The sequence below is a fragment of the Phodopus roborovskii genome, unplaced genomic scaffold (assembly GCF_943737965.1).
Source record: "Phodopus roborovskii unplaced genomic scaffold, PHOROB, whole genome shotgun sequence".
NCBI classification, from domain to species: domain Eukaryota; kingdom Metazoa; phylum Chordata; class Mammalia; order Rodentia; family Cricetidae; genus Phodopus; species Phodopus roborovskii.
Window position 1 is genome coordinate 525,673 of NW_026126442.1, and position 135,779 is coordinate 661,451.

A 135,779-nucleotide genomic window follows, 5' to 3' on the forward strand; every position below is an offset into this window, starting at 1 on the left:
CAGAGACAGCTGGCTGCCAGGTCAGGCACCCAAGGTTCCTCTGTAATGCTGGGGCATCCATATTTGGCCTACAGGCCCAGAATATCTGACAGACTTTTTTCAAAAGCAGGAAAAATTTTAAGGACTGCCTCACACTGTGTTGGTAGAGTTTGGCTGTTACCTTTTTTTGTGTCCTGCTTGTCTGGTTTGGACATCATACTGTCAGCAGTTGAGGCAAGGGCAGTTTCTTGCCCTAATGACTAGCTTATGCCACAAAAAGAGAAAACTCCATATGGAGTTTTTTCAACACCCATCATCCTCTTAGCAGTAGATCAGTGCCACCAGGAGCAGATGAGTCTCATGTCGAGAAAAGTCTAAGTTATTAAGGTTTCTCTGTGTAGCCCTGGCTGTCCTGAAACTCGCTTTGTAGACCAGGCTGGCCCAGAACTCACAGAGATCCACCTGCCTCTGCCTCCCAAGTACTGGGATTAAAGGTGTGTGCCACCACTACCTGGCTCATTAAAACATTTTAAATGCCATATTCTGCATGTCTTTGAAGTGTTTGAAGATTACCTACCTATTCAAAATGTATCTCTATATACCTAGAAAACCTACTAACATGACTAGAAGTTGTTGCTTGTAGGTGACTATTAACCTATATTTCTTTATTAGATAGGCTAAAAACTATATAGATAGTTTTTAAAGACTAAAGCTTCACATTGTATAAATAAACAAGCTGTATAAATACAAGCTGTACAGGGAATACCTTAAGCAAAAATATACACAGATGTACAGTATAAGGACAATAAACTCAAATTTGTAACAATATACAAAAGTATCTTAAACAGAAGTAGATACATATATACAGTATAACAAAAATAACCTTAAATTTGTATCAATATACAAAAACAATTGCTTTTTTATATTGAAAGTAGATTCAATAATCTACCTTTTATCCTATAATATCTACCCCCCCTTTTTTTTATCATACCCAATAACATCTTGTAACCAATCCCCCTACATGATGACAAATAACCACAACCCAATAAAAGACCAAAAACCATCCACTCCATCTCTTGGGAATGTGTACATCATTTTTCAATTACTTCCTGTTGTCTGGGGGCTACAGTATGTCTAAGGGACTCTTAGAATTATCCCAAGCAGTTTGTAGTTCAAAGCCAACCTTTGGGTGGTGTGTATCAGCTTAGTGGCATTATTACAATTTGGGTAGAATCATCATTATGGAGGCCCATTACCCCTTTGGACACTTCAGAGACAGCTGTTAGGAATGTTTACCATTCACTGCAAGAAAAAAAAAACTTAAACATATTAAATGTCATATGCTGTAAATCTTAGGGAGGTTAAAGGACAGTGATCTATCAAATACATCTGGGATACCCAGATTTAATTCTAAATATCTGTTTAAACTCAAGCCTGAAATCACATACAATAAGCTACATCTAGCATAAGGTTAGAATTAGTTAGTGCTTTATAATATCATAACAGAAAGTTTAAATTTTGAGATAGTACTTATACCTAAACAAAAGTTTTAAAGAGTCAAAATAAATTTGGGGGTATGAGATTTGTGACAATAATACTCCCTAGACTTTGGTTTTCTTCTGTCCCATACCAGGTGGCTCTGCTGATATAGGACAGAGACTTTGAATTTTCTTTTAACAAACGAGCTTGAGTTCAGAGAAGGAGAGAGCCACAGGACAACTCCAAGTCAGCTTTAGTTTTTAATTGAGTCAGGACTACATAAAGACTACCTATATAACATGTCTGTAGAAACCAGCAAAAACAAACATTTTGAAAGCTTTATGAAATTTTACCCTCTAGGATGCATTTTATACCTTTAAAAAAACAGTCCTTTAAATCAATTACTATAATAGACCATCCTTTAGGTAACAGAGAAGCCCAGGTTGCAGAGGGCCCATCAGCTGAATTACTTTACTGTGGCTCTCAAATCTGTTAATATTTTCTACTTTCCAGATTTCTTTTTAATGATAAATATAAGAGAATTTCAAGACCTGGCCAGTTCTTCAATATGTCGATCATTTAGCTGCTCCTGGGCCATTGTTTGACCCAGACAGGTTTATCAGTTAGCTATTTTAAAAGTAGGGCTGTTGGCACCTTTGTTTAAAGGTTCAGTCACCCTTTTACATTGTGAATTAGCATTTTCAAAAGCTGAAGATCAATTAATGTCCATCTAACTTCTGGATCTGATATCATTCTATTTATAACTGAAGTCAGTCTTTGCAAAAATGTACTGAAGGTTTCTTTTGGGCCTTGTATGACTTTAGTAAAAGTCTCAATCCTCTTTCCTGATTTTTGAATCTTGTCCCAAGCAATTAATGGCATAGGGTCAAGGCTTGATCATAAAATGTAACCACATCAGCATAATGGCCCTCACCAAGGACTAGTCTTGGGGAACCTCATAAACTCTAACTCTACCTTGCCGTTTGATGGCCTAGCTTCATCTCATCAAGTGTTCCATTGTAACTGAGGACCATATTCCAACACTGCTGTAACTAAATCTTTCCAGTCTTGTGGAATAACAACTGTTCTGAGTGGACCATGAACTTAACATTTGCCTCACAAAAGGTGAACACATTACCATATGAAACTATTGCTTCCTTAAATCTCTTCAAATCTAACATTTCTATAGGATCTCATTTAACTTTTGGCTAGTCTTGGGGTATCTATCATCTGGTGGTCTTTCTTGAATGGTTTCTGAATAAATTACAGTTGTTGTTGTTGTTGTTTTAAATAACCTGGGGTTGCTCCTCTCTGATTTCATAATATACTTGGCGAGGTTGGTTCTCTTCTAAATTCTTCTGTTTCTGAATATTTTTATTATGTTTTAACATGTTTTTCTAAGGCTTGTATCTGAATAGTAAGTTTTGTATGTTATCAATCACCTTTTTACTCTTTTTAACATAAATATTTCTAGAACATTTATCTTATCAGTCAAAATTGTATTATTCTCCTTAATAATTTGTAAGGCTTGCATATTATCAGTCAAATTTTCATATTTGGCACAGTTATCAAACCATTTTAAGGATAAAATATGAATTACCAGACTAATCATTGTGACCAACATTATGTCAATCCCAGTTAAGGTGTTTGTGTCCTCAGTTTTTTCAGCATCCTGTCCATAGTTGCAGTGAGCAGGGTTCTAATTCCCTGCGTTATGATATTCCCAATCTTTGACATGGGAAAGGTTTTAAGGTTCTTTCCCCTTATTCTTTTACCTTTTTAAAAATTCAATATCCTAGTTTACTGTTTAAAAGTTTCCAAGTGACTTACCACACATAGTTTCATCCTCAAAGAATTGAGTTGCATAGATGTAGTGATGATGTTTTACCAGCAGGTGGAGCCAATGCTTGGAGGACTGAGTTGGCTGAAGATATTCAGCAGTAGCAAGGATGTTTGAAGGCAGCTCAGGGTCTGCAGGTGCAGCGAGTGCGCAAGGAGCAACAGAGCCGTGGAATGATCCACGTTTGGGAGCCAAATGCTAAAACTTTCTTTATGGTTTATTAAAATGCATAATCCCATGCACAAATGTTAAAGAACAAAAGGAGACCTTAACCTGAATCACAAGCCATGACCACCAGCAGCCACATCTGGAGTCACTCTTCCACCCCGCCTTTTCTCTTGGCCACGCCCATTCCCATTCCCAATGAAAGCCCCACCTCTTGGACCAAAACGCTCCTCTCAATTGGCCAGCATACCAGTGATAGAATTCCTTAACGAGACATTTAGAGGAAAGTTAGGACTAAAAGAGGAATAGTCTCAGCACTTGAGAGGCAGGGGCAGGCAGATCTCAGTGTTAGGCCGGGGGGAGGGGGAGGGAGGGGAGGGAAGCAAAGAGAGAGAGGTTGGTGTTTTGCCTGTGTGTATGTCTGTGTGAAGGTGTCGAATCCCCTGCAGCTGGAGCTACAGACATTTATGAGCTGCCTTGGAGGTGCTGGGACTCGAACCCGGGTCCTTTGGAAGCAGCCAGTGCTCCTAACTACTGAGAGAGAATTTTTTATAGCACGGATTTGCTCATTTTACTTTCAATAGCCCAGTCTGGCCTCAGACTCCTTATGTAGCTGAAAAGGCCTTGAATTAGTGATTCTCCTACCTCCACCTTCCAAGTGTTGGGATTATACCCACTCACTTTTTAAAAACAGATATTCAGGGGAAGATAATGAGACAATGAGTAATCAATATAATTAAGAGCCAGAAATTCAGAGGCAAGATCGGGCCATGATAAAGAAATTGGGGTTTTTAGCATAGGAATAGCATTTAACTTTTGGGATCAATGATTTGACCCAATATGTATACAGAAATGAGGGAGGGGTACTCCTTTTGGAAGGACAGGGAGTTGAAGAAAAAAACAGCAAAGAACACATGGAAACAGAAGCCAATGGCAAGGAGGGCTTAAGGGGGGAAACAGGGATCTCCCTGGGAGGGGGAAATAGGATAGATTTCAAGGGTGGGCTGGGAGTGGCTGGGAACACTTAGCCTGAACAGGCTGTCTTCTGTAACCAGGCAAGACCCCAAGTAGACAGTTTGGGACACCAGCCACAAAACCTACAACCTGCAGTGTGTCCTGCCTACACAGTGCTCTGGGGCTGCAGCCTAGCAGAATCGGTATCATGTAACAACTGATGGGAGCAGAGTCCCACCAGGCAGAGCTCCTGCAGTCCTGCGGAGGAGGGGAGGAAGGATTGGAGGAACCAGAAGGGTCAGGGACACCATGAGAACACAACCCACAGAATCTACCCACTGGGACTCTGGGGGCTCATGGAGATCAGGGAGCCTGTAGGGTCTGACATAGGTCCTCTGCATATATGTTGCTGCCAAGTAGCTTGGTGTTTTTATGGGATTCCCAACAGTGGGAGTATAGACTGTCTATGACACTTGCCTGCTTCGGGGACCCTTTTCCTCCTACTGGGTTACCTCAAACAAGCTTGATGTGATGGCATGTACCTGGTCTTGTTGTAGCATGTTATGCAGTGTTTTGTTGGTGTTCCCGGGAGGCCTGGTCTTTTCTGAGGGGAGATGGAATGGGGGTGGATCTTGGGGAGAGAGGAGGTTGGCTGGGGTGGGTGGGGAACTGTTGTTGGGATAGAAGAATAAAACAAAAAAAAGAGTTCAAGGCTAGCCTCAATGACGTAGCAAGTTTAAAGCTAGCCTGGGCTATAAGGGACCATGTCATTTTAAAACGGAGAAAGGAAGCAGAAAGGAAGGGGTGAGGTGGGGAGAGGGAGAAAGGAAGGGAGAGAAGAAGAGGGGAATGGGAGAAAGGAGATGAAAAGATAGAGTGTTATAATAGCCTCTTGTTTTGTTTCTGCCATAGACTATGACAGACTACACATTTAGCAACAACAGAAGACATTGATTCTGCTCATGGCTCTGGAGGACAAGAATTCCAAGAACATAGCATCAGCATGAGACAAGGGACGTTGTCACATTGCCCTATAACATGCCAGAGAGCAACACAGGAAACGAGAGAAACTCAGGATGGATCTGGAGAACCCAGCCCTCAGAGAGTTAACGTGGAAACTGTGTTAGTTTTGTTTTTTGTTTGTTTTTTTTTTTTGTTTTGTTTTGTTTTTGTTTTTTGTCCCAGTGTCAAGCCGTGAGAAAACCCATCTCTGGGATTTATTCTGACTCAGGATTTCGGTGGCTTCTGTCTGGTGAGGAGGTGCAACTGTGCAGCTCCCAAAACAACATCACCAAGAAAGAGAGAGAGGATACCTATGCTGTGAGACCCCCAACTGTGGGATGGTGCCACTCACATTCTAGGTATGTGTTTCTCCCATAATCCTCTCTGGAAATGCCTTCACAGACACACCTTAAAGAGTGCTTTACTAATGTAGGTGCTTCTCAACTCAATCAAGTTGATAAAATTAACCATTAGAAAGAAGGGGTATTCCCCTATCCCCAGTGCAGAAAATTGGAACATAGGACCTCAAGCATGCCAGGCATACACTCTACTACCCAACTATATATGCCCAGCCTGAAAAGTTTCTTTCTTTTGGGGGGGGGTTGTATCTCAATATATAGCCTAGATTAGTCCCAAACTCAAAATCCTCCTGTGTCCTGAGTGCTGGTATTCTAGATGTGTATCACTATGCTCCAATTCCTATGGCTTCTACAACAATAACAATAGAGAGCTGGCTCAACAGTTACACTCACCGGCTGCTCTTCCAGAGGACCAAGGTAGGTTCAATTCCCAGTACCCACATGGAGGCTTACAACTATCTGTGATCCCAGCTTCAGGGAATCCAACGCCTGCCCTTTTCTGACCTCCTTAGATACCAGGCATATACACTGTACGTGCAGGTAAAACACCCATACCCATAAAATAATAAAAATTGTTAATAATGGAAAAAGATGGGAGAACAGATAAGAGATTGTAAAAGATTAAGAACTATTTCACAAGCAAAGTAAGGATCTCACTTAGATTTTGATTAAAATAGGCATTTTGAAAATCCAACATAAAGGAAAAAGTGAATAACTAGATACTTGATATTAAGAAATTACTGTTTGGGCTAGGCGGTGGTGGACCATGCCTTTAATGCCAGCACTCAGGAGGCAGAGGCAGATGATCTCTGTGAGTTTGAGGCCATCCTGGTCTAAATAGTGAGTTCCAGGACAGGCTCCAAAGCTAGAGAAGCCCTGTCTTGAAAAAACAAGAAAAAAAAAAAAAAAAAAAAAAAAAGACAGAGAGAGAAAGAAGGGAGAAAGGAAAGGAAGGAGGGAGGGAAGAAATAAATTATTATTTGGTTTGATTTGGCTTGATTTCTAAAATACATTTTTGCTATGTAGCCTGGACTGGTCTCCAACTCATGAGTCTCCTGCCTCAACCTCCTAACTATTGGAATTATAGTTATTCATCTGACTTTTTAAATTTTATTCTTTATTCATATGTGTATGTATGATGTGAGAGGGCACACATGTCAACACATGTGGAGGCCAGAGGATAAGTTTGTTGATTCTTTCCTTCCACTTTGGGTGCATTTCAGGCATCAGACTGCCTCACCAATTTTTTGGAAGCAAACACTACCTGCTGAGCCATCTTGCCAGCCCTACTATTAGTTTTTAAAGGCACGACCATGACACTATGATTTTGTTTTAGTTAAGAATCCTTACTTTTATCAGTAATATACTGGAATGTTTATTGATGAAATTACGCCATAGACATGCACACAATAACTGGGGGCAGGGGGCGAGGGGAGGCACAGACACATGGATGAAACAAGATTAGCTATGAATTGCCCCCAGGAGAGTCACAGGCACAGAAAGTAGGAGTGTGTGTCAGTAATCTACCTCCCACCCCCAAGGGCATCAACTTTTAAGGACGGGTGACATCACCCAGTACGCTAGAAACCTAACTGCAGCAGAGGTCCCAAGGGTTTTCTTGTTGCACTTCCCAAGCTAGTTAATGTTCCCTCCTCTCTTGTATTAGTCCTGTCCTAGTTCAGTCTTTCATCCCCAGCAGATGGAACTACCACACCACCTTGTTCGGAAACATTCTCCCTCACTACAACCACCACAGCGATCCTTCCTAAAAGTATGCTTTTCCGCCTGAAATTACTGTCACCAACATTAGTCCTCAAGCACGAGTCCAGTGTCGCTTAAGCTTACCATGAACGTTCCCAGTGTCTCTAGACCCTGCACAAACTATAGAAAACAAATTCCCTCCAGGCATGGTAGCACATACTTGTAATCCCAGTACAGGAGTCCCATGAGTTCAAAGCCACCATGTTTCAATCTCCACCCGGGAGATCACAAATAGTTTCTCAGTTAACCCTAATTTAATGTGAAGAGTATGTTTTGCTGAGTCCAAAGTCCCTGGAAAGACGAACACGCATTGGCGCGCTCCACCGTCTCTGGGACGACTGTACATGATTCTTTCTTTCCTCTTCTCTCTCCAAACCTGCACGATTCCTTCCCTTATACGGTGCACTGCCCACTCAGGAGCGCCTCGCACGCTCACAGCCCGCGCTGTGAGCTCCGTCCCGCCGCGAGGTGGCGGGAGGCTCACAGATGCCGGGAGCCCCCGCGCCGGGATCCAGTGACGTCACGCAGCCCCGGCGACGATTGGCTATTTCACGATGACCTTGAGGGGAGGAGTCAGAGGCAGAGCCGGAAACGCCCGGAAGAGCGAGAGCCACGTCCCGAGACTGCGCGTGCGCACTCGGAAGAGCCCAACCGCTGTGGAGGCCTGTGCACCTCCTCCTCTGGCCTGAGGGGGCGCAACCCGCTGAAAGGGGTCACACCGCCGTGGGCTAGGCGGTAGCCAGGGCAGGATTCACCGGGGGAGGAGGGGTCGCAGTGGCCAGCCAGCCGAGTCTCTCTAGGGGTCTCTCGGTGAAAGGGACACAGAGAGGACGGGGTGCAGCTCTGGGTACGCTGACGTGCCAGGGTCACCCCGAGGAAGGGCCTCTGAAGCTGAGCCGGCTCCGAGGGGCAGCGGCCTTGAAGGGGGCGGGATCTTGCCGAGGGTGGGCTCTGGCGGAGGGCGGGGCTTCCTTGCAGGTGAAGGCTTCTCTTAGAGAGGGTCATTAGGACAAAGAAGTGAGAGGGTGGTCGCCGGGCGGAGCCCCGGAGTCTGAACTTCACTTGGGGCGATCGGGATGGAGTGAGGAGCGGTCGGGACAGGGCAGGGATGCAGCTGAGGCTCCCTACAGCCCCCGGTACCGCGGCGGCCCGGGAAGACAGGTGTTAGCGAGCCCCGAGACTTAGGGAGTCTGGGTCAGAAGACCCTAGAAATGGGAAGTCGGGGTGGGGCGCAGGCCAGGCAGGCAGCGGGGTTGCTCCGTGGGGCTCAGGGCGCAGGCGGCTTCGCGCCCTCCGCCAACCCTTAAGTCCCTCAGCTATTCGCGGCCGGCCTACGCGCGAGTGCGTACCTGAGGGGGCGTGGCCGGGCCGCAGCCCGGGCTCCAAGGAGTTAACCGCAGGCCGGGCCCAGCCCCGCCCCGGGCAGGCCGCGCAGCCTGAGCCCGGCGGCGAAGCGGAGCAGCAGCCGCCCGCCTGCCCGCCCGCGGGGAGCCCGCCCGCCGGCGCCCCGGAGCGCCGCCGCCGCCGCCCGGCCCAGGCCCAGGCCCCGCGCAGAGCGGAGAGCCGCGGCGTTCGCCCGGGCCCAGCTCGCCGGCGCGGCGGGGGCGGGCCCAGGACCTAAGGCAGGTCCGCCGTCCTCCCGGCGGGAGCGGGAGTCCCGGCACCCGGGATCGGACTGGGCCGGCGCCCATGGCGAGCGCGGCCTGCCCGGGTCCCGGGGACCCGGCCATGTGAAGCAGGCCCGGCCTGGGGGCCCGGCCATGGCCGGGGAACGGCCCCCACTGCGGGGCCCCGGGCCCGGAGAGGCGCCGGGAGAGGGGCCGGGGGGCGCAGGCGGAGGCCCGGGCAGGGGCCGGCCCTCCTCCTACCGGGCCCTCCGCAGCGCCGTGTCCAGCCTGGCGCGTGTGGACGATTTCGACTGCGCAGAGAAGATCGGGGCCGGTTTCTTCTCTGAGGTCTACAAGGTAGGACCCACAGGGAGGGGAGAGGGGCGGGACCGAGCCTTCGACCGGAGGCTAGAACTTAGAGGCCCGCAGCCTGGGTTAGAGATCCAATACTTTAGCTGCCTGGCACACTGCGATGCTTGCCGCCCCCAGGTTCGGCACCGACAGTCGGGGCAAGTAATGGTGCTGAAGATGAACAAGCTCCCCAGTAACCGGAGCAACACGTTAAGGGAGGTGCAGCTGATGAACCGGCTCCGGCACCCTAACATCCTCAGGTGAACGGCCTAGCCTCTTGCTGGACAGGAGGGAAAAGGAAAGGTCCCTCGGGAAAAGAGGGAGATACGGTGGAGCCTGGGCTCTTACAGTCTACCCTTCTATCCTCCCATCGTCTTATAGGTTCATGGGGGTCTGTGTGCACCAGGGGCAGCTTCACGCTCTTACTGAGGTAAGCATTAAGCACAGGCCAGGAATGAGGGAAGGCACCACACCTCCCAAGTGAAAGTGTCAGTGGGCTTGGTGAATCTGCAGGGACATTGAAAGGGAGCCACCTAGGACCTTGGGACCTCCTCCAACAGGAGGCCTCCTGAACTTTCCTTTGGGCAAACCGCATGCCAATCCTCAGCCAGAGTCATTCCATGTGTTCCTGACAACAGTGCTGACCTATAGTACTTTCTGCCATGATGGAGATATTTTGTATCTGTGTCCAGCAGCCACACATGGGCTAGACTAAAACAAGACTGGAGTGACAGAAGAACTGAATAGCTGATTGTATTTAAGTGTGTTAGCAGACATAGCTACACATAGTACTACTGTGATGGCCAGGGCAGCCTAGGGTCACCCTTCTGACCTTTGTGATTCTCCTGATGTCACCTGGCTCATCAGTGGCAGATATAGAATACAAACTGAAACCTTGACAGTCAATCCCCTTCCCTTTCCCCTGTGTCACAGTATATGAATGGGGGCACCCTGGAACAGCTGCTCAGCTCCCCAGAACCTCTGTCCTGGCCAGTCAGGCTCCACCTAGCTCTGGACATTGCCCAAGGCCTACGGTACCTACATGCCAAAGGTGTGTTTCACCGAGACCTCACATCCAAGGTAGGCTGGCCAAGCTGGGTGGGAAAATGAAAGAGGGTTTGTCATCATTAAGTTGTGATTGGTCTGTGGATGTTGGCATGTTGGTAGTAAATGTGTAGGATGTTGGGGTGACAAGATGTTGGAAACTATTTATGAACGGGGCTAAAAGTGCTTTGAGGAACTAAGTGTCACACTAAGCATTGAATGTTGCTGCAATATTGGGGTGCATTGCATCCTGGGAAGGAAATTTGGGGTGATGCTATAGTGACACAGGGTTTTGGATATTTACTGGAAGACCAGAAGCAAGTGATGGTTGTGTGAGGATGCCTATGTGTGTGTGTCAGAACTGTCTAGTCCGAAGGGAGGACCGAGGCTTCACAGCTGTCGTGGGTGACTTTGGACTGGCTGAAAAGATTCCTGTGTATAGGTGAGGTGAATGCCCTTCATACCCCAAGCCTCCCAAAGATCCCCTGTACATGAGTGAAGCCCCCAATGGCGTTTCCTGTGGGTGGGGAGAAGGCTCGCCCCATCCCCTTTTCCCTGGGGGGAGATGTCTGAATAGGAGGTTCTGACCACCCTGCTCCTTCAGGGAAGGGGCGAGGAAGGAGCCATTGGCTGTGGTGGGCTCCCCATACTGGATGGCTCCAGAGGTGTTGCGGGGAGAGCTGTATGATGAGAAGGTAAGAGTCTTAAGTTCTCCCAAATACCTTAGATGGATCCCCATCCAACAACAGTCCTACTAAATATTCAGAAACATCCCCCATACTCTTCCAATGCAAGATAACTGCCAACTCCTCCCCTTGGCACGTTCCCTGTCCTACCTCCAGGCCGACGTCTTCGCCTTTGGGATTGTCCTCTGTGAACTCATTGCCCGAGTACCTGCAGATCCTGACTACCTACCCCGTACTGAGGTGAAGTTACCTCCACAATAAGCGCCTAATAACCAAGAAGGGCTCCCTAGAGGTTGAGGCCCTCTCAGTGGGGCATAGGCAGAGCCCAAGGAAGGCTAAGTTGGCAGCCTCTCCTCTGTCCCCACAGGACTTTGGCCTGGATGTGCCTGCTTTTCGAACCCTGGTGGGAAAGGACTGCCCGCTGCCTTTCCTGCTTCTGGCCATCCACTGCTGCAGCGTAAGCTTCGCCCCCTGCTGACCCCTGCCTATGAGTTGTCTTCTAAGTTCCTGTGATACTGAGAGGAAAAGTCACCCTTCTCCTGAGCCCTGAGTAAAGCTGCCCTGTTTTTATCCATCAGATGGAACCCAGCACCCGTGCCCCTTTTACTGAAATCACCCAGCACCTGGAACAGATCCTGGAGCAGCTGCCTGAGCCTGCCCCCCTGTCCAAGATGCCCCTTCCTAAGGCTCCCTTGACATACAATCAGGGTAAGTGAGCATGACCTTGACCCATCAGAAGTCCTGTCTCTCCTGAGAATCGGCTATCTGGAGGAAGCCAAGTGGACCTACCAGTTGGAAAGGCAGAGTCAGGTTGAATGGAGAGGCATCTCAGAGAGCCCAAGAAAGCAGAGGTAGGAGAGAATAGGTAGAAAGTTAGCTGGAGGAGGGGCTGGTTATACTGCTCATCAGGTCAAGGCACTTGCTTAAGGACCCAAGTCCTAAAAGTTTCCTCTGACCTCTGACCTCCACTTACAGCTCCAGCATCCTATGGTTCACACAGGTGTACACATAGACATATGACTACATCTTTTTTCTTCCTAAGGAGAAAAGATAGCTGGAAGTTACAGCCCACCCTTCAGAGCACCTGTAGGACTCCCTCTCCTGAACGCTTGTCCCACACTGCCTGGGGAATAAGGGCCTCACTGTGTGAGCAGATGCTGAGAACAGTGGTCACACCTCTCTTTCTACAGGGTCTGTTTCAAGAGGAGGTCCCTCTGCCACGCTTCCTAGGCCAGACCCCCGGCTCTCCCGCAGCCGGTCAGACCTCTTCCTGCCACCTTCACCAGAATCACCCCCCAGTTGGGGGGACAATCTAACACGAGTCAACCCTTTCTCACTACGGGAAGACCTCAGGGGTGGCAAGATAAAACTCCTGGACACACCTTGCAAGCCAGCCACCCCACTACCCCTGGTACTGCCATCACCACTGACCTCTACCCAGCTGCCCTTGGTGACCACTCCAGAGACCCTGGTCCAGCCTGAGACTCCTGTCCGCCGCTGTCGCTCTCTACCTTCATCCCCTGAGCTCCCTCGACGGATGGAGACTGCACTGCCAGGTCCTGGCCCTTCTCCCTTGGGCCCCTCAGCTGAAGAAAAGATGGAGTGTGAGGGCAGCAGCCCTGAGCTGGAACCCCCAGGGCCAGCTCCCCAGCTGCCTCTAGCCGTGGCCACTGACAACTTCATCAGCACTTGTTCGTCAGCCTCTCAACCCTGGTCTAGATCAGGACCTCCCCTCAATAATAACCCCCCTGCCGTGGTGGTCAATTCCCCACAAGGATGGGCTGGGGAGCCCTGGAACCGAGCACAGCATAGCCTTCCCCGGGCAGCAGCCCTGGAGCGGACAGAACCCTCGCCACCCCCATCAGCTCCCCGGGAGCCCGAAGAGGGCTTGCCCTGCCCTGGCTGTTGCCTTGGCACCTTCAGCTTTGGCTTCCTATCCATGTGTCCCCGCCCCACCCCAGCTGTTGCCCGCTACCGCAACCTGAACTGTGAGGCGGGCAGTCTTCTCTGCCACCGAGGGCACCATGCTAAGCCACCCACACCCAGCCTGCAGCTGCCTGGGGCACGCTCTTAGCAGCAAGGCCTGTGATCTCAAGCTTCCAGCATTGGCCTTCAGGATAGCCTGTAAGGACAGAGCACACTTGCTGGACAAAGCCAACCCCAGATGGGCTGACTGGCTCTTCTCCCCGTCTAGGGGAGCCTCAGCATGGTCTCCACGGACAGAGCACTTCTTATCTGACCCCGGGTTTGTCTTCCCACGGGGATCACTGAACTAGACACAGCATTGCTGACACACAAGACTAACACGTGCAAATTATTTAAAAGTATTTCAATAAAACTGCCTGGCTGGCTCCGGGCCATCCATCCACTCAGCAGTGCGCCCTCCTCCCCTAACCCATCTCCAGTTTGGGAAGTTCTTAAGGAAGACCAACATCCTCACTCTCTTCCCAGGAATAGTCCAGTTTCTAGGGCAGCAGGCAGTAAGTTGCCAGGTCAGGATCTTTTAGCTGAGCATATCCAAGAGTGAGGGAATGCTGGAAGAATCAGTCTTAGGAATTGGCAGACCACAGGTTAAGGATGTGGGTCACGAGCTCTTGTTCATGTGTCTGGAAAAATGAAGCATCAGTGAGCTCCAGCTGACTGTCACTAACCGTAACCCAGTTGACCCTATCTTTCAGCCCCCCTGTTCCAGGCCACATCTGTCCCCATTGCCTGCCTAGCCTGGCTCTACATAAGCACACTGAGCCACTGGAGGTTGTGGATGTGACAAATTCAGGAACAAATTTACCCTCTGTTCTCTGGGCCTCTGTCTACCTGTGCCCTATCTCTGTACCTTAAGCTTACCATTTCAGTGCAGGTGGTCCCCATCAGGAAACTGGAGAGCTTCCAGCTCACAAATGCAGGGATAAGACTCTGTACACTTTGTTGACCTTGCCCATGTTTTTTGCCAGATTGCTATATTCCAGCAGTGTGAGCTTTGAGAATAAGATGCAAGTATTGTGAGTAGAATTGGAATACACTCTGGACCCCTCCCCCTAGCTCTTTGTAAAACCTAGTCCAAGTCCCTATGCCCTGCTAAAGTCACATGGTTCAAGAACAGATTTCTGAACTTCAGCTCAAACAAGTCTTTAGACCATGGAGAAAAGCTCAAGTCACAAAAGATGAAAACTCCATCTAAGGAGCTGGGTTCACTGGTGCTTGCCTTTAACCCCTGTAAACTCAGGAGACAGGCAGGCAACTACATAGTGAGACCATCTCAAAACCATGGAACATGAAGTAGCCACACTACTTCAGGGTTCCTGAGAGAAACTGCAGCTACTCTTCAGCTCTCCACTCTCTGCTGGGGAGTTTTAGTGACCCAGTTGTCATGGACTAAGCAAGTGCAGCCATGGTTTGGTCATCTTGTCAAGGTTTAGGGAGTTCAATGTTAGCGTTTCTCTCTGGCTGTGCAGCCCTAGCCAATTCTCAGCTCTTTCTGAGAGATGACACAGACATCATCAACCTAATAATTGCTTTTGTGTTTTTGTTTATTGAGATGGAGGTCTTGCTATGTTGCTCAGGCTGGCCTTAACTCCCATTTCTACCTCAGCCTCCTGAGTGCTAGGATTAAAGAAATATACCATTGTGGCTTTTTTAAAAGTATATGCTAGAGACCTCCATGAACTATGGATGGAGTGTGAAATAAGAGTGTAGGTCAGTGTGATGGCTTAACAGGCAAAGGCACTAAGCCAGTGACCCGAGTGTAATCCCTGGGGTCCACATGGCAGGAGAGAACTGACTCCTGCAAGCTGGCTTCTGACTGTCACAGGCCACCCCTCCCTCAACACACATTTTTTTTTTTGTAATTAGTATCTTAAACAGTTGTTAAATAGAAGAAACAAGAAATTACAATGCTGACTTGTGGAAGAGTTTTGGGAGCAGGGCCTATCAAAGAACTCCTATTAGTATACCTTTATAAGACTGAGTTGACAATACCTCCAATAGTGTCCTTCAGTAGGTCTTGATTTCTGTATCCAATATGACTTTGAATCACTTAGTAACTCCTTTAATCTGCTGGGCAGAGAAATCTGAAAGGTTTTCAGAGAGGTCTATGAAAAGAAATGTGAATATGAAATAAAATAGGGACCCCCTAGGAGGCCTGTGTTTTACTTAGGAAAAGACCATGCCCATTTAGTACATGAATTAATTACTCAGCATCCTTCCAGTGCCACCACATACAGCCCACTCTATTTCACCTCCAAGCTGAGTAAGAATTTGAAGTGGAGTCAGTCTGTGAACTTCTGGTCTTGGGTAATCAAGTGTCAGGGTCTGGCCCCACTCTGCCTGAGGGGCACGAGAGCCAATGAACAGTTAAGCAATCAAGGGGCAGGCCAGCAAGCCAAGACACACACTAAAGTGGGGATGGTTCAGACGTATCGGCTCTCACCAATGCTAAGCAATAGGAACAACACAAGACTGAAAGATGCTGAAGCTAGTCCCACATCTACAGGCACTAGTGTGACTGTCCATATCTGTCACGGGGAAGCAATGCAAACCATGGCATGTGGCAGACATGCACTGGCACTCCTAACTCAGTGACATACCTCCTTTTACCAATGGTACCCACTTCAGAATATGGATAAGGGCATGCTCACTTGATAAAACGTAGGTTCCCTGAATACAGCCAGTTGGGAGGACAGAGATGTGCAGTATTTTTGGCTCTCCTCCCAACTTCTGGGAGTGCTTGAGATGTAAAAGCATCTTTTCTGTTCCTGTGTCCATCCCAGCGGACAGCAGGTATCTACAAAGCAGAAAAATATGATATTCACAACACTTGGAATAAAGTGACCAGTTAGCGCTCTCTCTCTCTCTCTCTCTCTCTCTCTCTCTCTCTCTCTCTCTCTCTCTCCTCTCTCCTCTCTCTCTCCCCTCCCACACACACACCTTTCTTTCATCTCTCACTTATCTACATTTTATGTTCCCATCCTGCTTCCCCCATTGATCCTTTAAGTGGCAACTTAAAGGAACTTTTTTTAATCGGTGTGACTGACTTGAAGAGAGTGAAAGAATAAGAAACATGCTGAGGCCTTGAAAGTCATGTTAAGGAGAGAGGGAGAGAGATGAGACAGAATCTCATCATGTCGCCTAAGCTGGACTCAAATTACTCATCCTCCTGCCTTAGCTCCCTAAATGCTGAAGTTACAAGTGTGTGCCACCATGTCTGGCTCAGGATTTTTTATTATGAGGAAGAGAAAATAATGCCGGGTTTTGCATAGAGGCGTTTTGCTCTCTATCCACATCCCATGTCTGGGCGTATACTGGAGTGTCTTATGCCCTACTACTGCTTAGATAACTAATTAGAATGGCATGGCCTAGACTGGAACATCATGATCAGATTTGCATTTTTTAAAGGATTTCCCCATAACTAGGGTTGGGCCAGTGGTTAAAGCACTTGTCACACAAGCATGAGGTCCAAACTTAGGATCCCAGAACCTGAGTGTGGTGGTGGCTTAAATGAGAATGGCCCCCATAGGATCATATATTTGAATGCTTGCCCCCCCCTGTTGGTGGAACTGTTTGGAAAGGACTAGGAGGTGTGGCCTTGTAGAAGGGGATGTGTCAGTGGAGGCAGTTGTTGAGGTTCAAAAGGCTTCTACTACTCCCATGTGCTCTCTTCGTGTCCCACGTGAGGAGCAAGATGTGAGCTCTCAGCTGTCCCTGCCATCATGCCTTTACTCTGCCATCACAGACTCTAACCCTCTGAGCCCAGTTAAACACTTTCTTTTGTAAGTTGTCTTGGTCTTGGTGTTTTGTCACAGGTGAATACCAAGTGAGTGGCAGCCATCCTATCCTACCTGCCTTGGGCAGGTCAGAGAATCCTCACAGAAAGCTGGCCATAGCCATATTGATGAGCTCTGGGTTTGATCAAGAGATCCTGCTTCAGTGAATAAAATAGAAGAGCCATCAAGAATGAAACTTTGCATGTGCACATGCAACACACACATGAAAATGGACAAATAGAGAAAATAATGAGGGATACTTCGGGTGCCATTGTGAAGAATGGACTCCATTTGGGTGGGGTGAAGATAGTTAAGAAAAACACCTAGCTGTGGCAGTTTTCCTAAAAAGACTGGGATCTGCAGAACACAAATGCCCAGATAGACAGACTTGGTGGAATCCTTCTGATGAGTTGATAATGGTGGCACCTGCTGAACACAATGGGAAAGGCACGATGAAGATGGAGTCATTGTGGAAAGCAAGCTGACTACTGCAGAGCAGAGTCTCAGGGGCACCAAGCTGATCAACTGTACAATTGGTCACACTTGATGCAGGCCCAGACTAAGTTGTCAGCTGGGTTCTTCCAGGATTTAGTTTTCAGTCAGAACAAAAGAGTAGGTGATTAGGTAATAGGCCCTGGGACCCAAGATGGATTGGGAGAGAAGTGAGGATAAGAGATGGCTGTTGGGAAGAAAGAAAACTGGGACTCCTCACACTGGATGCCTTGGGAAGGAGGGAGAAGAGTAAAGAACCCTATAGGGCTGGGTAGATGTCTACAACCAAGTTGTGAACAGATGAGCACCATGGGATATCAAAGTCTAACATATAGATATGGGAATGGGTGGTGGTGCTGGCAAGGGACTGGGAGTCATGGAAAATAAGGAGGGGGCTAGGAGATGGCTCAGTCAAATGTGTTTGCCACAAAAGCATGAGGAATTTAGTTCAGATACCCAGCACCCACAGAAAAAGTAGAGCTGAGCATGGTCATGCTCTACATTGAGGGGAGAAAGTCTATCTCAAAAACGATTCTCCAATGGCACACACTGGGGAGGGCACACACAAATGCACACATGCACACAAAGAGAACAGAGGCATAAGAAGATGAGAGCTAAGGGTGTGTGCATGTAATCTTGCTGTCTTAAGCTTGGTGGAAGCATCCAGAGGTCCCCTGGGTCAAAAAGAGATTTGGACAATGTGGTATAGGTTGCTGGAGATTACTTCACTACTCCCATGATCTGCCAGAGAGCTGCGTGCATCTCCCTATACCCAGTGTGCAGCTTTGTCCTTCTCAGTAACCAAGTCACATAGCCCACCCAGGTCAGCCACTGCTCTGGCTGCTGAGAACTAGGCAGACCCAGTCATGAGACACTCCTGGATTCAGTCCATCCCTCACAGGCTGTTGACCCCACCTCCCTGATCCCAGAGCAGATACCTGAAGAACAGGAGAGGATGCGCTTCAGTGTGTCCTGCACATTGATCAGCCTCTGGTTCAAGTCCCTCCTCTGCTGCTCCTCCCTTTCCAAGTTCTCCTTGGCCCTCTGTCCCTCAGACTGGCAGGCCTGTAGTTGCTTCTCAGTGGCTTCATGGATTTTCTGCTTCTCCTGTAAAGTGCTCTGACTCACGGTCAGCTTTGTCTGAGACTCCTGCAGATCCACCTCCTTCTTCCCCAGCTGAGCTGTCTTCTGCCTGAGCTGCTGCTGCATGCTGCTGTTGGTGGCTTCCAAAATCCTGCTTACCTGCTGGAGTTGCTGGGACACCTGCAGATCTGTTTTGCCATGCAAGAGACTGGTTGGGTGTAGCAACACACACCCGTATCCCTGCCTAGGGAAGGCTGAGATAGGAGCCTAGGCCAGCCTGGGCTACATAGGAGACCCTGGTTGGGGTAGTGGGGTGGTGGTGGTAGGGAGACTAGAGAGCACTTCCTTCCGCTCCTGCAGTATCAACCTTTCTGTTTTTTGTATAATATGCTGGATTTAAGATCTGTCTGCCCAGAGTTTAAGGAAATCCTAAACTGGGTAAGGATAATCCAGGAAGGCAAGACACTCTGGGCAGACCTGGTTGGAAACAGACTTGGTTGGAAACTAGACCCAAAACCAAGGATGTCAGGACAGTGTCTTTAAGCCTTCCCGATGAACGGTCAATTGGGTGGGTGGGTGGGGATGTTTAGAATGAGTGGGAAATGGGGATACCCATACTCACAGCGAACTCCCAGGCAGATGGCAGCCACCCCTAACATCAGACAGACCAGGAGAAGGCCCAGCAAGAAGTATTGTAAGCCGACCGTGAGACCTTAGGGGATAGAGATGAGGGGCAGTCATTCCTGGGGAAGAATGCCCATGGGGAGACACGTAGGGAATGGAAAGCACTCCTACGCGGGCTCTGTCAGTCAGGGAATAGAGGCTGGGGATTGTAACTGGTGAAAAGGATTTAGGAGGGCATTACCCGACAGAAGAAACTAAATTTCATACAGGGAAAGGAACCTGAAGGCAAGTGACTAGGGACCATCGGAACAGGGGAGGTGTTCTGAATTGAATCCAGGTGCGAACAAGCAATCCAACAAGCGCTACCAGGATGAGGTAAGCAGTGCAGTGGCTGGGCTGTCCTTGAAGTCCCAAAGGCTTATCCCCAGAAAGAGCAGCAGAGGTCAGAACCCAGCCCTAGCCCTCCGGGATACCCAACATCTGGCATCCCAGTCCGGAGCCCGGGGGTGGGCTGCAGGTGAATGGCGCTAGAGCTGCGGAGGGGGACGGGGACGGGTGGGGGTGGGGTGGGGGAGAGATACTCACAACGGGGAATCTGCCCTTTAGCGGGCAACTTCGCCGACCTCCATGACGCAGCTGGCTGCTCTGACCTAACGCCTGCGGAAGGGGAACTTCCTAAGTGAGGGAGGAAAGTCCCCTTAATTCCTTTCTCCCCTGCCCCACGCCAAGCTGAGACCTTAGTCCGTCCTGGGCTAAGCGCTGTGGGACAGTCACTTTCGGGGCTTCCTCTGCTGCCCCTGGGATTCACGTCCCTGTCGCCTTCGGGGCTTGGGGAGGGAGGGAGTGGTGGACCCTACTCACCTCCTACTTGTCCCCCAGAAATGCCACGCAGAGGAGGTCCTCATTTGGAAGCCCTTCTTGGGTCGCCTTATCCACACCTCATATCCCCCATCTCTCTCCTGGGTCTCTCTTCATCTCCTCCTTATCATTTCCTTGGGGTCCCTTGTTTGTGACTCCTCATCCTTCTTCAATCTCGCTTCTCACTCTTGTTCTCCACCCATCTCTCACCCCACTGCCCTGATCCTCCCTACCCCCAGTTTACTGCGAGGACCTTCACTCTTCAGGGACCTTTCATCTTACACACACACACACACACACACACACACACACACACACACACACACACAGGCTCTTAGCTTGTTCTCAAGAACCGCCCTGCTGCTTTCTCCAAGACTGCTCTGCACTGCCCAGATCCCGACACCCTTCGAAGACACATCCCTGGGCCTCCATACCTGCTTTGTCCACTAGTGCAGGGGAAGCCAAGCCTGACGGCCCCCCTGGGACTGCAGACACTTGCACGTTCTCATAGGTGAGTTCTCCGTCCTCATAGGCCTCACAGTCTGGAAGAGGAAAGTTCCTAAGTAGGAGGAGTCTGCAATGAGGTCTGTGGAATGGGGGTGGGATATGACTTACCCTGTCCTAAGTAGTTAGAGATGCTGTTCTTCAAGGGCACTTTCACAAAGCGCAGGTCTGCATAGGTGACAGCATCAGCCATGGCCTCCAGCACCTCTACCTCAAGGTCTCCTAGCTAATCCATGGGGCACTCTCCTCTCTTAGACACTGAGTTCTCTCTGACTGTGAGGCTCAGTGCTTTGCACCGTGACCCCAAGTCACAAAAGAAAGAGGAAGACCTCTGGCAGATGAACTCAGTGGAGCAGAACAGGTCTCTGGGTTGGAGCCACAGGGGCAGGGAGGCAAGGGGGGGCATGAAGGGACACAGACAGCTATGCTAGCCTGGACCTGTGTCCAGTGTGCCCTTCCCCATGTATCCTCGACCCACTTTGTTCCCCACAGTGCTTAAGATCCACGCACCAGTCTGGTATGTTCCCTGGTTGGCCACTCTGGCCACTCCCTCCTGGACTCTTTTTAACTGACTCAGGGCACACCCCAATCACTGCTCCAGGTTGCAGCTTCATCCCCAACCATCAGATTTGGGGCTCCTACAATGGAGCCTCAGCTACTCCTTATTCTGGGGGTTCCAGTAGGACCATGGCTTACCAGAAGGGTAGCTCAGATAAGGTTCAGGTCCCCCACTTAGCATGGAGCGCTTCTGATTCCCCTCCTGCTTGCTGAACTGTCACCCAGAAACAATTGCTGGGCATGTGACAGCTTGTTTGAGGATGCAAGGGAGGCAGGAACCAGCTGGTTCCCCCCCGCCCCCGTGAACACCCCAGACTCCCCACTGCACAGCTCTTCCCTGCTGTCCGCCTGATCACACCTGTGACCAGGTATCTGTCTCCTTCCCCACGCACCCTCCCCTCTGGTGGCATCCTCTGTGTTCCCAGGTCAGAGCAGTATCAGGAATCCACATCCACTCAGCAGGGGCTCAGGAGGAGCTCTGGGCTTCACAGAAGGCTAGCCTTGAGAAACCATAGTTCTCACATACCACCTAGGGAGGGATGAAGGAAAGTGAGTGTAGGGTTCAAGAAGGGATGTGGTGGACTGGAGAGAAAGCTCAGTGGTTAAGAGTACTGGTTCAGTTCGCAGCACCCGCATGGTTGTTCACAACCATCTGTAACTCCAGTTCCCTAGGAGATCTGATGCCCTCTTTGACCACCTCAGTTATCAGCCCGGTACATAGTGCGCAAACATACATGCAGACAAAACACTCATGCACATAAAAGTAATATAAAATAAAACTTGAAAAAGGAGATAGTGGTGGCTGTGGCTTCCTAGGAAGAAATGAGGCAAAGAAATGTCCCCTTGTTGTAGTTAACTTTTTCTTTTAGAGGTTCTAGGGGCTGGAGGTGTAGCTCAGTGGCACGCTAGGAGTATACTCACTTCCCTGCACACATAGACACCCATGCAGTTCAAACATTGTCCCATTATACTCATGCCCTGCGAAAATGGACACTTGGGCCAAGTGTGGTGGCACACACTTTTACTCTCAGAAATCAGGAGGCAGAGGCAGGCATATATATATATATCTCCCTGTAATTCAGAGGCCAGCCTGATCTACACCATGAGTTCCAGGCTGAAGAGAGAGGAAGAGGGAGAGGGGGAGGGGAGGGGGAGAGAGAGGGGGAAGGGGGAGGAGAGGGAGGGGGAGAGAGAGAGAGAGAGAGGAGAGAGAGAGTCACAAGGAGAGAAGAGGCATCAGCAGAGGAGACTGCCAAACCTACTAAGTTGTTGTGGGTAACAGTGGCAGGACGGTGGAGCTGAGAGCCACAGTGCCCAAAGGGGCTAAGTCTTTCACCACAATGCTGTCTCTTAAAGGAATCACAAAGGCCTTCATGGCTGGGGGTTGGAATGAGCTGGAGCCAGATGAGGCGTAAAGGTGAGAAAAACCCACCCCCTTTGAACCACATCCGCTCCACACACACCCCCACACACACCCCACACACACCAGCAGTCCTGCAGCTGTAGGAAGGAAGAAAGAGAGGTAGATTTCCTCACCACATGCTACCAACTCATATGACTGGTGGTATATGGCAGGGCCAGGAGATGGTAAGAAATGGTAAGAAAGCTTTCTCAAAGTAGCATAGTGGAGCCTGCCTGCCCCAGGGAAAGTGGCCCCTGGGGCAGAATAGCAAGCTCATGGTCACCCCAGGAAAGCAAGTGTCCGAAAAGAGGCAGATGCACACACACATCTGTGTGCTTGAATGTGCACAGCCCCCACACTTTGTGTCCTGTTAGGGGTATCTGTGGGAGGTAAGTGTCTATGTCAGAGCCCTCCTGGAGAAAGAACCGCAATAGATCCTGTGGGCTGGGGTAGCTGGTAAGAGCTACCTTTTTTTTTTTTTTTTTTTTTTTTTGGCCATAGCAGGGAATGACGAACCCTTTCAGAAAAAGTCATCACAGGTTAAGACATCAGGTTTTACAAGTATTTCCTTTTTGAGGTTCATTTGTGTTTTAAGGGTTCTCTGCAGCAGCTGTTAACGGTCCCTGCTAGACTAAAGTTTCCAACAGCCCAGCCTTCCTCCAGGCACTACCTCAGGGCTTCCCCCAGATACTGGCAGTGGACTGGTGGTTGACTCCCTGGGGACCTGTAGGGCATGTGAGAGTGAGTGGGAGGGCACAGAGCAGCTGCTGTTGGGGATGGGTGGGGACAGTTAGGGCACTGCATCTGTGATACACTAGGTGTGGGTGTGGTCAGGGTGAGAGACTTTAATAAGGACACTGGCAGGAATTCCCTGGACCATAGACAATATCTCACTTTCCAGAACCCCTGTACACAGGTGAACATGACCTGGATGTCAGGTTAGATGCCCAAGTCTAGCTTCTCATGTGCAGTGGAAAACAGCATCAGGAAACCTCATGCTGTTTCCAAGAAACAAGAAAGAGGCACTGAGATAGAACTGGGCTTGAATGGCCAGCTCACCCACATTGCCTTAGACGTCTTCATCAGGAGTGGTCTGCATTTCTCTCCTCTTTCACCTTCCTGGTGAAGATGAGCTATCTCTTCATGACATCTTGCAGTCTCTTCAGTCTTAGGCCAGCTCACAGTGTCTATGTCAAAGCTCCCCGAAAGGATACAATGTGACAGATCCTGAGGATGCCCGGGAGAGCTGCTGTCCCTACCTACGCCTTGATTGACTTCTAAGTGATCTTGTACTTAACAGATGGGAAACAGAGTGGGTGAGGGGTGCAATTCTTGCCCTGCCTGGGTGTGTATGAAAGTCTTTGCAATATTGGCACTCACATTATCTTTCAAAGCCAAACATCCAGAAGGCTGGGACTCAGTTCTCCCCACACTGTCCAGATGTCAGCAGCACAGGGGGCTTAAGATCAGAGTGGTGCATTTCAGGTCTACCATCTGAGATGTGACGTCATGAGGACAAGCACCACAGCCTTGCCTAGTAGCAAGCCCCTCTGCTTACTACAGAGAATGGGTTGTCTCAGGAGGGCAGGGGGCCCAACTGTGGATACACTATGTGAGAGACATTCATCTGTGTCATTTTGGTCATGCAAGTCCAGCGGACATCAGGAGACTGAGTTAGACTGTACCTTCATCACCACTACAACCACTGGCCTCGGCAGAACTAAGGACAGTTTATACACTAATCCCAGCTGCCTATGAATGTGTGACAAGATGTGGACTCTTAAGTGAAGACCGTTTAAATGGGCGAGCATCCTTTCTATCCTCGTAATCCCAGTTTAATTTCAGGGGACCTCAAAGAAAGATCTTTTCCAGCTAGGGGAAGAAAGGCATCCCAGAAGGAGGAAGGGTCAGAGAGATGAGATGCAAAAGCTCACCCTTTGCTGGTTTTGAATGGAAGGCACCAAAGAGCCAGGAAGCCTAGGCAGCTTCCAGAAACCAGTAGAACAAGGAAGCTTGTTCTTCAGCTTCCACAGATCAGCCTGCCATAGGGACACCTTAACGTCAGTCTGACACTTTCATCAGAATTCTGGCCTCTGAACCCACAAGGTAATACATTTGTAGAGGCTGGAGAGACACTTCAGCTGGTTAAGAGCAGTGAGTGATATGTTTGCTGACCCGAGTCCAGTTCCCACATCTGACATCTCAGAACTGCATGTAATTCCAGCAGGAAATCCCCAGGGTTGTCCAATGTTCTGTGGCTTCCTTGGGCATGCGCGCACACACACACACACACACACACACACACACACACACACACACACACACACTTAAAAAATTTTAATTACCTTTTAAGGAAAACTTTCAGACTTATTTTATGTGAATGAGTGTTTTGCCTGCATGTATGCGTACCAGGTGCATGCCTGGCACGGGAACTAGAATTACAGATGGTTGGGAACCACCATGTGGATGCTGGGAATTGAACCTGGGACCTCTGCAAGACTAACCAATGCTTTTAACCACTGAGCCATCTCTCCAACCTTCCAAATACAACAACCACTGAAGGTCATTGAGGATGGACCCACCCTTCCTAGTCAGCAGCTTGTAGAATCAGGCTTGGAAGTGCAGAACTTTTTAATGACTGGTCAGAAGAGGGGGCATTTATGTCATAACGCTGACCCTGGTGGAGACATGACACTGTGTACCGCCTGGAAGGTCAGTAATAGATAACTATCTAAACCTTACAACAGTATGGTTTAACTGTAGGATTTCTGATAAAGAACAGAGACATACCAAACCATTGTTCCTTCCCTAAGAATAAATTCAAGCTGGGTGTTGGAGGCACAGGCCTTTAATCCAGCACTCTGGAGACTAATATAGGTGGATCTCTGTGAGTTCAAGGCCTGCCTGGTCAATATATCAAGTTTCAGGACAGCCAGAGCTACAGAGATACCCTGTGAAAATAAAACATTTAAAAAGAAAGAAAATATATCAGTTAACCACCACGTGTATGACACTTAGTTATGGCAGCAGGAGGTAAGTTTCCTGGTTAGCAGCAAAAGTGTGATGTGATAGGAAGAACATACCTACAGACATAAAGACCAGCTCTGCACTATGTCACTTTGGACACATTACAGTTGCTTTTCTTTTGGGCAGGGAGGAGGGGCATGGGAGGGGACAGGGTCTCATGTAGCCCAGGCTGGCACTGGATCTGCTATGTATCCATGGCTATACTTGAACTCCACCTGCCTGTGCCTTTCAAGTGCTAGGATTATACAAGTTACTGTTCCTATCTGTAAATAGTAAGTGGTCTAGAAGTCAATCAAAGCTTTACTAGCAGGAGGTATAAACTCCAGCAAAGGCCTCTTTAAAATCACACCCCAGCATTAAGTCAGAAGGATCACAAGTTTCAAAGTCAACCCGGTGCCTGCAAGGCTGGCTGATTTGTGGGAGTGCATTAGGAACATGCTTCTTTGTTCTGCTAGTTTCTGGAAGCTGTCTGGACTCCCTGGCTCATTTGGCCCCTTACCTTCAAAACCAGCAAGGAATGAGTTTTTGCATCTCATCTCTCTGACCTTTCCACCTTCTGGAATGACTTTCTTCTCCTAGCTGGGAAATGACCTCCTTTGAGGTCTCCTGTGTTTGGTTGGAGCCCCATTCTTTCCTCCCTCCCTCCTTTCCTCTCCTCCTCCTTCTCTCTCTCCTTTTTTTTTCTGGACAGGGTCTCTCACTATGCAGCACTGGCTGTCCTGGGACTCACTGTGTAGACAAGGCTGACCTCTAACTCACAAAGACCACTTGCTTGCCTCCACCTCCCAAGTGCTGGGATTAAAGTGATGTACCCATGCCTAGCAAGATCTTTTCTTTCTTTTTATTTCTTCTCTTCTTACATATTACATCCTAACCACAGTTTCCTCTCCCTCCTTTCCTCCCAGTCCCTCCTCCTCCTCTCCTCTCAGATCCAGTCATCCTCCATTTTCCTTCAGAACAGAGCAGGTCTCCCAGGGATATAAACCAAACATTACATGGCAAGTTGCAATAAGATAGGCATGTACCCTCATATCAACGCTGGTTGAGGGGACCCAGTGGGAGGAAAATCAGACAGAAGGGTCAGAGGCAGATTTTGCTCCCACTGTTAGGAGTCCCACAAGAATACCAAGCTACACAAACATAACATATATGCAGAGGGCCTAGGTAAAACCCATATAAGCTCCTTGACTGTTGGTTCAGTCTCTGTGAGCCCCTGTGCACCCTGGTTAGTTAATTCTGTGGGCCATTTCCTTGTGGTATCCTTGACCCTTCTGGCTCCTACAATCTTTCCTCTCCCTCTTCCACAGGATTCCTTGAGCTCCACCTAATGTTTGGCTGTGGGTGTCTGCATTTGCTCCCATTAGTTGCTGGATGAATTCTCTCTGAAGACAATGACAGTAGACTCCACACACATAACTAAAACCTGTCGCTTCAGAATCAGGAATACAACTGTGGGTATCTGGTAGCATCATGAAAGGACTTGTGGTCGTTTGATCTCTGAACCTCAAGACTCCTGGTAGATCTCTGGTGACTTTGCCTCTGTCTTTTCTTTTTTCTTGACTTGAGCAGTGACACACAAGACACCTTGATTCTTGCAGATGACAATGACTTAAAAGAAAAGCAAACACTGTACATGGAAAGGCAAACTCAACCTCCAAACATTGGCACATGTCTATAATCCAAACACTTGGGAAGTATAGGTAGGAGGATTGGGGGACAGTTTGGTCCATACAGCAAATCACTGTTCAGTCAAGACCACATTGCAAGTCCTAACTAAAGAAGACACGGAGGAGGAGAATGGGGAGGAAGAGGAGAAGAAGACAAAGGAGAGGAAGAAGAAGAAACTCAGACTTTACAATGGTACAAAATAGTGGCTCAAATCGCAGAATGAAGTGTCAGAAAGAAGCATAAGGGCTAACATTTAAAGAAAACTGAAATTTGGGCCTCAAAACCCAAGGATGGAAGGAATTTGGGCTTGACAATAATTTATGTATCAAAGTTCAAGAAACTGGTCATGGCGATGCACACCTTTAATCCCAGCACCTGGGAAGCAGAGACAGGGGCATCTCGGTGAGTTAAATGGTGGCATAGTCTACATGGTGAGTTCCAGACCAGACAGAACTACATAGTGCGGTGGTTCTCAACCTTCCTAGTGCTGCAACCTTTTAATACAGGTTCCCATACCGTGGTGACCTCCAACCATAAAATTATTCTTGTTGTCACTTCAAAAACTCTTCTAGGGGTCAAAACCCTGCCAATGAAGTATTCCTGGGCCCCACCCCTCAGCCCCTCGGCTCCAAGTGCTTGAGAGAAGCAAGTGGGGAACCGAGCAGTCCATCACCAGCAATGGCCTAGGAATTAGTAGCGGTGTGAGCTCATCCAATGGTCATCTCAGAAAGTTAAGTGGAAATCATGGAGATGACCACTCAGCAGGAGCTGTGGTTAATCCGTGCTTTGAGATAATCTCTGTTGACCCACGGAGTAGAGCTGCCACTCACAGCAACTGTGCCTGATTCCTGACTCCCACACTGACTGGGGTGGATGAGGAGCCTGGCAGGGGTGCGTGTCCTGAAATCCGTCTGCAGACAGGCAGACACGAACTGGAGCAAGCAGCAGGGATGCTCCAGTGGCTCTTGGTGCCCTGTGCCCCAAAATACATCCACAAATGGGCAACTTTGAGCACCAGCTGGAAAAGGGCCAGGGAGAGAGTGTTCAGAACCCTCAGAGATTAAGTCTAGGTTACCCCAGCAAGCTGTCTGGTCCATCAAGTGCTGCTTGAATGGGGTGTTTGCTGAGTCCAGAAGAGACGGCAGTAGATGAAAATTAAGAACATGAGCTCAGCTTTAGAACCAATCGCACAGTGGGGATTTTATGAACCCTGGGCCACTTTATATGTTTTACTTCTCTTCCTCCTCCTTTTTTAAAGAAGCTGTCTTAAGAAGTGGTGACTGCATGAATTTAATTTCTGAGCCAAGTGCAAAGATGGCAGCTGCTGCCAGGGCATAGACACTGCTATATGAGCTCACCAGAGGCCTCACTCTCAGGGATGGGAGTTATTTCAGGGGCACGTTCACATTCTGAAGTGGCTCTCAGAGCTCCCCAGTGGTTTTCAGCCTGCTTCCACTCTGGATATAACATGGACTCCATTTTAAGGTTAAATTGCACATCTGGATACCTAGTGTATTTGTGTATGTCTTCATGTCTCTTAGCAAGCTGAATTTGCTCTGTTGAAGTTATAATGGAATCCTTTGTCAACACTATTTCACCATAATTTTACTCTGGAAAAAAAAATGGAAGCCTACAGGAAAGTTGAAAGAATAATGCAGTGAACACCCCTATGCTTTTTCATCTGTTATGTCAATCAGTCAGCGCCCAATAAGATAAGTTCATCATTAGGACATATTGTTCATTTACATTTGCACACGGATATGTGCTATAGAACAATCTTAGCTGGTTTGGGGTTTTGTTTGTTTGTGTGACTTGATTTGATTTTACTTTGAGGCGCTGACACATGGGCTGGCCTTACACTCACAGTGATCTTCTGCCTTCATCTTCCAAGCACTGAGACTGCAGGCATGTCCTGTCACACCTGCCTTCAGGTGTGGTTACGACAGAGAAAATACATAATATTACAAGATTATGATGGAGCTAAACAACAACGTAAAAGCCCGACTATCTAATACTTTCTGTTGAGATGCATGAATACCATTATGTTGCAGTTGCCCACAGCATCTCATGCAGAAACACGCAGAGGATGTTAGACTTGGGGCAAATGGCTCTATCGTATAGTCAAGGCGTTCAGTAAACAACACCATCTAGGTTTCAGTAAGATTTATGATGGTCACACAAGAACAAAACTGCCTAATAAACCTCTCAAATGTATTAGATGGCACAGGATTCTGTATACACCTACACACACACACACACACACACACACACACACACACACACCTTTCCTTCCGAGGCTGAAGCTTGGGATCTGCAGAGTAGGCAGTGGGGATGGAGAAATGGAAATTAAGGATAAGCCAGGACCCATGGGGGGGAGACTAAAATCTGAATCAGCCTCTCAGGCTGTGATGATACAGAAAAAATAGTGTTTTTACCCAGCATGCTCCACTTCCAACTTGGGATCAAGCCCTCCGTCAACACTCACTAAGGACCAAGGCTGCACCAGTACCGTTTCCAATAATCTTGGCCTTTTACCTTGCCTTTAAGGCAGCAATGTGTTGGCAAATGCTGCTCTTCCAGCATTAACAGTCACTAGCATCTTACCAGGGCAGCTGTGGCTATTTACAAGAAACTCTCAGGGTCAGGCTTGTTGACTTTCCCTCATGGAAGAGGGTGGAGGGGGCCATGGGACCCTCAGCTGAGATTCTAGCCACTCTTTCCTACACTTTTCATCCCTGATGTGTGTGAACTGGAGTGTAGACAGTCTGACGGCTGTCTGAAGGAGGACTCCACCTGCACTGCTGTGGGGAAGTTGTCATCTGGGTTGGTTTGAGACTTCAGTGGCATGACTGCTTTGAGGTCACCCCTTTTGTGAGTAACCCCTCACCCAAGTTCTGTAAGTGGAGCAAATAAACTCATCGCTTCACTGAGTGGACAACAGTAGAATTGTTCTTTGGCCTGCTGTTGGTACTCTATGTAGGGAGAGTGCACATTTATTTATATTTACCCAGGAAACGTTCAAGAAGCACTTGGTGCAGAACCTAAGATGAGTTTGGGGGGACCAGTGACTTTGTCTCTGCCAAAGGTGATAAGATGTGCAGCTGATGCTCAACTGTCTGAGGGTGGGATGTCTTCAGGAGAACCCTGAGGTGGGCATCTTCATGTGCTATTGAATGGCATGTCTCATTGCTGTAGCAGCATATACATTGACCCCTTTAAGAAATGCAATTGAGGCTGGGTTTTTTTTCTCCAGAAGGAAAGTCTTAGTGAAAGTCTGTGAGGGCTGTCCCAGTGGGGCTATCTTCCTCTATGTGTTATGGAGTTATTTTTAGGTCCATAGTTTATTGCTGCTATCAGCATTGGCCAAGGAAGCTTGTTTCTTAAGTGAATCGTATTTGTTTTAAAAATTTAAGTTCTGGGGCTGGCAAGATGGTTCTTAGCCCAGCAGGTAAAGTCCTTATCCCTGAGCCTAACACCTGAGTTCAATCCCAGGAGTTCATGTAGTGGAAGGAGAGAACCAACTCTCTCACACATATTGTCCTGTTACCTACACACGCGCACATGTGCACACACACGCATACAGGCATGCACAATGTAATTTAAAGATTTGTATTCAATAAAACTTCCGTTTTTGTTTGTTTGTTTGTTTTGAGACAGGGTTTCACTGTGTGTCCCTGCCTATCCTGGAACTAGCTCTGAAGACCAAGCTGGCCTCAGACTCAGAGAACCGGCCTGCCTCTGCTTTCTGAGCACAAGGATTAAGGCATGCCTCACCACTTCCCAGCTTCAATAAAACTTTTAAAAATGACTGTTTCTGTAGAACTTTTGGTGGCCCAACATTTCAGTGACAAATGGAAGAAAATAACCAGATACCTATCTGTTCCCCTCCCAAGGCTCAGGGAACATCACAGAAAGGGAGGTAGAAGGAGCATAAGAGATGCCAGAAGGGGTAGAATGTTGTAAAGTGCTGTCTTCCCAGGATAACAGCCATTACCGCCTTCAGAACCGCCGCCTTGACTACTTGCAGAGATCCTCAAGATCAAGCCTGTTGACAACACCATGGAAGAATGGGGTGGAGCAGGTCACTGGACTAGGGATTAGGATCTAAGAATTCAGCCATGCCTCACACTTGCATGCCAGCTGTGTGTGTGCAATTCCATACAAGCTGCTGCCTGGAGTGGGAGCTCCGTGAATGTTGGCTATGGGGTTGAGTCTTTTCAGTGGTGTGGCTGCTTTGGGGTCACTCACTCTCCTGTAGGTAGCCCCACACCCCACTCTGTAAGTGAGCCCTGAAAACTCGTTAGTTCCCTAACTTGGCAATCAGTAGAGTTGCACTTTGGTTTGTCATTGGTGCCCAATCTGGATGGAGTGGAAATCTGTATGTTTTCCCAGAAAAGTTCACACAGCAACTGATATTTGGTTAAACTTTCTCACTACGTTTTTATGGTGCTGGGTATTGAGCCCAGGGTCTCCCACACACTAGGCAAGCATAGTGCCACTGAAATACACCCTTAGCTCTCCCTCAGTCATTTTAAAAAATAACCTCTGTGTGTGTGCACACGTATGTGTGAGCATGGGTTTGCACAGACCACTCCCTCCCATCTATGTGTCGGAGTACTGAGGTGATGGACGCCTGCTCCCACTGTACATGAAGTCTGGGGGGGAGGTCAAACCTGGTCTTCATGCTCATGCTCTGCCTACCAAGCCATCTCCCCAGCACTCTCTTGGTTAATGTTTCAAAAATTTCCTTGCCCATTCTTTAAGCTACTGATTGGAATTATAGTAACTATACACTTCAATTTTGGAAAACTGGCTTTTTAAAATTATTTATTGTCCTAGCTGATGAGATGGCTCAGCAGGCAAAGGCACTTGCTGAGAAGCCTGAGGACCTGAGTTCAATCCCCCAGTATCCATATGGGAGAAGGAGAGAGCCAATCCCCCAAAGCTATCTTCTGAGCTCCACAAGCGCACCCCTCCCTCCAAAAATAAATAAACTATGTAATAAATTGTTCTTAAAGAAAAGGGTGCTGGTAGGTTGGCTCGAGGTTTAAGAGCACTTGTTGTTCTTGCTGAGGACTGGGTTCAGTTCCCAGCAGCCACATGATGGCTCCCAATCATTTAAACTCCAGTTCCAGGGGACCTGACACTGTCGGCATCGGGCACACATGAGTGCACATAGGTACATGGAGAGAAAAGCACTCAACACAAAGTAAAGTAAATCTAAAAGAAAAAGAAATGAAAAAATTAAAGAAGGAAAAGGGATTTCCTATTGCATCCTAATTCCATCCAGTTTCTTTGAAGGCGATAGTCCCTTGGCCCCCTGAGCCTGGCTATAGAGTGAATTCTACTGGTTTGAAGTCACCATGCTTTTGTTTGCTTTTCTTCTGGGATCTCTCTTCCACATTTTATTTCACAACTTGATCACTTTGCTGTAAGTGTGTTTCTCTTAAGTAAATATTCATCTGAATTTTATGAAACTAGTCTTTTAATAGCAGAATTCAATTTACTCATCTTTAGAGTCTGACGTATTTAGTTCTCCATATCATTTGTTTTATTCTATTTCCAGCACTCACAAGGCTGAGACATAAAGGCTAGGAGTTCAGTGTCATCGTGGGCTACATACCAAGATCCTGTCTCAAAAAAACAAAACAAAAACAAACAAAAAAACCCAACAACAAAAAACATTCAGAAAATTACAATCCCATTGGTGCTCTCGGACACACATGACTCTTCTCAGCATATACAAATACAGCAACAACTGTTCCCAAAATGCTATGATTATCCTCCCACCCCACTATAATGTGGTCTTTAGATTAAGTTCATTTGCCATCCTTCCCCATCTCCTCACCCTCTCCTCTCTTACACATCTGGAGTGTGTTTGCCTTCCCGTAGTTCCCGCCTCTTGGTTCCAGAATTTAATTGAGATCAATTAGTCCTTGTTAAAATTTCTCTTACTGTGTGCGCCATCTGTCTGTCTTGAGTTCTCATTTAACGGCATATTACGTGTTAGAAATAGATTTAGATATAAATATATGGGTCATGTCTCATTGCCCTCCACTGCTCTCTCTCCTCTGCTTTCTGATGTCTTGGCATCTCTGCTCTGATCCCTCCGTTGACTGCTTGGGGTATTTTCTCAAAACCACTTCTCAGATGGGATATCTTGTGACTTCTGTGAGCCTTTACAAATCTTGCATCCCTCCTTGCCTGGGCCCATGCTGCAGGCCGTTTCTCTCACTGGCCCACATTCAATTTTGTTGAGGCAGAACCGCAGATAAAGGAACCTGCTTGCTGGCTGCAAGGGAGTTAGATTTTTCTACACCGCTTTGAGTTTTGAGACTTTCTTTCTACTTTGTGCATGGCTGAAGTGTGTTTCTTTGTCTGTCAAGCTGGTCTGGAGGGTAAGTCTTCCCTCAGTCCAGGGAAATGTCAACTTTCATTTGGTGATAACCTTTTTCTCTGGGAAGCCACAGCCTTTGCATGGCAACTTTCCTGGTTCTGCTCTGATCCCATCGTTCACCACAGAATTTGCATGTCTATATTTTTGTCTAGTGCTTTGAGATATTTTTATTTAACATCCTTAGGCTTGTTTAGGGATTTCAGTAAAGATTCCCTTTGTTTTATCTATAGGAACTGTAAGCTTTGAGATTATGTTCTGTAGTTCAAGGAAATATTTTGTGTGTGAGCTTCCAAAGTCACATATTTTGGGCAGGGATTTCCCCCATCTATGCCAGCAGGTCCCTCTGCCCTCTGATTTGTTTGCATTCTCCTCATTACAAAATCTGAGCGATTCAACCTATTATTAGTTTGGGGGGAAGTCATGGCGACCCCACAGAAGTACAGGTTCTTCCTGGCAGCTGGCTGCTTCTAGGACCCGCTTTCTTCCAAACAGTCCTTGGCCTTGATTCTGGTCCTCCAGCATTGTCTGCAAGGAAATTTTCCTGTGGGAGACCAGCAGAGCTGAGTTAACTCCTGGCCTATAGTTGGGAGCTGTCAAGAAGGACGTGGAAGGGACAACTTCATCACAGAGGTCCACCTGTTCTGCCTCCAATGCTGGGATTAAAGGTGTTTGCCACTATGACAGACTCCAGCTTCACTTTAAAAGAAATTTGTACACAGTATTCCTATCAATAAATGTTCAACCGAGGCCATAGGCAAAGGAAGAAATATGAAACTGTTGTGAGAGAGGAGACAACATTCAGTGAAGGCAGGGGAAGCAGGTTTGCAACCTGGGAAGAAGATGGACGTAATCACAAGAATCAGAGATGGAGAGAGCAGACCAGGAGGAGCCAGAGCATGGAGCCTGCAGTTCCCAGTCCCTGGGGCTGCACTGTAGGCCCGTTGTACACAGCCACAGACTGACAATCCCATTCTATCAGGCCTGCAGCTTGCCTCAGTCCTCAGGCGATCTTTCAATATAAACCCATCATGTAGTTATTCTTATAAAGGCTTTTTATTTCTTAACTTGGTTCCTAATCAAAGTGTGGAGCTGAAACCCCATTCACTTCTGAGAAGCACTCCTTTTTTGTTTGCTTGCTTTTCAAGACAGGGTTTCTCTGTGTAGCTCTGGCTGCCCTGGAACTTGCTCTGTAGAACAGGCTGGTCTCAAACTCAGAGATTCACTTGCTTCTGCCTCCTGAGCGCTGGGATTAAAAGCATGAGCCACCACTGCCTGGCTTAGAATGTAGTCTTTAAAAATTTAAAAACAAAACAGAAAACCACTTAGGCCGTTCTCTTTCTAGGAGCAGCTACTTGGTTCCTCTGGGTTGTGCACTGGAGGAAGGGAGAACATTGTAACTCTTGTCAACAGGAGCAGAAGGTAAATAACAAGGAGGCAGATGTGGCTCAAAATCTTAAAGGTTCTATGATTCAAAGATTGGAAATGAGTGCTTGGTTAAGCAATGAAGTCCCCCAACTCTGGAAATGCTCATGGAGAGGCATGGAGGTGACTCCTAAAAGCTGTTAAGTTTAGACCAGATCTTCCTACCTCTTTCTAACTAAATAGTTCTAGAAACTTATAAACTAAGCTAGAGAACAAGTTAACCGACACATTAAATAAAAAAAAAAAATATTATTACAGGGGCTGGAGAGATGGCTTAAAGGTTAAGAGCACTGCCTGCTCTTCCAGAGGACCCAGGTTCAGTCTTCAGCATCCACAATCATCTGTCACTCCAGGCTCAGGGTACCAGACATCCTCTTATGGCCTCCCCCTAGTACAAGTGGCACACACACAGACCTACCAGTGAAACACTCATACACAAAAAAATAAAACTTTGAAAATGATGTTGCCGGGGCCTAAGGATAGAGAGACAGAGAAAGGGTAGAGAAACAAGGTTTAATCAAGCGACCATGCTGAAAATAGATAATGAGGTCAGTGATCTCAAGCTCATTTTCAAGGTGCTAATGGAAACTTTGAGGTTGTAGAGGAAGTGAGGTACCCAGGGTATGCACCTACTGGGGTAAGGGTGGTCTGATTGATCACTGTCTCAGCTATGGTTAGCCAAGGGTTTCTGAAGCAGCTGTTAATGTCTTCACTTGAGGGCCACAGTCTCTCCAGGATGCAGCCTCACTGTGTGGGTGACTGCCTTTACTCAGGGAGGAGGTGGATCTGTCCTTCAAGGTTTGCTATTACTTGATGGGGGACAGGAGAGGCCAGCCTCTTGTAATAAAGATGTTTATCAAGTAGTCCTCTTTTTCCTGGTAGTCTGCAGTAGAGAGAATGACCCAGGATATCATACCCAATGGTCCAGGCCTATAATCCCAGAAATTTAGGAGGGCGAGGCAAGAAGAACCCAAGTTCAAGGTCAGCTGTGAGACTCATGAAGGGGGACAGACTCAAATGGGGAAGAACTGTTGAGAGGCAAAAATAGAGTCAGAATGGAACAAAATGATTTTATCTGGTGCCTTCTTCAATATCTTACATCCAGCAATGTCTTATCAGCTAGTGAAGGCACCAGGCCTGGTGATCTAAATTCCCTCCCCAGGACTTACATGGTGGAAGAGATAACCAACTCACAAAAGTTGTCCTGTGACCTCCACTTGCTCACCATGGCTTGCCCATCCATCCTCCCACACACACAAAGACCAAGCTGAAGTTGAACTCACAGAGATCCAGCTGCCTCTGCTTCCCAAGTGCTGGGATTAAAGACCTGTGCCACCACTGCCCTTCATAGTTGGGTTTTTATTTTGTTTTAAATACTTGAGGACCAAATGACATGATAGTGCATTTAGGTCTGGAGCACCGTGGCTCACGGAGGAGCTGAGCAATAATAAGTGAAGATATCAGTGGTTCCTCATCTTTAGCTTTTATCTGTTGATCTTTTCAAGAGAATTATTCAGAACTCATGTGACTGCAGGATGAAAAACACAACTTTGACTGAAAGAGAACAGGCAATTTATTATATACATGGCCAAAAATCCCAGAAGGCTGATCTAGTTCTGCTGGTGGTTGCATCCAAGATTTTCAGTGAGACCCTGCCTCACACAACCATCCAGTTCTGCTTCCCTCCTGGTAAGCAAAGCCATCCTGCAATTTAAACCCATCTTCATGGACTGAAAAGGCAAGGCTAAGATGGAGGCCTTGTGTAGATAGCTCTGATACGACGGCCTGCAGTCCTCACCATCTGTAACCGAAGACACTTCAAAACTTCCTCTTGTGACTTGGTCCCAAAGACACTTCTGGTCCTAAGTTACAGCTGTTATCAAAGACCAGATCTCAGAAAGAGAGACAGCTGGGCCCCAGAGGGCTCTAGTGACTTCCCTTAAAAATCTGGCCCCTGGGATTTACCTGGCTGCAATGAGGCAAAAGGATCCACAAAGAAAGGGACTTGGAGACATGCATTGCGAGGTCACTAGCCAAAGAGGTGTGGCCATGTTCCTTGGTTTAGGAACCAGCTAGGCAGTTGCCTCAGTTGGCCTGTTAGTACTCAGGATTTGGGCCAAAGCACAAACCTTAATGATGGCCTTTAATTAAAGGCATGGTGTCGTGAGACTTTAGTCCCTTTACTCAGAGGCAGAGGCAGGTGGATCTCTGTGAGTTCAAGGCCAGCCTGGTTTACAAGGTCTACAGAGCAAGTTCCAGGACAGCCAGGGCTGTTACATAGAGAAACCCTGCCTCAAAATAAAGAACACAAGACAAGGTGAAGAAGCCAAACACTGTGGCACACACCTTTAATCCTAGCACTGGGGAGGCAGAGGCAGGCAGATTTGTGAGTTTGAGGCCAGCCAGATCCACAAAGTGATTTCCAGGACAGCCAGAGCTACACAGAGAAACCTTGTCTAGAAAAGAAGAGAAGAGACAGAGGGAGGGGGAAGGGAGGGGGGAGAGAGGGAAGGAAGGAGGGGGGAAGGGAGGGAGGAAAGGAGGGAGAAAGGAAGAAAGAATAAAAGGAAGGAAGGAAGGTAGGTTAGGAGCATGGTTCAGTGGTAGATCACTTGACTAGCAGGGGTTTGATTCCTAGCACTAAGGGCTAGGGAAAGATGGGAAGAGAACGCATAGAGCACAGGTTTTAGAAAAACAAAGTTCAAATCATACTTCACTACAGCGACATAAAGTAAAACAACAAAACTATCGCTTTACAGAAACTCAGTTTAAGAGCGGCGTTTGCCCAGTTCCAAACCCATTCATTGAACCAGACATGTCCTGGATTAGAATCTCGGGGTAACTCCAAATCAGAGGACTACAATTCCCAGGATGTTATGGCCAGACCACATTACGAATGCGATACCGCCTCACTCCTAGCGAGGGCACTGGAGCTTAATTAGTTCTAAGTGCTTTGAGTATAAACTAAGCCCAGTCTGGGGACCTAAATCAGCTTCCTGTGTTGGAGCTTCGGAGGCCTCAACCCTGATTCCTGCTTATGCATGTGAGCTATTGCGATCATCTGCTCCCCCAAGCCTAAGCTCTCACGTTCTTCTGGTGCGGACTCTGAAACAGCTTCAGAAGCACAGCAGCCCTCAGAAGCCCACTTCCCGAAGCTGTGGTTTCCTCATCTGGTGTCCGCCCCCAAGCCATCCTCTCTCCCTCCCACACAACTGCCTATCCTTGATTGCAACCTAGTTGTCTTCTAGGGAGACCCAAGTTGGCATCCTCCGAGATGCAGAGACTAGAGAGCCTCCACTACCACTCTTTACACGGACACCCCGTGTCTACCAGGCTCAGGGTTCCCTGCTTTCTGGTTGTCTTTAGAGCCTTATAAACGGAAAGGAGAACACACGTGTGTGAATGAAACCTCTGCTTCCTCTTTCGTTCTGTCCTTGGAGCCTCAAAAAGGTCGGTGGAACTGGACAGAGGCCCGGCTGGGTAGAGAGGGGCTGGAGCTCCAGCTGAAGGCAATTTCTTTTTTCTTGGTCTCCCGTGGGAAGCTGGAGTTAAGAAGGAGCTCACCAGGTTCGGCTTTTTGTCAGAGTTGGGTGGATTATAGATGGGCTGCAAAAAAGTTGGAGGAGAGCAGCCAATGGCGTGCGAGGGTTATACAGCGCAGTGTGTTACTGCTAGGAGAGCTGCGGAGTGGATGAGTGGGTGGGGAGCTTAAGTGGCCTGGAACTAGGCTATATTTCTGAGATTGGGGTTCAGACCACAAAGATGGATGATATGATGGATGACACTTTTTTTTTTTTTTTAAACCTAAACTTTTTTTTTTTTTTTAATTTTTCGAGACAGGGTTTCTCTGTGGCTTTGGAGCTCTTGTAGGCCAGGCTGGTCTCGAACTCACAAAGATCCACCTGCCTCTGCTTCCCTGGTGCTGGGATTAAAGGTGCGTGCCATCCACCGGCAACCTAAACATCTCTAACCCATTATCTCCTCTCCATCCCTACTGCGACTTTTTTCTTTCATTTTTGACCTCTTTGTAAGGGCCTGCCAAACTTCATCCTACAGACCGTGTGGCGGCCACTGGAGCGCACTTTACTCAGCGACTCCTTTCCACCTCTCCAGAAGCAGAAATCCCAAACTCTTTGGCATGACTGGCTCCCATCACTCCACCAGCCTCACCTTGCCCTTTTCCTTTTCCTTGCTCCTTCACCTCGAGGCCCATCAGTAACGTTCTACAGAGAAGTCCCTTCTCCTTTGCCTTGTGGTGCCCCCTGCTGGACTGTTTTCTGTCCTTCCATTTTCCGTGTTACCTGTAATGTTTCTGGGCTTAGATGCTTCACCTATGAATTCCTCCACAGGACCCCATGCTTTCCTGATTTTAATGACTCCAGAGTTATTGATAACTCACACTCTTAGTGCTTTACATATGCATATGGTAATTCATTTAAAACACACAATTGTTTTTGTTTTTGTTAATGAACAAGGGGTCTGGAGGGACGACTCAACCATTAAGAGCACTTGTCGCTCTTGCAGAGGATCCTGGTTTGGTTCCCAGCACCCACAGGGTGGCTCGCAACCGACTCTAACTCCTGTTCCAGGAGACCCAATGCCCTCTCCTGGCCTCCATGGGCACTGAACAAACATACATGGAGGCAGAGCACCCATAAGCATAAAAATAAAGGTTAAATTTTTAAAAATAATTGTTTGGTGCTGTAGAGATGGCTCAGCAGTTGAGAGCAATTGTTCCTCTTGCAGAGGACCCTGCTTTGGTTACCGGCACCCACACGGTGGATGCTGTAACCAAGCACAAACGGACATACATGCAGGCAAGATGCCCAAACACATCAATATTAATAGAAATAGTCAGAATCTTAAAAGGGCTGCGAAGGTAGCTCAGAGGGTAAAGTGCATGCTCTGCACACATGAGGGTCTGAGTTAGATCCCAGCACCCATGTAAATGCGTGGGTCACAGTGGTGGATGTTTGCAATCCCAGAATGGATTGGGGACAGGTGGATGCCTAGCGCTCCATAGCCAGTCAGCTGGCCTATTCCACTAGCCCCAGGGCCCAGTAAGACCCTGCCTCAAAAACACAGATAGGAGCTATAGGCAGAGTTTCTGTGTCTCGACAGCAACTTCCAAACAACCATTCAGAGACTTATTATTAATTATAAATGCTTGGCTAATGGCTCAGGAACTAACTCTTACATTTTTAAATTAACCCATATTTCTTATCTACCCTCTTCCACATGGCTGTACCTTCTTTCAACACATGTTCAATGTGCTTCTTCTCCCTGAGACTACCCAGACTCTGTCCTTCTTCCCAGAATTCTCTCTGCCCCAGCAATTGTGCCTCGCTATCTGCCAATTGTCTTTTTATCAATAATGAGAGCAGCACATATTTACAGTGTACAAATACTGTTCCATAGCAAGGAGCTAACAAAATAGCTGCAGCAGCAAGACTTGGGAGGAGTAAATGCATTTGCTGATAGGTCTGACAATCTGAGTTCAATCCCTGAGTATGATACAGAAGGAGAGAACAAACTTCCGAACATGTTGTTCCCTCATCATCCTCAAAATTTGAATCTAACAAGATATACCATACCTGACTAGGGTTAGCTTCTGGCCTACACATTTATATACAGACAAACATGTTACATATGTGCCCTCCCTTGTGAATACATGCACGTGCATACCCACAAAAATAATAATAAATGACAAGAATATCTTCCCCATCATACTGGGTTAGAAGCGGAGGCTCAGTTGCTTAGGAACACACAGGTGACAAGTGGAAGGTATAGAATCTGAACTCAGGCAGTCTGGCTCCCAAGCCCACAGCTAACCTTGTTGCCAGCCTGCCTATTACCACTGAATGCTATATAGTTCAGGAGGTTCAGGTTAAGAATAAAGCAGGTGAAAATACAAAATGGAAAAAAAAAAAAAGAAAATATATTCAAAAATGGTGCTGGTATAACTGGCTGTCAACATGTAGAAGAATGCAGATAGATCCATGCACAAAACTCAAGTCCAAATGGATCAAAGACCTCAAAATAAATCCAGCCACACTGAACCTCTTAGAAGAAAATACATTTGAACACATAGGCATAGGAGATTACTTCCTAAAGAGAACACCAGTAGCACAGACTCTGAGAGCAACAATTAATAACTGGGACCTCCTGAAACTAAGAAGCTTCTATAAAGCAAAGAATACAGTTAACAAAACAAAACGGCTCCCTACAGAATGGGAAAAGATCTTCACCAATTCCACATCTGACAGAGGGCTGATCTCCAACATATACAAAGAACTCAAGAAACTAGAAATCAAACTACCACATAATCCAATAAAAATGAGGTACAGATAATTCTCAACAGAACAATCTCAAATGACAGAAAGATACTTAAGGAAATGCTCAACACTCTTAGCCATCAGGGAAATGCAAATCAAAACTACTTTTAGATTCCATCTTACACTGATCAGAATGGCTAGAATCAAAAAACACAAATGACAGCTTATTCTGGAGAGGATGTGGAGAAAAGGGAACACTCCTCCATTGCTGGTGGGAGTGCAAACTTGTACAGCTGCTGTGGAAATCAGTATGGCAATTTCTCAGAAAATTAGGAATCAACCTACTTCAAGACCTTGCAGTACCACTGTTGGGCATATACCCTAAGGAAGCACATTCACACCACAAGGACATTTGCTCAATTATGTTCAGAGCAACATTATTTGTAACAGCCAGATCTTGGAAACAGCCTAGATGGCCCTCAATTAAAGAATGGATAAAGAAAATGTGGTATATTTCTACAATGGAGTACTACTCAGCGATAAGAAACAATGGCATCCTAAAATTGTAAGGCAAATGGGCAGAACTAGAAAAAATATCATCTTAAGTGAGGTAACCTAGACCCAGAAAGACAAATATAGCATGTACCCACTTATAAGTGGATACCAGAAATAAAGTAAAAGATACCCAGCCTACAATCCATAACCGCCAGAAAAGCTTGAACACTCTTCCAGAAACAGATGGAAACAGACACAGAAATCCATAACTAACCAATAGGCCAAGCTACTGGAGTACAATCAACGTGAGCGAGAAGCAAAAATATGAACAAAGGAGTCAAAACCATGATGAGGAAACCCACCATGGAATCAGCTAGTGAGAGATCACTGACTCAGGTCTGACAAATGACAAATGCATTAGTCCAAACTAGACTCCCTTAATATAGGTGACAATGGTGTGACTGGGACAATATATGAGGCCATTGGCAGTGGGTCCAAGATTTAACACTAATGCACAAAATGACTAGTGGAGCCCATTTTCTATATGGAGAGATACCATGGCCAGCCTAGACCCAGGGGTGTGTGGGTGGAGAGGCGCCTTGGTCCTGCCTCAACTAGATGATGGCACAGACTTAGTAGACTTCCTATGGGAGAACTTACCCTCTCCATGGAGCAGATTGGGGGGGAGGTGTGGAGAGAGTGGGAGGGAAGAAGGGAGAAGGAACTGGGATTGGAATGTAAAAAATAAATTAATAAAAAAACGGGGAAAAAAAAGACTAAAGCAGGGCATATTGGATAAGGTTTTTAAATCCAAGTTGTGACAAGCAAAACTGTTGCCAGTACTGTAGGTGACAACTAAGAAGGTGGAGTAGACCATTACTATAGGGTGATGGGGAGGCCAATAGAGGTATCTGGCAGACAGAATAAAGACAGGACAACTGACGCTGTAATAAGGGTATAGGCAGCACTCACAGGGGATGTGGGAGAATGGATGTGGGAACTGATGAAGGAGCTAGGCCAGAAGTTAGGGGGACACAGTTACAGAAGTAATGGAGAGAGTGGCTCAGGACTGGTGAGATTTCAGACCCCAGTGGCAATGGGGCGGCTCTGCATATAAGTCTTGTGAATGTTCTAGAATCAGGAATGGCACCTGAGTAGCTAGGCTCCAGTCCTTCACCCTCAGCATCTTACCTCTTCAGTCCTTCCCCAGCTAGTCAACTGCAGAAATGCTCTACACAGTGCCAGAGCTCATATACCCACCCTTTGGGAGTCGGTTACAGACCTGCAGCCTCTGCTGAAAATACAAACGCTTTTGAGATGTTTTATTTGAAAACCAGGGGACACCAAAGACAGCAATGTGGAACCCATTCTTTGTCCGGGGTTTTCAGGCCAGATACCAGGCTTGAGACCCCCAGGAGCCTTTCACCTGTGTGCTCCCATGCATGATACCCACCCACATCCTCTCTGGCTCTTACTTCCTCCTCCCTGCCCACTTCCTGTGTCTGAGGAGATGATGGGGTATCTGATAAGCTCAGAAGGGGAGATGGAGAACCGGGTTAAACTCCGGAAGGAGGAAAAGGTGTGAAGCAGGGAGTTTGGGGGCTTACAGAAACACACAGAAAAGGTGTGTGTGTGTGTGTGTGGAGAGGAGGGGTCTGCCTTTGCAACTCCATCCTCAGGAAGCCAGGAACCTTCTTACTCTGAGAGGGATGCCTTGCAACGTAGGAAGTTCAGGATAGGTCACCAGTCACTAAACAATGGCTCGGTATCCTGGGAACAGTAGGGAAGAGTCATGCACTAGCCAGGGCAGCAGGAGTCCCTGACCATTAGCTGAGCCATGGTTGTCCACAGTTCCAGGTCCTCCTCAGCTGGACGCAGGCTGGCTGTTGGCATAGGCCTGATCTGGGAAGGAAGCCCGGGCTCTGCGTGTCTGGGCGCACACCGAGGCATAGAGTTCCGGCTCAGGGCCTGGGGCCTGGGGCTTTGGCTCAGAGTCCAGCACCACCTCACTGTACTTGATGGGGGTCCCAGAGCTGGGGATCCGACCTTGAGCAGGTCGCAGCTGCAGGCTAGTGTAGCACATCACCTCCTCTGTAGCCTGAATATGCGAGGCTGTTGGACGTTCTCTGGACCCTCGGGAACGGTCCCCGTTTTCTTCCCTCCCATTTTCTTCAGCCAGCTGACTCACCCTGGCAGGGCCTCCAGAGGATGGGTCCTCCTCTTCTGGCCTTGGCTCTTGAGACAGCCGTCCTAGGACAAGGGACAGGAATCCGGTCAGTTCCTGCTTGTCCCTGGCAGCTCTCCATCTCCATCCCACCTATTATTAAGAGCTGGCCCTTGTGCCCTGTTTCTCCCCCACACAATACCTACCTGTCTGTAAATAGTGCAGGTTCCCATACAGGGGAATTTCTTCCACGGACCCTCCAGAGCTGCAGTGCAGAATTTGGGAGATGAGTGGGGATTTTTTTAGTGAAGAGGGAGTACTCAGTTAACCCATCCCAGTTATCCTTTACTCACCGTCCCTCTCCCTCCTGGCTCTTGCTCCGACGAGAGGTCCACTGGGACAAGAGTGCAGCCAGTGAAATGAGAAACAGCACTGTCACAAGCCCTAAGACAGCCCACAGTCCCCATGCAAAAGTTATGGAGGGGACCCCTGCAAATGTGAGTAGAGGGAGCTGTTACTGCCCTGTACAAACCCCTTCCCCAACCAGCATCAGATAGGACATAGAACCACATAACCCCTCCCCCGGGAGCCCCTGCCCCGCCCAGCTCACCCGGTGCTAGTAGATGGTCTGTGCAGTTGACATCTCTGCTCATGACTGGTGCTGGTGTGAGCATCGCGTCCATAATCACACCGTCCTGAGCCAAGGGTCTGCCCTACTCATGGCCAGACAGCTGTCACAACCCCCCACAACCCCAAAGTCTTCTTAAACCTGGCCTGCACAGCTCAGCATCACCAATACTGACGGTGGCAAAGTTGCTGGTTTCCGGAGAGGAAGGCAGAGAGGAGGGATGAGTAAAAGAACAAAGACCCCGCCCTGTGCCTGCACCTGCAATGCCCTTGAGCTCTCAACTCTCCAAAATCCCCAGGGCCCTGAGTCCCCTTCACCAGAGAGTAGTCACAGGCCTGAGTGTTCCGCACCACGTGCAGGTGAGTCCACAAAGACTCTGGAGAGCAGAGCTGGCCTGAGACAGGACTAACAAGGACAGGAGCCCTTTGTCATGGGATGTGTACCTTTTCTCTCTTGCTCACGTTGCCACGAAGGAGATGTTTGCCTCAGTGAGCATGCTCTAAAGTGGAATGACTTCAGAATTCACAGTTCTACTACAGGAAATAGATATATTTATTTATGTAGCCCAGACTGGCTTCCAACTCAATTTGAACTCTAACTCCTGTCCTTCCTTTATCTACCTAGTTCTGTAATTACAGGCATGTACCGCTATGCCCAGCTGAGAAAATATCTGTATATTACTGCTGTTGTTGCTGCTACTGTATCATACTTGGGGATAAGTAGAGGGGTCTAGGTTCCTTCCTCGCAACCTAACTAATCCAAACTGTCCGTAAGAACTGACACTCCATTAATTGCAGGCTAATTCAGGTAAATTGGGCCTTTCCTTGCACCTTTTCATTTGCTAGAGAGAGTAGTAGGGAGTTCCAGGGCCACACAGTGAAACCCTGTCTTGGAAAGGAAAAATCCTTCACATGTGCTGGCTGGGAGACAACTCAATCTGTAAAGTACTTGTCTAGCACTTGACCTGAATTTGGATCTAACACCCACATAAAACCCAGGCTCAGGCACACATCTGTAACCTCAGCTTTACATGGTGGCAGGAAAATAGGTGGCCCACTTTAGAGCTCACAGGCCAGCCAGGTTAGCTAAGTCGGTGAGCTAGTGAGAGACCCTGGCTCAAAGACTACAGTAGAGAGTACTGGACCCAAGAAGTTGATTTCTGGTCTCCACAGGAATATGCATGCGCGTGTACACACACACACATACACAAACACATACACACACACTTTTTTTAATGTTTTATAGATCTCAGTTCTAAATTGTTGTGAACAATAATGAGCTCCAATGATGTGTATGCTTCAAATTAGCACTGGGGTGAGGGCAGGGCTTTATGTACAGTGCAGACCAGCCTTGAACTTCTGCTGCTCCACCTGCTGAGGGCTGGGATCACTGGCTTACTCAGCCGCCCCAGTTGTTGCTTAGCTTTTTAAAAACATCATAAAACAGGTGTGGTGACTCATGCCCATAACCCTGGAACCCTGGACGAGAGGCCAGCTGGACTACATATGGAGCTATAAATAAGTAAATACACTAAAAACCTTGACTTGCTGCAGAAGATGTTTCAGAGAGCATCTAGTCATGCAAGGGGTCCTTGACACAAGTACATCCCTCTGTTTCTAGAATTGGTTCCTACGAGTTGTAAATTGTTCAGGTTTGGGGGTGGGTTTTTTGTTGTTTTACTTTGAGGGGGCACAGTGTCTCCAACTCCACAGACAACTAAATATTTTTACTCTTTGACTACTGCCATGATGGCACATGCCTTTAAACCCAGCATTCATTCAAAAGGCAAAGGCAGGCTTATTTTTCTTAACTTTATGATCACTGTCCCATACATTTTAGTTTTATTTATTTGCTGGCTCTGGGGATTGAACCCATGTCCTGGTCCCTCCCCCTGTATGTTGCAAACAGAATTTTTTCCTATTATTTTTGGACTTAAATGATTTTTTTTGTTTTTGTTTTGTTTTGTTTAGATTGATTGATTTTATTTAATGTGTGAGAATGTTTTTGTCTTTTGAGATTTTCAAATTGTTATTTCATGTATGGTATGGGTACATATCTTTCTGTGTTTGACTTGCATGCCTGGTGCCCAGAGTGGTCAGAAGGAAGCATCAGATTCCCTGGAGTTGGATTTGGAGATGGCTGTGAACTGCCCTATGGGTGCAGCCAGCATTCTTTATTTTTTTCTTCAGACAAGCTCATGCTATGTTGCCTAGGCTGAATTTGAACTTATAGCCCAGATTGGCCTCCAACTCACCACCAGATTGCTTCTCCTAACTTACCACCAAAGTGCTGGAAATCTCTATTTGTAAATGCTGATAAGAAACCAAGGCTATACTAAGTGTATTTGACACCTAAAAGATTATTTAAATTTTTGAGTCAAGATCCTATGCCATAGAGGCAGGCAAATGAATGGAACTAGAAAATAAAACATCCTGAGTGAGGTAGCCCAGACCCAGAAAGACAAACATGGTATATACTCATTTACAAGTGGATATTAGCATTAAGTAAAGGGTAACCATGCCACAATCTACAGACCCAGAGAGGAAGTACAAGGCTCTCCCTGAGAAAGGGAAATAGAATACAGTTTGGAGGTGGACTAGGGTGAGTGGGGATGGGAATAGAAGAGATCAGGTGGGGGGGGGGAGAGTATGGAGAGAGACTGGACTTGGGGGGCATGGGGAGGTGATGTGGAAACCTAGAATAGTGGAAACTCCCAGGAATCTACTAGAGTGGCCCTGTAGAAGACTCCTAGTAATGGAGGATATGGAGCCTGAACCAGCCATCTTCTGTAACCAAGCAAGGTTTCCAATGATGGGACTGGGACACCAATCCTGCTACAAAAGCTTCGAACTACAATCTATACCATGCTGGGGTAATGGTGGCATCGAACTTGTGGGAGTGGCCAACCACTCACTTGTCTAAATTGAGGCCCATTCCACAAGAGGGAGCCCAGGCCTGACACTGCTTCTATGACCAGGAACCAGAGGCTGGATAGCAGGGAGACCTAGGATAGAAAAAGAAATCATGGAATAACTCCTAATGATATTCTGCTATATTCATAGATCGGTGCCTGGGCTGGAGAGATGGCTCAGTGGTTAAGAGCACTGGCTGTTCTTCTAGAGGATTTGGGTGCAATCTCCAGCACACATGACAACTCACAACTGTCTGTAACTCCAGTTCCAGGGGACACTCTCATATGACATACATGCAAGCAAAACACCAGTAAAATAAATAAATAATCATAGGTCAGTGCCTAGCCCAATCATCATGAGAGAGGCTTCCTCTGGCAGCTGATGGGAGCAGATGCAGAGACCCACAGCAAAACATGAGACGGAGAGAGAGCTCAAATTGGAGATCCCCATGGGGTGCCTCCTCTTGTGGTTTGGAGAACCCCTGGGGAAGGAGAGGGGGGAGGAAGAATTGTAGGAGGCAGAGAGGTCAAGAACACCATGAAATCACAACCCACAGAATCGGCTAAGCAGGGCTCGTAGAGGCTCACAGAGACTGAAGCAGCAATCAAGTAGCCTACATAGGTCTGCACTAAGTCCAATGCTGTGGTTGTTTAGCTTGGGGTTTTTTGTGAGACTCCTAACAGTGGGAGTGGGGGTGTTCCCTACTCATTTGCCTGCCCTTGGGACCCTTTTCTTCCTACTGAATTGCCTCAACCGCCTTGATGTGAGGGTCTGTGCTTGGTCTTGTATCTTATGTTGTGTTCAGTTGATATCCCTGGGAATCCTGCTATTTTTTGAGGAGAAATGGAGAAAGGGAAGTAGGAAGGGGGGAGGAGGGCTGTGGGGAGTGGAGGGAAACTGGGGTCAGGGTGTATGGTATAAGAGAAGAACACAGTTTTTGGTTTGATTTTTGGTTTTTGAGACAGGGTTTCTCTGTGTAACAGCCTTAGCTGTCCTGGAACTAGCTCTGTATGTAGACCAAGCTGACCTCAAAAAAATTTCAAAAATGAATAAATAGGATTTTCTTTTTTGTTAGTTTTGCTCCTTTGTTTTTTGAGACAGGGTTTCTCTGTGGCTTTGGCTGTCCTGGAACTCAAGCTGTAGATCAGGCTGCCCTCCAGCTCACGGAGATCTGCCTGCCTCTGTCCTCTGTCTCCCTCATGCTGGAATTAAAGGCATGCACTACGACTGCCTGGAAATAAATGGGATTTTTTTGTTTTGTTTTGTTTGTTTTTCGAGACAGGGTTTCTCTGTATTGCTTTGGAGCCTGTCCTGGAACTTGTTCTGTAGACCAGGCTGGCCTCAAAGTCACAGAGATCAGCCTGCCTCTGCCTCCTGAGTGCTGAGATTAAAGGTATGTGCCACTACGGCCCAACAATTTTTTTAAAAATCTTGATTGGCTGGTTCTTTGGAAGAAAATAGTTGGTAGATTTGAAATAGTGGGCAAGAGTTCTCTAAGGTAGCAATCCAGGCCAGACATTGTGACACATGTTCAGAAGGCTAGGGCAGAAGGATTGTGAATTTGAATCTAGGCTGGACTATAGAACGAGACCCGGTCTCAACTAGAACTGAAACAAAGACAGTAGCTGGGTTTACAGCTAAGTGATAGAGTTCCTGCCTTCCATGTGTGAGGACATTGGCTAGACCCCCAGTATCACCAACATCAAACAATGAAATCTTATCTAAAGACCAGGTTTGGTGGTACACCCTTACAGTCTCAGTGCTCAGGAGGGAAAAGCAGGAGGTTCAGAAGTTCAAGGCCATCCTTGGCTGTAAACATAGTGAGCTCTGAGGTCAGCCTGGACTATATGACTCAAAAATCCAAAACAAACAAAAAGGCAGCCTTCAGTTGAGAGTGACTTGTCCCATTAGAATGGGCTTGAACTTAACACACACTATGCCATCTGGCATCGACTCCAGGTTTGTATTACCCTGCTTTCCCATCCATCTGAGCTTTCTTGGAACAATCAGACTTTGACAACTCCCATTGCCCTGACCTATCTATCCTTCTGCCTCCCTTTCAGGGAAAACAAAATAGACTCCGTAGTTTATTCATTTGTGTAACACGTGCACCTCTTACCTGGTGATTGCCAAGTCATGAAGACAGAGATGCAAATGGAACATGTTTCTTCCCTTAGAGAGCTATTGATTGAAGATGGCCCTGTGTTGCCCAGTTAAAAGGTAATAGGGAAAGTTGAGCGTGCTGGCTGCATGCCTTTTAACCCCAGCACTCCAGAGACTACCGCAGGAGGATCTCAGTATATATTGAGACACTGAAATGGTCTCAAACAAATAACACAACCGGGGGCAAAAGGTGTTAACACCCTATTCTATCTTAGTTTCTTGGATTTCTTTTCTTTTCCTTTTTTTTTTTTTAAATATTTTTAAATATTTATTTATTTGAGACAGGCTCTCACTATGAACTCATAGAGATCCACCTACCTTTGCCACCCACTGCTGGGATTAAAGGAGTGTGGCATCACATCTGGCAGCTCTAATTATAAACCTGTGCCATACTGCAAGGCTGTAATCCCAGCATTTGGGAGGTGGAAGAAGTAGGACCAGGAGTTTTAGGTCAGTCCCAGTTACATAGCGAGTTTGAAGCCAGCCTAGGCTACATGAGCCCCCGAAGAATCTAATTTATCTTTTGGTTTGTTGTGAACATTCATTGATTAATTTCATTCAATTCCTCAAGCGCCTGATAGTGACAAGTACTTTGCTAGTATCAGACAGTAAAATAGGAAAAGGGTCATGGCAATGCTCTCTTGGTACTTGCAGCCTAGTGCTATTAAAGAAAAATAAAATCAGAAGTTAAGGATTTTTAGTTTTTGGGTTTTTCTTTCTTTCTTTCTTCTTATAGCTAGATAGTGTCTCATGTCTCGAGGGTGGGGGTGACCCCGAGTTCCTGGTCCTCTTGTTTCCACGAAGATTACAGGTATACATCACAACTGGCTCTGAAAGCAAGTAAAAGCAAGTACTTTCTTCTTCATCCCATCAGAATTCTTTAAGATGCATATGTATTATTACTTCTCAGAGTGGAAATAAATTCCTGTTCTAGGGCTTTACGGGCTTTACATACAGCTGGAGCATAAAAAAGCAGCCGCGCTGAGAATGAGCCCCGTGTGGTTGGTGCGCAAGAGTCGCACTGCCTGCGTTACTAGGAGGACTGACGGATGACGTCCCGCCGCACGCCGCTCGGCTCGCCCCAGAGGGGTCTGCTTCTTGGCGGACTAACAGTGACTCGCGGGGAAGTCTACGCGCGTGTGCACGCGGCACTCTCTGCCCATGGTCCGGGGACTTTCCCCTAGGCGGAAGGATAAGGAACATGTCCCTCGTACGTAGCCTAGGAAACAGGCCTTCAGAGCGAGCTGCACTAAGTGGTACAGCTGGGCCTATTTATAGCTCTAAAACAACCTTAATTTTTAGCTTATGGTGATGAAATTGTCCGATTCAGTTCTAAAACGAGGAGCCACTGTTTGAAGCACGATACTTGAGACTGAAAGATTATGGAGCCATTCCTACTGGAGGAATATAAACATAGATAGGAAATTAAGTAATGTAGAAAAGCCAGATGGGGGTGGTAGTATGCAAATATTTTGCCCCGCCCCGTGCGAGGGGCGTGGTCGCCCAAGGGCACTCAGCGGGAGCGGCTGTGGTCGTTTGCGCGTGCGCCCTACAGCGAGGAGCCAAGGCTGGAACGCGGGGCTACTGGCGCACCTTCCCGGTGAGCCGGGCATGGCGGGCGCGGGACCCGTGTCGAGTGTGCTGGGGCTGCTGCTTGTGTCTGCGCTGTTTGGGGTCCTTGGTGAGCGCCCCAGCCCCGATCTAGAGACACACTCAGGTACCAGCGAGGGCTGCTGGAGGGAGGCTTGGATTGCCCGGGAGAAGCTTCCTCTCCCCTGACCGGTGTCTCTAATCCACAGAACGCAGCTCCCAGGTCGGTCCCGGGGCCACCGAATCCCGGCGGCGGCCGCCACCCAAGGACCAGCGCGAGCAGGCCCGGGCTGGAGCGCTGCCTTTGGGGGCACTGTACACTGCGGCCGTCGTGGCTTTTGTGTTGTACAAGTGTTTGCAGGTGCGGTATAGCTGTGGGTTGGGGGAGTCCTGGGCCTCAATCTTCTGGGGACGCTACTGTGCCAAGAACAAGACTCCGCTTCCCGGAAAACTAGTATCTTGGTTTTCCTACCTTTTGGGGGTTCGAGGATCCAGAGAGGTGATGGATTTCCCAGAGAGGCGCCTGGGAAATTGTAGCTAATGACCGTTACGTTTAATCCTCCCACAGTCCAGTGAAGAGCGATTTTCTTACTCGAGAACCTCCACCTAGTGTCTGATGGAAGTGGTATTTTAACTCAACTATAGTGTCTATATGCGAAAAAGTGCACTTATTGATGAGGCTCCAACCTTGGCCCAAGGGGTTAACCGCTGCAACAACAGGGTTAGTGTGCCAGACACCAAAGCCGTTTCATGCTCTCCTTGAGAAGGAAGCCCTGAAATGTGAACTGACAGTAATTCTGATGGATTTGAAATTGTTGAAGTAGAGATTGGTACCTACCACCCAGGGCTGTATCTTCAGCCTTGATCAATTACTTGTATTAGGAAATAGAAACTGAACTAATCAGTGATATAAAACTACATGAGATGACTAGTAACGAGTCCAGGCAGACTTGCCAGGGTAGAATGAGGATTAGAATTGATTAAAGTCTAGCAGGGTGTGGTGGCACACGTCTTTAATCCCAGCACTTGGGAGACAGGAGGATTTCTGTGAGTTCAAGGCCAACCTGGTGGTCTACAAAGCAAGCTCCAGGACAGTCAGGGCTGTTACAAAGAGAACCCCTATCTCGAAAAACCAAGCCAAAATAAATTCAATTCCTGTCTTATAAAAGGAGCCAAGCAGTTGGGGAAGAGATGTAGGCATTCCAGCTGATAGTTTTATGGCGCGTTATAATAACCTGTTGCCATCATAACAGTGGGAGGATTGTATCCTAAAAATAAACCTCAGGGTACTGCCTTTAAGAGCACTATATTCAGCAAAACAGCATGGAAGGGAGATAATGTGAATTGTAAACTGACTTAACAGATTGGGGACTTTATACCAGCAGACCCTGAGGGAGCTGGACCTAGCCGCACAGACGTGTGCTACTCGGGAAGTTGAGGCAGGAGGAGTCCAAAGCCTGTCTGGGCAATTTAGCAAGATCCTTTCTCAAAGATTGGAGGATAAGGATGCTAAACAAGGAAGCAGGGATATGTGATCAGTGTTCAGATTCCAAGGAGTGCTTTAGCAGTCTGGCCAAATGTGGGCATACTGACTTGTTTCATGTTCTGGGTGTGCTGCTGGACTAGAAACTATTGGGATTCTGAGGTGAATGCTCAGAGCTTTCTCTGTGTGGTTCCTGTCTTTACTGACAGGTGCTGGGGCCTTGGCTCCTGCAGCTTTACCCTTTCCTGCTTTCACAACAGGGCCCGGATGAGGCTGCCGTTCTCCAAGAGGAAAAAGACAAGAAGAAATCCCCGCAGTCAGGTGGGTTGAGCAGTAGTGGTGGTTTTGTGGAGGAATAGGCCAGGAACTGCATGAGTAACCATCCTGTCTACCTTCTCCCAGAACAACAGCTGGTACAGCTGACACAGCAGCTGGCCCAAACGGAACAGAATCTCAACAATCTGATGACCCAGCTGGACCCCCTTTTTGAGCGGTGAGAATTTGTGGGGTGAGTGGGGAGCCACGGACAAAGATTGAGCAGTCCCTAAGTGGATATTTCTGCAGGGTGACTACTCTGGTTGGAACCCAGCGGGAACTCCTAAACATGAAGCTCAGGACCATCCACCAGCTCCTACAGGACTGCAACCCTGATGCAGGTGTGCACGTTCCAGGAAAACAATTGGGAGGTGATGGCTGGGAGACAGAGGCTGGGAAACTGGAACAAGCTGATCTTCCCCTCACAGAGGCCAGCATACCCTTTCCTGAGCACTTGGGGAAAGAAGACCAACAAGGAGCTGGAGACAGTCAGGCCTGGGAGGGGCCCATAAACTGGAGCCCAGATTCATGGAACCCAGCTCCTTCCTGGGAGGTGGAGCAGGGGCTGAGGCGAAGATGGCACAAGACTGTGACAAAGGACCCAGTAAGGAAGGAGGGACAGCCACTGAAGGGTTAGTAAAACCAAGTCACCATGTCCTGGGTCTTCCTCTGTGCTTTCCTGCTCCCAGCCAGTCATACACAGGAATACTAGGTACGTAAGCCAACTGGGCCTCCCAGAAAAGGTTCCCTTATTAGGAAAAGAGACTGCCTTCCAGAACTGGGAGAAGACAGGGGGAGCTTCTACTTCTCCTGTATTCATGAGGCTATCGATGTGTCAGCCGTCAAGGCTCAAACTCCTTTTTCTCATGGTTTGGACAGAAAGATCTTTCCAAAAACACAACAAAACAGCACTTTATTAAAACTCTATTACAACAAAATAGCACTATATTAAAATCCAGTGGGGAAATAAATTATAGAACATAAGAGGTAGTTCAGAAGATGTGGAGTCCAAGGCCAGCCTGGGCTACATGAAACCTTGTCTCAAGAAAAGAAAAGAACTATATACAGTTGCCAGGTGTGGCAGCACCTGTAAACCCAACACTTGAAAGGCTGAGGCAGGAGAAATTCAAGTGCATAGTCAGCCTGGGTCACAGAGTAAGACTCTGTCTCAAAAATAAATCAAGTAACAAAATGAATAAACAGTGAGGCCCCCACTGGCATGGTGTTAAAGGAGCTGAATCAGCTGGGACTCCGGCTAGGTTGAAGCCTGCTTTCTGATTCTTGTTGTCTTTAAAACAAGGCAGGGTTTCTCTGTGTAGCCCTGGATGTCCTAGAATTCACTCTGTAGACAGGCTGGCCTAGAACTCAAAGATCAGCCTGTCTCTTCCTCCCAAGAGAAAGGATATGCCAGCTTGTTTTCTGATAAGCTAGTTGAATGGTCATGTCAACCCATGGAGGACTCTGTGGTTCCAGAACTGAAGTCGATTCCCTTTTGTTCTTGGCTCTGCCCTATCCCTGAGTATCCTGAGTTCTGGAATTTTACGATTCTTTTGAGGCATACCCAACTGCCACATATATGCTAGGAGAGCTATGAATGTGGCCCAGCACAGTTTTAGATGACAATGTCTTGTTGCTAGAGTTCTATGAGTCTAGCTCTTCTGGCTTCTGTGGGAAGAAAACAGTTCAGGATGAGTGCTGTATTCAAACAGTCACCTGTGGGGATGGGGGACCCTGCTATGAGAAGAGCACTCCTTTCCAATTTACCTGATAGCCATAGTCAGGCTGTGGTACCATCTTGACAGCTCCTCATGGTCGGTGGACATAAGCAGTAGCTTCTCATTGGGGAAGGACAGCTAGGGAGAAACCACTTTAGTTCCCCCACTTTAGAAGCCCCCACTGTTCCACGGTGTGAATTCAGGGATAAGATGATGACTAAATATTAAACCTTAGCCCCAACAGTCCCCTTACTCTCATGAAAAGGGACCCAGACTAAGGAATACACTTGGTCTGGTAAGAGCCCAGATTTCCCATCTACAACTTACACTGAGCAAACCACCACAAGTTCCTCCTGAATGGCCAAAGACCCTGTTAAGTTGACACTGGGACATAGGGTACAGGGCTTTGCAGACAAAGGTGCCACTCTTCAGCAGGTGCAATGGGGGTCGAGGCTTGGCCATGAGGAGCACATCAGAGAAGAGGAAGAACATGCGGGGCCGAGGCTCCCCAGTAGGAGGCACCACTAAAAGCCAGCCCTGACGTAGGAACCAGCGTCCTAGAAAATGAGAGCCGTTATTCTCGTACAGCTCCAGGATCCATGAGAACACAAGGAAAAAGGCAGGGGGGATCCAGGGCTGGGAGGTAATATGCTGCTTTGGTTTGTTTTTCATTTTTGTGTGTCTATGTGGAGGGCAGAGGACAACTTTGTGGACTCAGTTCTCTCCTACCTTTATGTGGGTTCCAGGATTAACTCAGTCCATCCAGCTGAGCCATCTGCCAGCCCAATATGCTGGCTTTGTAGAGGAAGAGGAGTGAGCGAGCAAGGGGCAACTGAGGACTGAAGGGCAAAGGCCATACCTGAAGTGAGCCCTTTTGCCTTGCGGCCACTGAGTAGAGCCTGGACACGCAGGAGGTGCTGGTCATTCTTCTGGCTCTGGCCAATAGCGTGGACTCTCTGGGCAGTTTCACTCACGCGGCGGGCAGCCCCTGGAACAATACCCTCTACCTCACTGCCAACTTAACTTTGGCTTTGAGGTAGGAAAAGGCAAGCTAGTCTGGAGGGGGCCTGTATCAGGTTCTAGCTTCTTGAAGAAAAGGCAGGGCACATGTAATGGAAGATGGGGACATACTAGCCATTGTTGGAGGTCAGAACCAGAAAGGCTTTCAGGACAGGCAGCCTCTGCCTGAGCTGAAGAAGAACAAGAACCTACGTGTGAGCTGTTGGTAGTCAGGGCTGTTGGGAACTGTGTTTTCAGCCAAAGCCACGATGAGATTCTCGTACCTGGAAGTGGACAATGGGAAGGGAAGGAAACCAGGCAAAATGCCCTGGTTTCAGGTGACCTGGAGATCAGTCTCCAGACGCTTACTCCTTAGCTGTAATGTAAGGTCGGGAACTGCCTGGCTTCTCTGCTGCCCCTCTTTACCTGGGGAATCTGGGCTCACTAAGCAGGCCACGCCCATCCCACACTGAAGAGTCAGTGGCAGACTATAGTTCAGGAAGCTGGGTCAGAAGTTGGGAGTTAATCAAACCGAGGAGACTACCACAGGCAACCTAGGAACGCTGGACTAGAACTTCAAGACTAGGTTAACTCCTCACCCCAATGAGCTTTTTCAGATAGCTTGTCTGAGGCCTTAGTGCAAAGTCCCTCACTTCAGTATACATTCCCACAGCCCCAGACTGAGGCTGCAGACCCTGGGTAACCCTGAGGGTTCACATTTATGCTGGTAAAAGCTCCCTAAATGTAATTGGGCCTAGAAAGGCAGAGCTGGGACAGAACCTATGGCAATCCCACAAAGCTGCAGGCAGCAGTTATGCAGCCTGAGGAGGTAATTCCAGCCTAGAGGGGCTCACTCACTCCTGGAGCCGCTGCAGGGGCAGAGGGAGTAGGTCCTGAAGCTGAAGACCCCTAAATTCAGGTCGGCCTTCCTGAAGCTGTACAAACCTCCGGAAACGTTTATTCTTCTTCAGTAGCTCCTGGATGGGAAGAAGAGTCTGCATCAGGGAGAGAAGCCACTCCCAATACTACATTCATCTGTGTGCCCAGCCTTCCACAAGCTGTGCACTACAAAGAGTCCTCTTAGGAATGTTAGCAAAGAGCTGGGCTCTAAATGCAAAACACTAGGTTAAAGGGTGTGTGTGTGTGTGTGTGTGTGTGTGTGTGTGTGTGTGTGGAAGGAGTCACCTGAAGGGTGGTCCGCGAACTCTCTGCATTGGCAGCAAACTGAGTATAGAGGTCCAGGTGTGAGCAGAAGCCCTCTAGTCCCGGCCCCCAGTGTCCTTCTTCCAAGTAGGGAAGCAGCTCTCTGTGTGGGCAACAGACAGTAAAAGGTAGGCCAACAACTCAAGCACCTATATACTTCCCATAACCCTGCCTTGGAGGTAGTGCTATTATCCCATTTTACAGCTGGGGCATAGGCAGGTTAAGGCATTGGGCCAAGGCCACAGGTGAGAAAGTTGGCAGATGAACTTGGCCTTTCTGACTCTGCTCGGAGGTCCCGCTACCTACAAAGCTTCCACTCACAAGCTAGCAGCATAGATGCGCTCCCAGGTCCCAAACAGGGTCTGGCGCTCTGGTGGTCGTAGTGTTCCCTTGGCTTTCAGGATTCCCAGGAAGTACTGTGAAGGGAAAGAATAGTTTCTGTGGCAAGAAGCAGCCAACGTGGAGGTGCAGCCAGAAACTGCAGACATCGGTCTGAACGCCCAACCCAGGGGAAGCAAGGTCTCAGACCCTCCCACACCCACTCCGAGCCCACCGTGGCCACAAGCCCCAGTTGCTCCTGGTAGCGCCGCTCGGTCTCCAGCAGCTCCCGAGCGGTGCACACACGTTTCCGTTCCCAACGAGCACGCTGCTGTCGCACCGGGCAGCGCGAGACTGAGCCAGGGCTCTCCATGCCTGACCCAGGGTTCCAGGCTTCCTGCAGCGTCGCGCCGGAGATTCAAATTCCAACCGCTCAGGGGCGGGGCCGCGGAGGTGCGGCCCGGGAGCAGAGCGCGAACAGAGAGCATGCGCGGCCAGCGGCTGGCGAAGTGTCCCGTCTGCCAGGGCGGCGCTATAGGTGTGAATGCCAGGTGTGCACAGACCGCTGCGTGGCGCGAAGGTTGCAGGGCGGTCTGAACACGGAGACCAGAGACTCCAAAATGCAGGCGTCTAACTGCAGAATTGGGAATGTGGGGATAAGTACCGTACATACTATGTCCTGAGCCCATGCCAGACAGTGAAGGCTTGGCCAGTCATCCCCAGTGCTTTCACTAACTAGGAACCTTTGAGATTTAGGCAAAGGTGAGCAAGTCTTAAGTTACTGTATGTTTCCTCATTTTATCTTACTTTATTATTGATTTTTCGAGACAGGGTTTCTCTGTGTCACTTTGGCTGTCCTGAAACTCACTCTGTAGACCAGGCTGGCCTCCAACTCACAGAGATCTGCCTGCCTCTGCCTCCCTAGTGCTGGGATTGAACCCACTTATGCATTCTGGGTGAGCACTCTACAGCTACATCCCCATCATATCTCTCTCTCTCTCTCTCTCTCTCTCTCTCTCTCTCTCTCTCTCTCTCTCTCTCTCCATACTGATCTAAGCTTGATCACAAACTAGCTTCTGGTGAGGAGTCAGTAGTGGTAGTTTGGGTTTACTGGAGTTTTTTATTTTTGTTTTATGGTTTTTTGAGACAGGGTTTCTCTGTATAGATTTGGAGCTTGTCCTGGAACTCACTCTGTAGACCAGGTTGACCTCGGACTCACAGAGATCCGCCTGCCTGTGCCTCCCAAGTGCTAGAATTAAAGGTGTGAGCCACCATGGCCAGGCTAGGTTTTTGTTTTTTTTACATTTTTCTCTCATATGAAACATTCCTACTCCCTTTCTCCATTCCCTTCAGCCCTCATGCCTCCCATCTCCCCCATTCTGATCAAAAGCAAAGGCTTTGATGTGCATTACCTTATCAAAATGAAAATGTTCTAAATTTCCCTTGGGACTTTGCGGAATTGGGTACACCCCTGTAAGGTAAATTTGCAAGGGCATTCTGTCAATATGTATCAGGAATATCTTTTTAAAGATTTTCATTTTTTTTCTTTTTATATATTACATTACAATCACAGTTCCCCCTCCCTCCTACCCCCTCTCTTCCCTCCTCCCCCCCCCTCCCCTCCTACTCCCATCCCATCTCCCATCCACTCCTCAGAGAAGGTAAAGCCTCCCCTAGGATGTCAACTAAGTCTGCCCCATCACCTCATCACCTTGCTGAGGCAAGACCAAGGCGCGCACACGCACACGCTCTCTCTCTCTCTCTCTCTCTCTCTCTCTCTCTCTCTCTCTCTCACACACACACACACACACACACACACACACACACCCCGCATGCACACGCTCTCTCTCTCTCTCTCTCTCTCACACACACACACACATACACACACACACACACACCCCGCATGCACCCCCCTGCCCCATGTCTCTCCATAGAGAATGGGCTCCTCAAATTCAGTTTGTGCATTATAGTTAGATCTTGGTCCCACTGCCAGTGGTTCATATACTTCCCAAACCACACCACTGTCACCTGTATTCAGGGGTCCTAGTTCAGTCTTATGCAGGTTCCCCAATTGTCAGTGCAGAGTCAGTGAGCTCTCACTAGTTCGGGTCAGCTGATTCTGTGGGTTTCCCCATCATGGCCTTGACTCCTTTGTTCATATTATTGCTCCTTCCTCACTTTGATTGTTCTCCGAGAGGTTGACCTGGTGGTTAGTTGTGGATTTCTTCATCTGCTTCCTTCTGTTTCTGGAAGAGGGTTCTAGCTTCTATGGGTTGTGGATTGTAAGCTAGGTATCTTTTGCTTGATGTCTGGTATCCACTTATGAGTGAGTACATACTATACTTGTCTTTCTGGATCTGGGTTACCTCACTGAGGATGCTTTCTTTTTCTAGTTCTGTCCATTTGCTTGCAAATTTAAAGATGGCATTGTTTATTACTGATGAGTAGTACTCCACATTTTCCTTATCCATTCTTCAGGTGAGGATTATCTAGGTTGTTTCCAAGTTCTGACTATTACAAATAATATTTCTATGAACTCAGTTGAGCAAATGTCCTTGTGGTGTGAATGTGCCTCCTTTGGGTGCATGCCCAAAAGTGGTATTGCAAAGTCTTGAATAGATTGATTCCTAGTTTTCTGAGAAATTGCCATACTGATTTCCACAGCATCTGTACATGTTTGCACTCCCAAGATTTTCATTTTTGAAAAACATATGTTCATGTGGGAGTGTATGTGTACATGGGAGTGGGGATGTGTATACATGAATGTCAGTGCCCAGAGTCCAGAAAAAGATGTCCCTGGAGCTGGAATTATGGGCAGATGTGGCCACTTGGTGTGGGTGCTGGGAATCTCCCAGGAGCTGGAGTTATGGACAGTAGTGGCCATGAGGTGTGGATGTTGGGAACCAAACCCTGGTCTTCTAGGAAAGCTGGAACACTCTCTACTCCCCAGCCATCTCTCATACAGATACACAAATAATTTTAAATAATAAAAATAAACATTTTTTAAACAGGGAATGGCTAGAGAGATAGCTTATTAGTTAAGAGTTCTGAGTTCTGGCTACTCTTCCAAAGGACCCAGGTTCAATTCCCACTACCCATACGATTGCTCACAAACGTCTGCAACTGCAGTTCCAGGGAATCAGACACCCTCTTGTGACCTTCTCAGGAGTCAGGCATGCGTGTGGTACACAGGCAGAGGCAAAACACCTATACATATAAAATCATAAAATATTTTTAATATATAAATGTTCAGCCAGATGTGGTGGTGCACACCTTAAATCCCAGCACTCAGGAGGCAGAAGCAGGCAGATCTTTGTAAGTTCAAGGCCAGCCTGGTCTACAGAGCTAATTTCAGGACAGCCAGGACTACACAGATAAACCCTGTTTCAAAAAAACGAAAACAATCTAACTATAATGCACAAATTTGAGGAGCCCATTCTCTATGGAGAGACATGGGGCAGGGGGGTGCATGCGGTGCGTGCGTGTGTGTGTGTGTGTGTGTGTGTGTGTGTGTGTGTGTGTGTGTGTGTGAGCATGTGCGTGTGCGTGTGCGCGCCTTGGTCCTGCCTCAGCAAGCTGATGAGGTGATGGGGCAGACTTAGTTGACATCCTAGGGGAGGCTTTACCTTCTCTGAGGAGTGGATGGGAGATGGGATGGGGTAGGATATATATATATATATATCCATGTTCCCAACCTAGTTCATAGTGAACTCTATTCCCAACCCTCTCCTGCACACCTGAAAATACTCAGACATACCCAAGACCAATTGTGCCCCAGGCATTGTAACACCTCCACCTCCACCTCCTCCTTCAGATCTTTCATTCTTCATGTGTATGTGTGTACCTGCACTGCCATAAGACACCTAGTGTGTGTGTGTGTGTGTGTGTGTGTGTGTGTGTGTGTGTGTTCTAAAAAACTATCAGAATGGGCAAACTCTCATAGCAAGTATAGCGCCAAGAGAGAGGAGAAAAGGCAAGCTACAGAGCTGCTTACTAATGTGTTTTCCTCTGCACAGAAAGGTGCATGAAATGCTGGAAGCTATGCAATCAAAACCTAAGTGTGGTTTTTAATCTCTGGGTTATGAGACCGAATATAATTGAACACGTGAGTGTCCACCTGTGCCAGGTAGTGAAACACTGAGGCTAGCGGTCTAGATGAGACTGGGACAAGTAGAGGCGCTTTAAATTCCCTCTAGCATGCACTGTTTTGTAATTATAAAATACAGTTTGAATTGGGAAACTAAACGTAGGAAACATTAGACCCCATTTCTTCTATTTGGACTCTTAGGAATCTGGGCCCCAAGCCAAGAAGCTGGGGATTGCCAGGGTTCTAAGCTCCTCCAGCTCAGGTATTCTAAGAATCCTGAAAATGTTAAATGCTGGGCTTAGACCAGAGAAGAACAACATGAAAGTCTTGGGGAAATGGAGAGTTTGGACCAGACTGTTTCTTTGGTTTGGGTTCCAAGAAAACTGGTGACACCGGGTTAAGGGTCGTCAGTGACACTGTGTCAAGTGAATGAGGAGAGCCTGGCCTAGTGGCTTATGTCTATAATCCTAGAGTGTAGAAAGCTGAGGCAGAAGGATTGCTGCAAGCTTGAGGCAAGCCTGGGCCACAGAGTAAGACCTTGTCTCAAACAAACAAACAAAAAAAAGATAAAAGAGAAGCAAGTGAAGCTCAAATGAGCACAGATAATCCCATGTGGGTCATGTAAACCTAAGCAGTAAGAACAGAGTGCAGGGGCTGGAGAAAAGGCTCAGGCCCAAAACACTGGCCCTGCAGAAGGCCTGGGTTCAGCTCCAGGATCGGATGCCCTCTTCTGGCCTCCTAGGGCTTCTGCATGCATGTGGTACTCATGCAGGTACACACATTTACATGAAGAATGAAAGAGCTGAAGGAGGATGGGCTAGAAAGATAGCTCAGTGGTTAAGAGCACTGGCTGCTCTTCCAGAGGACTGAGTTCAATTCCCAGTAATCACATGGTGACCCACAACCATCCTTAGTGAGATCTTGTGCCCTTTTCTGGTCTGCAGGGATACATGCAGACAGATCACTACATACATAATGAATAAATCTTAAACAAACAAACACTGAAGAAAGAGGTAGAGGTATGGAGGTGTGTGTTACAATGCCTGGGGCACAATTGGTCTTGGGTATGTCTGAGTATGTCATGAGCTTGTGAGTATTTTTAGGTGGGTCGAAGAGGGTTGGAAATAGAGCTCACTATGAACTAGGTTGGGAATATTGTCTAATTGGTAGAAGATGGCAAGGTTGAGGAGACACACTAAGGACCCTTAGAAATGTATCCACTTCAGTTCCACTACACTGATAGACTAAATGATGGCTACATAAAGACATGTCCATAGCCAACCCCCAGACCTGCAAGTGTGACCATATCTGGAAAAGGGGTTTTTGCATAAATAACTAATAATTTTTGTTATTTTCGTGTTTGCTTATTATCATTATCATTATTATTATTTTATCTTATTTCTATTATTATTTGAGACAGGATCTCACCAGTAACTCTGGTTGGCCTGGAGCTTACTATGTAGACCAGGCTGGCTTCAAACTCACAAATGGTCTGCCTGCCTCTGCCTCCTAAGTAATGGGATCCAAGATATGCACCACCAGCATCCAGGAGTGGCAACAAGAGGAGCTTCCCCAGAGCCTCTGAGGTAGCCTGGCCCTTCCAATACAACTTCCCACTTATGGCCTACAGAATGTTGAGATTTTAAAAAATTGCATGCCATAAGAACCTGGTTTAAGGTAATTTTTATGATAGCCCTAGCAATAATCGTGTGATGGCTCAGATCTACAGGTCAGCCTCAAGACCTCAAAACAGCTTTGGTCTTTGCTTCCAACCCATGACTAGGGAGAATGGGGCTTTTCTCGTGCTCTGCCAGTGAATAATTCCCTCTTCTGTAACCCAGGGCTAATCAGAAGCCTGTTTTAGGAATGTGTTTGTCAAGGTTTGGAAACACAGATCCCAGTGATCAAAGACTTGGCTTTAAACATCTATGGAGTTGTCCTGTGCTGGGCAGGGAGTGTCCCTGATACAAGAGCTCTGAGAGCCCTAGCTTGTTTTAGGGTTTGGCAGATTCCCGAGTTATAAAGGTGTGATCCAGGATCAGAGTTCACATCTCCACCCAAGCCAAGGAAAACTCCGGGGCCCAGAACTATAGAGAAAAGCATTTGGAAAGTTAGTGAACTATAACAATGCTGTACCTACAAGCAGATCTGCGCTGAAATTCAGACACAAAGCCCTACAAAGGCAAGGAAGAGATGTGGGATCGTGGTGCTGTCAGCAAGTATATGAAAATCCTAGTCAGCCTGAAATGTTCAGAATATTTAGAAAGAAGGAAAATGGAGAAAAGCTGAGATCAGTGTTAGAGAAGAGGTCTAATCAGCCCCAAGCTCCATTTACAGTATGGTCTACTCTGCTCCCATGGCCTCTCCCTTCCAGACTACACTAGTTATTACCACAGTCTGCCTTCAACAAGCCCGTCGAATTCAGATATTACCATGTTCCTTCCATGTGCCAGAGTCCAAAAAAGTTCTGAAACAGCTGACTATCCAGAGTACATGAAGGGTCAAAATTAATGGATGGCACTGAGTTTGCCTTCAGAAAGGCCAACAGGGCCTTGTGCATGGTAGGCAAGCACTCTGCCACTGAACTACATCCACACACACAAAGGCATTGTAGAACCCAGCAATCTTCTAAGATGAGCACATGGGGAAGTCAGCTTTATTCAGCCATAGGCATTTTGATGTACAATATGACTGGCAGAGAAGGAAGACAGTTTGAAGTACCATAAAAGTGATTTAATCTCAGGTACGGTCATTTATACCTATAGTCTCAGTGGACAAGAGGCTGAGGCAAGAAGAATATATAGGGTATGGAAGCTACAGAGAGTTCCCACCCAGCCTGGACTACATAATGAGACCGTGTCCCAAACAATAACAAAAGGAGGTTTGGGGGAGCGGTTATGGTTTGGCACATACAAGTCACTGACAATGAGCGCTCCTAAGGTAAAAGTACCTGGCAAGGTATTCTGCAAGGAGAAAATGCTTGCTAATAGTTGTTGAATAAAAAAATTGACTGAAATTTTGAACCCTGCCCTCGTGGAACACAAGATTAGTAGAGCAGATAAAATGTCATAAATCATCTTAATATGAGTCAAATTGTGAGCAAGGATATTACTGAGGTCAAGCACAGTTTGGTGGCAGGCAGAGGCACCATTGAATGATCCGAGACTGGAGGCAGAGGGTTGGTTAAAAAAGGTTTCCTCGGGCTAGCAAGATGGTTCGGAGATAAAGCCACTTGCCTTGCAAGCCTGGCAGGATGGGAAGAAGCCTCCATATGGAGGAAGAGATGGACCTGGAGATGTGGGATCACAGAGCTGCCAGGAAGTATACAAAAGTCCTGACAAGACTGAGATGTTCAGAATATTTAGAAAGAAGGAAAATGAACAAAGCTGAGATCGGTGTTGGAGGAAAGTATCCATGCAGCCCCAGGCTCCACTTTACAATATGGTGCTCTCTGCTCCTATGGCCTCTGACAATCTGCGTTTGACCCTGGATTCCACATAAAGGTAGAAGAGAACAGACTCCATCATTTGCCCTCTGATCTCCACATCCAAATACACACAAGCCCACAAACACATGTACACGAGAATCCAACACCTCTGGCTTCTGTGGGTATCTGCTGTCCTCTCTCTCTCTCTCTCTCTCTCTCTCTCTCTCTCTCTCTCTCACACACACACACACACACACACACACACACACACACACAAAAGTTAAAAATAAAAATTAAAAGCATGGTGGTGCTGAGCACTTGGGAGGCAGAGGCAGGCAGATTTCAAAGTTCCAGGCCAGCCTGGTCTACAGAGTGAGTCCCAAGACAGCAGGGCTACACAGAGAAACCCTGTCTCAAAAAAACCAAAAAGAAAAGATTCCTGGAGAAGTTGTCTGGGATCTGAGTCAGAACAGACAGGATTTAGAAAAGTATGATAGTGAAAACATTTAGCACCATGGTGGTTTACAAACATTAATAGCCAAAGTTAAACCAAATCTCAGATGAGGTTACTTGGACTCTTCTGGACTAGGCATTACCCTTTAGATCAGGAATTATCTAGAAAGTTCTCAAAGAGAAGCTGAGATAGCAGAGTTACCTGGAGCCATGGGATATGGCTGTGTGCTACAGAATTAAAACTAAAATGCATCCAGTTAACCCATAAAACCAGCCTGATGATTGTTGACTGGATAATCTTAGATATGGGCAAGAGATGGCCTTATTCTTTTGTCATTTGTTAAGGCCATGGGGATCTCCTGAGAATGTGAGCTTCAGAACTAAACACTGTCCTCTGTTCTATGCTGCATGCTTGGGGACAGTAGCAATATCTGGAGGATTGGAAGAGGCTCAGTAAATGTTCATTAAATGGGCAGCCTGGGGGCCTAATATGAAAACTGGATTGTGTGACTCCAGATTCAAAAGATTTCTTTTTACATCTCTTATTTGATGTGTGTGTGTGTGTGTGTGTGTGTGTGTGTTTGCACACATGGTGGGGTCAGATTTTGCCCACTTCCAGACTTTCTTGAGGCAGAGTTATGGTAATATTTGTCCTCACTCACTGGAGTGAAAGCTTCTCAGATAGGGATTTCTGTATCCCTAGTCCACAGCCTAGCATGCTGTAGGTACTAATACGGAATGCAAATATGAGTGGCATTCACAGCACGGAGACTTGGATTTAAAAAGGCAGTAAAAAGTTTAGAGAGAACGAAATGAGTATTTTAGGGCTGGGAGTAAAGCTTAGTGGACAAATACTTGTCTGGCACATGTGTCCCTGGATTTAGTCTCCATCATTGAGATACAAGAACAAGAACAAAGGGTGGGGGAGTACACACACACACACACACACACACACACACACACACACACACACACACGAGTAATCTGACTGGAACATTAGGGGGAAAGCAAGAGACAAGACAGAATGGTGTCTTGAGGAAGGTTTTGCAGACCTGGAAATTGGAAAAAGAAAAGAAAATGGTCATACTTTGGCAGGCAATGGGGAAGCCATCAGAGTCTCTCGCATTCATATATATATATATATATATATATATATTCAAATATTCATGCTCAAAATTTTTAACCATGAGCCCCTTCACCTACCCAGCGTCTTTACCTGTCCCTCTAACGGAGACCTGACTGAGGCAGGATTTATACCCGGTTTCTTGTCTCCTCAGCCCAACTGCATGAGGGCCCCAGCTCCCTTCTTTCCCCTTCCCTGCTGGGGCTGGGAAGCAGGCCAGGCCTAGCAGAGACTGGCAGGCAGAAGCTGGGTGGTGCCACGGAGAACCTATACAGTGCCAGGTGGTGCCTTGGGCTCCAAGCTGAGCTGGTGATCCTGATAACCTTCTGCCTGTGGCCACACCTGCCTCTCACCCCAACCCTACCTCTTACCCGACCTGTGTCCAGGCTTTGGTATCGGGCAGGGGGCACCGGGCCAGGCAAACCTGTGGGACTTTGGCTCCATCTCTACAAAAGGGCATTCTGTGAGTCAGCCTGCTCCCCTCAAGACTTGCTCCTCCCCTCACCCAGCTCCTATTTCCGATGCACGTACAGCCCGTACACACTGTGTCCTGGGACACCCCAGGCAGTCGCATGGCTTCCCTGGGCCCCAGCCCCTGGCCCCCTTTGTTGATCCCAGCCTCTACTGCGCCGCTGCTGCTATTTCTGCTGCTCCTGGTATCTGCTCATCCCCAGGGCCTGTCCGGAATGCAGGGGGAACCCTCCTTGGGAGAGAGTTCATCTGGGGAGGAGGATCTGGGCGTGGAGGATCTGCCCAGTGAAGAAGATGCACCTGGGCAGGCGGGTCCACCTGGTGGGGAGGATCCGCCTGAAGATAACTCTAAAGCCGAAAAGGAGGATTCCCCGAAGTTAGAGGATCTACCCACTGTTGAAGCTCCTGAAGACAGTCAAAGTCCCCACGGGGATGGAAAAGGTAAGAAAGCAGTCATCCGCTTCCAAACTGAGGTTCAGGTAGTTTTCCACCTCCTCTCACCACACCCCAACTCTAGCAGAGATGCAGGAAGGAAACTGTACTCTAATAGGTAGCCCTTCTCCCTAAAGGGGAGAGCAGTTGGGAGACATGAAAGAAGAAAGGGAGAAATTGAAGAAAATAGAGCTAAGGAATGGATGGGGGGGGAGTGTAGAGAGAGAACGAGTGTGACAAGAAAAGTGGGGGAGGGGGTCCCCGAGGACTACAGAGAGCACACAGATGCCACTCGCAATTTGCCGTGTAGGAAGAAGCAATCAACAGGAGGGATTTTGGGTTGCTTTTGGGGCAGGAGGGGAGTAAGGGGTGAGGTGGGGTATTATTATCTGGATCCGGTTGGCCTTGAACTATTTCCTGCCATCTACCTGTCTCTGAGCTCTGGGATTTCAGGTGTGCACTAGCACGCTTGGCTCCAGGTTAGGGACTTGGGAAAGCTCGGGACAGGAAAGAGAGACCAGTGGGAAGGTGGGATGAGTAAAGGAAAAGCAAAGTTGGTCTACTGATTTGGATCTGCACACTGAAGCCACTCCACGGACCCTAGCATTTGCAAACTGTCTTCCAGCAGCAGGTCTGCTGACCGATCACTCCCCCAGTGGCTGAGACACAGTTGGTGGTAGGCCACCGTGCTTTGCACCTAGTCCGCACACTCTTGTAAGACAACCGGGTCTGTGAGGCCTCGCCAGAGCCAGAGGGAACCTTTTTCATTGCGGGCACTGGGAAGTGACTGGGCTGTAAGAGTGGGCTTATTAATTCTTCTCATTTATGCAGGGGGTGGCCACGGTCTTTGGAGCTATAGAGGTAAGAAACTGCCTTCCACCTAATCTGGAAGTCCAGCTCTATTGAACTGCCCCCCCACCTCCACTAGCTCTCATCTGGACTCACATCTCTGAACCCCCCCTTTACTCCCGCTCCCAAGCTTCCTGACTCCACCCCCTCACTTATCCTAACAGTTCTTGTCCTACTCATCAGACTTCTTGCATCTTTTTCTCTCATCCCAGGCACCCTACTCTGGCCCAAGGTGTCCCCAGCCTGTGCCGGCCGATTTCAGTCCCCTGTAGATATCCGCCCGGAGCGCACCTCATTTTGCCCCGCCCTGCAACCCCTGGAACTACTGGGCTATGAGCTTCAGCCTTTCCCGGAACTGAGCCTGAACAACAATGGCCACACAGGTGAGGTGTTTGGGGAGGAACCTACAGAGGGGCTCCGCTCGGGGTTTCTGCTGGTGCTCACGGGTGGGTAGACATCACTCTCTTGCCACTCCCCGCACAGTACAGTTGACTCTGCCACCGGGGTTGAAGATGGCTCTGGGACCTGGGCAGGAGTACCAGGCCCTGCAGTTGCATTTACACTGGGGAGCTTCAGATCACCCGGGCTCAGAGCACACTGTCAATGGCCACCGTTTCCCTGCTGAGGTGAGCATTGGGCTGTCCCAAGAGGAACAAAGAGGGTGTGATCAAAGCTCGGGCCTCAGTTTGACCCTTACACCCTCTCTAGATCCACGTGGTTCACCTCAGTACTGCTTTCTCAGAACTTCACGAAGCCTTGGGTCGCCCAGGAGGCCTGGCCGTTTTGGCTGCCTTTCTGCAGGTACCACACTTGACACTCATATCCCAGAGGTTCTGTGCATCTTGTTGAGACACTCCCGTTGTTTCAGCACTCTCAAGCTGGTGGTCAATTAGCTGTCAGTTTCACCCACACCTTTGCTCATTCATTCAACAGCAGCATGGAACCAGGAAGCAGGCTACAAGCAGGCTACCTTTAAGGAGCCCACAAACAGAGCCAAAGCTGACTGATAGGAGGAATGTTGACTGATAGGAGGAAAGAGTATGGACCATTCAGGGAATGCCACATGCAACAATGGACCTGGGGAGGGGGTCCTTTCTCAGCTACTTCTGTGACCCATGCAGTATTTATTCAGGGACCTCTCTGTAGTCCTAACAATCAAGAGTGCGGTGCACACACACCGTGAGGAGATGAGATGCCTGTAAGACTCACTAATGTGAAGTTCACAGCACAAAGTCAGACGAGTGCCTCAGATGTAGATGCAGGACAACACTCCAAGAGTCAAACTCACGAATTATTAAAGTGAATAAAGTAACATGAGCACAAAACATATTATAGTTTTCTATGGGAGACCTGAGAGTGCGTGGAAATAATGAGGGAAACATGAAAGTTTGCAGGGCTCAGGTCACCGAGGGGCCAAGTATCATGGTAAATTTTCTCCTTCTCCTTCAGTTTGCCATTGAAATCTAGTGCACCAAGCTAATTCATTTTCAAAGCAAGAGTAATTGAATAATAAGACTTTATATACTCCCAGCATTCTTAGAGTCGATGAATGGAGAAAGACTCCGGGAACCATATCCCATGTTCAGGCCTCCAACTGTGGTCCTAGAAACAGGTATCAATCTACCTTGCATTATATCCCATGCCCACCCCTGCAGGAGAGCCCAGAAGAGAACAGTGCCTATGAACAGTTGCTGTCACATTTGGAAGAAATCTCCGAGGAAGGTCAGTTTGAGGCTTGCCCTAGGAACTGAACATCTGAGAAAAGAGATATGTAAGATGCTGAGGGTGAACTGGCTCTGGGATTGGTAATAACTGTGAAAGTGATGAGAGAGACAAGTGGGAATAGGGAAGCTACTGTCCACAGGTTTGACAATTAGAAATCAAAACCAAACAGAAAACAATATTAGACAAAAAAAAAAAAAAAAAAAAAAAAAAAAAAAGCAAAGTTGAGGCTGGGCTTGTTGACATGTGCCTTTAGTTCAGGGCCAACCTGGTCTACATAATGAGTTCCAGGCCAGTCAAGGCTACATAGAAGACGTGTCTCAAAAACAAACAAGCAAGCAAGCAAACAAAACAAAACAAAAAGCAAAGTAGAGAGAAAAATTGTTTAAAACATGGGATTGAGTGTGGAAAGCTAAACTGATGTTGAGAACTGTGTACCATTTATAATCATCAAATATTTTACATTATAAATGTTTTAGAGCAGTGCATGATGACAATACCAATGCTTGGGAGGCTGGTTACATACCAAGTTGGAAGCCAGCCTAGGCTACAGGAGACCATGTCTCCAAAAAGGCTAAGGATATAGCTTGGCAGCAGAGAAAGCATGTGTGCCTGAGGCCCTTGGTCTAGCACTGAAAAGCCACTTTAGCTAAAAAGCTACTTCCCTTCTCAGGGACCGACATACGAGACTTATAGGGTTTTTATAAATTGAAAGTCATAGAGCTTTTGGGGGGGGGTTGGGTTTTATTTGTTGTTTTTGTTTTTTGGGTTTTTGTTTTTGTTTTTTCAAGATAAGATTTCTCTGTGTAGCTTTGGAGCCTGTCCTGGAACTCACTCTGTAGACCAGGCTGGTCTTGAACTCACAGAGATCTGCCTGCCTCTGCCTCTCAAGTGCTGGGATTAAAGGTGTGTGCCACCACCGTCCAGCTTTGTGTCTGTTTTTTATAGCTGCAAATATGAAATGTATTTACAAGTTATTCTGTGTGTGTGTGGGGATGTGCTCAACAGGTAGAACACAGGGTCTCCACCACTGAACTGCATCCCAGCCCCATCCTCTCCTTTTATTCCAATCTGGGATTAAGTCAGCAGTCCTTCGTGACAAGGTAGTGGACTCAGAAGAATGAAGGCATCAAAGGGGGACTTATGACCTCATTCTTCTTGGGGCTGGAGAAATGGCTCAGCACAAGGCCTCCTCTAATTGCCCAAAGCCCTTTACTTCCTTTAGGGTTAACCACACATAGTGAGAAGCAGTGAAACTATGCTTGTGCCTGGAGCTTCCAAGAGATGCTCCTGGTGAGACCTCAACATAGACCCCACCCACAGGCACAAAGATCGAGATCCCAGGTCTGGATGTATCCGCACTGCTGCCCTCCGACCTCAGCCGTTACTACCGATACGAAGGGTCTCTAACGACACCTCCCTGCAGCCAGGGGGTCATCTGGACTGTGTTCAACCAGACAGTGAAGCTGAGTGCTAAGCAGGTGAGAGTGGGGTGTGGTGCAGACACAGGCTGTTGGAAAAGGGGATGTAGAGAAGGGAGATAGAGGGTTGTGGACCGCTTGCTTCTTTTTGTCTTGCACTTTCTATTATCCCTCCTTCCCCCAGCTCCATACTCTCTCTGTTTCCCTGTGGGGACCTCATGATTCTCAGCTACAACTGAATTTCCGAGCCACACAACCTTTGAATGGACGAGTGATTGAGGCTTCTTTCCCTGCCGGAGTGGACAGCAGCCCTGAGCCAGGTGCACAGTTGTCCGATAGCCCGTGTTGCCATGTCCCCTAGCTACGGGCCCCTCTTCTTCCTGTGTCTTCATTTGTGTCGCAGGTACTCATGGGCCTTGGCTCTAATGTCTTCTTTTTCTCTTCAGTCCACATGAATTCCTGCCTTGCTGCTGGTGAGTTGGGGTTCCTCTTGTTCCTGATGCTGGGGGATACACTTTAGTATCATCCAGCCCAGGAGCTAGTATTTTCCCTTTCTGCATCCCAAAACCAATATGATAGGTCAGGTAGGGGACCCCCCTCCCTGTACCTCTGATTTAGTTTATCAGAATGAGGCTCAGAAATTTTGTGATGCTTCTCCCCCAACACCCCTTATCCTTCTTGATATTCACCTCCATCCTCCAGCTGGCCTGTTCTGGAGACTGGAGCCCTGGGCTGCCTGAGCACTCACTCCTGGAAAGGGTCGGGAGTACAGGAAGCCTGCTTGGGGGGAACCCTTGGCACTCCCTGAGGCAGCCCCCCCTTTCCCCAGGTGACATCCTAGCCTTAGTGTTTGGCATTCTCTTTGCTGCCACCAGCGTGGCCTTCCTCATACAGCTGAAGAGGCAGCACAGGTATCTATGGGCCCCCCTTGGCACGGCCTTTTATGTATAACCCAGAATTCCAGGACTGCAAACGAGCTCATTCAGGGCTGGTTTTCTGATTCTAGTTCCCTGTTCTACAGGCACAGAAGTGAGACCAAAGATGGCGTTAGCTACAGCCCAGCAGAAATGACAGAAACCGGGGCCTAATAATGAGGAGTCAGCTGGAGGATTCTGGAAACTTTGTCCTGGTCTGACCATTATATACTTTCTTTTTAACCACTACGGAATCTTTTTAACTTTTCTTCTTTTCCTTAAAGTACTACAATGGGATCTTATAGTGAAAAGGCAAAGTTGGACTCAATTCTTGCCCTGTTTTTGTTTTTTGTTTTCCCAGGACAGGATTTCTCTGTGTACCTCTGGCTGTCCTGAAACTTGCTCTGTAGACCATGCTGGCCTTGAACAGGGATCTGAATGCCTCTGTCTCCCAAGTGCTGGGATTAAAGGCATTCACCATCACCACCTGGCAATTCTTGCTCTTACTGTGCAGTCAAATGATCTACCACTGAACTATATACCCCTTGATCTTACTACATAGCCAGGGCTAGCCTTGAACTGAGTGTGTATATTAATGGAGTTTGAACCCAGGATCTTGTTCTGACTGGACAAGTGTTCTACCAGTGACTCAGTTTATAGCCCCTTCCCTTGAACTCTCTAGCCTCCTGTCTCAGTCTCTTGAATTCTGGGATTACAGGCATGCACCATCATGCCTGGCTCATCCTGATAATTTTTTAAATAAATATTTCTAATAAAACATGTATAAAGTAAATATTTCTTTTCCTTTTTTTCTTTTTGGTTTTTCGAAACAGGATTTCTCTGTGTAGCTTTGGAGCCTGTCCTGGCACTCGCTCTGTAGACCAGGCTGGCTTTGAGCTCACAGAGATCTGCCTGCCTCTGCCTCCCAAGTGCTGGGATAAAAGGCGTGCGCCACCACCATCCAGCTACAATAAGTACTTCTAAAAAACCATGTATTGTCTTTATCCTTGAATCAAAAGGACATTCTATTAGTTTCCTATGGCTGCTGGGGGAGAAACAATTCCCACAAGCTCAGAGTGTCAGCCCTTACAGTTCCTGAGGCAGGGATGTCCAAGATGAACTTTATGTGTTAGTCCAGGTGTGAATGGGATGCATTCTTCTGGACTTGCTCAAGGAGAACATACCCATTTTCAGATTTTAGACGCACCTGCATTCCTTACTTATGGCCCTTTCCCAAAACACTCCAACTCCTTGCTTTCATTTTCATATCTGTACCTACTGTCTTTTACCTGATCCCTTCCCCCACAATTTTTTCTTTACTCTTTTCCCTTCTAGACTGAGTCTTACTCTATAGCCCAGACTGGATCAAGACTCAAGTGCTAGCCCCAGTCTCTTGAGTGCTGGAACTACAGGTCTGCACCATCATGCTTGGCTTTCCCTGACCCTTTGAGGACCTTGTGATGACCTAGGCCTGACCCGTGATAACCTCCTCCATTTCAGATTCTTTGCCCAGCCACACAAGGTCTCTTTCTGGCTAACATGGCATTTCCCAGGGTTAGAATATGGACCTTGTTGGGGTGACAGCACAGGGCAGTTTGAGTCAAGAGGTTGGCTTGGCCACACCCTCTAAACTTTAGTTCACAGGCAGTGAGCCTTTCGGGCTTCCACCCTGGTGGAGGAGTACCTGTGCCCCTTTGCAGTTTTGCCTTTAGAATGTCTGGCCCAGTGACTGTTGAAACAGAGTTGTGTCATGGATGGTGGCTCCACCCTGTGAGGACTACAGGCCAGGACAGTTTCCTAACCACTAGGAAACTGCTTCACGCAGTTGTTTGCTGGGTCCAGTATCCACACCTCAGAGGCCCCATTAAAAAGGGGATCGATTGATCCTGCTGTCCTCCCAGGACTACTGCCAACCAAAAAAAGTTTTAAAGGGCCCTGGCATGCCAGGAACATCCGTTTATTGACCTGAGGAGGCAACGTTCTAGTCTGGTAGGCAGCACGGCCAGCCCTTACAAGTTGTTGAGTTCCAGAAGGGTCTGGTCCAAGGTCTGGTGAATCTCCACGTTCTCTTCCTTGGCACTAGCCAAAGTCTCTGTGAGGGGAAGCAACAGGTGAGGTGGGGGAGGGGAATGGGAGGAAGGAACACGAGGGAGGGAACCAAGGGCAGGGGAAGGCGACATAGACACAGAACATGTTAGGAGATACTTTATGGACCTGGGGCCTATGACGGGGGCAAATGGGTAGACAGACCAGACACAAATATTGCTCCAGGACTGGGCCAGGGTAGTATCAGTGAGATGGGGAGGCCTATCATAAATGGGGTTGCCTTCCTTTAGAAGGGTTAGGAAAGTTGAAAACAGAAGGGAAGACTAAGGTTCAGCCAGGAAAGGGAGGGTCAGACAGACAGAACTGCGACAGAAAACAGACCTGCAGCCGCTGTGAAAAAGCCCCTCTTGCTGAGATCCAGACTTTTCCGACCTTCATGCCAGGCCTTTTCTGACCTTCCAGCCCCGCCCCTGTGCCTCACCACCCCATTTCCCTTCCAGCCATTCCAGCAGATTCTGGAATCCCAATTAAGAGCTCCAAAGTCAGTGATGGGCTGCAGAGGGGAAGGGAGGTTGTGCTTGATGGACCCACATGTAGTCACATGCATCGATTATCAGAAAGTGGTAAGCTGGGCGTGCCATGCAGAAGGATCTGTGTGGGCCCCAGTGTTCTGTGGGAGGGCTGAGTGTCACGAGACTGAAGGTGGTGGTAAAAGCCAGGGTCCCAGGAGTAAACCAGTGCCATGATAGTGATGAGGAGCTCTCTAGGGGCAGGAAAACAGCATGGAGACCAAGTTCAGAGTTTATTAAGTAGTAGAGGAGATGGGAGGTCAGTGGACGGTGGAGAGATAGCAGGATAAAGCCAGTGCCAGAGTGGGTGGCAGGAGTGATAGGCGTGCTCCCTCAGCTGTCCTTGGCCTGACTACGCAATGTTGCCAATTTGTGCCCCTCCTGGCTGCGCCCCCTCCCCAGAGATTGGAAAGAGAGAAAAGAAGGGGGCCTGCAACGGCCACAGCGCTATGGACTCAGAGGGAGGTGATGTCATTGAGCGCGTTGTCCAGCTCCTCGCTGATGGCCTTGTACTTCATCTTCTGTGCATACACTTCATCTGGGGAGTCCGAAGAGGGGAAGGGGAGGGAGCATGGGGGGAGGAGGAGAGGAGGAGATGAAGGGAGAGAAGATGATGAAATGGAAAATAGAATCAGAGAGATAGTCAGAAGAGAGAGGAGAGAGGACAGGCCAGATGGCAAGTCAGAGCTTCCTCTTCCCCGTCTCTCCCTGGCTTCTCTTTGTCCTCGGCACCCCAACTTGTCACCCCCTCCCCCCGCAGCATCTCCCAGGAGTCTGTGGGCAGTGCTCTGAGCAGACAGGCATGCACGCTTAAGAGGGAAAGGAAGGAAGGGTGCTGACAGGGAAAGTCTAAAGTCCTAAAGTTGGAGATAAAATCCCTGCTTGCCTGAGGAGACTGGAAACAGGAGACATGGGGATTAATAAAAGTAAAGGGTTATCAGAATAAAGGAGAAAGGTGACCTTTGTGGATAATAGCAGTAACCACAAACCAGCAAATACCTGGATTTCTGGTGTTGCCAAGTGTAGCTCAAAGTAATATCTTCCATTAACAGTATTATGTAAATCCTGATATTTGATCAACCAGTGACTGGGGTTACATCTCAGTGGCAAAGAACTTGCCCAGCATATATGAGGCCCTAGGTTCAATCCCCAGCACTAAATAATAATAATAATAATGATAATAAAATTTAAAATAGTTCTGTATTCAGTAAAGAAGTCTCAGGGTTGCAGACAATTCTGTGGTAGAACACTGATCTAAAATGTGCAAGGCTGTGGGTTCCAACCCCAACACAAGGGGGTGGGGTGTCTCTGCAATATGACCATTGTATTGTCTGTCCTTAGAGATGGCATTTGCTACATTAGTGTTAGGCAAGACTAGCAGCATCACCATTAAGGAGCTGGTGGCCCAACCCTGTAATCTCAGCATTGTGGAGACAGATTCCAAGGGATCACCATAGTTGAGACCAGCCTGGATGAGTAAGATCCCATCCAGTGGAAACAATCACTTGGAATAGGGTCTAGAATCCATTTGTTTGTTTTTCTTTCTTCTTCCCTTTTCCCTTTAAACCAAGGCCTTCTATGTGACCAGCCAATTTAAAGGATTGTGTGGATATGTAATAATGTGTGAGTGTGTGTGTGTATGTGTGAGTGTGTGTATGTTATGATGTCTGTGTGGAGGTCAGAGGTCAACTTTGATGTTCGTCCTTAACACAGTCTTATCATCATTTCGAATGCCAGGCCAGTTGAACTTCTAGCCATTCTTCTGTCTCTACACCCCTACTTCCGATCCTGTAGTGTTAGGAGGGCTGGGACTACAGGCACGGCCACTGTGTCTAGCTTTTACATGTGTTTTGGGTATCAGAGTTCATGTCCTCACGTTGTGGGACACTGCTTTACCCATTGAGCCACCTTCCAAGCCCAGGAATATGCTTGCTTTTTTTAGATTAAAAAAAAAAAAAATGTGCCAGGCGGCAGTAGCACACACCTTTAATCTTAGCACTCAGGAGGCAGAGGCAAGCGGATCTCTGTGAGTTCAAGGCCAGCCTGTTCTACAGAATTCCAGAACAGCCAGGGCTACACAGAGGGAACCCTATCTCCAAATATATATAATTTATTTCACATGTATGAGTGTTTTGCCTGCATATCTGTGTCTGTGTACTATGTGCATGCACGGTGCCAACAGAGGCTGGAAGAGGATGTCAGATCCCCTGGATTTGGAATTACTGAAGCTTGTGGGTTACCATGTAGATGCTGGGACTCAAGCCCGGGTCCTCTGGAAGAGCGGCCAGTGATCTTAACTTCTGGCCCCCAGCAATCTGTTTTTAATTCTCATTCATTCTAAACTCGGAGACGTACTAGAGTGGATTGTGGACAGCATGCCCACCAGAGTCTGCAGAGCCCTGGGTAATCTAACTCACTTAACAAATACAATGAGATAAGGGCCAGGCTGATCAGGATGGGTGTGGAGGAGTTATCCTTTTTACCTTCCAGGTCATCAATAGTTTTCTCCAACTTTGCCACAGATCTTTCAGCAAACTCTGCTCGGGTCTCAGCCTGGAATAAAGAAGGGATAGTAGACATGGCCAAGAAAGAGGCTTTCCCTGCAGACACCCTTCTTTCTCATCTCAAGCCCTCAGTTTCCTGCCACGGGCAACCTTACCTCCTTCAGCTTCTCCTCCAGAAGTTTGATCTCCTCTTCATACTTGTCCTCTTTGGTGGAATACTTTAGGAGACAAACGCATGCCGTCAGCAAACTTCCCCGGAACCCCTCAGGTCCCTGCTCGCCTTCATTAAGCGCCTCGCCATCCCTACCTAAGCACTCTTCTCCGCCCCACCCAAGCCCGTCCTCGCTGCCCGGCTGGCCCCTCTACCTTGTCGGCTTGGGCTTCCAGGGATTTCAAGTTGTTGGTGACAATTTTCAGCTCCTCCTCTAGGTCCCCACATTTACTGCAGGGGTGTGTGGCAGGATGGAGCGTGAAGGCACAGTGAGGAGAGACAGTGGGGAGTGGCACAGTGAGGGGGTGGAGGGGAAAGAGAAGAGCAAAGTGGTGAGGGTGACAGCAGGCTGAGACCCCAGCCCCATCCCCGAATCCCTACTGCAGAAGAGAGACAGCAGCCTGAGACGCTGAGCTGAGGACAGAGATGGTGAGAAAAGGTTCCATTGCCTGGAAAGGCCCAGAGAGGTCACTACCTCCTCCTCTGAGGCTATCAGCGACTTGAGGGCCTGGTCCATGGTTCGCAGCTCCTCCTCCAGCTGCCTGGCTCGGCTGGGGGCGGCAGGCATAGATCAGAGGACAGGCCTGCCCCTGTGGCCTCTGGCCTGGGGAACTCCTGACCACTGTGCACGGTGCCCATGGCTGAGCCCCAGCCGCTCTACTGCCCCCTTCACACCCCGGGGCATCCTCACCTCTCAGCCACCTCAGCTCGCTCTTCTGAGCGCTCCAGCTCTCCTTCCAGGATCACCAGCTTCCTGGCCACCTGAGGGGAAGTGGAGAGAGAAGTAGGTCAGTGGTGACCCACTGGGACTTTGAGGACTGCGGGTGAAGGTGAAGTAGGGCAAGGCCATCACCTCCTCGTATTTGCGGTCTGAGTCCTCGGCGATGTGCTTAGCCTCCTTCAGCTGCATCTCCTGCAGCTCCATCTTTTCCTCGTCCTTCATGGCCCGGTTTTCAATGACCTTCATTCCTCTGAGAAGCAGGCAGAGGAGTGCACGTGGGGTCGGCAGCAGCAGAGTCGGAACCCTCCCTCGGCCGGCCGCCCCTGACCTGCCTCCCTCCAGGGCCCCCTTCCCCACCTCTCGCTCTCATCAGCCGCTTTCTCAGCCTCCTCCAGCTTTTGCAGGGCTGTAGCCAGGCGCTCCTGCGCCCGATCCAACTCCTCCTCTACCAGCTGAATGCGGCGGTTCAGGGAGGCCACATCTGCCTCAGCCTGTGGGTCAGAGGGCAGAGGTCAAAAGGCTTTGTATGCCTTGGAGAGGATCAGCTAAGATCCAGGGACAGCTAAGATCCAGAGACAATTCTTCTTCAGAATCTTAGCTTTCTGATTTCTGTGTGTTCCAAGTACCCCCCACCCCATCTAAGCCTCTGCTAGGTGAAAACCTGCATTCCCCCACAAGTTCCATTCGCCCAGGGTGCTACCTCTTGCAGCACTATGCATGGTTAGCCATTAGGTGACCCCCTTGAGACCACTCCAAATGCTGACACTTAAGTCTGAGGAAGCTCTGATTCCTACAGAGCAGAGCCTGGCTCAGGTAAGGGGGAGCTGGGAAGAATCAGTGCAGCCAGACTTTGTCACTGCTAAAAAGCAGCCAATCACAGAATCAAGTTCTGTGATGTCACCAGCTACCAGGCAGACAAGCCAGGCCTGTAAGGAGCTGTGACAGTAGCAAGGGGCTCCTTGCCAAGGTGACAGTGGGGGTGAGGAGAGGGAATGCAAGAGATGGAACTCAGACTCTGAATATGGAAGCAAACCCTTAGAGGTTTTGGAGAAGGTCCATGGAAACCCAGGCTACCCTGAGAACAGAGGGGTAAGATGGCCTGTAAAGGAAGATGACAACATCAGTGTGCTTGTTACGTGCACTGGCTCAGAGTCAGACTGTCTGCCGTCTTTGAGCCGTGGCTCAGCTACTCCACACTTGTTAGATGCCCTTGGGCAACACATTTGGCCTCTCTAAGCCTCAGTTTCCTCCTTCATAAATTGGAGCTAACAATCACAGCTCCTTTGGATGCTTCTGAGATAATGCACTAAACCAGGCTGACGGGAAGCTCATAAGACTAAACAGGTTTCCAACCCCATGCTAGATTCACTGAACTGAGTCCTCCAAGGGGTTTGGGACTCCTGTGCCTTAAAAAGAAAAAGTATTTATTTATATATTATATATATGTATTAGTGTTTTTGCCTCCATGTATGTGTGCTGCGTTGCCAGCCACCAGGAACTAAATCCAGGTCTTCTGGAAGAGCAGCAAGGGCTCTTAACCACTCAACTATCTCTCCAGCTAATATATATATGTATGTACATATACATATATATATATATTTTCCCAGCTAGTTCTAATGATAAGCCACCTTTATGGGAAATAGTGACATAAACCGTAGATAACTTCTGAATACATTGCCTGCTCAGAGTCCTCCCTTCATAAATGTTAGATAGCCCCGCCTCATTTCCCAAGACAAAAAGAGACCTCTGCTGAGATTTAAGACAAAAAAAGAAGAAAGGGCTGGGCCAGCAGAAGGGAGGGAGGGAGGGGAGGGGAGCTGGTGAGGCTGTCCCAGAAGGCAGGCCCTGGGCAACACTGCAGGGCAAGAGAAACATCACCATATATAGAAAGTGGTTTATAGCTTGTCCTCCAGGTGCCTGCCATACCTGGAGTTTGGCCACCTAGAACAAGAGTCCATCATGGGCACGGGGCCCAATGACTCAATGTGGAAACACTCTGGAGACAGTATAGGGGAGAATGACTCTGGGGGACACTGGGGGTTACTCTAGAGAGATGATGGGGTGGGCCAACAAATGACAGCCAAGTTTGGGAAGTTCTGGAATCACCCCAAGACTGCTTGCTACCTGCCATGTCTGTTGTTCTAAGCTATGGATGCTGGCTGCTCTCCCACTACAGAACAGTCACTACAATAGGCCCCATTTGCTAAATTGGAAACTAAAGAGAAGAGAAACTGAGGCACCGCTAAGTTAACTGCTGTGTTCAAGGTAACACTATAAATTGGGCCGCATTTCCTCTTTATTACTGGCAGGACTGCCTGCTTCCCCAACTGTCCCTGACCCCCCCCCAACCCCCCCAGCTCCTTGGGTTTCCAGTCTTGCCTCCAGCTGCACTGAGCCTTGGCTATTTATAGAGTATCAGATGCCCAGGGTCAACTTTGCTAGCAGCTGCAGGTCCATTCCCTCCCAAGTGCCAGAGCTGGTAGAGAACCAAAACTGGGGAGTAGAGGTCAAAGAGGCCCGGCTATGGGGGTGCTGGAGAAAAAGAGGATGAACAATGCCAATGTGATCTCAGGTGTTCAGACCATGCCTTGTGCTACTCACCCCGCAGGCCCTGCTTACGGACGGACGCATCTTAAATTTAACACAAGAAAGTGAGGCGGGGAATGGTGACGGTGCCTCATCTCTAGTCACCTATGGTCATCCTGCCTGAAGATGTGAGTTGGGAATGGCAGGAAGTAGAGATGTCTGGTTGGGGACGGGCAGGGAGATCTCAGTGTAAGTGGAGCCTGCTAAGGTGGCTGCTTTGGCAGTTGTGGCTCTGTCCCTTTGCCCTGTGGCCTGGCCTGGGCTTGGGATTGACAACTTAATGAGGGTAAACGAGGAGCCTGAACCGAAGCTCCAGGGCAACAGCCCTGCTGGTGCCAGAGGTCAGGGGTGGGGAATTCCTAGTGGCCCCTTCCTGCTGTCTCTGGAACACTCTCTCTCTCCTGCCCACGAGCTCTCCACATTCAACCCCAGCCCTCACACGCACCAAATGTGGCCGTGGACTCCTTCGTTCTCAGAGGGGGATGGTAAATTCTTAGCTCCCACCCTCACAATGACTCACCACTTGATCACTGCACATTCTACAGGCTGGGACCAAAGGGAATTGCAAGGCTGAGTCCCGGGAGGGGGTGGGGGAAGCAGGAGGTGGTTTTGATTTACCCAGTGTCTTGAGTTACTTGTATAAACCTGTCCCTAGCTGGTGTTACAGAGAGGAAACCATGTCTGTGCTGGTACTACAGACCTAGGCCCCTTTCTCCCTTTATGTCCATGCCTGGGGCTCCTCATCAGTGTCCTCATGCCACTAGACCTCCCCAAACCCACACTCACATCGGTGGCCTTCTTCTCGGCCTGCTCCAGTTTCTCCTGGGCATCTTTCACAGACTCTGAATACTTCTCCACCTCATCCTCTGTCCCCTTCAGCTTCTTCTGGAGGGCCTGCTGCTCTTCCTCCAGCTGTGGAAGAGGAAGACTTGATCAGACAGGTCTGGGTCGGCCCCCGGAGGCAAGGAAGGCAGAAGGTCTGGAAAGGCTGTGTGTGTGTGTGTGTGTGTGTGTGTGTGTGTGTGTGTGTGTGTGTGTGTGTTTTGGGGTGCTTCTAGGAGATACTTGGAGATTGCTGGGGGAGAAGAAGGGTAAAGGAGAGACAGTCCAGTCAGCAGTGTTAGGAGGCCCTGGGAGAAGAAAGTGACAACCTCAGAAGGCAAGGACCCACTGCAGCTCTGTAAGTGGGGACTCCTCGGGCTATGGTGGGTGGGGTGAAAGCTCTAGTTAGGGCTGAGCTTTGGAAGGTCCCGAGAAGGCCCAGCCCCCACATTGATAGGATGGCCTTGGGGAGCAGACCCAAGGCTGGGGAAGAGAAGGGGACGGAGGTTACACTGGACCCCACCTGCTTGCATCGGTCTTCAGCTTGCTTCTTGTCAGCTTCGGCCTGCTCGGCACGGTCGATGGCATTCTCCTTGTCCAGTTTCAGCATCTGCATCTTCTTCTTGATGGCGTCCATGGCTGCAGTGGGGGGTGGGCCGACGGGCGGGCAGTGAAGACTGGGTAGACTAGGCTGGCTGAGAGCACTGGATGCAAGAGGGGGACAGGTCAGGAAGACAGAGAGGGACTGGCATATCCCAGCAGAGCGGGCGCCTAAAAGGCGGGGAGGAACCAGGCGGAGCCGGGGACCAGGACCCTCCCCCACCAAGGCCCAAACCTTGTAGGGACAGAAGCACTGCCTGGTCGCGGGGCGCGGCCGCTCTTTGCGCCCACCCCTCCGGTCCGCCCCCTCGGGTCCTGGCCCCGCCTCCCCTCTTCCCCTGCCAGCCGTCGGAAGGAAAGTTGAGGGCTGTAAAAACCTTGGTCAGCAGAGGGGACAGGACCCTTGGGCCAGGGGGCTCGGCGCTTCCTCTGAGTGACAGCCGGACCTAGTGGCAGCTGTGGCTGGGGCCCCCGGGGCTATTTCAGGGCGTGAGCTCACGGCAGCTGCCCGGGCGCAGGGACCGCGTGCCCCCCCCCCTTCAGCTAGCAGCAGCCGCTGCCCTTAATTTAGAAGTTTCCTGCAAATCCCCCCAGATTAAATGTCTCTTGGGAGGCGGATCTCCTGCACGCCTCGAGTGCCTCAGTTTACCCCGGGGTCCCAGACTCCAGATTTGCGCTACCGACGTGAAGGTGGTGGCGAAGTCTCTTTGAATGCTTGGGGAAACTGAGGCAGGAGCCCTGCTGCCCCCAAGGGCGGGCCTGGCATCTGTTAACCTAGTGCTCCCTCCCAGTCTCAGCGCCCAGAGCCAGGGCCTCAGCTACCGCCCGCCCCGCCCCCCACGTGCCCCGCATACTTTCCACGAGGCTGCAGCCCGGCTGGCCAGGGCGCTCTCCCCACCCCCACTCCCACCCGGGACCCGGCGCTCCCGCCCCCTCGGGCTCTGTCTGCTCCCTCTTTCTCCCCTCTCTCTCTTTCCCGGGCGCCCGCCCTCCTCCCCACTCCTCCCAGCGGACTCGGCGGTCTTCCCCAGAGGACCAACTTGACTCCGAGTTTTCTTTTCTGCCCTTTTTTGGGATGCTTCCCCGTGGAGGGGCGGGGCCGGGCCACCGCGAGCCGAAAGCAACGCCCTGACTTGGGAGCGGGCGGAGAGACGTCCCCTCCTCCGAGGCGTCCACAACCCTCGGCCGAGCCTGCTCCGGCCGCTGCGGCGGGGTTCTCATTCCCCTCTGGGGTGGGCGAGGGGAGCGAGCGCCGCGGCGTCCGGGAGGAGGGCGCCCAGGGGCAGAGGGGTCGGAGGCCTGGGATTTGCTGGCTGGCCGAGGACCACCGTGGGAATCCTGGACGGAGGGCTGGCGGGTGTGGAAGGGGTACGAAGTGCATCTTCATCTGCTTCGCTCTCTGCTAAGTAGACTCACACTAACTAGAGCACGCAGGACTGACCTTGGCGTTGACCCCAGCCCCCTGCTGTGTGTACCCTAAACTCTGTGAAAGACAAGAGATCTCATCCATCCAACAAGCCTACGCTCGACCCCTAGGGTTTAGCTTTCCCCTCTTCTTGACTTTCACTTTTCATAAGCACGGAATCCTGGAGAGCCTGCTTGCTACGAAGTCGATCGATCGCTCCTGGAAGTCGAAGCGGGCTCTGAGCATGCTTTCTTGAACAGTTCCTAGTGCTTTCTGGGCCGGTTGTGGCCTTTCTCGTTCCTGGTTCTCTAGTTCCTTCATTTGTTTAACTGTCACTGGCTTTGTTGCATATATAGAAAAATCCTCCAGTGCCCCCTCCCTATCCCTTTTGTGTCTTCCAAAAAAAAAAAAAAAAAGAGGAAAAAAAAAAACCCCACCAAAACTATTCTCATTTCTTAATATGGTAGAACTGCTCTTGGTTTGGGCCCCTGCCTACTTCGCTGGCCTCATCTTCAGTTCCCAGCCTCACTCCAGTACTTTGTCTTACATTCATATCGAGCTTAACAGCATTCACATTTTATGCATTCTGTTCCCTCTCTCTAAAACACCCTTCCCTAAACTGATTGCTGGTGGCCTTTAGGGCTCAGATCAAGTGTCAGCTCTGCTGGGAAGTCCTTTCCTGGCCACCTCCCCTCTAGTAGGTACTTGTTTTCCAGTGTAAGCTTTGATTCTCAGCCTAGTCTCCTGCCACAAAGTCTTGCCCATTTGTCCTGTGAGTCCTGTAGAGCAAGGCCTATTTTTCTCAGCTCTGAGTGAGAAGTCCCTTCAACAGTACCGGATTAGAGTAAGTAGTACTTCACAAACCTTCTGCAGTGTGGTTTTGACATAGAAGCTTCCAGGCACCCAAATACACCAGCTAATATGGTGTGAGTTTAGAGAAACGAATAGCAGAATGCAGAACTCTCAAATGTTTTTGTTGTTAGAACCGCTTATGCTCTCAGGAATTATTAAAGATTCCACAATTGCTTTTGTTGAGGTGTTCTCAAAATCAACACTTGCTGTATTAGGATGCAAGCCTAGAAAATGTAAAAATGTTTATGTATTCATTAAAAGTCATAAAAGTAAAGGCTGGAGATGGAGCTTAGCTGGTAGTGTTTGTCTAGCATGCACCAACCCTAGGTTCCATAAGTAACACAGTAGGACTTGATCAGGGCTCATACCAGTAATCCAGCCCTCAGGTGGTGATGGGAGGCTTAGAAGTTAGGTCGTCTTCTGCTACATATCCAGTTCAAGGCCAAGTTGGACTATAGTTAGACCTTGTCTCAAAACACACATACACACACCATCATGTTACTATAAATAACACTTTGAATAAAAAAGTATACCCGCTTCCCTCAAATTAGTGAAGCATGACAACTATTATATTTGTTATTATTATTATTTTATTTTTCTGAAAGGGGGTTGACAGGGCCTCTTGTACTCCATGCTGGCTGGTCTTGAACTGCTGAAGATAACCTGATGGGAGATGTCATTCTGTATATGTTTCTCATACTGGTTAATAATAAAGCACTCTTGGCCAATAGGAAAGGAAGATAGGAGGGACTAGGAGACAAGGAGGAAATAGGAAGTAGTAAGGAGGAGTCAAGATGGAGAGTCTGGAGAAAGCAGTATGCCGCCGGCTCCCCGGTAAGAGAAATACATAGATCAGCAGAAATGGGTTAATAATTAAGGCAGAGCTAGCCGATAAGAAACAAGTAACAGGGCCAACAGCATTGTATCAAATACAGAGTCTCTGTGTGTTATTTGGGGCTGGCGGCGTGGCGGCGGGACAATACCAGGCGGTGGGCAGAAAAACCGAACTCCTTACAATAACCTTGAATTTTTTTTTTTTTTTTTTTTTTTGAGACAATCTCTTTATGTAGCCCTGACTAATCTGAAACTTCCTAAGTAGACTGGGCTGGCCTGGAACTCTTAACTTCTTCTGTCTAGGATCAAAGGTGTGTGCCACCAGATCTGCCTTGAACTTCTTATTATCCTTTTGGGTAATCATTTATTCACATATAATTTTGCTATTGGTCATTTAGAAAATATTGATTCACTGGGCCACATAGATGTTCTAAATGTTGATACATCTCAATAAATGCACTGTATCAAAATATCACATTTACTATCTTGATTTATTTCATCCAAGAGTCTACAATTATGTTTTAAATTTGGGGAAGCTGTGAAGTCATAGTGTCAGAGAGAAGTTATTCAAAATTAGAACTTTCACTTGAAAAATTTAATGGTATACTTGGTAACAAATACTATCAGATTTTTCTCTGAAGTGACAGAGCCATCGTTCCTTTTTGAGAACAGATCTGCCAGATACCCAAGTCTGAGAACCAGTTTGTCTGTCACTTTTCAAGTGAATGTGGTATTACACCACACTCACATGTGATCATGCCAGATGGTTCATACTTGAAAATGGTTTGCTTTCCTCGGGGAAGCCATCACACTTCTGTATGCAGAAGTGCTTCATGTATACTTCAGAGTTCATTTTTCTAGGCACGGTTAGCATGGTCATAATGCTAGCACTTGGCAAGTACAGACAGAAAGATGAGCAGTTCAAGGCCAGTACTAGCCACATAGAGAATTTGAGGCCAGTCTGGTCTACATGAGCCCCTGTCTCAAACAATGATAACAACAATAACACAGAGAGAGAAGAGAAGGGACGGGAAAGGGAGAGAAGAGAGGAAAAGTTTTTGCTTAAGAATTAAGATTTAGAGGCTAGACAGATTGCTCAGAAGAAGAGCACTTGCTGTTCTTGCAAAGATTGGTTCCCAGAGGTTCACAATGGCCTGTAACTTCAGTTCCAGAGGATACTGCGCTTATGCAAATACTTTACACACTAGTACATGCATACATTCAAGTGCATCATGCATGGGAACACACATGCACATAAAATGAAAAATAAATCTTCAGCACCTATGAGTTCAAGGCCAGCCTGATCTACATAGCAAGTTGCAGGTCAGCCAGAACTACATAGTGAGACCCTTCTTTAAAACCAAAGACCACATAGGTTAGACTGAGGGTGTAGCTCATTTGGTAGAATGCTTCACTAGCATGCATGAGGCCTTGAGTTCAATCTCCAGAACCAAATAAGCTGGGCATCGTTTATAACTTATAACCCCAGCACTTGAGAAATGGAGCTAGGAGATTCACGGGTCAAGGTCACCCTTGGCTATATGGTGAGTTCAAGGCCAGGGTTCCATGATACCCTGATCCAGTTTACTTGGATGTGTGTATGCTTCTCTGTGCTTGCTTGCAGGTGTGGAGGGCAGAGGTTGATGTCAGGCATTTTCTTCTATTGTTCTCTACCTTATTTATTTTTATTATTTATTTTAGAGACAGGATCTCTCTCTTTCTCTGTGTCTCTCTCTTTCTTGTTTTTTGAGATGGGGTTTCTCTGTGTAGCTTTGGAGGCTGTCCTGGAACTAGCTTTTGTAGACCAGGCTGGTCTCGAACTCACAGAGATATGCCTGCCTCTGCCTCCCAAGTGCTGGGGAGACAGGATTTGGCCACTGAAGCCTTGGTAACTGCCTTTCTCTGACTCCCAGCCCCGGGATACACCCAGCTTTTATGTAGGTGCTAGGAATCCCAAATTCAGGTCTTCATGCTTGTGGTATCTCACCAGCCCTGAGACTTCTTCTTCTTCTTCCCCCTCCCCCCCCTCCTCTCTCCTCTCCTTCTCCTTCTCCTTCTCCTTCTCCTTCTCCTTCTCCTTCTTCTTCTTCTTCTTCTTTTTTTTTTAAAAAGGGGAATGGGGTGATGGCTAGGTAGGTAAGAACTTACTGAGCCATCACGAGGGTTCAAGTTCATATCCCAGCACCCACATAAAGATGTAGGTGTGGCCTTTAATGCACCTTTAACCCCAGCACTGTAGGAGGCAGAGACAGGAATGCTGGGCCTTGCTAGCCACCAGCCTAGCCCAGGTGACAGAGCCAGTCTCCAGAGGTCAGGAGGGAGAGTAATAGCGGACACCGATGTCTTTCTCTGGCCTCCTCACATGCACATAGTTGTGTATACATGTGCCAACATGCACACACACACATATGTACACAATTTATACATATTAAGTACACACACCAAAAACCTGAGAGACAATAAAATTACACATTCTTATAATTTATTTGAGACATTTTTATTTGAACTCTTGATTCTTCTGTCTCTGTGTCCCTCATACTAGAATTACAGGAAGTGTCAATATGTGTAGGACCCTCAAGGAACATTTTAAAATAAGCAGGAAGTGGTGGCACATGCCTTTATCCCAGTGCTCAGGAGGCAGAGGCAGGAGGATCTCTGTGAATTCCAGGCCAGTCAAAGCTACAAGTTACATAGTGAGAGCCTGACAGGAAAAAAAAAAAAAAAAAAAAAAAAAAAAAAAAGAGGAACAATCTTATAAAGTTGCATTTGTTTTATATGTGAATCCAAGTTAACATATATATTAGTGTAATTTGGGGCACTACCTTGATCTGTGCTGAGATGGTTTTACTCAACAGTATTTTTTTTTCCACTGTGTAAGGTCGATGCTGTGAAAAATAATTTTTTTTTTTAATTCCTCATTGTCAAACTGATTTTAACCTCTGGATAGCTGAAGGGGTCTTGGAGACTCTCCAGAGGGCAGACCCCGTCTGAAGGACAGCTTCTCAGGTTTCCAAGCTATCACCATGGAGATGTGCGTGATGGGCTACGGTCCCTGAGGACACCATAAGGAAGTGGCAGCAGGGTTAGCAGCCATCCTGGGCTCACAGCTGGAGCTTAGCCGGGATTACTATTCGTGTGGGAGGCCATGGAAGAGACTTGCTCTCCAAGGCCCTCAAGTCACAGGACGATGACATTGAATCTGGGGTTCAGGGCCCACTGCCGTGTGTGGTGGAGTTACCAGTCTGTGCGTCAGAGAAGCGATAATACATCTTGATTTCCCGGTGCTTAGCACAGGCATGGCTTAGTAAATATTGGATGAATGAATCACAGGTGACAGGAGTGATGGTAGGAAGTTGGCACAGACCCCAATGGGTTGCCCTGGAGAGGACAAAGTCTTTCCATCCACTTTAAACTTAGTGTAATGGGGAGGGGAGGAGGCTGAGGGTGCTACCGGAGTAGCAGCAAAGGAGCTGAGTTTTCTACTTGGAGGGGATAGAACTGAAATAAAACACTGGGCAGCAGGATTGGCTTAAAAAAAAAAAGTCATACATAAAAACACTAACACAAGAGGACTGTCATGCTGTGAGCAGAGGGGGTGAATGAGGAGGGAAGTGGAAGACAGGATACCTACCTCCTTGACGGCTCCCTTTGTGGAACCTGGGTGGGTCAGGCTCTATTAAGTAACCAACTCGGGCCACCAGGGGGCGCTCTGCCCCTCTAAAAGATGATAAAGTCTCCAAGGTGGCTCAAGTTCCATATCCCAATCGACACACATGTTAAGTTTTTCAAAAAGGATTTTTGTGTGTGGCCTAAAGGCCAGAAGACTGCATCCATATTCTAGTCTTCACTTACTTACATGTGCCTATGTGTGTTCATGAGAAGGAGCACAAGGTCAGAAGCTGGCAATGGGTTCCCTGGAACTGGAGTTACAGGCAATTGTGAGCTGCCACGTGGGTGCCGGAAACAGAACCCATATCTTCTGCAAGAGCAGCAAGTGCTCAACAACTCTCTTATTTTTTAGCGAAGTTGCTTTTGAAAAATGGAATTTGGCCAGGGACTAAATCTGAAATCTCTTTATATGCTCTTAACTGGTTATGGAGAATAAAGTGTACTGTTAGCAGTAGAAACATAGGGATTGGCCGGTGAGATGGGAATAGGGAATGGTTTTGCAGGCACAGTTTCCCAAGTAGGGTGACTGCTGGGTGCAGGAAGGAGAAAGAGGCCTGATGGGCAGACCGCTCCAATCTCCTCTGCTCTCATTCTGAGCCAATCGAGTCAGGTGACAGAGCTCACTCCTGCCCTCCCCAATGCCCCTGGGAGATCTTCCACACACACACACACACACACCCCATAAAGCCAGGCTGCAGCTGCAGGTAGGTAGAATCACCTTTATTGGAGCATGACCTTTTTGGGGCTTACAACCCCAAGCTCCATAGGTAACTGGGGGAGGGCACATAGTATCAAAACAGGATGAGTTGAGCTGATGTGGCCGTGGGGACTTGCTTGAAGCGGCTGGCAGGGTGGAGCAGCCGAGGCCCTGGCAGGTTCAAACTGAGGTACAGCAGCGTTAATAATACTCTTGGAGCGTTAATACTCTGGGAAGGGACAGGCACTTAGGAGCCCTAGGATAGGATACGAAGGCACTTGGAATCAGGGAGAGGACAGGGCTTGCAGTGGGACTGGGCAGGGCCAGGCCCGGGGTTTGGCAGGCACTTTGGGGGAGTGCCGGGGTTGGGCAGGTTGGGCCCTGACAGCCCAGAAGGCTTTGGTAGTGGCAGGCACAGTCTCTGGGCTGGGTCTGCATTAAATAGAAATGGCATCCCTAGTGCTCATCCCGAAGCTCTGAAGGCAAAAACTTGTACTGCTGCTGCCGGATCTGGGCAAGCTTTTTCCGCGCCTCTTCCAGCTCTCGCTCCTTGCGAAGCATCTCTTCCTGAGCTGCGATAATCTGAGGGATGAAGGGCCAAGAAAGCTCAACAAGATGTGCATTAGGGCAGAGGCGAGGTGGGATGGCGCTCGCAGCAAGACCACGCTCGCAACAGTGTCTCTCAGTGGCTCACCTGGGCAATGCCTCCAACCATTCTCTCCTTCACCACCACTGTCTCATTCTCCTGCTCTTCAAAAGCCGCAGCCTTCTGGGCCGCCTTCACCAAGTTGTCTGAGGCCCTCTTCACTGCATTGCCAGCAGCCTGACAAGAAGCAAACAGCTACTCCTGAGAACTCGGTGTTCTAGTTCAGAGATCCTATACCCACAAAGAAACTTATCTCGGGTGTGAGAGTGTGAACTTTCAACTTTACACAATCTGAGAGCACCTGAGAAGGGAGTAGAAAGAAGGACTGTCTGGATTGGTTGGCCTGTGGGTAGATCTGCGGGAATTGTCTTGACTACTGTCCACTGAGCGCACGCTGGACTTTGTGAGTGGGAACGGCAGTTTAAAGCGATGCAGCAGAAGGGATAGAGGGGTGGGCAGAGTTTCTTACCTGAAGCCGTTTCATCGCCTCAGAGTCTTGATCGGCTTTGACCTTGCAAGCTACCAGGAGCTGGGCTGTGGAGGCAGCTACCTGCTTGGCTGAGGAAATGAGTTTCTCCTGGCTAGCATGGCCCTGAACAGCTGCATTGGCTGCCTCACACAGATTGTTGGTGGCTGCAGCTACCATGCGGGCCTAATGGAGACAAAGAGTTAAGATTAAAGTATGCTTCCTGCTCTGGCCCATTCCATCCCATTCCATTCCAGCCTCAGGTCTCCCCAACTCAGAAAGATACAGAGGGTGTTATACACTCACAGCAGAAATGAGGCCTTGGGACCACTGCCCATCATCCAGTGCATTGGCTGGAATGGCGCCCACCTGCAGAAGAAAGAAGTGAGCCCACTTAGACCTACGCTGTCCTTACTGCAAAGGCACCCTGCTAAGGCTGTGAATGGGACCTGCCACTTTGTCCTCATTTTTCTGGTGATGAAGTACTGACCTTTCCTTGAGCCACCAGCTCCCTCTGGGCTGCTGATGCAGCCTTTACTAATGCACTGGTGGCTGCTGCAATGGACTTGGCAGCTTCTAGGATTTGCTCCTCAAAGTTCAAGGACTCATCTGCCTCCTATAAAGAGACGGTTGCAGAGGGGAAGAGAGCGGGGGAAGCTGTAAGAAAGGGGACAAAAGGGAGGGCTCCTGCCCCTGTGAGGGTGAAAGGGGAGGGGACAGCTCTGACCTTGGGTTTGGCCCGGGGCTTCAGCTGCTCTAGCTTTTTGGCTGCAGCCTCAATGGCAGCAGCGGCTCCTAGGAGCTCATTCTCAGCAATAACAGTGGGGTCCTCTGGGTCCACCCATTCTGTTCCTGTGGGATGAAGACAGGAGAATGCTGAGGCAGGGTAGGGAGGTCAGACGCACTAGGGAGTTTGTTTAGTACCACCGGGCCCTGGCACCTATGAGGACTAGAAGCAGAGGCTAGCTCTGAGCCATCCAACCAGGAAGTAGAGACCATATACCACAAGAGCTTCTCTTCCCTCCTGTCTCTCACTGCCCTTACCTTTCATGGCCTCAGCAGCCTGGATGAGCTCAGTCACCGAGCCAGCCACCCGCTTTGAGTGTCCTGTCAATTGCTGCTTCAGTTCTGGGTTTGGCTTTTGAAGGGTCTGGGAGGAGGGAAAGTGTACAACAAAGAGCATCAGAACCTAGGCTCCACCTTGACCTGTGAAACAAGGCAGATCATGCTCCCGGCCCCAATCTCTAGCACACGCACAGCACAGCCCTCAAACACTGTCCTACTCGAGTACACACAGTGCATCATGCTTCACACACAGTCACGAGTGGGGCTGTCACTCACCGGCTGACAACAAGGAGAATGACGAAATGAGAAGAGATGGTAAAGGCAGAGAAGGGGAGGTCAGATGGGAAAAAAGGAGACAAGAGAAGAGGAAGAAGAGGTGAATGGATGAAACAAAGACCACGAGAACAACAGGGTCCCAGAGGAAGGAGACTTGGAAATGAGAATGGATTTGGGAACAGGTGGTAGGGTGGGTCTGGGTCTGGGTCACTTAAGAAACTGACTGTTTGCAAAAGGCTGGGACGAGGAGCAATGCCCCCTTACCAGTAGCACGTGGTCCAGCAGCTCCAGGTAACCATTGGCACACTCCCGGCCATAGTGCAGAGCTCGAAGCCGCACATCAGGTGCCACTTCTGGGTGGAAAGCTGCTTCCTGTGCCCAGAGTAGCAGGTTAGGGTTAGCGCTTCAGGCCTCCCATGCCCCTGTATGACACCACCTCACCACCGACATTTCTACCTTGCAAGCCCGAAGCATGTCTGCAATAGCACGTCGGCTCAGATTGGCTGTGGCAATGACATCTTCCTGTCGACAAGAATTGCCAGCAGCAACAGCTTTGGCTGTTGCCATAGTAATACCCTTGGTCATTCGGATGAAATCTTCAGGGGTAGAGGTCTTGGCTGGTGGTTCTGGAGAACAGAAGACCTGTGGGGAAAAAAGATGGAAGATTCGTCAGTGTGTTAAGACTGGAAGACAGTCACGTGATTCACGTCACCCATCCATGTGTTCCCTCAAAAAGCTTTTCTTTCTGACTGGGGGGGGTGAGGAGTGGGGAGGAGAGGGTTGGAGATAGGGCTTCTCCGAGTAGCCCTGGTGATCCCCAAACTTAAGAGATCCACCTGTCTCTGCCTCCTGAGTGCTGGGTTAAAGGTGTGTGGCACCACTGCTGGGCTCAAAACTTTTCTTCAATAGCTACTGTAGGTCAACCCTTGCAGATATTTCTACAGCACAGCTAACAGAGAGCCACAGTTGGCCAAGGCTGACTGAAGTGAGACTGAGGACTGTTTGGGAGTTGAGTGGCTTTTGGCGGGGATGCAGCTCAGCAGGGACATGACAGGAGGTCATGTGGGCCGTTCGGTAATGAGCAAGCAGACTGTGGAGGAATGCAGGTGAGGTCCACGTTCAGTTTATCACCCGATGCCCCGGGCTTGTGCTCACCGCCAGTTCCTGACGTATGTGCTCCGTGGTTGCCTCTAGGGCCCGCGTGCCTTTGGTGGCCTCATCCTCCACAGCCTTCACTGTCTTGAGCAATGATGTCACATTGGTCACCATCACCTGAGGGCAGCAGTGGAAGGGGTGGAGATCACTTTAAGAAGCGGGAGGAAGAGCACTAACTATCCCTCCTGCTAATGCTCCTCATCGCCTCCAACCTTGGCAGAGTTCTTGAGCTGCCACACTGCAGGGTCATCCCCAACTTTGCCTGCTGCAGCCTTCGTTGCACTGATGAGGTCTCCTAGGGCCTTGGCTACATCCTTTACTGCATTGATCAGTACCACCTGTGTGCGAGAGGCAACTGGGTTAGGGAGGGAAGGGGGCAAAGGAGGTAAGGCTTTGGACAGAATTAGGGATGTTAGGCAGATACCTGAGTTTCTGGGTCTTCAGCTCCCAGGCTGGCTGCACCAAGCTTGACTACATCAGCGAGACGGGTAATGGTGGCCACTGACGACTGGGCAGCTTGTGCCAACTTCTCCTGGCTCCCAGCTGCATTCTGCACTAGGACTTTGGTGTCCTCCACAAGAACTTTTGCTGTCTTTAAGATACCCTCCCTGGGGAGGTCCCAGTCTGGTCAGCTTTCCTCAGAGTCCCAAACCTCCAACCCTATATTCCTCTGGCTCAGTGCCCAACCTGCCTCCCTCTGGCCAGGTCCCTCCTCACCTGTGGTCAGCGAAAGTTTCAGCGCCCTCACGGTTGAGTGTGCCAGCAGTGGCAAACATGATGGTGGTATCAAGGTCAGCGATAATGCCAGACACAGCACTGGCTGCTGTAATGCAGGCCTGAGTCCCACGATTCCCAGCCTGGAGTGCAGCCAGGACATGGGAGACCTGTGGGCAAAGTTAAACGGTGCACAGTGAAAGGGAAAGGCCACCATGCTTGGTTGGGGAGGCACCCAGACAATGGAAAGACACGCAGCCCCACGAGCTCAGTAGTCACCTTCTCCGATACTCTGCGGGCACACTCTATGAGCTCCTTCTTGGTGTAGACATCACTGGGGTTACACTGCAGAGCACCTGCCTTCGTAACCAGAGCAGAACAGCCATGGCCCAGCTCCTGTACTCGGTGCTTGATATGAGCACCTATCTGTGAATAACAGAGGGAACAGCTATCGTTTTATAAGGGTGCTCAAGGTTCTTCCACTGTACCTGCAGTAATCACCGAGGGGACACAAAAACCTGGGACAACGGATGGCTCCGTGGGTGTGTGAGCCTGATTACCTAATTAGCCTCCTAGAGCCCGAGGTTCAATGAGGGAATGGAATCTCGGAAGCTGTCACCTGCGCTCCACACGTGTACGGTGTCAGGTGTACACCTGCACTCACACACATCGCATGGACACACACACTAATACTAGTAAGTAAATAAACTTGAAAAAGAAACATGCACCACCGACTGACAGACTTGTAAGAGAAAGTTCCCAGCACAGCCTTTTTGGGTTTCATATTGAAGCAGGAGTCACCTCCCACACACGGAAAACAGTGAGAAGGCGCCGCTGTGTGCAGACTGTGTTAAGCACCATGGGAGGAGGGAGAGGCACTTCGTGCCTGGTTATCTGAATCAGAGCCGTGGATTATGAGCCAGCCTGTTTGGGTTTATGGAGGGTTTGTGGATTAGGTGTGTCCTACTAAGATCCAGTTACTCACTTTCTTGGAAAGAAAAGCCAAGCGCTTAGACAAGAGTGAGCTTCATGAGTATGCAACAAGCAAGTATTAAGGAGGGAAGAGACTCATGGCCCAGCAGACAAGATGCCATAGGCCCCACAGGAAAGAGGCAAAAGAACAAGAGAACAAGAGAAGCAGAACCCAGAAGCCTATGGGTCCTGAGCTGCCCCCTGTCCCTGTGCTGAAGGCTTTGCTGCTTTACGTCTACACACAGCCCTGCTCTCTCTTTATGTCGTGCCTTGAAGGTGTGCTGCCCTTTATCTAGAGAGAGGGCGCGTGGGACAGCCCTGGAAGCTGCCATAGGGACAGGGCATAACCTGGACTCTCCTGAGAGACGGCCAAAGTGCCCTCATATTTACCTCTTCATTTTCAGCAGCCACAGCTGCAGGCTTGGCTTGTGAAGCCAGTCGGCCATAGTCACTGGTCAGCTGGTTGGCGAGAGGGCCCAGCTCTTCAGGGCTGGAGTTGGACTTGGTCACCTAGTGGGAAGGGAAGAAGTGAAGAGCCGACCAAGCTCAGCTCTCTAGGGCGGCCCTCTTTCGTCCCAAACTTACCATCTCCTGAACTGTGACAGCAATGGCCTTGGCTGTCCTCACCATGGTTGTCTGGTAATCTACGAACGAACCGTCTGGCTCACCCATAGGTCCTTCATCTAGCTGAGGGAGGAGGATGAGGCACAGAGAGACTGTCAGGACCACTGTTAACTGTGCCCAGAATCCCTAGGCCAGGGCCACTCTGTCTGTGGTCGCAGGTATCCAAGGCTCTAACCTGGTTAATAGCCTGGGTGATAGAGTCCACCATGCCACCCACGACCCCTGCAGCGCTGGCTGCTTCATTGAGGGTTGTCGTCAGGTCCTCCACAGCCTCTGTCATCATCTGCACAGCTTCCTCCAGGGCTTCCTGGGTGTGTGCTGCTTGCTACAGGACACAGGAGGGAAAAAGCCTGTAGTCCTGCTTTTCTAGCTTTCGCTAGCAATCACCCCTTCTGGGGCCCCTCACTACCTTGGGGTTACCACCAGCCTCTTTGGCAGTGTACAGCAACTGCAAGGCAGACTCTGCCAATGTTTTAGTCTGGTCCAGAAGTGCCAACTGCTGCGGGTGGCTCAGGGTCTTAGAAGCAGCACCCACTGCAGCCAGGGTGAGTGGTTCAAAGTACTGGGCCATCTGGGACACCTGAAGCAAAAGTTGGGGTTAGGGTCAGGCATCCTCTTACTTTGTCCCCTGGGACTCTTCACACCATCCGCTAGGTACCTTATGTCCCAACTGGGAGGCTTCAGCCCGGGCAGCAGTGGCCAGTGGCTCAATGAGATGGGAAATTTCCTGCACTGCAGTGAGCATCTGAGTGTGCAGAGCCTGGGGAGAAAGCAGACATCAGCCCCGAGTGTAACTGTTATAGAGCCTGCTGCTGCACAGAATCTCATTCTCCCTTCTGTTTGCAGATAGATGTGCACGGCACTGGGGATAGAAACCAGTACTTGGTGTGCTTAGCATACACTCTACCACTGAGCTACACTCCAGACCCCAGGCTTCCTTCCATATCCAACACCTTACTCAGACCCAGCATATTCCATTCTTTCTGAGTTTTTTTTTTTTTTTTAATTTACTTATTTATTTTATATATAGTGTCCTGCCTGCATGTAACCCTGCAGGCCAGAAGAGGGCACCAGATCTCACTACAGAACCACCATGTGGTTGCTGGGGATTGAACTTAGGACCTCTGGAAGAGCAGGCAGTGCTCATTCATAACCTCTGAGCCATCTCTCCAGTCCCAACATATTCATTCCATTCTTGAATACATTTCTCCTTACCTCCTGAGAGATTCCTTCACGGGGAACAAGTTGTTGGCTCACAGCAGCAAGAGAAGCCTGGTCTAGGTCCCTCAAGCAGCTGTTCAGAGCTGCAATGGCTGTCTCACACTCCAACTGTCCTGGGGCTTTGTCTCTGCAGATACATCACAGGCTCCACATAAAGACCATCTCTTTAAAGGCTATCTATCTCACCCTATCCCCCAAACATGGAATAAATGCCCACCAATAGTGTGCCATCTCATTCCTATTCCATCATCTGCCATGTTGTTTGTCCCCTAGCCACACGTGGCTTTCCAACCCTCAGTACCTCATGCTTGTAATAAGTTTCTTGATGGAGTCTGAGACAGTCCGAGAGTGGCCAGCCAGCACTGACCAGCGTGGGGGGTCCCGGGGATTGACTGCTAGTGCCCGAGCGGTCTGGATGAGCCCCCCAGCACTCTCTAACATCGTCTTAGCAGAGATGACAATAGGCTCCATGGCAGCCCGGCCCTAAGGGGAAGAGGAGGCAGGAAGGCAAGTTTCATGACTTGTGTCTGCACAGATGAGGTGGCTCATCAGTTCTCTGTCACAATGCCTCACCTCAGGGCTGATCTGGGCAGGGACGCTGGAGAATTCAGGGTTGGAAGCAAAGGCACTCAGATTATCCACAGCTTCCAGTAGAGGGGCTGTAGCTGCTCGGCACTGGGCACGGTTCTCTTCTGTGAAGGCCCCATCTAGTGCCTGGAAATGAACAGGGAGCCTCAGGACTCAGTAAGCAGGCACACAAGTGAAACCCAGGCCACCCTCAAGGGCTTGGAGGACTGAGGAGCTGGAATTGCTATGTGTGGATAGGCAAGTGCAGGGGAATCTAGCAAGAGACTTCAGGGAATGAGTCTGTAGTAATTCCTAGACTTAGGAAGAGAAGATGGGATGGGAACTTGAAAATTCGAACACTGTAAACCTTGATGGTCTTGACAAGATTGGCAGTGCTGTTGGCCACCTCCTTGGCTGATTGTACAAACTGGCGCTTGGCAGTAGGGTTGGCGGTCCGAGCAGACGCCAGGCGACAGCTGTTACACAGTGCAGAAGTGTGTTTGGCCACAATCGTGGCTGCAGATAACACCTGAGGAGACAAGGATGGAAAAGCTGTGACAAGAGCAGGAAGGATGCAAACCTAAGGGGAGCCATTGTGGAGTTGGAGGAGGGAGGATGATACCCTTAGAGGTCTGATAGGAAAGAGAGCTACTGGCAAAGTGCAGACTTGGGAGAAAACTGTGCTGAAAGACAAACTGGACATGGGGGTGGGAGAAATGGACAGCAGAATCACTGATGGAGAAAAGTCAAACTGGGCAAATGCGACAATGAGCTCAGGGGTCTCTAGAGCAGTTGTGACCCTAGTGCTAAGTGGAGAACAAGGAGATGTGGCAGACGGCGGTCAAAGAGACATGTTCGGTGAAGGTGGAGGTGGGTTCCCGCCTTCCCCTCCCTCACACGTGCTTCCTCTCCCCCTTGCCTCTTGGGGTCTGCCCATCCTTTCTCAGCCTTGCCTGTGGCACCTGTACTCTTGCATTACCTGGGCCTGGGTACAGCCAGGCTCTCCCAAACTCTGACAGGCCATCTGAATTGCCTGGTTTGCACGGGCAAACTGTGTGGGTTCCACCAGTCCTTGCTGTCCAGCTTGGCTATTGGGGTCAGAGACACCAACCAGATATGCTGCCTGAGGAGAAATGGAAGTGGTCTGAATTCTATGTGGCCAGGAGCAGTACCAACAAACCATAGTTACCCACTTAAAAGAAACTTTCATTTTGTTAAATGGGTTCAAACATTTCAGAAGATTAGAGAACATGCTGGTATGGTAGTGATTGCCTGAAATCTCAACCCCAGGAGACAAAGACGGAGAGTTTGAAGACAGCCTGGAGTAGTAAGCTACCGTCTCAAATAAAATCAAAAAGAGTTTTATTGAACTTCATTTCAATTTAGCAGTATGTGTGCTTGTTCTGGGTCACAGAATGAAAAGTACAAAGTACAGCACACTGTTAAGAAGCAGGTATAAATATTTGAAGGCACACACATACAAAGAGGTAGGAGTGTATGCCTGTTTGAGGCTAGCCTAGTCTACATAGAGGGTTTGAGGCCAGCCAAGGACTATCGTGCTCAAAAAGAAATAAGATACAATTCTAGAACTCTTAAGCTAGTTAGCATTATCAAGCTTTGGAGTCTGGGAAGTAGTAACGATGAACAAATATAATATCCCCCCCCCCCCTTTATTTTTGTTTTTCAAGACAGGGTTTCTCTGAGTAATAGTTCTGGCTATCTTGGAACTAGCTCTGTAGACCAGGCTGGCCTCCACCACACAGCGATCCGCCTGCCTCTGCCTTCCAAGTGCTGGGACTAAAGGTGTGTGCCACCAACACCTGGCTAAAACCAGGAGATTTTTAAAAGTCAAGCCTGGGGCTGGAGAGACAGCTCAGCAATTAAGAGTACTTGTTCTTGCAAAAGACCTGGGTTCAATTCCTAGCACTCACATCACCCACATGGTGACTCACAACCATAACTTGTTCTAGGGGATCTGACATCCTCTTCTCATCCTGAAGGTACCTGGCTCTCCCATGGTACAGACGCGTGTGTGCCTGCGTGCGTGTACGTGTGCGTGTCTGACAGGGTCACCTGGAACTCAGGATGGAGAACAGGCTGGCCTCAAACTCAGAGATCCACTTGCCTCTACCTCATGCTAGAATTATAGGTGAGCATACCACACCTGAGCCTCCCTTCCCTGTAACTCCTTTAATAAAAGCGCTTCTCCTAGATGGGAGTGTAGCTTGCCTAACACACCGAGAGGCTCTAGTTCAATCCCCAGCACCATTAAAAAACAAAAAACAAACAAACAAAAAAACAAACAAACAAAAAAGCCTGACAGCTGGTCAATGTGATCAAAACCAAGAGTTACAGCACCCTGAGCTGTTGCTATTCAACTCTTCTGATACCCATCTCCCTCCCCTACAGGCAGGAGGGCACCCAGAATTTGCACTAGCTTCTTGATTTATATCCTTGCAAAGGGAGGAAGGACATGGAAAGCAAGAGCCACTTTAGGGGTCCATCTGCGGGAAATAACCTGTGCAGCGGCCTCGGTGAAGCCACAGAGGGCCTTGGAGGCTGTGGCAATGGCATCTCCAAACTCCGGCAGATTTCCATTCTTGGCATTTTGGGAGATGCCAGTCATGGCCTCACCTAGGACCTAAGGAAGAGAGGGTGGTAGGAGGGTTGGATCACGTCCTGAGCACCAAGGTATCAGTGTTAAGTCCACCTTCCTGTCTTTGCCTCTCTGGAGCTCCCCAGCCTACTAACCTTTGAGTTCTCCATGACACTGTCCAAGCAACCAAAGTAAGACATGTCATTGATGGGTTGCACTGGATTCTCCAGGAGTTCTCGGACCGTCTGTGTAGGGGAGTGACATGAAATTTCAGACATTCGGTCAGCCCCAGCTCCTTAGTTCCAGCCACCATGCTAAAGGCTTACCTCTAGTTCCCGAAGGGCATTGTCACACTCCTTCTGCCCAGGTGCTTGCTGGGTGCACATGGTGATGAGCTGGTTGATGCTGTCTGTCACTGCCCTGTTTGGGGGAGGGGTGTGGGGCTAAGTGAGTAGGTGATCTTTCCTGTGCCCTGTGTGCATGGGACTGTATATATTTTCTTTTGTTTTCCTATTGCTAAACCTGGGGATGCCTTATGAAATGTCTTCTCTCTGGCCTTCTCACAGGTTCCCAGAGCTGGGCTTTCCTGTTTCTGCTTACCTAGCAGCTGCAGCCAGTTGACTCTTGAGATTGGGAGCAGCAGGGTCTGTGGATAAGGCTTTAGCAGCCAGAAGAAGTTTGCTTGAAGACATGGATATGCCCTTCAAGTTGGAGACCACCTGGGCTCGGTCCTCCTGGCTCTGTTAAAGGTGAAAGCATACATTATCCCGCCATATCAATTTCTAAAAGGATCTCCTTTCCCAAATACTCACATTCTGTTAGACGCTAGGGAGGAGGAAACCAGGAGCATACCAAGACCCTGACTACCTGTGTGACCCCTATCATGCCCTCACAGCACCCTCTGCCCTTTCGTACCGGGGCCTGTCCTGCCATCTCCACTCCAGCTTCCAGGAAGGTGCTGAAGTCCTGTCCAAATCGACCAGAGGCCCTAGCCAGGTCCTGAGGGGTTCCTCTGGAGGCCTGTACCAGTTCTGTGGCTGCCTGATTTAATCCAGCAGCAGCTTCATTCAGTCGGCTCTGAGCTTCTTGAAATGTCCCAGTGCTGGGAGGAAGCTGCAGGGTCAGAGGGAAAGTCAGGAAGATGGATGGGAGTTAAGACAGAGTTTGGGAAAGGAAGGCCAGTAAGATGGGTACAGGACCAAGGAATAATGACAAGGGTCAGTTCTGGGAAGGCGGGGTCAAAGGAGAAGCCCAGAGACAGAAAGCTCTCCTCTGCTAGCCAGCCTATTCCTACCGAGTCACTCAGGAGTCGCTTGCTGGCATCTCCAACTGCCCTTAGAGCATTATCCACATCTCTTTGGCCAGGCAGGCAGCTGACACAGCGATTCAGGGCCTGGGTCACAGCTTTCGCCACCTGGAGTGCAAAAGAAACAGGGTTGCCAAAGAGGGAATAATCTGGGAGAGCCCTCCTTCCACACTGGGACACAGGAGATAACCAGCTGTCCTGCCACTAAAACTGGAAGAAGTGAAGGTCAGGGTCATAAACAAACAATAATCACCAGACATCCCTAAACCCGCTGCTCTGCAAGGTTTGTGCCTAAGTCTAACAGATACTTCTGAGACAAGAGAGAAGGTGGAATTCAGAGAGGCACTCTTATGAGCACATCTGAGGACACACGGGGCTGAACAGCGTGTGTCTTATGAGGATGGGCCTTTTGAAGAGACCTAAGGGAGGGGTGGGCAGGAGCTCTTCCCAATACCTGACCTGAGCAAGCCTTTGCTGGCTCTCTGGGTCCCCTGGATGGCCAGCTGCTTTTTTTGCCTCCTCGATGAGGCTGCTGGCCTTGTCCAGAACATCGCTGGCTGTGTCAAGCACAATGGCCTGCACTGCAGGATCTGACGTCAGGGCTGCTACACCCCGAGCAGCCTGGGCAAGTGACCGGAGTCCACCTGCCACATCTCGAGCTGCAATGCCTAGGGGACACATAGAGAAGACAGGTTTGCTCCATCAGCCTCTCTCCCCAGCAAGCTCCCCGTCCCTTCTCCATTTCCCTATCTTACGTGCCACCCCTGCCCCAGTGCCTACACACCTGCATAGTTCTCATTGCCTTGGGCAACCTCCCCCAGCAGCTTAGCGATGGCTGAGCTCACAGCTTTGGTGCTGTTGCCAAGATCCTGTGCACACTTCTCCATCTACAGATAAAGGGTCAAGGCTCAGGAGGATGAGGAAGTGAGAGGGTATCTGAGAAGGTTCTTGGGGACAGCTAGAAGAGTAAATGAAGGGACTAGGGCATAGCTGAGCAGACTTTCAGGGTTTGGGTGAGGGCATGTATATTAAAACTACTCACTGTTTCCCCAGGTAAGGGTTTAAGCTTGCCATCTCGAGCTGCTGCCTTTACTTCCTGCAGGTCTTTCTCTAGATTCTGTACGACACTCAGTGCAGAATCCATCTCCAAAGGTCCACATGCCTCCTGAGCCTGTGATGGTGAGCAGCAAGGAGTATGGCTACATTCCTGGGCCTCAGATTACAGTCATCCCTCTTAGAGGCTCTGGTGTCCAAACTCTCCCCAATCCCAGGAGTCCACACATAGCGCCTCATCTGACACAGCTAGAATGGCTCCCATACCTTCTGGGCAGCAGTGCGGAGCTCGGCCAGTGCAGTGCCTAGGTTCTTTGCACACTGACTCAGCTGCATTGCTGAAGCCTGGTCCTGAATTGTTGGCACTGAGGCTTTTGCAGCGGCCACCATCTTCCCACCTGGCTGTTGGAGAAGATATGCAGATGAGGTACAACACCCTCTCTAGCCTTCCAGTGGACACTCAGGTTTGCTCTTAGCTACGAGCAGATATTCCGATTGTGGGAGATCTGAGGTCTTGGAAAGGTAGGGAGGGTCTGGTCTTGGAAGTGGACAGTGTCTTGCCTGCAGGAAGCTCTGGCTGGCAGCAATGAGGGCGAGCTGAGCACTGGGGCTGTCAGGTTGAGCTTGGCTTCCTCGGACGCCCTGGACCAGCAGTGGAATCTGCTCTGCCACAGCCTGTAGGTCAAAGTGCCATGAATACCATGTTCTTGAAGTTGGGGAAGGCACTACCTTTCTTCTCCCCCTCCCTACTCCCACACGCCTCTTGGAGACTTACCTTACAGCTCTGCACCAGCAGGGGCTGGGGGCCAGCAGAGGCCTTGGGGGCAGAGGCTGCATGTTGGGCTGCAGCGATGGTCTGCGTAGCAGAGGCTGCAGCTTGCTTGGCTGCATGCTGAAAGGACAGAGTGATCAGAAGAACAGGCATTTCCAGGCCCTGGCCTACCCAGCCCACATTATACCTTAAGGAAATACTGACTCTATCCACCCATCCCCACTCCTTCCCCTCAATGCATCCATGCATTTATCCCCCCACTCCCTGCACGGACCGCGCCCAACCTTACCTCCAGGCGCTGCACCAACTTTTTCTTGATGGCATTCTGTGCAGCTGCGTTGGTGGCCATGCGAAGCCCCTCAGCCGCTTCACGCAGCCGCTGCTGCTGTTCTTCACTGTCAGGGTGGGCAGCTGCTCCCTGAGAGGAGAGCCACCATCCGTCATCACACTGGCCCGAGAAATATACTCTTTCCTAGTCCTTTAAACCCAGTTTAAAGCTCACTTGTTTTCCTGCTAATTGCTTGTACCTAGGTAGTAACTGCTGAGAGGTGAGAATGATTTCAGAAAGAACAGGGTGGGGGTGGGGTGTCCCAGGGTACTCTTTCTTGCTGTTCTCTACAGAATACTCAGAATTAATTTAGGGTGGCTTGAAAAGAGAAAGATTTTCTTTAGAGAATGGGTCACAGACATTTTGGCGCTTCCTTCTGACGGTCTTCACGCCTTGCGTGTCAGCATCTTAATGCTCTTTATTTCCTATGGCTAGCAGAGACCCCTGGGACCAAAAGGCTATCTGCCTTCATGGGGGACCTGGAAAGATGCCAAGCAGATGTGGTGGCAACAAGGAAAGTGGGGACAGCAGACCTTCAACATGAAGGAGGAAAATCGCTGTGAGCCTGGTCGGTGGCCCACCTGCAGGCTGGGAGCTGGAGCTTCCTGGGGGTTTCCTCATCTGTTCTATTTTCTGCTTTCCCCGTTAGACAAGGGCCCCATGCGGACCTGTCTACTTCCCTTCAGGGCCCAGTTCAGGGTCTGTACAGAAAACTCCTCTGTACCTTGGCAGCCTCTACCATCTTGGCAGTGGCATCGGCAAGGATCTTGGCAGCACTCAGGAGCTTTCGAGAGTTCTCCAGATCACTCTCCCCCTCAGCATCGGCCTTGATGGCATTGACCAGGTCTGAGGTGGCTTGGGCCAGGATGCGGGCCTGTCGTACCATCTCCCCTAGAGCACAGGGTATCATCAAGTAAGAAAGCCAGAGACACTGAAAGAGGGTAAGGGAGGAGGACGAGTGGGGCAGACAAGGGCTTTCAGGGACAGAAAAGAGGCTGGCAAAGTTCTCAAGTGATCTCCTCCGAGTTCCAGCTTTCTGGAACAGATCTCCCAGTGAGTTCCCATGATAGGAAGGAGGTAAGAAGATAAAGCGGAGGAGGACACTCTTCCCCCCCCCTTTCTTCCTTGTTTTCAAGGCTAGCTCTTAACCACGAAATTTTCCACCTACTGCTGTGCATAATTTGACATCATCTTTAAGTGCTCCGAAGAAGACAGAACAAGGCTTATGCTGCTTTACCGATGGGGCAGTGGAGGCGCTACGCCCAGCAATGAGCCTATAGTTAGGAGGGCTAGCAAGGCCACTGTGCTGACCCTCAGGTGGCATGGCTGGGTCTGTAAGGGAACGTCCAGTGGGCTTGGCGTGACTACACCAGGGCTTTCGTCTTCCTGGGGGTGAGTACTCTTACCAGCATCACCCATGGAGCTGAAGATATTCTCAGTGACAGTGAGGATGGTGTCAGTGGCCTGGTCGTATCGGCCAGCCGGCCCAGCCCCCGTGGCATGGGCCTTTACATGCTGCAGCAGTTCATTGAGGGCCTGGGTGACAGCTGTGGCTGCGGCTCCTACTCCCCGCAACAGCTGCCCATCTTCTGTAGCTGCTTGGGAGGCAGACACACAGCCCTCCACAGCTTTGGCTACCAGTCGTCCAGCCTCTACCAGCTGTTCTTGGCAGACAGGTGAGCTAATCGTAGGTGCTACCACCTATGGGAAAACTGAGTTTCAGGCATGTAGGCAAGGGAAAGAGGCTATGAGATGGGGTGTTCGTGGTTTTCACAGTAGTCACTTGGACACAGCAAACCTGGGCTCACCTTCGTACAGGCCACCAGCTGGGAGGTAGACAGGGCACATTGCGTAGCTGCAGCAATAACTTGAGTCTGAAGCCCTGAATCCTCTGTGCGCTGGGCCACGCTCTTGGCCTTGAGGACCAGGGCAGCTGCAGCACTCGCCACTGCCTTTGCTAGCTGCATTAGAACATCCTGTGAGAAAAAAAAAAAAGCAGCCAGCAAGATCTGAGACTGAGCTGAGGATCCACAGACACTTCTCATAGGCTTAAGCTGCTTCATTATTCCCACTGACTCCAATCAGAGGACAGTATATGCAGAAGCACTCAGAACCTATCCCAAGCCCCTCTACCTTGAGCACCCAGGACAGACCCTCACCAAGAACAAACCCTCACCGACAGAAATAGAGTCTACACCAAAGGGAGAGATGCTTGAGGCGGATACACTCGGACAGTGATGGGGGGAGGGGTGGGTGGCACAATGGGATGGTAGCTTCATGTCTCCATGCCTCTCAGTCTCAGTGTGCAAGGAGCAAGACCCTGCCCTACCCTATCTGATCTCTTTTCTTCAACCCTGCCAGTCTAGGCCTCCCCACCTCCCATCCTGTCTGCTCCCCTAGGAGGCTGAGGAAGAGGTGTGGAAGCGAGTGTATGCGGCTCAGAGAGGACCAAGCTGGGAAGGCCCAGGCCAGAGGCCGTTACCGTAGGGGAATCGGGGGGAGATCGAGCCCCAGCCCCTCTGGGTACACACATCTGCATGGGAAATCCAGGATGAAAAGTCAGCTGAGGCAACTTGCCTAGGGTGGGGATAGGGGCAGCTTCACCCTCGGTGTGGCAGGGGTGTCTGAGATAGCTTAGAGCTGGGACCATGCTCCATACAGGGAAGACAAGGCTAAGAACATTATCAATGAGGGTCAGAGTGAAGTAGGGTATACTTGTATTTAGGAATCTGAATTCTCACCCCAAGAGACTGGAAGCTCTCAGTCTCATCCCTGGAAACAGAGGACCAGGCTGGTTTGGATGGGCCAATTCACAGAAATAGGGACTAAGATCTGGATTTAGGATCAGAGATTTCCTCCTAGCAATAGGGGTTCTAGGAGCTGGGTACATCACCAACCTGGAAGTGGGGGTCAGTGTCACTTTCCCCAATTTGCTGCAACAGCTCCCCACTGGCCTGGCCCACGTTCCCAGCTGCTTGCAGCAGGTTCTGACGGGGCTGTGGAGAATGAACACCGTCAGAAGCCGCTTGACCCCTGGCCATGTGCCCACGGGGCTCACAGACTCTTGGGCCACATTTCCAACCCACAACTTGGACCACCTTCCTTGAGGTGGAACCCTGTGTCCACCCTCACTGCAGCCCTGTGGCCCTAACCTCAGTGCTGGCTGGCTGAGCACTGCGAAGCAGTTCTGACACCGCCCCCGCAAGGCCCTTTGCTGCTTGCAGAAGGGGCCGGCCATTGCCACCTTCATCCTCCAGAAGGGCAGCCAACAGCTTCACCCCACGGGACATCTCCGTCAGGTTGGAGGAGATGGTGGTGACTGCACAGCCCACTGCGGTGTAGTCTGTCTCCGCAGGGTCTCCTGAAGACAGAAGGAAGAGGCTGAGACAGGACGGGGAAGGAGCAGAGCCAGCTAATCACGGATGTGTCCCGGGAGAGATGTACACACAAGCTCCCAGCGAGTCAAGGCAGTCACACAAGAAGCAGATCACGTACTATGCTTGTGCACACTTGCACTCTCCTCCCCTTCACACGTGTACCTGCTGTCAGGTTTACCACGGAGGCAGTGCCAGCTGTGATGGCATCCACCTGGGAGTGGATCTCATGCTTTGATTCATCCATCTTGTTCTTACGCCAAGCTTTGGAGGCCTGAGAGAAGAAAGAAAACCCTAGGATCTACTTTGGTTTAATTATCACCTCTCTACCTTAGAACTCAGCGTTAATTCACTTAGCTTCTTCTCTACCCCATACTCACAGCATCCTGGCCAAGAGGGGGCAGTGTGTCAAAGTCATCCAGAGTGGCCTGGGCAGCCTGCACAGCCTGCATGCTGGAGTTAATGGTTCCAGTGAGGGCCTGCTGGGCTGAAGTCTAAAAGACAAGGAAAAGAGTAATAGAGACTGGAATGGAACATTTAGAAGAAAGAACAGATAACATCAGAGGCTGGGGAGAGGAGTATAAAACACTGCTTACTCATGACACTTGGGAGAGGGACCCACGCACATGGCAGAGATAGGAGCATTCTTACCAAAGGCGGCATGTGTCCTCGGTGCATCTGGCCACTGGTAATCTGTTGCTGGGCAGGTGGCATGCTTCCGACTTGGAAGTTCTCAGGGCCAGAGGCTCCAGAGCGCATGATAGCAGGTAGGGCCACAGAGCCGTGCTCCACTTTCCCAACCCGGTTATACTGCTGCTGAAGGACTGTTGACCTAGAGACAGGATGAACAGCTACAATACCTCTGCAGTTCTAGGATCTAAGGCCGTGCTTCTCAAGCTTCCTAATGCTACGGCCCTTTAATAACATGTTGTGCAACCCCTATCATAAAATTATTTCATTGCTACTTCATAACTGTAATTTTGGTTTTGTTTTTTGAGACAAGGTTTCTCTGTGTAGCCCTAGATGTTCCTAGAACTCGATTTGTAAACCATGCTGGCCTCGAACTCAGAATCCACCTGCCTCTGCCTCCCGAGTGCTGGGATTAAAGCACGAACCACTACTGCCTGGCCATAACTGTCATTTGCTATTGTTATGAATCATAGTGTGAATATCTGATATGAGACCCCCCCCAAAGGAATAGCAACTCACAGGCTGAGAACTACTAACATAGGGTTTCATAAGGCCTTGTTATAGCCTGGGCCTAGTGAAAGAACCATGGGACAGACAAAAGGTTTAGCAATTACCAGAGTTTAGTTCCCAGAATCCAAGTCAGACAGCTCACAACCACTGTTCCAGGAGACCCAACACCCTGTTCTAGCCTGAGAGCACCTGAACTTACCCACACAATTAAGAATAAATTGTTTTTTAGTTTATTAGCCTTTTTAATAATTTATTTAACCTTTACTTTATGTGCACCGATGTGAAGATGTCAGATCCCCTGGAACTGGAGTTACAGACAGTTGTGAGCTGCCATGTGGGTGCTGGGAACTGAACCTGGGTCCACTGGAAGAGCAGCCAGTGCTCTTAACCACTGAGCCATCTCTCCAGCCCCCAACAAACCATTTTTGAAAAGAAGACAAGAGAACCATTCTAAGAAAGCCCAGCGCCCAGTGACTCCTCGCAGTCAAGTCTTACTTTCCCTAGTAACGGAATGGTATAAGCCCAACTCCCTTCCTACTTTTTGGGAGACACTGAGTCCTCCAACATAGTAGACTCTTCATCTCCCTCCAGCCCAAAGTGGTCCTTGCTTTTTTTCTGTAAGAAGGAAAGGGAAGAAGAGTTAAGGCGTTAAGGCAGGTAAGTAAGCAGCAGTCAGCCATTTCTACAACATGGCCTGTTTGGCCTGTTTCTAGAGGGCTAGCTTGGGGAGGGGCTAGGAATCAGAGGGCTGAAGAGCTGGCAGGCTGGGCCACAGCTCTCACCTTCTTCAGGATGATGTCGATGTAGCCGGCAATGAGCTGTGCAATCTGCTCACCTTCAGTCGTCTGTACTGAGTAGTAGCCATCCTGGTAGTCCCCGAAGTCCTAGAGTGACAAGGTGGGGACTGAGCAGGAGACCCAGGGTGGAGATGGAGGAGGAAAGGCTTAACCTCCACCTGCCCACAGACCTCCAGGAGGCCAGCCAACCTTTCTTCAACAACTGATTTCTTTACCTCCCTTCCTAGAGGGGACATTGCTTCTGAGCAGAGGCCTTATTGCTATACAGTTTCAAATACATGTCTTTAAAAAAAAAAAAATCTCTATTGCCCTTCACCAGAGGATACAATTGGGAAGACATCAGCATGTTTATTAAATGACCATACTTTTGAAGGTTGGCAAAAAAGATTCAAAGTAGAAAAATAGCATCTATCATTTCTATTTACATTATTTGGCAGTCTATCAAGTTGGTATCGGTATTCAATTCATAACCTCAAAATAATAAAGCCAGAGGGAAAGAATTATTGTAAATAGCAGGTGCTCACAGAAGAGAGGCTTGTCTTTCTATTAGCATTTGCTTACAATTCACAAAACGTCAGCTGGCTGGCTATGATACATTTTGTCTACTTTTCTCTTTTTGATACTATATAACCTTGGATGGTCTGCCACTAATTAGCCCAGGCTAGACCCAAACTCACAGCAATTCCCTTGCCTCAGAGTACTAAGTTCTGGGATACATACAACCATTTCCAACTTTTGGTGGGTGGGTGGGTGGGTGGGTGTGTGTGTGTGTGTGTGTGTGTGTGTGTGTGTGTGTGTGTGTGTGCGCGCGCGCGCGCGTGCGCGGTACTGGGGCATGAACTCCTGTGTTTACAAATGCTAGGCATGTACTTTATCACTGAAGTTACAGAGGAAGTTTGAATGAGATGCCCCTCCCTACAATCCCTGGCACTTAAACACTTGGCTGCACTGTTTAGGGAGATTTAGGAGGTGTGGCCTTGCTGGACAAAGTGTGTCATTTGGCAACAGGTTTTAAGAATTCAAGACTTCAACCATTGCCATTTTTCTCTCTGCTTTCTGCCTGTGGTTTAAGATACGATCTCTCAGGGCTGGAGAGATGGCTCAGAGATTAAGAGCACTGGCTGAGGTCCTGAGTTCAATTCCCAGCAACCACATGGTGGCTCACAACCATCTGTAATGAGATCTGGTGCCCCCTTCTGTCATGTAGGCATGTATGCAGACAGAACACTGCGTACATAATAAATAAATAAATAAACAAACAAACAAAAAAAAAAAAAAAAAAAGGATATGATCTCTCAGCTCGCTGCTGCAACCACCATGACCAGGGATGGTGATGGGCTCTTATCCTGCTGGGAGCCCAAATAAACCCTTCCCTCTATAAGCTCTCATGGTTGTGTTGTTTTAGCACAGTAACAGGAAAGAAACAAACACTCTACAAGCCTCTGCTGAATTTCAGGAGTGTATCCATTCACTCTCAGTTTCTTTATCTATTCTAAGTTCCACTTCCCACAACAGAAGTTCTTTTTTTCTGGAGTCCTATTCAATACACCCTACCCTAAAGGAGTGGGGGAGGAGAGAAAGACCTTTGTACTTGTTCTTCTTGGACAATCCCAAGCACTTTTCCACTGGAATCCCAACACCCACCAGAGTAAAGCTCTTAGGAGAGGCAGCCCAGCGTTTGATGTTGGTGAGGCTCCACTCCTGGATCACCTCCTTAGTCTTCTCATCCACACGCATCACACACTCCTTAGTGATGCCCAACAGCCTGGGCACTAGTTTATTCTTCCCCTTCATCTTTTCCTGTGAGACAGAGGTTGAAGTGGTGTTATAGGTTAGAGGTCAAATGTGAATCTAATGCTCAGATCAGCTCTAAACCACAAGGGATACTGAGGTGGCAAGGAGGGCTGAACTACTACTGTGCTCATGAGCACACGCAGGACAAAGCTCTACTATAGAAAAAGGAGTATGGTGGGCAAAGGAGGAGGTGGTGGTGATGGATAACTGACAACGGACAGGTTTTACACAAAGCAAAACTGTGAATTAGATTCCTGGGAACTGATAGGAAAGACTGAGGACAGAACAGATAAGTTTGGAGAGACAGGAAAGGGCAAGAGTTAGAAATGAGGAAGGCAGTAAGAAGGGGTCAGAACCCACCTTTACCAGGAAGAAGGAGACGCCGTAAGTCTTGAGGGAACGGGCCAGCTTCACATAGCGTACCTTGGCCTCAATTTCACTCATTTGCCCACAATTCTTGTGTGCCTTCAAGTAGGAAATGGGGAAAAGTTAGCAATCTGGGGACAGTACTGCAACGAAGGAGTCAAGCTAGGATGTTAATGACACAGCATTATGGGCACACAGAAAGGTTTAGGAAGGCAAGAGATGAGGAGATGCAATGTGGGCTGGCTAAGGAGCAGAAGCAACATAAGGGATAAGGCTAAGGAAATGCAGACATCCTAGAGATGGGCCTGGGGCATTAAGAAGCAGGGAACCAGGACCGCCAGAGTTCACAAAGAGAAGGCCTTTGGTGCTAAGTATTCAGAGTGGGGATGAAGATTATATTTCACAGTCATGTCAAGTCTAGTAGCTCAGTGATGTTCCTATCTGCCTTCCACAGTGTAGGCACCATTATCCCATGGGGGAGGACAAGGAAAACATTGAATTGAGCCACACATGGTAACACATACCCATAATGCCAATACTAAGGAGGCTGAGGTAGAAGGGTTGCTGTGTGTTTGAGGCCAGCCTGGGCTACAAAGTGAGACCCTGTCTCAAACAAAAAGCAAATCCCCAAATGGAAATTCCACAGCAAAATTGTTGACAGGCTGGAACTAAAATCCAAATCTTCTGCTTTCTTGGCATAAGACAGGTAGGAGAACAGCTTGGAGGGCAGAAGCGAGGTGAGCAGAGATGGAGAGGAGGTAGGGGCCACTTAGCCAGGAGAATCAAGCAGCCAAGCTCCCAAGTCATCCCAGACACTTTCCCCTACCCCATTCACCTGAAAGATCTTACGCTCTCCCTTCTGCTTCACATACTCCTTGGGCAGGAAGTCCTTCAGGCTACACCAGAAAAGGGAGGGTCAGCATGTAGTGGATAGCATCAGGGACATGTGGGCCATGAACTGTGGGCCTAGAGGTTTGAGGAAATGTCTAGGACAGTATCATCTCTGAGAGAGACTGAGAGAATTGGTCTATACTGGCTTCTGAATTAGTGGGGACTCAGCAAGAGCTCCTGAGTGACCTGTTCCTTCTTGGGAGGGGTTGAGGAAACTTAAATTGGGGACCTAGTTTTCTGAGAAAAAGAGGAAGCCAAGAAGAGAGGAAGCTCCCTAGAAGCATGGCCATGCACTTTGAAAACTAAGAAAGCCTCACTAAAGTCTTTGGATCTTGAGAAATAACAGTGAATGAGATTTGGGGACCCTTTTAATCTAATATTCCCCACAAGGAAAATGTCCTATTTTACTTTGGCTAATATAGCAAATTCTTCAGAGAATCTAAAAAAAACAAACAAGTCACAGGGGACAGGGCAGAGATACTGAACGAACATTCACAGTCTGATGGGGCCAGTGAGGAGACAAAGGATGATGGTAGCTAAGAGCATGATGACCTGTGGGTGTCAAATCCTCCTACCTTGGAAGAGGAAATAGGGGAGGAAGGTTTGGGGTACAGACTGGGTCACAATGGTAGGGGGTTCCAAGCCATGACACGGTACGGGACATGGGTCACTTACTCAAGGAAGCCAGCCTTGTGCTTCTGCTCATTGTGAGGTCCAAACTGGATCTGGCATTGGAAGCCTGCAAATTCACAGGCCTTGTCAAAGGAGACAGGGTGGGAGCCATTCAGGATGTCATCTCGTGCCTGGAGAACACAAAAGAAACAAATGTTGTATGGGTGCAGGGACAGCCCTCTTAATGTCTGCCCTGCCCCACTCCACCCCATCCAGATCTCCATACCTGTACATAGAGAAGGTTCAGCTGCACAGGGTCCCGGGAATCCACATTCTGGTCTGAGTAGAAGAACTTTCTCCGCAACAGCAATGTCTCATGCTCTTCTACTCCCTGTTCCCTCAGTGTCCGCCCATGGTCCAGCCAGTTCACTGCAACACAGACAGCGCCCTTAGCACCAAGCCCACACGGCCCTTGTGCTGCCCAGTGTCTGCTTTTCACTTCTTCCTCCTCAGAATGTAAATTCCATGATTCAGGGTAAACACAGAGTAAATGGCTGCCCGTCCCTCCCCTACATTTCCAAGGACCCTTCTAGCTCTGCTTACATTCATCATCTGTGTGCAATTTCTGCTTTAGTTTCTCCATCTTCTTTTCATCTCGCAACAGGGTCTTGTCTTTTCTTAGGGTCCCTGTTCCCTCGTCCTTTTTCTCTTCCATCAGCTCTCGAACCAGGGAATACTCATCATGGTTGGTGATACCTAGGGAAAGAAAGGGGATGGCTTGGTAACTCCTCAAACATACAAGTCTGTTGACAGAGCCAGAACCTCCTGACCTGGGTCTTTGCCCTCCCAAAAGCCCTTACCAATTCGGGCACAGATAGTCATGAGCATGTCAGTAACGGTCTTGGAATCATCCACCATGATAGTCTTCACAGTTCCATCTAACATCCGGATCTTCAGGGGCCTCTGTTTCTTCCTGTACTCCATGGTGTCCTGTTGGAGCAGGGAAATGCAGTCAGGGCCTACTTAAACTAGTTCCTTGCACATATCCCAGGAGAAGGAAAGCAGATCACTGGGAGAAGGACTATGGTGGCTCATCCAAAAGGAGGGTGTTTTGATTGCCTGTAACAGAAAGCCACATGGGCATGCTGGGGGTATGTTGGCCTGGTATGTGCAAAGCCCAGGGTTGGGGGAAGGAACTGGTAGGAGGGAGGAAGAAGGAGGAGGAGCAGAGACCAATATAGCACTGGAAACAAGTGAGACATCGGGTAGAGGGTGAGTGGTCACTGGTGAAGACACTCACCCCATTGCGGAGCATGTAGTAGTCCAAAGCTTTCCCAGCTTCTAGCCATATACCTTTTTTGGGGTCTTCATCTGACAGAAATAGCCCAAAGTCGCTGGCTAAAAGAGATGGTAGATCACCTTAGACTCATTAAAAACTGCACTGTGGCCAAACAGCTACAGCATTGCCTTTGTATATTATTTTCTCCCATGACCTTGGACTTAAAGAGGAAAAGAAACACTGGAGCACAGGCCTGAGAGGTGAGGAGCCTTAGAACACAATGGGGACACTGCTCATGAACAAGTGCTAAGAATAGGGAATGGAGGATTCCTGGCCCCCACCACTTCACTTGGGTAGTCAGACTCACGAGGGCCAGCCAGGGCCTCTGGGATCCGCTCACGAATCATGCGGCAGGCATCATACACCATGGTAGATGGCTCAAACTGCATCGTCTTCACCACATTCCCAATGCTGATCTTCAGCGAAAGTGCAACCATGGTGGCGGCTTCTGCTCTTCAGCCTGGCTATACCTGGCCCGTGGCATCAGAACATTAGAATATATTCTCACTGGAGTCCCCCAGACATAGTCCCAGGGAAAGGACTTTTAAGGGACTTACTACAACAGAGAGAAATAAGTTGTTTTGTCCTATTTAATAATTTCAAAAGGTGAAAGATTACATATCAAATGGATCAGTCTTGACCATTTAAGACAGCCCAGGGAAAGGCTGGTCTCTAGAGTACAATAGCAGGCCTGAAATGCAATGTTACCTGAGGACACTGTCCTGCCTGCACCACTGGAATCTGTGCCTCTCTGCTTCCAAGGGCCTCAGGCATCTTGTTCCTGCTCTCCTCTTTTTCCAACCCCGCCTCTGCCTTGTTTTTTTTTTACTTTTCCTGGGTCAGTTCTTTTCCTTTTCTTTGTCTCCCATTCTATCCTGGGATTTTCAGTACTGCTCTGACCTATCACGCGACCTTCCCTCTCATAGCTTTTGCCTTTTTTTTTTTTTTTTTTTTTTGGCAAAACACAGAATCCCAGAGGCTCCCGAATTCTGCAAACCGTTGGTAGCTAGCATTGTCAGGGAGACCTACTTCTGTCCCTGCTCTCTTCCAACTGAATGGTATATGTAGAGCCTCCCAATGAGCTGTGCAGTCAAAGTGGAATTAAGACTCTCTGTCGACAGTCCTTAGAAATGACCTAAGCCCACATTTCTTGGAGAGGAGAAAGTTTCAAGGCAAGCAAGGCAGAGAGCGAGCGAGAGAGCACCCAGACCTTTAAACTCAGTTGTTGATCCTTCTAAGGACCATGGTGATATTCAAGCCTTACTGGGGTTCTCTTGCACCCTCATCAAGTCCTTCTCAAACTGTCCTTCACCTTAACCAGGTTCCCAGACACTGCTTTCAGTGTAGCTCAGCATGTGCAAAGCCAACTCCTCTCCTGTACCTTTCAGCCCCTATGAGCAGCAGGTTGCAGACAGGCCTAAGAGAACAAGCCTGCCCAGCAGCTGATGATGTGGCCCAATGTGGTATGGGCCTGGGTGCCTCTTAACTAAGAGGGAAGGGAAGGAAGGCAACCTCCCATTCCCCACCTGGCAAACTGCTAGCCCAAGGGGGTAAGCAAAACTGGAGGAAAGACTAGGAAACAGGTGGGTGCCATGATACAGAAAGCATTTGAGACCCAGGTTAACTTAGGAAAGGGTAGAGGATAAGGAGGTTGGGAAAATGGAGCAGGAAAGTGAAAGTCCTGATAGAAATCAGACACTGATGTAGGAAATACCTGCACCAATGACTAGGAGGAAGTCTCTGACCATACGTACAGAGGACTGCAGAAGAAAAACAGCTCTCCATCTTTACCCCAAATGAGAGGACCCTCACAGCCCCCTCAGTCCCACTCTCTGCCCTTTCCTTATTCATAGGAAACCTTCCCCAGTAGGGGGTCAGACCTGGCTGTCAGAGAAGAAGGAGTCTGATGAACCGGCGCAGGACTGAAGGCACCCTCAGCCAAAGCTGAAGCTGCATGTATGCCTCTCCGCCCCATTTCCTCCGGACATATGATACCCACTTCTTCCTCTGGTACGACCCCGATAAGAGAGTTGAGTCATGCCTGCCCTAACTTTCAGACTGGTTCTGAATACCTATCCATACAATTAATTGAGAGTGAAAGAAAGTCAAGGAATTGAACACTAAACTGGAACTAGTAGTGACAAACCAGTCCCCTGGAACTATGAGTAGACACTATCTGCTTCTTGCCCTGATCTGAGAACCCTGGCCCCCTTTTTATCATGTTTGTGAACAGCAACAACACCCCCTCCGTGTCCCCTTCCCAGAGAACTCCTCCCTCAATACATTCCTGAGATGCATTCCAGAGGCGTTGGGCAACTGGAGGGGGGGAGTGGAGGACAGGAGGTCAAAACCCAGCAAGGAATGGAATGCAAGTATACTAGGGCTAAGGAATTTTGGGGTACACAGAGAATATCATCAGTGCAGGTACCTACAAGAGGGAACTACAGAAAAGTAGGGAGGTACAAAAGGGGACAGAGGGAGAGAGCTGAAGACAGAGTCAGAATGTAAGAGGGTTGGGGGAATAACACTCAGTCTTGTTACCAAATTTGGCCTCTGAGTCCTCAACCGCTGGGAGGGGGAGGGGTTTGTGGGTGAGACTGACATATCCGGCCAGCCTCAGGCTGCTGGAGGCTCATTTAAGGCTGGACTGAGCAGCTGATGGGCTGGACCTGACTTCCTCTAACATAGGTCTTCATATCCATACATGCATACTCATTCTTCACAAAGGCACCTTAGCTTAAACACACAGCTCTTTCCCACAAAACTACTTATGCTGTCTCTACATAGACTTTTATCTCGGTCTCACAGCCTCTACAAAAGATCTATCTTCTTATAGGCATCACATGTGCGTGTGCGCGCGCCACACACACACACACACGCATGCACCAGCTTCCTCACCAGTGCACTGGACCCTAATGCCCAGGTTCCCAACATCTGCACACACTTCATATGCACACACTTTCCCTCCATGCACTCTTCTGGGCCTGTTGTGCGAAGGCCCCGGGCCAAACTTTCTGTGGCTGGGAACCAAGATGAGTAAGACCTAGACTTTGCTTTCCATAGGTTACCAGCCCTCCAGGTGGGTGGATAAGCTAAATACGGAGTTACAACAGAGGGCAGGATGTGAAAAGAGCCAAGATGTGTATGCACAGAAAAGAGGTCTGTTTAGGTTAGGGAAGTGGGACTGAAAGCTGTTCACCACAGGTATGTATCATTTAAAGTTAGGATTTAAAAAACATGAGGATAATGAAAAGTAGTAACGATGTGTCATTTATTGACTATGTTAATTGCATTGTATACATAATTTCAGTTAATCCTTACAACAACCCTGCAAGGTAGGTGTCATTACTTCCATTTATACAGATTAGGAAAGCAAGGCTCAAGAATGTTAAATACTTTTCCAAAGTACTTGTCCAATTAATAGGTTGTGAAGCCAAGATCCGAACCCAGGTCTCTCTGACTCCAAAGCCCAAGCTCTCTCCTTTAGGTCAGTCGAAGATGAGTCAAAGGTAGCATCCCAGGTAGAGGAAATAGCATGAGCAAAGGTGGAGAGGCAGGAAGTCGTGGAGGAACATTCAGGAAAGTGAGTAGGCAAGCTGGCTGAAGCAGAGTACCTGCAAGGGAGCAGTGGTGGGGAAGTCAGGGTTAAGATGGAAAGGCATGACAGCTGAGAGGACGAGGAACTTGACTGACTGGAGGGGAGCAGGGACATCCCCAGAACTGGATTCCAGGCAACTTTAGAGCCAGTTTAAGAAGAGACTGTGTTAGTACAAGAGCTAATGAAGGCAGAGTTAAAGCTGTGTGGAGGGGAGGCTGCCATTCAGAAAAGCAGAGCTGACAGTCAAACTGATGAGCCTCCAGACTCCCAGAAGCCTGAGCCCAGAGTCAGCCTCCTATGACCGGTTGCCATTTATTAACTAGACAGCTTCAGTTAAGTGATGCAGCTAGGGTGAGGGATGGGATTAGATCAGTATGGGAATGTGGGGATGAAGCTGTGGGGAAAGGGATGTGATGTGATAGTAGCTGAAGGTAGAGGCAGATGGGTGGAGTTACTGACTACATCAGGCTGCGACTGGGGATGGGGGGGGGGGTGATGGTAAGAAACAGACACATGTGACAAGGGACTGAACCAGCTGGGGAAGGACAAGAATGATTCCATGGATGGTGACTAAGCTGGGGAATGACAGCATGAGGTTAGAGGCCAGGTCAGGAGTTTCGGAAGAGCTAGGGATGTGGTAAGTGGCTAAATTAGGCTGGGGTTGGGGTAGAGAAGGGACACTGAAAGTGTCTAAGTAATGCTGGAGTTGGGGGGAGGGGCAGCATGGGGTAGAGCCAGTGGCTGAATCAGGCTGGGTAGGGGATAGTGTTGTGGTCAGTGGCAGGGTCAAGCTGGTAGTGACACAGGGGTGTGGTCAGTGGCCTGGCTGGGCGTGGGATCAGTAAGACCCAGTTTCCTCTTTGGGTATCGTTTCCTCTTTTCTGCTGGGGAGTGGGGGAAGGGGACACACAACTGGACCTAGAAGTCAAAGGAGGCTCAGAAACTAGGGGAGACACACAGGAAGAGCTGGGAGGAGGGTATTCAGCAGATATGAGAAAGTGCTCTACGATGATGGGAAAGCTTGGATTTGAGAGTCAGAAACTAAAGTAAGACGCGTGGATGAAGAGATGGGGAAAGAGGGCGGGAATGAGTAGTTAAGATGTACAGCAAGGGAAGAGCCAAAGGCCAGGAAAGTATCCACAAGGAAGTATAAAGGGTGTGCAATGAAGGGGCAGACAAGCAAGAGACAGTGTGGGGAATGAAGCTATATGGTCAAACTGTAAGAACTCCGTGGAAACATTGTTTCCTTAGTCACCGGCCTCCTCTTTCCTAGTCTTCTCCACTTATGACTGACTACACCTTGTCTGACTCTGGGGGTTCTTTCCATTCCCCCCTCCTACCTGGTAAACCACACAGCCTCACAGGCATGGTGGCCTCAGGAAGTCTTAGGCTTAGGCAGTAGGAAAAAGAAAGTGGAGTCCCAGATGTCAGCAGTTCTAGCTCAAGCCCAGGACTGTGGCCTGAAGTTAGTCTGTCATCTCTGGGTAAAAGAAGCCTCTGTGGTTACACAGGAATAAGGGACCTCACCACAAAACAAGGGCAGCTACTTGCTGCCAACTTCTCACATTTTTACCTGTTCAACTGTAGCTGCAAACCTCAACCCCTAATGCTGTCACCAATTCCTAACATCAATCCAGACTGTTTCCTAATTTGACATTCATCTCTTTCATAGCAGACACCCATACTAACCCAGCATTTACTTTTAAGCCTAAATCCCTCGACTTTAACCCTAAAATACCGACCCCTAGTCCCAAAGCTCATTTTTAACTTGCTTCCTAATTCACCGTTTCACTGTTTATTCTTAACACTAACCATGACAATGGCCTTTAGTCCCTAAACGGGTTTCTAAGTCAATTCCTGTTGTTGATCCTTAACCTGATCCTGTACCCTGATTCATGCTGATCATTCCAGAAAACGAAATAATGATCTCAATCTAAATGTCACCTACACGAAACAGACTTGACTCAAGCAGCTAATGTTTAAATTTTAGTCCAGGTTCATAATTTATGAAGGAATTCTTACTTCCTAAGCCCGACCGCACCTAATGCCAAACTCACCCAAAGTTTTCCTAACCACATACTATCTGTTAACACCAAAGGCCATCCCCGCCCAATGCCCCACTGCCACCCCATTCCTTACCCTCCCCCAAACTTAATCGAGACAGAGAACAGCCTGCTCCCACGAAAGGGGCCTGCCTCTTGCAACACGGCTAGCTTAATTCCAAACACAAAACGAAATGCATTGGACGCTGACCTCCACAACAGGACCGGACACAGGATATGCAGGAGGATCGGGGACCCCGCCCGCCGTTTCCCGGGCCGTCCTGGCCCCGCAGCCCCACCTAGAAGCTCCGGCCCGGCCCGCCTGGCCTACCTGCGCTGCCCGGCTTTGCGCCCCGCCCGCCGGCCCGCTACCCGCTCGTTCTCCCGGTCGCTCTGGGGCTCCGGCCTCGCCCTCCCTTCGACACTCTCGTCCACTTCCGTCCTGGAAAGGTCTCCCACCCGCCGGCGGCGCCCTGGGCCCGCGCTCTATGGTCGCGGAGACTTCAGGAAGCTGCTCTAGCCGCAGGTCTCGATGCTCGGGCGCCCGCAAAGCCTGGCCTCCCCTCCCCGGCAGGAAGCAAGGGTGCGGCGCGCTAGAGAGAACGCCCGAACCAAACTGGTGTTCCCTTATAGACTCTTAGTCTTCCTTTTTTTCTAGCTCGCGGCGAAGGCGGAGCCGAGTCCCCAGAATCCCCGCCCTGGAGTGTGGGAAGCTGCAAGGGACGTCCCTACAATTTGCATAGCCCACCGGGACGTGGCGCAGCACACGAGCCACTTCCGAGTTGGAAGGAACTCCAAGTCCCAGGATGCCGTGGGGGCTATGTGCATCACTTCCGTTGTGTTGGAAGCTTAGTAGAATAGAAGCTGGGGGAGGTGGCTGTGGTTTAGGGTGACCACTGGGCCTTCAACCTTGTATCCCGGAGTAGAGTGACTAAGGTAAGTAGAGCAGATTTGACACTTAGACCGAGGGGTCGTGCCTAAGGTTCGGAGATTGTGTCTGCGTACTGGGATTTCTATCCATAGATATCCCAAATGGATCCTGGTGGTCAGGACCTTGTGGCTTTGGATCCTGGTGATCAGGACCTGCTGGGCTTTCTGCTAGAGGAAAGCGGAGATTTGTGGGCTGCGACCGAGCAGGACGTGGAGGCTCCGCTGGACTTGGAGCTGCCACCTTCCGAGGTGGGTGGGCGTTTGAGTGGGGAAGCTAAACGACGTCTGTGAAACCCAGGGGTACAGGGATAAATCAAGGCCTGTGAATTTATTAGAACTCCGTGCAAGCACTGAACGACTGGGAGATAGAGGATTTACTGAGCTCTCTGCTCAGTCCCTCGGCATCGCTGGATGGTCTCAGCTCCTCCATCTCTTCTATTCGACATGATCACAACTACTCCCTCCCACAGGAGCATGTTGCCATAGATCTAGGTGAGTGTGAAATGTTAAGTTATGGGGGAGGAAAGAGCTAACTGGCCTGGCCTAGCTAGCCCTACTTTCACTTTTGCAGATATTGGGAGCTTTGAAAAGGAGGGGTTCCACGTGACTCCACTGAGTGTGGGGGAAACAGCTACAGAGCAGGTACTGGACTGGATTGTTCAGGATTATCTCACCTTTCTGGACTGGGGCCAAGGTTCCCCAGTTCTGCTCCCACATCCCCATGCAACTTTGCTCTCCACTATTTCCTCCAACCTTAGGAGATTTCTAGGCTGATACTGACTGAGGAAGAGAAGAGGCTCTTGGAGAAGGAGGGACTTAATCTGCCCTCAACTCTTCCTCTCACTAAGGTAAGGTTTCTGTTGGTGAAACAAAAGCTGGAGGGGCAGCCTGGCCCCTTCCAACACTTGGGAGGGAGAGGCAGGTGGATCTCTGAGTTCCAGGACAGCTAAGGCAGCCCAGAGAAACCCTGTCTCAAAAAAACAAAACAAAAACTAACAAACAACAACAAAAAACATTGCATGACCTAAGTAGGCAAATTCAGTTTACTTCAAATCAATAACTTGAGAAGGGACTGAAGTCAGAATCTAATTTAAGCACACTTGCTGCCAGTGGGAAGTTGGGGCAGGTAGATAATAGGCTACATTCGATGACAGTGTCTGACCCTGTAGGGCTGATGTAAGTTGTGGTGTTTCTTTCAAAATTACTAGTGTGTGTCTTAGCTGGAAAAGGCCCTTGCTGCCAGTCCTGACCTGATAATCTATCCCCAGGACCCATATGATGGAAAGAGAGAACTAACTCCTACAAGTTTTCTGATCTCCAAACAAGCCCACATCCACATAGAAAAAAATTAAAATGTTAACTAACATGAGAATAGAACCTTGAAAAGGACTACAAATGGAGGGCCTTTACAGAGTTCATTGTGAACATGGCACTCCATCTCTTGCTCATAGTAGAAATGTTTGAGAGGCCGAACCAGTCTAACAAAAACGGTTGTCAAAGCTGGGCATGATGGCTCACATCTCTATAGTCCCAGCACTCTGGAGGCAGAGGCAGAAAGGTCCTCATAAGATCAAAGCTACTTCCCTAGTGCTGGGCTTACAGGCATATACAACTACATCTAGCTTTTATGGCAAACATTTTTATGACAATTTGCCTTTTTAATGTTTTCATGGTATCTTTTGTTATTGTTTAATTTTGTTATTGTTTAATTACTTAGGGCAGGAGAATCAGGAGTTAAAAGCCAGACTTGGAGTCATGTCAAGTTTAGGCAAGCCTGGGCTACGTGTGACATTGTCTCCTACCCCTCTACCACAATGACATGATGAGTGAGCAATGCAGTAGTTAGTGGGAAGGGAAACAGAATTTGGAAATTATCAATAGTGGTGCTGTTCTAATACAGTAACTGTCTTTCCTCCTTTACACTGACCAGGCCATACCTTGATCCCCTACCCATTGAGATTGAATATAGCACCTCATGCGTGCTTGTCAATTGCTCCACCACTGAGCTACATCCTCCAGCCCTGTTTGTTGAGACAGGGTGTTTTAAGGCCCGGATGGGCTGGCCTCAGACTATGTAGTGGGTCAGGCATACCTTTGAACTCCTGCTCCTGCTTTTAACTCCTGAGGACTAGATTACAAGTGAATGACATCATTGTTGGCTAGTGCCCAGGCTATATCAGAGAATATAAGAGTTAATCTTTATTCAGTTTCAATTTCTGAAAAAATGTTTGCCTTAAAATAAGGATATATTCTGTATAGCCCTAGAGATTCTAGGTAAATCCGGCAGTTAGAAATTATAAGAAAATAGATGTTGATTTAGGATAAGGACGGATTTTTCTTGTTGTTACATAAGACGTGGTAATGTAGCTCAGGCTGGCTTCAAACTTTAGCCAAGAATGGTCTTGAAGTCCTGATCTCCTCCCTCTTCCTCCCAGGTGCTGAGATTATAGGCATGTGCTACCACACCTAGCTTAGGAGGATTTTTTTTTTTTTAATTAACTAAATTAGAGGCTGTAAAGATGGCCTCAGTGGTTTAGAGCACTTTCTAGTCTTTCACAAGGCCCAAGTTTGAGTTCCAGCACTCATATGACAGCTCACAACTGTCTGTGACTCCAGTCCCAGGAGATCTGACTCCCTCTTCTGGCCTATGTGGGCCAGAAGACCCACATTATACACAGGCATACATACAGGCAAAACACCCATACACATAAAAGCAATATCAAAAAATAGTCAATTTTGAGTGTTAATTTTGAGTTGGTCCTTGGAGACCTTCACATAGAAGGTGAGTGCCTGCTATCAAAGAAGCTGTAGGAGAAACCAAGGTTGAACTTAGCTGCCTTCCAGCATACCTATGTAATATGATATACCTTGGATGACCTTTTTCCCATCTTCTCTTAGGTCGAGGAACAGGCTCTAAAGCGAGTTCGGAGAAAGATTCGAAACAAGAGAGCTGCTCAGGAAAGCCGCAAGAAGAAGAAGGTGTATGTAGGAGGGTTGGAGAGCAGGTAGGAAAGGAAGAACACGGGGAAACAGTTGAAAGCCTTAAGTTTTTGAAGGGAAGACACAGGCAGTATTTTGATATCCATGTTATTCTCCAGGGTCTTGAAATACACAGCCCAGAATGAGGAGCTGCAGAACAAAATACAAATTCTAGAGGAACAGAATCTGTAAGCAACCACGTATAGTCATTAATTTTTAAAATCTTTTTAATGGTTTAGGTTTTACTTTTGCTTGTATTGCTGTTTCGCCTGCATGTGTGTCTGCTTTGAGTGTGTCAGGTCCTCTAGAACTGGAGTTACAGATAGTTGTGAGCTACCATGTGGGTGCTGGGACACGAACCTGGGTCCTCCGAAAGAGCAGTCAGTGCTCTTAACCACTGAACCGTCTCTCCAGCCTCGTCATTAGTTTCTTAATGCTTTCTCACTCTTTCCACTATTCCACACTTGACTTCTAACTGGATAGCTCCTAAGTGCAAAAATCTGGTGGTTGGCTTTTACCAGGTCTCAAGTTCAGAGTAATGGGAAATAAATTTACAAGTAGCTTAGAAGAAATTAAGTACCAAGACAAAGAAAGGGGAAGTAAGAAAAGACTGAATGGAGGTTGTTAACATCAGAGCGATTGCAATTAGGGGAGTGGGACTGAGTGAGGAATGCATTCTAGGTGAAGAGAAGACAATGTTTGTGTTTGTATTGGCCCAGAAAGTACAGAATACAGTACCTAGTTAGTTACATGCATAGTTAGTTGATCAGGTATTAAGAGACTTCTGGAAGGTATTTGCAAAGGAGCTCTAGCCAAGGCAGGGAAGTTTTTATTTTTTGTTTCAATAAGGAACTACAAGTATTTGTCCACAAAGGAGAAGTCATTTGGGGGAAAAAATGGCAGGGAAGAGACTGAATCCACTGCACCAGTGGAGAGAGTGACTTAAATAGGGGGTGGGTAGCTGGGTAGGGTTTCATTGTGACTCATGCTAGACCAGGGCATGCTCACCACTGTTTCCTCTCTTCCCTTAGGTCCCTTCTAGATCAACTGAGGAAACTTCAGGCCATGGTTATTGAGATAGCAAACAAAACCAGCAGCAGCAGCACGTGTGTTCTGGTGAGGAGGATGGGACGAGAGATGATTTTCTTGGCAGAAACGGGGCGTATGACCCAGAGCCCTCCATCTCCTTTTTTCTGTGTTTCAGGTCCTACTGTTTTCTTTCTGCCTTCTTCTTGTACCTGCTATGTACTCCTCTGACACAAGGGGGAGTGTGCCAGCTGAGTATGTTGGTAAGAGGCTGAGGACCTTTAAGGCATGGCTTTGGTAAAGGGCCGCTTCTGTCTTGTCACTTGACAAGTCTTTATCTCTTCAGGGTTGCGCCGTCAGCTTCGTGCCCTCCCCAGTGAGGACCATCGTCAGGCCAAGCTACCTGCCCATCGGTCAAAGGATAGCACAAACCAGCTTCTGAGTAGCTCAGAGCAGATGCTCCAGGCCTCCAGCAATGCTTCCTGCCTCCTACACCAAGAGCCTCAGGCAGAGCCACCCCTGCACTCGACACTCCTTGATCTTTCCTTAGAGACCCCCTTCTCAGGCTCCAACCATCCCCTGCAGGCAAATATTTCAAAGAAAGGGGGGTGGCTGCCTACCCATAGCCCTTCTTCTGTCGTCATGCTGGGCAGATATTCATGTTAGATCTGAGATGTGGGGTACTCTCAGTCTGAGGATTCATGTCTGTATTCATATAAAAAGGAATGGGGAAAAGAGCTGGCCTCTGTTCCTGTGCCCTATTAGGGTGCTTGGGAACTCAAACACACCACACTACAGTTTTATGGGTCTTTTATTTATACCCATGTGTATCTGTTGTTCCATGAATAGACTTGGAGAAATTTACTGGCCTTGACTATTTCATCCACGGAAGGAGCGGGTACGGTAAGAAATAAATAAGTGGTTCCTCGGCCCCTTTTTACTGGCACAGTTGGGTAGGAAGAAGGGAAGGGGCTTGATTGTCCTAGTGGCTCAGGGCTGCAGGAATTATGGGAAGGAGGAGAAAAGACCAGTGTGGAGGCTGGGCTTCCATAGTTTCATCATTCTGGGCTTAGGTTTGTCCAAGATTTCTTTGGTCCACATTCAGGCTCTGTGCTCAGTCCCGTGCCGTGTGTGACGACTGGCCTGCTGCCCTTTTTATGCTGCTGCTGTTGCAGGGCCAGCTGCATGGCCCAGATGCTCAGGGGCCGCATGTAGGCCAGTGAGCGGAACACTTGCTGCTGGCAATATGCCTCTGGGGTCTGGAAAGCCAGGCCCAGGCGTTCCCATACAGTGCGGTAACAGCCTTCAGCTGTCTGGAAACCTTCCTGAGTCAGACCCTGTGGGGAGAGGTGGAAGTCATACATAATAACTGGCTCTCGTGATACAATTACCGTAGCTGAGCAGATAAGATAGTATGCCTTTTGCCCTCAGGTTAGATCCTAAAGGCAGGAGGTGGAACATATACCAGGGAAAAGGGGCTCTATGTATGGAGAGGATGACGTTAGGACATTCCTGGAATGAATTTAGCTTTTGAGGAAGTTTTCTGGACCACAGTACAAATGGTGAAGGGATGGGAAAGGGAACACGTTACCTCTTGGATCATGGTTGCTGCCAGCCCGTAGACCACACCCACCCAAACTTCATCAGACTGCACACTGGATCTATCAGGAACACCATGAGGCTGCATTCCATTCACAGCCCCCATGGCTCCTCCTGCAAAGGCCTGGACATTGAGCTCAAAGATGGTTTGGAGAGCACGGACCACATGCAGGGTAGGAAATACCTACGGGGGGGAGAGCAAAGACAGAGACTAGGAAATACCTACGGGGGGAGAGCAAAGACAGAGACAGCCTCTTATACCTGTTTCCCACCTCCAGGGAAACCCATCTTTCTGGCTTCTCTAGTCTCACCTCAGTGTCTCCTTCACCCAGGCCACAGGCCCTCAGGAACCACTGCCCAGCACACTGGTCAGACATGATGCTACGCGACTGAGGCTGGGAGCTGCTGTCATAGTTGTAATAGCGGCCTGGAGTAGAGGAAGGGCAAAGTAAAGCTTGTGTCCACGTAGTTAGCTTTAAGACGTCCCAGGTTGCTTTTACTCACCGTTCCAGAGCAGTCTCTCATAAGCTTCTCGGCCTCGACAGAGAATGGAAGAAAACTTATCCTGCACATCCTGGGCCCCACACAGAACAGCCATCTGAACCATCACAGCCACAGCGGCCAGCCACAGCCCTCCACAGTAAGCACTGGTCAGGGACAGGGGCTGGGGTAAGACTGGCAGCTCTAGCCCCTCTCACACACACCCTATGTGCCCAGTTCCCCACTCAGACCTGGAGATCCCTACCCACCAACCTGGGGCCTGTGGCGACCCAGCCATCATAGGTCTGGTCTGCATAGCCTCCATTCTCAATGAGTCCATCCTGGTCCTTATCAAACTTCATTTCAGATTCCATCACAGCCTAGAGAGGGATCAAGATGCTGAAGACGTAGGTTCTAAGAAAGACGCTAGCCATCTGGGTTCTCCTGAGACACCATTCATGTCCCTGGTATACTGGACACTATATACACATGCCTTACCAGACACACAGGCCACATGTCCTTCAGGAAGCCTTGGTCTCCTGTCAGGTAATAGTCCCTATAAACTTGCAGCACAAACTTCAGGTTCAGGTCCTTCCAGTCAGCAGTATCATGAATCAAATAGGCATTGACTCGGAGCCAAGGCTCATCATCTGTTGGAGGGGAGGGAACCTGGTTTGTCTGCATCGGTGGATGGGATAGAAGGTATAAAAACTGACCTTGGGATAATGGAACCTTACCTGGGTCCCCAATATCATGAGGGATAACATTCCTCCTTTTCACAGGTGCTACTACTCCACTCATCAGGTACCGTCGATGTGTCAGGTCCTCCTTGAAAGTTGCCAGAGCTGGGGGCGCAGATACAAGTAGGTGAGGGAAAACAAGGAATGGGCAGGCTTGAGGTGGGTCATATAGCTGTGTGTGTGACTCCAGAGGAAAAGCAATAAGCAAGATGTAGGTACGCTCAGGGCAAGGGGGGAAGGTCATATCATTTGAGAGACTACAAAGGTTCAAGGGTAAAGGAAACTTAAGAAGTTACCCTCACCCATATCATACTGTAGACTGAGCTCAAGTTTGGGCCACAGCATGACGAGGGCAAAAGAAGCATAAAAGTGGACATCATATGTGTTGTACATGCGATATTCCTGGCCTGGAAGAATGACAGAGAGACACTGTTGCAAGAACCCCAGCTTCCCTTTGATAGCCCTTCAAAAGTTGGATGTAGGACACAGTCACCTGTCCATAGTCACCAATTATCCCTTATCCCATCAATATCTTGGGATAGGCAAAATCTACCACTTTGCTTTATATAGGACACTAGCTAGCCTGACATACCCCAGCCCATACCCTCAAGATAGCCAAATCGCCCATAGTCCTGTAGAATGGGGCGCAGATGATACATGTTCCCTCCCAGCTCCTCTGGTAGAGAGTCTTCAGGAACTTCCAGCCATACTGTGCCTCCATCAGCCAGGAAATATAATTCATTGAACAGTGCAGATTTGTACCAGGCAGGCAGGGATCTGGGAAGCCAAGAGAAGGGAACAGATCTTTATGAGCCTCCCAGGACAGAAAGGATTCTAGAGTCCAGAGAAGTAGGGGCACTAAGTGAATCCCAGCACAGCCCTACTGACTGGTGGGTAGAAATAGATCAAGTCCTATTTGGAGAAGGGGCCTAGGAAAAAGCACAAGAGGGCTCTACTGGCACCTGTCATCCAATACTGGGCTCTGCCATGCTGAGATTCTCTTCTCCCAGTCTGCATATTGGCACAGCGCGTAGTGGCTAAGGGCAGGTGCTGCATCACCATCTGAACCAAAGAACCGTGTGTACCGCCTGAGGTGGAAAAAGAGGCATAAGAACAGGTGCTCTAGGTTAGCACCCCAGTGCCTTTGGATCCCTGCATTTACCTGTAGTGGACTTGGCCTTTAGCGCCAAACATGATCCTAGGCATATCCCAAGCCAGTGAAAACTCCAGGCAGCACCGGCCTCGTGGTGGCAGCTTGCTGGAGATACATACAGCCCCAGCGACACCCTCTCCTTTCTTGGAGGGGGTGCTTTGGCCTAAGAAGCACAGAGGAATCAGCACAGGCTGATTGAGTCCCAAAGCTAGGAACTCCTAACTCAAGGACAAGGTCTATTATTTATTATCAGGTCTTCCACCCCTGATCCTAAGACTGGACCCAGCCTTTCTTCCCAATACCTCCCAGTCAAACCCCCCATCACCAGCAGGGGAGTCCAGCTGTCCATCCTGAAGTAGGTCCTGCCACACCTGCTGCCCAGTGCTGTCAGGGTCAAAGGCTGTGATGTGGGTTACCGTGGTGTCTGCCTGTTAAGGGGTCAAAGACTCTGTGAAGGCAAGTACAAGTCAATGGGTTCTGACTAGCTCTTCTTTACACACTGGCACCTCTGAGTTCCAGAGGCTGAGGGCTGTGATGAGGATGGGATCAGTGAGTTGATGAAAGGCTATGAGAGGTAGAAGTAGATTCAGGGGCAGGCTGTGAGGGCGGGGGCTCATCACCGTGCATCGTGCAGCCACAGCCATCGTGTAGGGATTCGGGGGGCTTGGATGATGCAGGAGTAGCCCCTGCACAGTCTTCCCATCCCGTTGCAGACAGAAGGGCTCATTCCACAACCCTCCTGGAGCATCATCTTCACCCCCTAGTCCATTCCGCATAGAGAACATGATGGACACATCCAGAGTTTCATCTCCTTGGTTTTCTATATCCCACACAAAGACTCCTACAGGGAGGCAGCTGTCCTGGGGATAAAAGACTGGACTCAGTCTCTGTATTCATTTTTGATTCCAATCCTCAGGATTAGTCATGGGCATAGAGACCCTTTTCAAATATTCCCCTCTATACTACCTTCTGTCTTTCAACGGCTAGAATTCATTGGACTGGGAAACCAATGTGATGTTCACAGCTCCAACCTCTCCCCTTCGTCCACAGTGGTGGATCTGGGGGAGGGAAGTAGTGGAAGAAACAGGAGGAAACCTCACCTGGTAGTCATGGGGCAAGATAGGTGTGATCTGGCGGCAAGTCAGAGTGACACTCTGGCCAGGAAGCTGATAGACTGTCCAGGCTCGGGGATAAAGGGCGTGGTAGAAAGCAAAGTAACCACATAGGCCCCAGTTCCAGCTGCGCAGGACACTTGGACGCTCCAGGGACAGAACTTGCTGATACACAGTCCGCCCGTTCCGACGCAAGCATACTGTAAACTTGATCAAGAGAGCAGGCAGGCTAGAACAAGTAACTCACAGGCAACACACAGTGGTCCCCTCCCGCAAGGCATTTCCTCCCTTTTCAGACTCTGTCACCACCAACCAGCTCAGTGAGCCACCCCCATGACCTACTGCTCCCCCCTCCAGCTAGCTCCTAGGCCTCCTCTCCCTTAATCAGGCCTGTACCATCTCTGCCACTATGGTAGCAGAAATCAAGACGGGCCATTCCCTGCTTAGTATGTTTCAGTGACTCCTGTGGCACCCAGGCTGAGTTTTAAACTCTACCCTGGCTTTCTGGTCACACAAATACTCTCCAGTCTTTGAGCACCCTTCATTCCCTCTTCATGCCTCTGCCTATATTCATCTCCATCTAGTTAGATGCCCTCATCCTTTACATCTCTCCTCTTCTTCCTTCCAGTAGGGAGTTACTCTGTTATGCCCTATTCCTCTTATTTTGGTATTCGGTAAATTATGTCACAATGTTTTTATTTTCTATCCTGTGTCCCCAATGTCCCACAGCTTATTATGAAGGCTGGGGCCATCTGAAGTGGACCTCACAGAGCTAGTGTGTGTGCAAAGAAGAAGCAAAGTCCCTGCAGTGCTGTTATTTTCCAGTCTCCATTTTCCAGTAAAACTTCAGGCTCCAGAGAGGAGGATCGCTAGAGTTTAATCTCTTTTTCCTTTGTCCAAACTAACTATGCTTGGTATTTTTTTTTATAAGATTTATTATGTATCAGTGTTCTGTCTACATGTATGCCTAAAGGCCAGAAGAGAACACCAGATCTCATTACAGATGATTGTGAGCCACCATGTGGTTGCTGAGAATTGAAACTCAGGACCTCTGGAAGAGCAGCCAGTGCTTTTAGCCACTGAGCCATCTCTCTAGCTAGCCCCTGTGCTTGTTATTTTTATTGTATATAAAGTTTTCTTTTCCTTCTATCTCTTTTGAGATAGGGTTTTGCTCTGTAGCCTAGGCTGGCCTTGAACTGGTGACCCTTCTGCTTTGGTGCTGGGATTACAGATAGGGCCTAGCCATAAAATAATTTTTCATATTGCTGGTAAAGTACAAATGGTTGAGACCACCAGCTCTTTGTCACAGAGAAGACTGGCTCTGAGTCCCATCCTTTCCCTACCATGCTGCTGTGGGCATGTTACCAATGCCCTCTGGGTTCTGTTTCCTCATCTGTAAAATAATCATGATAATGGTACTTTGTAGGATCATTAATATAAATATCCCCAAAGCCTACCACAGAGTTTACAGGCCATAATTACTGCAGAGTCATGTTTCCAAAGGCATTCCCTTTGGAATACAGAAGAGATGAGGCATGGGCAGGGGGCGGAGCATGGCTATTGAGCACAGCCACTAAACTTGAATTGAGAAGGATGTGGTCATCAACAGGTTTAAGATCTGCCAATCATCTCTCCTTCAAAGATAAACTGAAAGCTGGAGGCATCCCCTAGGAAAGGGAACTTGCTAACTCAGAAGAGGAGGTCAACTGGAGGCTATGATGAAAGGCAGGTCATATACTGTAAGATAAGGCCCAGATAAGATATAGAAACAGAATGAAAAAATCTGAAGCTTTAGAAAAATGAAGACAGCCAGAGAGAGGGCTCTAGGGAGTCCTGGGTGGACCTCTATAGATGATCTGCAGCAGAGAAGCTGACCTTTGGCTAAAGGTTTACAAATCTAGGTAAGGAGAGTTAAGCTATGCACCTATTTTCACCATGACTTTTTAGGTTTTATTTTACCCCTTCCAATCTTTTCAAATGTCCCTTTAAGAAAAAACAAAGAATTGGGGGGGTTGGCCAAGATGTCTCAAGCAATGAAGGTACTTGTCACCAAGTCTAACAACTCCCAAGCCTACATGGTGGGGTAAGAAGCAACTCCTTCCTATGAGTTATCTCCTGACCTTCACCTCATGGCCATAGCATGCAGCCGCCACAGTGCATTAGTGCCCATAATTATGTGTGGAGGCTGGAAGAGAATTTATAGGAGCTGGTTTTCTCCTTCCTTCACCAAGTACATCCCAGGGATTGAACACAGGTTGTCAGACTTAGGTGGCTTTACCTATTGAGTCATCTCACTGAACCCCCTCCCCACCTTTGTTTTGAGAGAGGGTCTTGGTAGCCCAGGCTAGTCTCAGCCTCACTGTGTAAATGAGGTTGGCCTTGAACTCCTGATCCTTTTGCTTGCACCTCTTCAGTACTGGGATAGGGAGGTACCACCCCCATGCAGTTCCAAATGTTCTTTTAGCCAGTTTAAATGAACCAGGAATTTTCTACTCTTTGGAGGGTACTGGCTGAGCTGGTGCCCAGGAGACTGTGAGCTAGGCAGGTACATAAGAATTATCAGGCATGTTTACTCTTTCAAGGAACATGGGTTCTGTGTTCATCTTAATATACTGTCCATCCTAGCACTGGGCTGGACACAGCATCCTGAAAGCTTAACTGGACCATGTGGATGTCTCACTGCCACATCCTGTGCTAGTCAGCAGCCTGCCCCCATTTCCTGGCTCTTACTTGGTCTGCAATGACTGTCTGGTGCTGATACATTCCAGGATTAAGCTGCCAACGACAGAACTGGCCTCTCCAGCCCCGGGTGATAGTACCTCCTCCAATGCCACCCAAGGGACAACCTGGAAAGGAAATCAGATGGTTAGTAGAGACCTGGAAGAGGAAAGCAAGCCCACACCTTCTGTCTAGGCACCCAGGAAATGGAATCATGTAGTATGTATGCATGTCTAGGAGCCATGCAGTATGCATGAACTAGAAGCCTCTTTGCCTGCCTCTGCAGAAGCATAGATGTTGGGCCTTCTCTGAAATGGGCTGAGCTGAGACTCACCATAGATCTGTCTCAGGGGAACGGAATTGAACATATCGATGAAAGGGGTCTTCTTTTCCACCTGCGTCTTCTGGTACCACCACTTCAAGTACCTGAGGAGCAAGTGTCAATGTGAGTAAGAGGGTGAGTGGGCTGTTTCTTAGAAGCAGCAGTCATCTCCTTTTCTCTCGATATTCTGCTGTGATCTTCCACTAAATGCCCCAAGAATGTCAGGCTCCATGAAAAATCCAATCAAAAGGCCACAGCAGAAAGATCACAAGGTTGAGGCCAGTATGGGTAAGAACCCATTACTACATCTTCTAAACTGTCTTACTATGGATTACTCCAGTTCAAGGTGCCTTATCTTCCCAGTTGCCCAAGTACTAATGTAGGCTGCCCTTGTTTCTCTATTCTGAGGGAGAACTGACTGTTCTAACTCCACTACCACTGTTAGCTCAAACCTCAGGAGCTTTTGTTTGTGTTGAAAGGGCCAGTTGCCCTTCCCTGGCTACATCCTCCACACATCCCCCTAATTTCCAAACAAGCAGAAGATGCTAAAAGGACTTCCTCTTTTTAAAATGACTTTATTTATGATTATGAAAGGTGACAAATTAGAGAATATACTAGGTAGATGGGAAACAAATCAGCTTGGCTAAAGGTAACTGGTGTTTATATATTCTAGACCATTTCCCCTTAAGCCATCCCCCCTTCAATTTAACAGTATGTTTTCAGATTGTGCTCTTTCAAAATACCCAATTAATTAACTGGGCATGGTGACTCAAACTGTAAAACCAGCACTTGGGTTGAGGCTAGCTTGGGCTACATGATGATTTCCAGGACAACCTGGGCATCAGTGAGAACCTGTCCCAACAAAATAAAACAAAATCAAAATACCCACTGCAGTAAAGCTTTCTAAAAATTGCCAGTGTTAGCCAGGCTGGTGGTGCACACCTTTAATCCCAGCACTCAGGAGGCAGAGTGGGCGGATCTCTGTGAGTTCGAGGACAGCCTGGTCTACAGAGTAAGTTCCAGGACATCCAGGACTTCACAAAGAAAATAAAAAAGTCATAATGCTCCCCTATTTTTGCTCCCTGCTCTGATTCCAACAGGAAAAAGATCAGGACTGTCACATACACATAGATGGTTCTATTTCCAAGGCTATGACATCCGCCTCAGCCTGCCTTCTAGTCTTACTCCTTATATGTTCTCATTCAGGATGGATCACTAGGCAAGCCCTGCTCTGCCAGTCTCTCCCATTCCTACTCTCCTCCTTAACCAATCATTCTATGCCCAACATTCTGTCACATCTAAACAAGTAATTAGATATGTGAACCCTCAAGTTTTTGTTTCCTCATCTACAAAATGGGAATAACTTCTGCCCCAGCTACCTCATGTAATCACTAAAAGATCAAATAACCTAACAGATAAGAAAGTCATAAACTAGTATATCGGTGACAGGTATGACTATTGCCACACACTATCTCAGTTCCTAATTAGACACTGCCTTGTTATTTCAGTGTGTTCCTCATGTGAGCATGACAACTTTTTAAGTTCCTTGGGTTAAGGGACAATGAGCAAGGCTAGATGAATGTTACCCACAGCTGTAAGCACAGGACAAGGCACAGGGCCTGCAGCCCATAAATATCTCATGAATTTATAAATGAATGGATGTACAAACAATTGACATAGAAAGACCATTGGAAGGCAGACTGGAGCAAGAGCTGGGAGGGCAGAAATGTATTAAAAATAATGGAAGGGTACATTCTGGGGGCAGAGTAAAAGGCGTGGGAGACAAAGGATAGGTGGTGGGGAGACTGAATGTCCTTTGCCAGTTTAGAGGAGATAGGACAGCAATGAGAGGCCAGAAAGGATTGGAGAAGAATTATAAAATACTAAGATAGGAGAACAAAGGACTATCTGTTGGTAAAGATTACTGAGTGAACTGACTGCCTAAAGGAACAACTCTCAAAATTCTTACTAAGTTGAGACTCCATTAACTATCCTGCCAGCATTCCTGTTGAGGGTGCCCTCAGGTCAGCTCCGATGGGTTCCCTGCTCTAGTCTGACAGGTGGCCATTCCTGACAGATTGTTTTCCCTATAATACCAATCCCAGCTCAAAAATGATCACTCTGAATTCTCATTTCTGCTTTCTCCCTCATGTAGGACCTCATTCCATTCCAAAAGCTATGTGCCCATATCCTAGTATGGGAAGTCAAGGTCCATGGGGCTGAGCAAGAGCTTGGGGCCTCTGTGACTCAGCTCATATTTAGTAGCTAAGAGGCTAGGATGAATGTACACCTGTCCTTGACCTTATCCTGATCATATGCAATCCACTGGGCCTGTCTCTACCCTAGATCCCATTTTGGCACAAGGGCTTTGGGGTCAGAGTTGGACTGGAATAATATGATGGTTAATTCTTACTGACAATTTGACTAGATCTCAAATCCCCCAAGAGACAAGCCCATGGGCATGCCTCTGAGGAATGATTATCTAGATTCGGTTAATTGAGGTGGGAAGATACTCTTTAACTGTGGGTGACACCATCCCACAGGCTGCAGTCCTGAGTTGAGTAAAAAGAAGAAAGAAAACGGAGTTCTAGCATTGCTCTGTGCTTCTGGCTGTGATACAGTGTGATCAGCTTGCCTCTCATTCCTGCCACCGTTGCTTCTCTGCCATGGCAGAGTGTGCCCTCAAACTGTAAGCCAAAACAAACCCTTTCCTAAGTTCTGTCCGGTTTTGATCATAGCAATAAGTAACTAGTACAGTCAGGTTCATAAAGGCCTAAAGGAATGATTCTCTGAGATAGGCCACCCACAGGAGCCAAATGTCCAGGCAGCACCAGGCCCTTCTCATTGCCTAGGGCTAGGGTTAGTGAGGTCAGTGGATTTCCCACCACAGTCCCATAACCCTGACTGGCACAGGAAGGGCTCCCTATTTTAGAAGCTGTTGGGGTTGAGTTTCCCAACCTTTATGCCTCCCTCCCCAGCACTGTGCTTACATGGGGCCTGACTCAGAATGATGCTGTCTTTATATACACCTGTTCCTGTTAACAGGTATGGTTTCTCATCACTGTCTTTGAACTCAGTGGGATTCCAGAAGGGATTCTATAGTACCTGCTCTGGAGTGTCTGTAACCTCCAGGATAGGAGGAAAAGCTAAGGCTGCCTCTGAAACACTTACCTACAAGTGCATTGGGAATGCTCCAGCACATCTGGCTAGAAGTCATCTTTAGGGGTCTGGGGAAGTAATTCAGTGGTAG

General features: G+C 48.7%; 10 protein-coding genes across 15 annotated transcripts in view; 4 read left to right on the top strand and 6 right to left on the bottom strand.

Annotated features, from left to right (window-relative positions):
- The first annotated feature begins 9,299 nt into the window (after positions 1-9,299).
- On the top strand, positions 9,300-13,599 carry Tesk1 (testis associated actin remodelling kinase 1). Its single transcript, XM_051187649.1, has 10 exons — positions 9,300-9,503; positions 9,636-9,757; positions 9,879-9,927; positions 10,431-10,577; positions 10,901-10,983; positions 11,146-11,236; positions 11,384-11,467; positions 11,595-11,684; positions 11,806-11,935; positions 12,418-13,599. The coding sequence occupies exons 1-10, from the start codon at positions 9,300-9,302 to the stop codon at positions 13,299-13,301; spliced, it is 1,884 nt and encodes a 627-aa protein (XP_051043606.1). The 3' UTR covers positions 13,302-13,599.
- Positions 13,542-20,780, bottom strand: Cd72 (CD72 molecule). Of its 2 annotated transcripts, XM_051187656.1 has the most exons (9): positions 20,659-20,780; positions 20,478-20,585; positions 19,771-19,842; positions 19,184-19,273; positions 18,417-18,749; positions 15,862-16,007; positions 15,201-15,294; positions 14,072-14,221; positions 13,542-13,833 (listed from the first exon to the last, which is right to left on the bottom strand). In XM_051187656.1, exons 1-8 carry the CDS (start codon positions 20,738-20,740, stop codon positions 14,076-14,078), a joined length of 1,071 nt encoding a protein of 356 aa, XP_051043613.1. In that variant the 5' UTR covers positions 20,741-20,780; the 3' UTR covers positions 13,542-13,833; positions 14,072-14,075. The 2 variants fall into 2 exon arrangements, with proteins under 2 accessions (XP_051043613.1, XP_051043612.1); XM_051187655.1 differs by lacking the exons at positions 13,542-13,833; positions 14,072-14,221 and having other exon boundaries at positions 15,266-16,007; positions 19,771-19,860.
- Positions 20,781-43,096: 22,316 nt separating this feature from the next.
- On the bottom strand, positions 43,097-44,723 carry Sit1 (signaling threshold regulating transmembrane adaptor 1). Its single transcript, XM_051187664.1, has 4 exons — positions 44,566-44,723; positions 44,309-44,444; positions 44,162-44,220; positions 43,097-44,041 (listed from the first exon to the last, which is right to left on the bottom strand). Exons 1-4 carry the CDS (start codon positions 44,636-44,638, stop codon positions 43,656-43,658), a joined length of 654 nt encoding a protein of 217 aa, XP_051043621.1. The 5' UTR covers positions 44,639-44,723; the 3' UTR covers positions 43,097-43,655.
- A 6,461-nt stretch (positions 44,724-51,184) lies between these two features.
- Positions 51,185-53,984, top strand: Ccdc107 (coiled-coil domain containing 107). Its single transcript, XM_051187663.1, is given in 7 exon segments — positions 51,185-51,375; positions 51,458-51,609; positions 52,992-53,052; positions 53,134-53,224; positions 53,296-53,387; positions 53,475-53,636; positions 53,639-53,984. Coding segments are annotated over 7 exon segments (792 nt in total). The 5' UTR covers positions 51,185-51,269; the 3' UTR covers positions 53,767-53,984.
- On the bottom strand, positions 53,889-57,680 carry Arhgef39 (Rho guanine nucleotide exchange factor 39). The gene is given in 10 exon segments (XM_051187611.1): positions 53,889-53,931; positions 54,655-54,711; positions 54,811-54,899; positions 55,089-55,318; positions 55,621-55,749; positions 55,974-56,044; positions 56,619-56,737; positions 56,946-57,066; positions 57,285-57,379; positions 57,517-57,680. Coding segments are annotated over 10 exon segments (1,092 nt in total). The 5' UTR covers positions 57,655-57,680.
- Positions 57,681-66,729: 9,049 nt separating this feature from the next.
- Positions 66,730-72,973, top strand: Ca9 (carbonic anhydrase 9). Its single transcript, XM_051187650.1, has 11 exons — positions 66,730-67,283; positions 68,106-68,135; positions 68,336-68,506; positions 68,607-68,749; positions 68,832-68,924; positions 69,779-69,845; positions 71,169-71,326; positions 71,451-71,586; positions 71,713-71,739; positions 72,096-72,177; positions 72,288-72,973. Exons 1-11 carry the CDS (start codon positions 66,893-66,895, stop codon positions 72,352-72,354), a joined length of 1,365 nt encoding a protein of 454 aa, XP_051043607.1. The 5' UTR covers positions 66,730-66,892; the 3' UTR covers positions 72,355-72,973.
- Positions 72,974-74,121: 1,148 nt separating this feature from the next.
- Positions 74,122-82,393, bottom strand: Tpm2 (tropomyosin 2). Of its 4 annotated transcripts, none has more exons than XM_051187660.1 (9): positions 82,163-82,393; positions 81,604-81,729; positions 78,589-78,722; positions 78,364-78,481; positions 78,202-78,272; positions 77,986-78,061; positions 77,455-77,517; positions 77,279-77,348; positions 74,122-74,272 (listed from the first exon to the last, which is right to left on the bottom strand). In XM_051187660.1, exons 1-9 carry the CDS (start codon positions 82,274-82,276, stop codon positions 74,190-74,192), a joined length of 855 nt encoding a protein of 284 aa, XP_051043617.1. In that variant the 5' UTR covers positions 82,277-82,393; the 3' UTR covers positions 74,122-74,189. The 4 variants fall into 4 exon arrangements, with proteins under 4 accessions (XP_051043617.1, XP_051043615.1, XP_051043614.1 ...); XM_051187658.1 differs by lacking the exon at positions 77,986-78,061 and adding an exon at positions 77,666-77,741 and having other exon boundaries at positions 82,163-82,392; XM_051187657.1 differs by lacking the exons at positions 74,122-74,272; positions 77,986-78,061 and adding exons at positions 75,014-75,333; positions 77,666-77,741 and having other exon boundaries at positions 82,163-82,392.
- Positions 82,394-89,704: 7,311 nt separating this feature from the next.
- Positions 89,705-120,001, bottom strand: Tln1 (talin 1). Of its 2 annotated transcripts, XM_051187641.1 has the most exons (59): positions 119,802-120,001; positions 114,138-114,300; positions 113,792-113,889; positions 113,352-113,481; positions 113,095-113,247; positions 112,778-112,920; positions 112,555-112,682; positions 111,824-111,884; positions 110,983-111,087; positions 110,473-110,628; positions 108,814-108,915; positions 108,570-108,646; positions 107,483-107,663; positions 107,212-107,325; positions 106,997-107,105; positions 106,610-106,818; positions 106,355-106,453; positions 105,940-105,990; positions 105,266-105,433; positions 104,864-105,158; positions 104,182-104,348; positions 103,419-103,547; positions 103,133-103,249; positions 102,919-103,032; positions 102,625-102,759; positions 102,347-102,475; positions 102,089-102,191; positions 101,764-101,972; positions 101,293-101,412; positions 100,914-101,111; positions 100,599-100,738; positions 100,325-100,418; positions 100,154-100,243; positions 99,921-100,043; positions 98,382-98,525; positions 97,770-97,931; positions 97,409-97,549; positions 97,137-97,318; positions 96,830-96,962; positions 96,273-96,374; positions 96,024-96,194; positions 95,790-95,939; positions 95,576-95,677; positions 95,381-95,500; positions 94,298-94,444; positions 94,022-94,188; positions 93,729-93,912; positions 93,517-93,642; positions 93,305-93,421; positions 92,606-92,791; positions 92,414-92,521; positions 91,853-91,958; positions 91,536-91,660; positions 91,299-91,424; positions 91,115-91,177; positions 90,812-90,994; positions 90,391-90,519; positions 90,093-90,278; positions 89,705-90,054 (listed from the first exon to the last, which is right to left on the bottom strand). In XM_051187641.1, exons 2-58 carry the CDS (start codon positions 114,265-114,267, stop codon positions 90,153-90,155), a joined length of 7,677 nt encoding a protein of 2,558 aa, XP_051043598.1. In that variant the 5' UTR covers positions 114,268-114,300; positions 119,802-120,001; the 3' UTR covers positions 89,705-90,054; positions 90,093-90,152. The 2 variants fall into 2 exon arrangements, with proteins under 2 accessions (XP_051043598.1, XP_051043599.1); XM_051187642.1 differs by lacking the exon at positions 105,940-105,990 and having other exon boundaries at positions 119,802-120,000.
- A 208-nt stretch (positions 120,002-120,209) lies between these two features.
- Positions 120,210-125,269, top strand: Creb3 (cAMP responsive element binding protein 3). Its single transcript, XM_051187654.1, has 10 exons — positions 120,210-120,406; positions 120,494-120,649; positions 120,736-120,892; positions 120,972-121,042; positions 121,159-121,248; positions 123,299-123,405; positions 123,499-123,567; positions 124,411-124,495; positions 124,584-124,668; positions 124,752-125,269. Exons 2-10 carry the CDS (start codon positions 120,503-120,505, stop codon positions 125,069-125,071), a joined length of 1,131 nt encoding a protein of 376 aa, XP_051043611.1. The 5' UTR covers positions 120,210-120,406; positions 120,494-120,502; the 3' UTR covers positions 125,072-125,269.
- Positions 125,199-135,779, bottom strand: part of Gba2 (glucosylceramidase beta 2) — an 11,687-nt gene continuing 1,106 nt past the window's right edge. Inside the window, exons 2-17 of the mRNA XM_051187647.1 lie at positions 132,542-132,633; positions 132,220-132,335; positions 129,478-129,696; positions 128,998-129,237; positions 128,703-128,805; positions 128,387-128,540; positions 128,187-128,312; positions 127,829-128,001; positions 127,527-127,631; positions 127,222-127,329; positions 126,983-127,134; positions 126,758-126,864; positions 126,509-126,651; positions 126,316-126,431; positions 125,997-126,188; positions 125,199-125,742 (exon numbers count right to left, since the gene is read on the bottom strand). Of these exons, the coding sequence (XP_051043604.1) occupies positions 125,464-125,742; positions 125,997-126,188; positions 126,316-126,431; positions 126,509-126,651; positions 126,758-126,864; positions 126,983-127,134; positions 127,222-127,329; positions 127,527-127,631; positions 127,829-128,001; positions 128,187-128,312; positions 128,387-128,540; positions 128,703-128,805; positions 128,998-129,237; positions 129,478-129,696; positions 132,220-132,335; positions 132,542-132,633 (2,425 nt within the window). The 3' untranslated portion in view covers positions 125,199-125,463. The remainder of the gene's footprint in view (positions 125,743-125,996; positions 126,189-126,315; positions 126,432-126,508; positions 126,652-126,757; positions 126,865-126,982; positions 127,135-127,221; positions 127,330-127,526; positions 127,632-127,828; positions 128,002-128,186; positions 128,313-128,386; positions 128,541-128,702; positions 128,806-128,997; positions 129,238-129,477; positions 129,697-132,219; positions 132,336-132,541; positions 132,634-135,779) is intronic.

What these genes read in the sequence shown, in the direction of transcription:
- Tesk1 (XM_051187649.1), top strand. Translation starts at nt 9,300, where the DNA reads ATGGCCGGGGAACGGCCCCCACTGCGGGGCCCCGGGCCCGGAGAGGCG. An exon ending in TCTTCTCTGAGGTCTACAAG is followed by an intron (nt 9,504 to 9,635) that starts GTAGGACCCACA and finishes TGCCGCCCCCAG; the next exon opens with GTTCGGCACCGACAGTCGGG. An exon ending in GAGAGCTGTATGATGAGAAG is followed by an intron (nt 11,237 to 11,383) that starts GTAAGAGTCTTA and finishes TCCTACCTCCAG; the next exon opens with GCCGACGTCTTCGCCTTTGG.
- Cd72 (XM_051187656.1), bottom strand. Translation starts at nt 20,740, where the DNA reads ATGGCTGATGCTGTCACCTATGCAGACCTGCGCTTTGTGAAAGTGCCC. An exon ending in CATCCTCTCCTGTTCTTCAG is followed by an intron (nt 16,008 to 18,416) that starts GTATCTGCTCTG and finishes TCTGCTTTGTAG; the next exon opens with ATACCTGCTGTCCGCTGGGA. An exon ending in TGAAGGACACTATTGGAGGT is followed by an intron (nt 14,222 to 15,200) that starts ATTGTCAACTCA and finishes TACTCACAATAC; the next exon opens with TTGCATCTTATTCTCAAAGC.
- Sit1 (XM_051187664.1), bottom strand. Translation starts at nt 44,638, where the DNA reads ATGGACGCGATGCTCACACCAGCACCAGTCATGAGCAGAGATGTCAAC. An exon ending in AGCCAGGAGGGAGAGGGACG is followed by an intron (nt 44,221 to 44,308) that starts GTGAGTAAAGGA and finishes TCTGCACTGCAG; the next exon opens with CTCTGGAGGGTCCGTGGAAG. An exon ending in CCTGCACTATTTACAGACAG is followed by an intron (nt 44,042 to 44,161) that starts GTAGGTATTGTG and finishes CCCTTGTCCTAG; the next exon opens with GACGGCTGTCTCAAGAGCCA.
- Ca9 (XM_051187650.1), top strand. Translation starts at nt 66,893, where the DNA reads ATGCACGTACAGCCCGTACACACTGTGTCCTGGGACACCCCAGGCAGT. An exon ending in CGGTCTTTGGAGCTATAGAG is followed by an intron (nt 68,136 to 68,335) that starts GTAAGAAACTGC and finishes CTCTCATCCCAG; the next exon opens with GCACCCTACTCTGGCCCAAG. An exon ending in GGACAGCAGCCCTGAGCCAG is followed by an intron (nt 71,587 to 71,712) that starts GTGCACAGTTGT and finishes TTTTCTCTTCAG; the next exon opens with TCCACATGAATTCCTGCCTT.
- Tpm2 (XM_051187660.1), bottom strand. Translation starts at nt 82,276, where the DNA reads ATGGACGCCATCAAGAAGAAGATGCAGATGCTGAAACTGGACAAGGAG. An exon ending in CTGAAGACCGATGCAAGCAG is followed by an intron (nt 81,730 to 82,162) that starts GTGGGGTCCAGT and finishes CCTCTTCCACAG; the next exon opens with CTGGAGGAAGAGCAGCAGGC. An exon ending in TGATAGCCTCAGAGGAGGAG is followed by an intron (nt 77,518 to 77,985) that starts GTAGTGACCTCT and finishes TGTCTCCTAAAG; the next exon opens with TATTCCACCAAAGAGGACAA.
- Tln1 (XM_051187641.1), bottom strand. Translation starts at nt 114,267, where the DNA reads ATGGTTGCACTTTCGCTGAAGATCAGCATTGGGAATGTGGTGAAGACG. An exon ending in TCCGCACTGCTGCCCAGAAG is followed by an intron (nt 102,476 to 102,624) that starts GTATGGGAGCCA and finishes TCACCATCACAG; the next exon opens with GCTCAGGAGGCATGTGGACC. An exon ending in CCCAAGGCCTCATTTCTGCT is followed by an intron (nt 90,995 to 91,114) that starts GTGAGTGTATAA and finishes TGTCTCCATTAG; the next exon opens with GCCCGCATGGTAGCTGCAGC.
- Creb3 (XM_051187654.1), top strand. Translation starts at nt 120,503, where the DNA reads ATGGATCCTGGTGGTCAGGACCTTGTGGCTTTGGATCCTGGTGATCAG. An exon ending in GTAGGAGGGTTGGAGAGCAG is followed by an intron (nt 123,406 to 123,498) that starts GTAGGAAAGGAA and finishes GTTATTCTCCAG; the next exon opens with GGTCTTGAAATACACAGCCC. An exon ending in TGTGCCAGCTGAGTATGTTG is followed by an intron (nt 124,669 to 124,751) that starts GTAAGAGGCTGA and finishes TTATCTCTTCAG; the next exon opens with GGTTGCGCCGTCAGCTTCGT.